Below are 144,179 nucleotides of genomic sequence, written 5' to 3'. Positions count from 1 at the left end.
AGTTGCATTTGTCCATGATATCTAACAAAAAAGTATCACCTAGACCGTCGTCTTTCTTATCGCATCCCCACAAAGTATGATGGATATTAAGGTCTCCAAGAATCATAACGGGCTGGGGAAGGGATTCTATTAGCTTTCTCAGTAGCTTTAAAATATGAGGGGAAGGATCCGGTATATATAAAGATAAAAAGGTAATACCTTCTAGGCGGGCACAAGTGGAATGAAAAAGAGGACTATTATTAGGTAAAGGAATTTTCTGGAAAGGAATATGGTCTCTAATGAACAAGGCGCATCCAGCTCGGCCATCTGCGCGACAGTCCATTAGAGAACAGAAACTTGGGATTTTAAAAGTTGAGTTGTCTTTGAGCCATATTTCTGATATGGCTAAAATTATAGGGTTGAATTTGTTGACCAAGAAGAGTAATTCATGTTTTTTATTAGAGATACTACGGCAATTCCATTGAAGAACTGTTTGATCCATAATGTGATGTAATCAGAGATGAAATAATAGGCGCAACGTGGGACAGCAGAGAAGGGTTTACGGGGTGGCCGGAGAAAATATTTTAATAAAAGAAGTGATCAAAGTTATAATATCAGAAATTAAATTGTTTTCTTTGTGTTGTTGTTGGTCAGGATAGACGGGTCTAGACTCAACTACGGGGTCCCTAGTCAAAGCCTCGTGGGCCTTTCTGTCGTACCCTTTAGCAAGCCGAGGTGGTGGGCGAGGCTGCCGAAATACAGTTTTTACATATGATTGAGTGACTGGAGATTGTGGGGATGAAGCCGTCACATTTGCGTACGACTTACTTCTGACCTTGGAGTGCTGGTTAGACGCCTCATTATAAGAAATATTTTCATCAGCCATGGTTTTCTTGATATTTAACTGTCTAATATATTCGGGACATGATTTGCTGTTCGCCCTATGTCCTGCCCCCAATCCCTGAGGGCAATTACAGCACAAAGCTCCAGAATCATCTTCAACGTCACATGTGTCCCCAGTGTGGGACCCTGCACAACGGAAACAACGGGGGAGCGACCTACATTTTTCCTTAGTGTGCCCAAAACGACAGCATTTGAAACACTGAATTGTAGGGTATTGATACTGCTCTACTATTAATGAATTTAAGCACAAGTATACTCTTTTTGGCAAAGTTTGCCCGTCAAAAGTTATTATCACTGTTTCAGACGGTAACCATACGTAAGAACCATCAGGTTTGGTCTTTTTTATTAATAGGTATGATAGCATTGCTATCCAGCGGGACAATGTGGCCAGCCTTCTGGGCACCTTACCTGCCGGCGAGGAATTAAGCCAATTTTTTTTATTTATAAGTTTTAGCATAAATGTTTTTATTGTTTAAACGTGTTATTGAATGTTTTAATAAATGATAGGTATGATTTGCTGATATAAGCAAAACGATTGCAAATGTGTTTTTTGTAATAAATAATTAAAAAAACGCAGTTTGTAGCGCGCGCTAACACGCAAGAGCGATAGAGATATAGCTACGATAACGATATTATCGCAATCGTTTATGCGTTTGGCTACGTAGCCTGTTTTGACAAGGTTCCCGAGAAATTCATGCGTTGGAAGTAAAACAAACATGGCGTCCGCTCCGTGTCACACTGACACGGTCCAAATGACGGTGACGAATATGCAAACACAGGCGCAGTGAAACTGATCTCGAAAGGGTTAAAAATACCGCGTTCGTTGTATTTCCTACGTATGATCTTTCTATTTAGATGATTCAAATACTTATAACAAAGCATGTATCGTACAAACATAGGTATATAAAGGTGACCACACATTTTTTTTTTGCGGGACTTCTCTTTGCATCTGTACGTAGTCAAGTACCTAAGTATCATTAAAATATCAAGAAACTAAGCTTAGGTAATATACTTTTTCTACGACCATGCATAGGTATAGTTTTCTAGAATTACTTGCATGAAACACACACTGTATACATAGTTGTCAACATTGCGGGCCGAATTGATTTGTATGGATAAAATTTTTTATTTAAATTTTAAGTCATAATCATCATCATAGTTATCTAACTACATACCATTATGGGATTCACCCGTATTAGCTTTACACCTCTATAAAATAAAACTCGTAAAAAGCTCGAACTTTTCACAATTTCAACCGATTCCCCTTTGCTTTTCCGGTTCGCTCCACCACTCTATTAGCCCCATATCCGATATCAGCAGACTGGAACCGACACGAGACATCCTGATTAATACTCTGTCGCCATTCCATAATAAATTCACGCATGTACAACCACAGCTAAAATTTTCCCAGTATTATTATCACACAACAATGTGCAGATTAGAAAGATATCGCTAGAAATATTTTAGACTGTGATTGCTTTTTAATGGTTATTTTTGGCTTTCCACGCACGACTTCCCACAGCTAAAATACACCCAGTATAACACCACTCAAAAACATCCAGATAAGAAAAATGTTCTATAGGATTCGGTTAGTCTGTGACAGCATTTTAATAGGTGTTTTTCACTGGCATGATACAGTGTTCAGGCATGCATCTCGGATGTTGATTGAGTGCATTTTTGAGATTAAAGCGGTGTGTATTGAATAAAAGTAAATTTATGATGCTGAGAATGAATAATGTCATGGTGATTTTCGCGTCGGTTGTATTTCGCTGATAAAAAAACTGGCAGTTGAGGCTTTATCTTGTAGCCTTTGTTGTGGAGGAAAGTAATTGTAATTGCGGATAGGGTTTATACTATCGAAGACGTAGTAGTATAAAAGAAAGTGCTGGCTTGGGTATAGGAATAAATAATAAAACTATAGAATATGCAACACATACATCCATACTTAATATTATAAATGGGTAAGTGTTTGTGTCTGTTTGTCCGTCTTTCACTGCAAAACGAAACGACGAATTGGCGTGAATTTTTAAATGAAGATAGTTGAAGGGATGGAAAGTGTAATAGGCTTTTTGTCTCTTTTTAACCCCCTATTTCCCGAAAATGGGGGGTGGAAGCTTGTAGGTATAGAACATTCCGTATTTTCTAATTTAATGCGAGCGAAGCCGTGGGCAAAAGCTAGTACATACATACACTCACGCCTATTTCTCAGAACGGTAGGCAGAGATCCCGGATTTCCATTTGCTACGATCCTGACAATCGCTTCACACACTGTCATAACGTTCCTCAAACATGCTCGTCTGTTTCAAGTAGGTACTTCTGACCTGGATGCGTAGCCGAATGGCACAAACGCTCACGAAACGCTCACGAAACGAAACGCTCGTAATATCTATTTCTATTGCTCTTGCGTATTCCCGCATCAGAGCCAGACCCTTTCGCGGCGTTTCGTTTTCGCGTCGCGGAAATGCTATTCGGCTACGGCAGCACCTGGCCTTTTTGCAATATTTCCCCGATTTGGCCGAGGAAAGTTTGCCTAGGTCATCCACTTCCAAATGACATTTCTATTCTTTTTTATACACTTTCACACTATTCTATGATATAATATTACAACTGAATTATTCAAAGAACCTAAACAGCAATATAATGAAAACTAAATGCGTCCTAGAAACGCCTCACTGAAACTGCCTTTCTATACAAATGTATTCCCCATACTCGTATTCTCAATATAAAAATAACAGTGGGCCTTCTCTCAAATATGTCCTTATCCGTAGGTACTTACCTACCTGCCTCATTTTAGTACAATTCGGTTAAATCATTCCCAGAGAGTTTATCAAACCAAAGACAATAAATATTCTCAACAGTCCCACAAGCCTTTTCGCAGGAATTTTCGCTTGAGTTAACTTTGAACGATTCATTTAAAAGTAACATTTGTATCACTTCACCACAATCCATCAAGCGCGCTTAAACTTTCCGCGGAACATTAATAACGGTTCAAGTTACAAACAAAAGTTGCTTGTAACTGAATCGAAGAGTTCAAGCCACTTGATCTTCATTATAAATGGTGTAATATGGTAGCTAAAAACGCTGAGCGTTTGAAAAGCGGCGCTTATTCGACTAAAAATTGTACACAGATAGAGTGTGTCTAGGTCTTGGGCCCTAGCATTCACTGTTCAGAGATTTCGTCAATTCAATTACGAGTAACGCCGTGGCTGCAGGGATGACGGTCGCGCGACCGTCGCGTGACCGTCGCCGTGGCGTCGCATCGCCTATCATCGACAGTTCATCGACGTCGCCCAACCTAAGGCACGTCCATGATCAGATCGAAGGTTTGATTTCGTCACGCCGCATCGCGTCGTATCACCGTCTTACCACCCAGGCTCGGGGACGGGCCTAGGATGGTTATGTGGGACCCCCTAGGCTAATAAGACCACAGGGTTACCTATATATTAAAACACCTCTGCCACCGACTCCTTGCTATACCTAGGTATAATACTTGCAGACACGCCGAAGTACGCTCATGTTCTGCATCTAATTTCTATTATCCTTTTCCTGCGTCATACGAGTCCACGTTTTTTATCAAGTCGTTATACTGTCCAAGTTATTAGACTGTGTCCATCATGCCTACTTGCTCGAGTTCGGAACATCGAAACTTCTAGTAATGACCCGAGTATCAGGATATTGCCAATTTCTACTGTTCTGTTAATTGTTTTGTTTCAGAGTTCTGCTTTATTGACAGTGAATTTGATTTGCGTTTTAATAAATAAACATTAAGTAGGTACTTATAAGAAATAGAAATATGCTACAACTAGCTTTTGCCCGCGGCTTCGCTCGCGTTAGAAAGAGACAAAAAGTAGCCTATGTCACTCTCCACCCCTTCAACTATCTTCTCTTAAAAAATCACGACAATTCGTCGCTCCGTTTTGCCGTGAAAGACGGACAAACAAACAGACACACACATTTTCCCATTTATAATATTAGTATGGATTAGTATGGATAATGTATAATGTATGCATGGATATGGATTTAGGACACCTTAGATTAAAATTTTCTTAATGACTTGCGTTTCCCTACTCTGAATCCATACAAAATTCCTGTTACCTACGACCTTTTAATATTAGCCCGGAGGCCGGGTAAACGCGCCAATTAGTGTCCTAGCCATAATATCGGTATTATCATGCGGAATACGTTCATATTTGTTCCGGGGTAATGATCGTTCGATCACAGCCTTTATTGATTTTATTCAGCATTTTGCTGGAAAATACGAGGGATACGTTTCCATTTTAAATGTGTAGGCTAGATTGTAATGTAGGCTACGCTAAATAAGAGTATTAGAGCCTAAATTTCAATGTTTTGGCAAATGAGTAGACGAGATACCCGAGCGGAAACGGTCTTCTTAGTGAACACATGTCAGCGTTTATTAAAGTTTGTTAAAAAACTCGATGGTCGATTAATGATTGTACACCTATAAGTGTATTAGTTTGTCTTTCCCATCACGTAAACCATAGTATTCCGGACCTTTGGGAGGCGTGGGTCGAGCTAAAGCCAACACGTAGAGGCCCTTTTGACGCTTTAATGAAATGTAACGAGTATATTAGTCATATCAATACAATCAGTATACGAAGGAGTTTTTAATCTTATTTTAACAAGACATACCTACAATTAATGTGTGTGTGTGTATGTGTGTGTGTGTGTGTGTGGGTAATTATATTTTATTATGTATCCATATCCTCCTATTACAGGATCCCAAATTCCTGGAAATTTCTAATTGCTTCTATTTACTATAATTAAGGGAATACCTACGAAACCGACACGTTTCATAACATATCTGGTATGTTTAATAACTCGACAGTACGGAGAAATGGCGAAATTATAAGACGCGGTGTTTCTATTTAGAATAAACAGCTGCCGAAATTGTCTAATAAGTACACAATAAATAAACAGGGCGTGGAGACTGAAATAGATACCACACACAAAAAAAAGCGGTCAAGCCCGCACTGGTGGTAAAGCCGGGAATCGAACCCGGGTCTCCAGCTATCGCGGCTGACGTGCTAAACTGTTACACCACCTCGACCGCCGACTCTCGACATAGCAGCAGCGGCTGGTCCATACAAGCCGATTCCCACCGGCTTGCCTAAAACTATAATTACTAGAAAAGTACCTAATGTTAAGGTAGGTTTCTTTGTGCTCAGTGTTGCCTAGCAGAAATTTTCACCAGCCGCCACTGCTACATAGCCTCCATATATGTGAATTGAGATACATATTTGTTGGGCTCGTCCAGTGTCATTTTGTTATTTGGCATATCAGCCAATCTATCTCTGCAGCGATATATCACGGGAACAGGACAATATTGCGAAACAAAAACTAACAGAAAGCGTTGGGAGTAAATAATAGTAACATGGCAGAGAGCACGTTTAGTAAACAGAGGATTATTACGATGTAGGGAAACTTGTGTATTTTTAGGGTTCCGTACCAAAAAGGTACAAAAGGAACCCTTAGAGCGTTTTCATATTATCCGATCCGATATCAGATGTACCTATGACCGATATCCTGTAGGTAGCTTATACATAAAGACGCCATCTTTGACATCTTTTCTACGAACATGTGAAAACCATCTTAGGATGCGACTATGTCTGTCCGTCTGTCTATCTGTTACATTACTTTAAATATTTCGAGAACTATTTATTCAATCGATTTGAAATGTGTATACCATATTAGATACAACATACAAGTTTTGCTTAGATTAGGGCTGGGTTAATCATGTGTAGGGGCAGAGAAAAGAGATTTAATCTATGGTAGGGGTTAAGGCTGTGGAATGAGCTCCCTGCCGAGATATTTCCAATGAACTACAGTATGGGGTTCTTCAAAAAAGGAGAGTACCTACAAGTTTCTAATGGGTCAGCAACGCGCATGTGACACCCCTTGAGTTGCAGGCGTCCATAGGTTACGGTGACCGCTTTCCATCAGGCGGGCCGTATACCTGTTTGCCACCGACGTGGTATAAAAGGTGTCTCCAAATGTTTATTTATATTTATTTATTTATTTATATTTCTATAATATCTAAGATCAACTTCAAGTTCTCTTACTCATTTTAAGTAGGTAAGTCAAACTGTACAGTTAAAACTGTAAAGTTAGCTTTATTCTAGTTATAACCACAAAATTAAAATTTTGAAAAAACCCCCGACCGCGACCTAGTGGACCGATTTTCATGAAACATGTCTAAGAACACTCCCGACTAACACAGCTTTCAAATAAAAAAAAGTAAATCGAAAGCGGTTCATCCGTTCGGGAGCTACGATGCCACAGACAGACACACACACAGACAAACAGACACACAGACAGACGGACAGACAGACAGACACGTCAAACTTATAACACCCCGTCGTTTTTGCGTCGGGGGTTAAAAATAAAACACTACAGTTTAAACGCGATGAAACATCAAAGTAAACGAAACAATCTAATTCAGCGCAGCATTTTAAAACCCGACTGAATTAAAAAGCCCCCATTCACCATTCAAAACATGTTCCAAACGGCTATCTACAAAGTTGCATCTTTTGACTGACAACATCAGAGATTTCTATTCACTGGGTAAAAACTACACAAAACCTTTTGAACAGGATACGTTGCCAACGTCACAATACTCTGTCGTAGCCTATACTCCGTAGTTTTAGATATTTAAAAGAACCTAAATAAGTTTTTTTGCAATAACCACAAAATTAAAATTTTGAAAAAACCCCCGACCGCGACATAGTAGGCCGATTTTCACGAAACATGGCTAAGAACACTCCCGACTAACTCAGCTTTCAGATTAAAAAAACTAAATCCGTTCGGGAGCTACGATGCCACAGGCAGACACACACACAGACCGACAGACAGACCCGTCAAACTCATAACACCCCGTCGTTTTTGCGTCGGGGGTTAAAAATGACATTTTTGGCACAAGCTTTTATCTCCGACTGTCCCTTTCCTTCAACAGTCATCTTTTACTCTCCGAGACGTTTTTAAAAACCCCTTACTCGATGGGGATACGACGTTTCATAACAGAGTGCCTATGACCACCTTTCTGCTTCATCAGGTCAGCTCCATGATACCATAATATGGCATTGTCACGTGATTTACATATGGTGTTGGTGAGTGTGTTTATTAAAACGTCCGGTGTGTTTATTAAACGGTTACCATTAAGGCGAGATTTACTTGTATCTGTATATGAATAAACTGGCAAAGCGGCTTTATAGCAATCGACAAAGTGGGACGTTTTCCCGTGCACACTCACATATGTGTACAAAATTTCAGCTTAATCGGAAACCGAGAAGTGGGTCAAATTTAGCTTCTACGTTTTGACCCAAACTAACATACTAAATAACAAGGCAAGTTAAATAAAAGCTTGTCACAAATCAAACACAATATGGATTTCTTTCAACCCCTTTTGCCAAGAGTGGCACTGAAACTTAGTAGTTCATGTGCTCTGCCTACCCCTTTATGGGATACAGGCGTGATTATAATGTATGTGTATGTATGTGCTAAACAATCATTTGTCGCGTAGTTACAATATTTGTCGGTTAACTAAGTAACCAAATACAAAAACCAAGCGGATTTATCATTAAGCAACTTGTCGTTAACTTTCTCATTTGGCCGTGTTATATTTTAATTTCCCTCAAGTGGCATAACCTGCCTTTTGAGGGTAGATTTTGTTTACACTTTTTTAAATACCTAAAGATACAGAATAGTTGAAAGCGCTGGTGGCCTAGCGGTAAGAGCGTGCGAATTTCAATCGAGAGGTCGCGGGTTCGAACCCCGGCTCGTACCAATGAGTGTTTCGAAACTTATGTACGAAATGTCATTTGATATTTACCAGTCGCTTTTCGGTGAAGGAAAACATCGTGAGGAAACCGGACTAGTTCCAATATGGCCTAGTTACCCTTCGGGTTGGAAGGTCAGATGGCAGTCGCTTTCGTAAAACTAGTAACGCCAAATCTTGGGATTAGTTGTCAAAGCGGACCCCAAACTCCCATGAGCCGTAGTAAATGCCGGGATAACGCAAAGAGGATGATGACAGACTATAGTTCTCCCTATCGCTCTTGTGTAGTGGCGCGACAGAGCCAGACTGCGCTTCCATCGCCGCGTAGCGTCAACAATTGTCACCTCGGCTAGACCGATTGGCTGTTGATAGCATTCATGCTCTAACTATATTTGACGCTCCACCAATATGGTAGCTAGATTGGACGGCCTCTTATAGCTCAGCAGTTCTCGAAAAGTTTGTACAAAAATTAAGGAAAAAGTTAAATTTGTTTTTTTTATTCCTTTTTTGTTACCAAGATTTATTTAATGAATTGAGATTTTAGTAAGTTTTATTTGGTTATTAAGGTTCTCTAGTATCTATATTTTCCTAATTATAACAATTATCCTGTATATATCTTACGAAAGTCGACTTATATCACGAAATGTTGGTAACAAAATAGGATCAATTAAAATTTGCTGACGTGGCTATGTCCAAACTTTTTGAGAACTGCTAAGCTACTATCAACTGGAAGTTGGTTTCAATAATAACATTTATATAACTACAGCTCGTTTAGCTGTGTGAACTATTGTGCTTCATACCTACTTCAGGAGTTCCTTTTAACATGTTTGAATTCTTAATCCTTGGTCTTTTGAAAATCCCTCTAAAAGTAAAAAGGAAGGTTTAAGGTAAACAATAATAACTGAACCGATTTAGGTAGATGAAAATTCACGTCTACATCTGTGATACAGGTACTTGACCATAAAACTGCTCTACTTCTTAAATACGTCTTAGGACATAATAATTGTTATTTGTTTTACAAGGGGCAAAGTTGTTGTTTAACCGCACGTGCCAATATTGATACCGGAGCAAGCGAAAGATTCCAATATTGAACCTCGAGCGTAGCGAGTGGTTCAAAAAGTGGAATCTTGAGCGTTGCGAGGGTTTCAAGGCACGTAGGTTAAACAAACTTTGCCACCGAGTGAAACACAACATTTTTCACCACACCAACACGAACAAAATACTAACCATAAAACATCAAACTAAATCAAATCCAGCAATCTATTCAATATTTATGATTCAAAATAATTATTTATATGTAAATTCTACCAGCCAGCTCAAGGCATCAAGTTAAAATTTGTATGAAATTACTTTGCACTCTTGTAGATAAAATGCAATTTTGCTATCAGTTTTCGAATAGCAAAATTGATCTTTACCAGTTGGTGTGGTGAAAATTATATTAATTTTCCATTCAACCCCGTAGCCCCGTAGTGTTTTGAATTCCTGCACATCTAAGTAACTCATAAGGTAATACCTACGTACATAAGTAGGTGAACATTTATCTAAAATACTTAATTCTGTCTATACTTCACTTTTAATCAAGCTCAATCTTATACAAAGCAATACAGGTGACACTAACTACTAGTGCCAATTTCAGGCACTTCACACACCTTGAGGTGCCAATAAATATGTGGTAAAATGAACCTACCTACTTACTCGTTCAACTTTGTCGCGTCTCCAAGGTAAAACCAACCATTTTGTGTATAATTTGGCTTTTCAAGGAGATACCTCAATTATTGAGAGCTTATGCTCGCAGTACGTAGGCCTCATTTAAAATTCGATTAAATCTAATTGCGTGAGACTCACCAAAGGAAATATATTAAACCGAATTGCAATTAAAATAAATTATTTCGTCTCTCGCGCGCCTTTCAGCTGTTTAGATCGCTATTTGTTTAATTTTCTGCCTGAGTACAATCGGCGAAGCGCCGTAATGAATGAAAATGGTAGAAAATGTTGTTTTCTGCTAACATAGTCGAGTTTAACGAGATATAGAGGGTTAGGTAGCCAACAGTACAAAGACAAGATGGTCGCTTGTAACGCAGCGTTCAATTTACAACGTTCTAAGCCCACGGTTTAAATATTCTCGTTTCTTAATTGAAAATTTAAGCCTGAAAAAGTACAGCAATAAGAAGTTATACAGTTTTGAATAATACATGAATTTGATGGCTTCATTCGTGATGAATTTCTAATGAGGTTGCCGACTCGCGTGTCTTCTGACGGAAGTTTTAATCCTTAATCAACTTTAATGAGCGATCGTGCCAAATATACGCAAATTATATGGGTGTTTCGGTATTCCGTCCCCATAAGAAGTTAGGGAACTTTTACATATGTAAGTAATGTTTTACATGAATGTGTGGATTATGATTTTATGTGTAGGTTAACATACCTACTTACCTACTGGCTGAATTCGACAACCCACTGGCGTATGTAGATAACAACGATTTTAGCTCGCTGATCTGTGTCTGTGTGTTTTGTTAAAAACGAATGTGATTTTATTAAAACACCAAAAAGGTAATGTGAAAAGCAGTATGGATGTGTCACATGATAGCAAAATAATTTCCACCTTGGGCGTTTCTTCCTATTTAATCCCTGCCTACGCTTAGGGTCTAAATATAGAATCCTTTGCTTCGTTTCAAATTCAAATATCTGGGCGACCGAGCTTCGCTCGGTTCTATTTTAATATATCACGTCTTTAGATAAAAAAAAAAACTCTTATAAATACAAAAACAAAAAAAAGACAAAAAACAAAAACTTAATTTCTGGCCGGGATTCGAAACCCTGACACCTACGATCTATCTGCGTACATTAGACCGACCTCGTGCGACTGAGCTACGCGGAATCGATGCGCGCGCGGCGAAATTAAGGACCATATTTTACGTTTACAAATGCGAAAGAAAAACTCATGAAAACTCGAAAATTCGCGTTTTCCGGGATCTAAGGCTACGCTAGATCGATTTTTCACCCCGAAAACCCCCACAAAACAAATTTCAGCGAAATCGTTAGAGCGGTTTCCGAGATCGTCGGTATATATAAATAAATAAATAAATAAATAAATAAATAAATAAATAAATAAATATACAAGAATTGCTCGTTTAATAGTATATTTTACGTTTACAAATGCGAAAGAAAAACTCATGAAAACTCGAAAATTCGCGTTTTCCGGGATCTAAGGCTACGCTAGATCGATTTTTCACCCCCGAAAACCCCCACAAAACAAATTTCAGCGAAATCGTTAGAGCGGTTTCCGAGATCGTCGGTATATATAAATAAATAAATAAATAAATAAATAAATAAATAAATAAATATACAAGAATTGCTCGTTTAATAGTATAAGATATAGGTACTCCCTCGCAGTAATAACTGTAATAAAGTATTTTTGCTCCCACGTGACATTATTAATCTACTATTAAAAAGTTATTAGGTACTAAAGGTGCTTAATTGATTTACCTACTCATCTGTATCTAGGACGAACTTACCTAAGTAATATTAATACTAATATTTACCTACCCTTCGTTAGCTGTCTTAAAACCTAGGTAAGTACCTAGTCCTCCATCCTAATTGATTCTGTTCATGAATTCATGATAGGATTTCTAAAATAATTACTGACTCCTTCATTAATAATTATTTGTAATAACGTAGAATACAGATTATTGTTAAACCCAAGTGAAAACTAATCTGTTTTCAATTTATTAGTAGTTCTAATGAACACACATTTTCCCCGAAGGCAAACTAAGCCTGGCCCTGTACCTACGATGAGTTTTCGACGTTTTAGAACACATACATACAAGTATGTGAAGTCCGCTCGATAGCGTACTTACATATAGCACAGTATAATAAAGATTATAAAGAGTACTATCGTGCAGTATTATATGGCCACTCGCGCTCCCCGCTGAAAGTGCCGCCCACCCGCTCTCGGTTACCTCACAGCACAACTCACAATTACCGCCTGTCAAAAACACGACCAGTCGACCGGTCATATCTCAATCATACAAGCGTGGCACGCGTTCACCTACACGAGCTTAGACAGTGCGTAGGAACGCGCCTCTTTTATATATTTGATCGCTATTGTCCGAGTTGTGCCTATAGGTACCTACCTACCCACGTTACGGAAAATACTCATTCTATGCATAAAGCAAACTAAAGGCCCCACCCCGGTTACTTATTTACCAAAAATAACTTATATTTTCAGAACAGGCGACTTAGCACAACTTGCGCTCGCGCGCGAGTTCATACTTCAAGTCGCGCTAGACGTATGGATGGACTCGCGCGCGACAACGCAATTTTATGCCCGGATAGTGCATACTGCCCGGACTAGTGCGAAAAGTGGTTAATTTTTTGTCAGGTCGACACATAAGAGGGCCACCTGTACTGAAAAACGTCGTAAGATACACGCGAACACCCCCTCCCACTCCACTCGTTTCGAAATTTCTTTTTTCCGCACTTGTATTGTATCGTAATACCTACATATTTTCATCACACTCGCTCGTAAACGATCAACGGTGTTATTACATGCCGCATACTGACACGGAACGAAGTATTTCCGCCCTAGGGCGGTAAAGTGAATACCTGAGTGGGGCCTTCCACGACCTATCAAAAGTTACAAGATGGCGGACGAATGTTTGAAATATCAGCGTAAGTATTCCAATACATTTACAGGTCCACTACTAAACCCAAAAAAAATTCCCTGACTTTTCCATTACCATTTTAAGAAAATTTTCATTCTATGATGACATTTTTACCACTTTTGCTCAGGGTTGTGAAAAAACGGTTTTTTTCTGTCTTCAAAAAAAAACCTGAAAAAAGCAGAAATTTTTTGTCAGTTGTCAGAGCCGGGATGCCCAATTGCCCATTCAGGTGTTTTGCCACGACATGCCTTTAGGTTTCAAAGTGATTCTTATCGTCAGGCTTATTATCCTTCTATGCTCCTTTGACTCATACAAAATTGCGCCTCTGTGTGTCTATGTGTTTTGCGCCATTGGCTTTATGAGGAACTCCGCTTTGGAACGTGGGATAGATACTAGAATTTGGACAGCGACGTAACTTTGTCGTTTTCACGTCGCCCATTATAAATGTTGTACAAATATATATAAATAAATTAAGGTCAGCTAGAGCATGAAGATATCCCTCATTAGTACCTAATCACTGAGATGGAGGCCAGGCACTATACTTGTCATAAAAAGTCTAAAGAGACAATTCTAAGATGCCTTAAAATCACTACCGGGATCCATCTTTGCTGTCATGGATGTGGATGTGGATGTGGCCAACCCAAGAAATCATATAAATTTTTCAATACTTTTTGGTTTTTTTTTTCTTGGTGCCAAATTTTTCCCTGACCTCCAAATCATTTCCCTGACTTTCCATGACCACTATGAGCTTCCCTGACTTTTCCCTGACTTTCCAGAAAGTGGACACCCTGCATTTAGTTTACTGCGGCGTTTGGCGTCGCAGAAATGCCATTCAACTACGGGACCAGGAATAGACACGACTTCCAATATTGGAACCACCACACTATAGCATCTTTGAGCGTCGGCGGCGTTTGAGCGCCTTGAAAAAAGGCAAAGCTGCGCAAGACCATAGAGTTGACTAGACGCCGCCGCTTGGGAGACGCAAGTGTAGTACGAGCATTTAAGAAGTACGGGAATATGTACAAACGTGGGCACAAATAAAACACTGAATAAATGCAAAAAATAATTTTACTAAGGGACACCCACACATCAACAGAGTGCAACACATTGATAATACATTTGTATACCCGTTTTAAAACAATCACTTCTCATATTGCTTGCATCGCGGCAGATAAGGGTGCGCGCACACGGGCGATAAAGTTGCTCGGCGACTTACGTATTTGTATGAAAAGTTGCATCGCTTCGTGTGCGCACTTTCATACTAGCCCATAGACCGATGACGTGAGCGACAAAAAATTTTCTGCCAAAAGTTACCCGTGTGCGCGCTCTCTAACTTACGCGTAGCAGCCGGCTATACACACTCGGAGACACAGAACAAGTGTGTAGCTGCTCCTTTATCTGATTGAGTAGTTTTTTTCTGCGAATGAATACATCCGGCAAGAGTATCTTTCTCCACTAATATAATTCGGTATTTATTGATATATTAGGTATCTATTTGAACATTTTCAAAGGAATTTTCATCTAAGTATCAGATTACAATGTTTTGTTTACATAAGTTCAGAGTTTTGTATCAAATCCAAAGCTAACAAGCGTTCCAAAAACTATATAACAAGCATTGACAATGTGGTGGTTAAGTAATTCTTGGTCGAAATATTGAAATTCGATTTTAATATGATTTTTTGGTATTTCGTTCTTAAATAGATGTTAATTACACCCGAAATACAATGTGAGGCATTCGTCCCACCAGAATTGAGTAAGCGAAGAGCTATCGGCAATAGAAACGAAGAAAAGTCTTTCGTGTAAATAAAAGCATAGGGGAATAAGTAACTCCATAGATCAGTAAATGCGAGTTATTTGTATAGGCATACTTAAGTGACATCTAGCGACTATCACGCGTTAAATAGCGTGAATTATCAGTGCCACTACTCAATACTTACTAGGCGTTACAGTGTGTCGTCTGCCAAAAATTTAATATTACAACTTATAATATTACAAGCAAAAGGAATTGAAAACAGAATACTGATTAATACTATTGTAATATTAGCTAAAAATTGGTGAGCATTCGACTCTTTGTTCTTCGCGACATCTATTGACAAGTAGCAGCACTGATGATTTACGCTAGTTGACGCGTGATTGTCGCTAGATGTCACTTAACTATGCATATACAAATAGCTCGCATTTACTGATGTATGGAGTTACAACTCTTCCATTAGGTACTTATTCCTCTATGATAAAAGAGACGCGATTACAGCGCGAGCGAGTTTATAGTTTATCGCCGAACAATGAACTACAAATCTCTCGCTGTCTCTTTCATTTACACGGGGGCGACTATATTTTATTCCTTTCTATCGCAGATAGATCATCGCTTTCTCCCTTTTGGTGGGGCCAGTCAGTAACCAGACCAAGAACCAGGAACGTAGGAACATAATGGAGAAAGACGAAGCTTACCTAAGTTGTTGGCTGAACGCCGTGTGCGCTTAGCCTAATCAGGTTTGTATGCTTTTCCTTCCTTAGAACGAATGTGATGTGACCAACGATATCAGCAGAAAGAATGATCTGATCCATCAATATTTTTCTATCCATATAAAACATAACAAATTAGTCAAATTACATACACAATTACACAAAAAAAAGTCAAAATACATATTATAAAATTGAGTCAAACTAGCTGCCAAATACGAATCAGGGATGTGCCGGTTTAGGTTATCCTTGTATTTTTAATATGAGAGGATATAGAGTCAATGATTTAAATTTTTCATACAATTTATTTCTATAGTTCCATTCCGTGACCGCCGCACATAGTCTATGCAAAATGGTAACAGAATGGAATTAACAACCTCTGGGCACTTTATATTTCTCCTATCAAAATGGAAAGAGATCGAGATTCTGGATAGAAAAATAGTAGGTACTTTAAATAAAATGTGTATGTGAATATCAAGGCCTTGAATGACTTGAATCTCGTAGCTGCAAATAAATTTCATCGTTTTTGCTGATATCGTTGACGTTTATAGCAACGTTTTTGTATAGGTAAAAATAGTTTGAATTTAACTTTTTAGTCTACCGTGTGTGATGAACGGATAATCACTACATAGTATAAAACAAAGTCGCTTTCTCTGTCCCTATGTCCCTATGCTTAAATCTTTAAAACTACGCAACGGATTTTGATGCGTTTTTTTTTAATAGATAGAGTGATTCAAGAGGAAGGTTTAGGAAGCCGGGGCGGGTCGCTAGTACATAATAAAACACTGAATAATAGTAGTAATCGTCGATTTAACACATAACTTTAAACGGAGGAAAAGGAGAAAATGGCGATTGAATATTTAATGCGCAGGCGAAGTCGATAATAGATGTTACGTTTCAGAATAATTTGTAAAAAAAATTTAGGTTCCTCTTATCACACACGGTAGCCAATATTCATCCATTTCTGGCAAGAAAATATTTATCAATAATTCTTTATGTCACTTAAAACTAATTTCTAACCGCTACGAATATCACAAATAACATATTTTTCTTTATAATTTGTCATGATTATTCAAAATGTGCATTTATTTGGTATCTTTCGGATTTTAACTTAGTGATTTAAATGTATATCGCAAAAAGTATAATTACGATAAAAGATCTAATTCTAAGGAAGAATTAAATATGAAGTTATTTTTGGTAATTGATTTCATGACTTATCCTTATCGATTAACATTCGATTATACTCGCTACGATGCGATCGATATTACAAATTTTAACAAACATCAGAAAATCTAATAAAAACAATAATTTCACAAATCTCAAATCATAATACAACCCAAAAATATTCAATAAATCCGATCGCATCTCTTGATTCAAAATATTCTACTCAAAAATCGAATCTTGCCGAACGTAGCTTCCTTTACCAAGGATATTCCCACTAGTTACCGCCAAGTTGTTATCTGAAGTAACAACTGAGAACTTTGTTTCACATATGCGGTAACGTTTGAAAAAAATAATTCCCAGCAGTTACTTTTCACGTTATGCATACTAGGTGGGCATTTCTATATTAATTAGTTCCCATTGGTAACAAATTGGTAGTAACAAAGTGGGAAAGACTCATAGACCTTATAAAATCGGTCACGGGCCAAGGAACTCCGTTGGGCCTACTTACTACTCTACGGGAAGATCTTTAGTCACTGATTTCTTTACGTGAGGCAGTCTTTGGTGATTGTAGTTTACTAAGTTTAAATCCTAAGAGAATTATATTCTTTGAAACCGATTTTAACTATCTAGATATTAAGATAATCCACGTCTTAAGTTTCTATAGGAAAAGCTAATCTACAGAAAAAAAGTCGACGCAAGACCTACGTTTTTATGATTTTACTAGTTAGTTGTGTACGGAAAGTTAGTTAAATTGTAAGTGAACAGTATGGTTTAGCAATTCTACTATAGGTAAAGTTGACTAAATAAGAATTTCACTTTTTTACTCTTCTTACAGTTAATAATATTTTAATGTTGATTGACAGATTTGTTTTACTGTAATAACTTTTCCTGTAGATTTTCATAAGGGCATTCGAAACCTGCTTATTGCTAACAGTAAAATCCAAAATTAGCAATAGGATTTTTGATTCTAACGATATTCTATACCTTGCACTCCTTGCAGCTTCCACAAATTACTTCTTAAAAGAATACTTTTAAATTCTAAAATATTTTAATATCAAATAAGGTCTGAAATATCATTAATATATTAAACTTGTTTACATCATCAGTAATTTTGTCAATTATTGAACGATCATTAGGACAATAAGGAACCATCTTTATGGAGTCATGAAATTTTATGTATTTTTAAAAGACAGAAGAGGTTCAACCAAATCATGTAAGAAAACCTTAAACCATAACTTCACAAACTGAAATAGATATCATACACGAAAGAAAAAACGGCAAGGCCCACTGGTGGCCGAGCCGGGAATAGAACCCGGGTCTTCAGCTTACGCGGCTAACGTCTTTACCACTAGACCACACGCCCGCCCTTAATTCACTAGAAAAATCAGCTTGCAAGATAAAAAATACCAAATAGAATCAAACTAATGAATTAGCCAGTAAAATGTCTACGTTACTCATATATGTATTATGTATTTGAAACAGCAATGTTATTATAATATTCCTTGATTACGTCCGTGGCAGTGCAGTTTCTCGAAAAAGGTTTAAACCTAATATTTTAAACACCTCTAGCCTCTCGGATTATAAAGGCCGATTCAGGACTGCAGTCCGACTGCAACTTGCAAGTTGAACTGCAGTCCATCTGAATCAGCCCTAAGCCTCATTAATAAATAGCAATTCCGAATAACCGTGAATATCACGATATTCCTAAATATAGATTAATATTCAAATTTAGTCAACCTCAAAATCGTTTAGAGCGAAAATTTACGATTAAATTTACAGGATAAAAAGGGTTCCGTGACACAAGTAACGCGAGTCACCACGTCATCTGCAATTTTATCTGTCAATGCAAAAAAAATCTTTTTGTATCCCCGGCCGAGAAAAAGTTAATGTTGTCGCTCATCGCTAAACTAAGATTTGTCTGTAACTTTATTTTATACGAGAATCTTATAAAAGTGTCTTTATGGACGTTTTACCGGCCGAGGAGACAAGTCTAAATTTAAATTCAAAATTTAAAAAAGTTATTTGAAATTGTGATTCGCGTTACATTTCGTAGAATTACCCTAACAGGGATTGCATGACATTTAAACGTTTTAACATTAAAAGGAGTCTAATTTAAAAATCGAACTTGAATATCGTTTATTTTAGAATAACTAGAATGGTTCATTTTATTTAAAATTGTAATCTACAATTATCTCATAATAAGACATTATTTCTACTGAATGTGTACTCAACTTGTTTTTGCAATCCTGACAGGAGAAAGTGTTTCATTTCATACGTTTTTTCGTTACTTCCATTCCGTAACCGCCATAGTCGTAGGTTTATAAAATGGTAACGGAATGGAATATACATATACTAAGACTTTTCCTCTTATTTTGATCGATAAATCTCGTGATTTATGAATAAAAATACTTAACCCGAACTTTTCTTGAAGTGTATTTTACAACTTTAAATAAACCGTTTGAATTTAAATGTCATGCAGTAATAAATAATTAAATATAACATTAATACATAGTTATGTCTATGTCAGTGCTGTTCTAGGCCTATTTCGTGTCATAAGCGAACAATATTACGTGTTAGAACTGATTTTAATACCATAATACCCGCTTAATACGATTTTCTATATAAACTTTGTTTTGCACTGGTCCATTTTTTTGTGAAACTCCTATTGCGACTTCCAAGAAGGTTGCGTTAAACGTTTAACGTTACCATGGAGGGGGTACGAAAGCACTGTAGTACCAGGGTTCCAGAACCGAAATGTGGTAAAGCACGGTTAGACAGCCGTCGGCACACAGATTAGTTAAGTATCGTAATGAACATTTTTATACATACTAAATGTGTCTACTTACAAATATTTCCTATCACCTGTAGTACCAGGGCCTCAGAACCTAAAGGTGGTAAGGGTTACACAGCCGTCGGCATACAGATTAGCAACATGTATATCTTTTATTTCCCCGGTTTATAGGTTTCCAGCTTCAAACTCACTTTTAGGTACTTAAGAATCGTCGTAAGCGGGTATTACTAGGTATATAACAATATTCTTTTCAGCAATACTATGTGTTCAATAGGGTGTTTCATTTTTCCAAAAGTTTGATTTTCATGTGACTTTGATGTTCCCCTGGGTCTCACTGGTACAAAAGATAAATAAACCAATTTTCAGGAAAATTGAAGAATATCTAGATATTCTTCAATTTTCCTGAAAATTGAATGAAGGTTGCACATGTTGGCCACTTTCATTTCACACTGGTGAAAACGAGAAATACAGTTTAATATTTTTGTTTATTTTATATGTAATTTTTGATTGTTTGCAGGTAAATAAAACAATTGTAATTTAAAATGGGAACTAGAAGAGGTATTTGGCTATTAGAAAAAGTGCCTATTGGACATTTTTTAGGAGCTCGTCTCCCTTCAAAAGAACAAGTACTTTTAGTGTTTATTTATCATCACAAAGACAACAACGAAACACTTTCAGAAGCAGCTAAATCCACCAGTGCTAAACTACGCGAAGTGTGGAGGAAAGCAAATATTCCAATTAAACAGGAAGAGAATATCCGATCTGGTATAAAAAAATTGTATCAAGAGTATCAAAATTTAGGCAAGGAGAAGTCAAGAAATTTAGACACCGCAAATATGAAACGAAATATGTGGAAAGACGACCTCGTCGAATTGTTTGATATTTCTCGGCCAGATGTGATGGATCTTCCAGATGTCTACCAAGAAGATAAAATGTTTCTTATGTCGCAAAGAGAAGACCGTACAAGCTCGTCAATGAGTGGAGTAGATCAGATTTTGGCAAAAAGAACAAAAACCAGGATTGCGAAAGAACAGCAAAAACAGTCTTATAAAAATAAACACTATAAAGATATTGCCAAAACAAATATGACTGGTAAACTGGAAAACTCATCTCCATCATCATCTGAACCACCTACTGATGATAGTGATGATGAAGTCTTACCTTTGCCCTTACCAAAGAAGCCACGTTACCTTCGCCCTAAAATAATAAAACCCATTGATCAATCACTCACATCTACATGGGATCGAGAAAATCTCTCAGTTCGACAAGCAAGCACATCATTTATAGCGACGGCAAAGAGCCTTGGTCATGACGTTTCACAAATTTCTGTGTCTCCATCTACAATTCACCGTGCTCGGGCCGAAAACAAAAGCCAAATGGCTAAGAAAATTGAAGATTCAATCAACAAAAACGCTCAATTTTTAGTATTACACTGGGATAGTAAGCTGTTGCCTTCCATTGCCCAAGGAAATGTTAAGACTTTGGAAGATAGAGTTGCGATCATAGTAACCGGAAAAGATTTTGAAAACTTACTTGGGGTACCTGTTGCCCTTAAAGGTACAGGTGAAAAAATGTCTGAAGCAGTTATCAAAGAAGTTGACCGGATCGGACTGCGAAATAAAATCATCGGAATATCATTTGACACTACAGCGTCAAACACAGGTTTAATTCAGGGAGCTTGCATAAGAATCGAAAAAGAGTTTAACCGAACACTGTTGTGGTTGGCTTGTCGCCATCACACCCACGAACTAATATTGAAAGGAGTGTTTGAAGAGTGTTGTAAATCACCATCAAGTGGTCCTGACATTCAGATTTTCCGTAAGTTCCAAAGCGTGTGGAATATACTGGACAAGAAGGTGTATACTACAATGCTAGATGAAGAGACTCCCGTGGATGGGTTTCAAGAACAACAACGAGTGACAGTAGTTACCTACATCCAAAATGTCCTAAAACAAGGAAGCCACCCACGAGAAGATTACAAAGAATTACTACAACTCTCACTCCTTTATCTAGGAGGTTGGAATGAAAACGACTTCAGATTCAGGATCCCAGGTGCCTTACATCAAGCAAGATGGATGGCAAAAGCAATATATGCACTGAAAATGGCTCTTTTCACAAGTCAATTAAATGTGCCTCAAATACCTCAACGAGATTTGAAGGGAATTCAACGAGTTGCACGTTTTGTCAGTCTCATATACGTTCGCTTTTGGCATGAAGCAACTGTTAGTCGATGGGCTCCTAAGAATGATTTGGATATGCTTCAGCTTTTAAATATTTACCCTGATGCCAACGTCAAAAAGAGTGCCCTTGCAGTTGCCAAAAGGCACCTTTGGTATTTGTCAGAAACAAATGTAGGATTGGCATTTTTGGATGAACGTATTACTCAGGATGTTAAGGACAATATGTTCAAAAACTTGGAGACTAAACCTGCACATAAAAAGGATCTGAAACGATTAGAGGGTAAAATCTAACTTTTGAAGGAAAAGACCTGAGTGATTTCGTTACTATCAAAACAAAGACGTTTTTTGAATTGTTTGGGGTTTACGATGCGACTGAATACTGTAGTGAATCTCTGAAAAGCTATGTAGACGCTGTTAAGGTAGTCAATGATACAGCTGAAAGAGGTATCGCGTTGATTAAAAAGTTTAATGAATCAGTTAGAGATGAAAAACAAAAACAATTTTTGTTGAAAGTCGTCGAATATCATAGGAAAAATGTGCCCAAGCGAACAAAAGAAGGCACTGCGTCGTACAAAGTGGATTAATATGAGAACTTTACATTTAATTACAATTATACTTCATTTTTGTTTCTATTTCAGTTGTATTTTAAGCAAATAATTTGTGATTTTTGGAATAAATATAATTATAAGTGCAAAAATCGTCATTTTTCTTTACTTTTTCAAAAGTGACCAATGTGTGCAACCTCTAAATGTAATCCAATCTTCTTGAAATTTGGCATAAATTATTTTTATGTCACTGAGACACCAGGGCCGAGCAAAGTCTGTAACAAAAATAACTTTTTTTTTTTGCCTAACAAAATGAAACACCCTAGTGTTCAATCTACATTTATAAAGAGGTGTTCAAAAATATTTTTATTAGAGGTGTTAAAAAAGTCCCAAATTATTATTTATATACAACACTCTGTTTTGACACAGAAAATAAAATGAACTTTCATTTTTGGAACATTCTCCAGTAAAAATGTTTCTGAGCTAAACTTATCATGCACTTAAATGACAGATCAGTTTGACAAAGGCCAAAAAAGATAAATTAAGTTAAAGTTGTTATTTTCTTAATCAACGTTTCTATCGTTTTTATATGGGCCTTTTTTTTCAAAGTTGTCCATTCCACTTTTCTGGATTTGGATTTTTTTATGTGGTTTCCACTCAGAATCGCGAGTTCTTTCAATCCTAAAATAGGAGAAAGTGTCCCAAGATTTTTTTCCCAATCCGTTACCATTTTTTCATACATTTTGTATGGCGGTAACGGAATGGAATGTTCGAAATATTTTCTCCTATCAGGATCGAAAGACCTCATGATTCTGACTATGAATCGCATAAAAAATACCCATGGTACAAAAAAGTGGGGTGCACAACTTTGAAAAAATGGCCCATATTCAAAAGTGGCCTTTTAAAGGTGTATTTTAAACCTACATGTATTTCTTTATCACGTCGTTTTAAACTATGATGGGGGTTCGATTCTACACTACGGTACATATTCAATTTTACCGTCATATCTTTTACAATTCCTAATCTACAATTATAAAGTCAATCCAAAGATAAAAGTATAGACGCTAAGAATTTCGTACATTGACCCGTTATTTTATATCTCTGTCGCACGCTTATAATTGCATTTCTGTCTCACTCAGCCAGAGGTCGACGTGTTAATGTACGAAATTCTTTGCGCTTACAATATTTACGGCCAATTCACAGTTATAATATAAAGTTTGAAAATTCGATCAAATTTTTATACCAAACCTTCAAGCTTGGAAAAAAGAGCAGAAATTAAAAAGTAGCATTGTCATGTCTTTTTTACTTTCCTTTTTAACCTACTATTTTTTGTCAGGCTTTATATTTTCTGAATTCCTCTACCTCATACCACAGACAACAAAGTACACACAAGTTTAAATATCTCTCTCGAATGTGTATTTTAATTTCTTTCGTGTGTGTATGTCTTTTTGGCGAGTACATTTTTGGTAAAAGTAATATTCATTATATAGGCCGGTTGCACCTGATGAATCATTGTCCTTTTTCATGAAAAATTTAAAATTTAACATACTACTGAATGACAGTTGCTGTCCTAATATATAATGGTTGACTGGTAGAGAATGCCTTTTGGCATTAAGTCCGCCATTTGTACATGTTTCTTTAGTTGTGCAATAAAGTTTAAATAAATAAATAAATAATGCACCGATTGTTTGTTACAAAAAGAATAAGTATGAACGTCAATTTCGAATGAATAATGTTTGAATGAATAAAGTCAGTGGATAATTTACTGTGGTTCGTCTCTAAAGGATTCTGTTCACACCGAATGCTGCACGTTGTAATTTTCACATCACATCGCTTGCGCAACGTGTGTGCACAAAAGTTTCAGTCTACGTACAAGCAGCAATATGCTCTGGTTTTAATCAGGTTATTTATATATTCTTTTTTTTTAGATTTTGACAAAAACACCTAATGTTTTTAAATATCACTTTAATATTAACACACCGATTGAAGACACCGACGAGGTAGTAATGTTCGTTTATAACACAAATAATCTACTTCCACGTTTTTGATACTTATATTTATTTCGGATATTGCTTGTAATATGTTAAAGGCATTGATCGCATTCTATTCTACTTTTGGCCGATCTATTTGGGTTCTAAGTGATAGTGATCGGTGATAATTGTTTAATTTCATGACAGCGTTGTTTATTTAAAGGTTACTGTAATGCAAAATTCTATGGAAACTATTAGGCACTGGTCACACCAAAAGCGAGTAAACTATCGGCTATAAAAACGAACAAAAGATACTCGCTCCCGTGTAAATAAAAGAGAGAGAAAGAGAGAGAGAGAGAGAGAGAGAGAGAGAGCGATTTGTAGCTCATAGCTCGGCTACGAACTATAACTCGCCCGCGCTATTATCGCATCTCTTTTAGGCACTGGTCCCACCGCGAGCTAGGAAGCTATGAGCTATCGGATATAAAAACGAACAAAAGATAAGCACTCCCGCGTAAATAAAAGAGACACAGCAATGTTTATAGTCACTCGCCCAGCGGTGAGCTATCAATATCGCCGTGTCGCTTTTATTTGCACGGGAGTGCTTATCTTTTGTTCGTTTTTATAGCCGATAGCTCATAGCTTCCTAGCTCGCGGTGGGACCAATGCCTTACGACCTCCCCAAGCGGAATCGGCATTCGCCGACCAAAAATCGCTCGTTATTATGAACATGCGTATGAGCGATTTTAGGTCTACATTTCGTTTACTTTAACGACAATACTGCCATTAAATTAAAACATTGCTACCCATCACTAGTAATTTCTAAAAACTTTTATCTAATAGATGCAAATTCACTTATTTTCTCTTACAACAATCAAGTTTTATACAATAGATTCATTTCTTTTGTCAATTTAAACATGACTTGGATATACAGACAGACACGTATCATTTTCATTTAAAATCACAATCACACGGATAAATTCTGCTACGGTAGTTTCAATTGTCTTTTATCACCTTTGGGTCAATTTTTAACATCGATTGGGACGTTGTCAGTTCGTACTCTGTAGTTTTTTATATGAATATTTTGAATCTTGATTCCTTTTTATAATTTGTAGGTCACTAGGTTACACGAATGGTATTTATTCTCCTGTTCCGTATTTTCTTGCAGTATAACTTTGGTTAGGTTCTTTAAGATCAATCATTCATCTCATTGGATCATTGGATTCTTTCCATGGGGTTATTTTGGCTCTTTACTACTAGTAAAAGCTTCAGTCACAGGTATTTTGGAATCATGATTGCCTGTGTGGCGACGGGTTAAGAATTTCACCACTCCCTTTCTTCCCATGGGTGTCGTAGAAGGCGACTATGGGATATGGGTTAAATTGTGGTGTAGGCGAGAGGCTGGCAACCTGTCACTGCTATGCCACTGTTTCGTTTTCTTTTAACCCCTTATTTGCCAAGAGTGGCCCTGAAGCTTTAGTAGTTTCATGTGCTCTGCCTACCCCTTTATGGGATACAGGCGTGATTGTATGTATGTATGTATGTGTATGTATGTTTACGACATTTTTAGACGTAATATTTTCCATTTCACTCCGTTACGTTTATGTAGATACTGGTGAAAATTTTAAGCCATTTTTAAACATCTAGCTTCTCAAGGATTTGTTTGATCTGTACTTGTGGTTGATTCCTCAAATCCTCATTTGATTGTACTGCAGTGCTCGATTGTATACTGGTAGAATCAGAAGAACGACTCCGTATATTCCGACAAACAATGGACTGGCAGAATTCCTTGTATGATCGATGAAAAAATATATTGACTCGTTTTGGTTTCTTAATTGAGACAATTTTAGACGATGTTTTCATTTGATTGCCATCATTAGATTTATTTTGCCATTGGAAACTTTAAGCCATTTTTAAACGCCAAGTTTCCCATTCTGATTAATAACCCCGTTCACCTTAGTTGCCTCGGGTGGTTGTTTGGCCTGTTCCTGGGGTTGTTTCCTCATCTCGTTGTACTTACGCGCTCGGTTGTACACGGGCAGTATGAGGAGGACGATGCCGGATATTCCGATGAAGACTCCGGCCAGGTAGAAGGATAGGTCGTAGGAGTTGGTCATGTCGAACACCCAGCCTGGAATGAGATGAGAACAAGTTAGTATAATGACACAAGCAAGTACAAGGGAACAAAACGAATCAAATCATAATTACAAAGCATTACATTTTGACGGCTTTCTCAAATCGCAATAATTATAATTTTAGATCCTGCGGTTTTAGCAAGTTACAATCAAATTTGGCACCTTCTTATGAAGACTATTATGTCTCACCTATTTGAGTTCCATATTTAAGAAGATGAAATAGGTAATTTAGGTTTTTATCTGACCTGACAAGGGCTACACGACAGGGCTTGTAACGCTCCAACTCTTTCACAAGATTTGGTGATTTTGACTCCAACATTAATAGGTGAATCTCACTGATACAGTTCTAAACCTGACGTATTAAGTGTAAGCTCTAAGATCTTATCATTTAACATAACCCGTTTCTCGAAAGGTACAAGCCTAGTATTACAAGTGCGCGAACTGTCAAATCGTATGGGTTGTCATGGAAACACACTTGTAATACAAGGCTTGTACCTTTCGAGAAACGGGCCCCTGGTCTACAGGTCTCATCTCACCTGCCAAGGGCGGTCCGATGAGGTTAGCGACCCCCTGCATGAGTAACAGAAGGCCGTACGCGTTGGTGAACTTCTCCAGGGTGATTTGTTCGACCAGTATGATGGACGTTAGGGAGTAGTTTGCTGCGATGAATGCCCCGAAGAGGCCTGAGGCTGATGCTGAAACGGCAAGGAAACATTTTGAGTATGAGGAAGATTGCAACTCTCGTTCTAATTTCGTCGAGATCTTTTCCCGATCCATGTATCGATATAACCGAAATTTCTTTAGATATTAGTAAGGGTAGTGAACTAGCGAATGACTATAACAATTCTATTTTCACCAGAACCTAGATTTTATACGGTTAACAATCGCTTTCTCTGGTTAAACTGGGGAAAGAGCTCTTTCTTGCTGTATTTCTGCACGGATAAGATCTTAAATAGACTCCCATCTTAACACATTCAGTGCCCATGCCGCCGTACCGTAAGGCTGACATGAATAAAGTGGTAAATTCTAGCATACATACATATTATACGTTACATACAATCATGCCCATAAAGGGATAGACAGAGCACATGAAACTACTCAAGTTTCAGTTCCACACTTGGGAAAAAAAAGGGTTGAATGAAAACGGAATTGTGACATTGTAGTGACAGGTTGCCAGAATATCGCATAATACGCCACAATTGAACCCACATTTCACGACTTCTACGACACCCACGGGAAGAAAAGGGGTTGTGTAATTCTTAACCAGTCACCACACAGGGACTAACAACCAAGTTGAAATCTCTATAGTGTTTCTGGTGTACGGGCAACAATAATATATTGTGCAACAAGGGAAGTAAGGGTGATTATGGCAACGAGTGTTGATAACTCGCGACAGCCGCAGGCTGGAGGGAGTTATAGACACGAGTTTACAAAATCCTTACCTCCTGAGTTACACACAATATTTTTCATCACATTTGAGAGGTAAACACAGAAAAAAAATATAATAAGGCAAAACCTTCAATGAATGTGTTGTATTGCCCGTTGCTATGGTAACGCGGTCAAGCGCAAATCGAGATGGTCACATTTTCCTGCCAGATTGCAAATTATAACGATTTATCTACGTACCTAGTCCGAAATATGTGGGCAGCAGTGGCATGAGGAAGGTGACGAAACCGCAGAGCAGCATGCAGGCCGCGTACACCAGGCTCGGGTTCACGCACTCCCAGTCGCCCACCCAGCCCAGGAGGATCTGGAAATTACAAATTATAGATATATAGAACAAAGTTAATTATCAATTTTAATAATAAAACTACCGTGAGACATATTCAACATGTAAAATCGGGTAACTCAAGTAAAATTGTCGAAGGTCGCTCGACATGTTTCGCTTCGTAACGAGGAGCTTTTTCATTGAGCACGCGCGATGCCGATGGTATCCCATTTTACGTGAGTAACCCGATTTTACATATGTCATTTGTTCTTATAAAAAATAAAAACACGCAAAAATATTTGGGGAAAATATGATTTGGCCACTTCCAGGCTGCGAACAGCGCCATCTAGTTTTAAGCCTAACAGGCCCATACATTTCAGGGGTACGCTTTTTTGTACGGGCATTGTCAATCCAGTATTAAATAGTTCCTGGTTAATATAATGGACAATTTATTAGACACAGTTACGTCTGTACACCAAAAGATGACGTTGTTTCAAATATATTTTTGTTGTTTGTTGTTTTAATATATAAATGTTTCAATAAAATTCGCTTCCATTCCCATTTAATTCAAAAGAAACGAAATAAATATCTCATAGTTCTTGAATATCATTTTTGTATACACAAAGATAGTCTAATAGTTTACTTAGAATCAATTAACACGCCAAATATTGACACTTATAAACAAATATTTTGATTGCTTGCTCAAATCTGTCCCCGTAACGTTATCTGAGCAAACAAGGCGCGTTTACACGGCGATCCTGGTTTATGAGACCGTTATCAGTTAAGCTGTGACATGCGCACGTCAGTTACGTAATATGTCTAGTTCCACCCTCGTCAGCGCGACGGCGATAAAGACCTAAAAATCTCAAATTTGAATTCGTGCTTCGGTATCGTATCCTCTTAAAGGAAGTGTATGACTCACCTCTCCAAACATATTCAAGATCCCAATAATAGAGATCAGCATGGACGCTTCATTCTTGTCAAAGCCCATACTCATGCCACTGTCAGCGATGTACACATATGGCACATCATACCACATGTATAGAAGAAAATTCGAGAAGGCGAACACGAGGAACGCGGGGTTCTTGAAGTGGGAGAAGTCGAGAACATCGACCACCAGGTCCCAGAAGTCCCAGAGACCGGCGTACCATTGGAGCTGGAATGGACAAAGTGAAATTTGATTTGTCTGACTTACCTACTTGTTAGTAGAAAAACACATGAAAAAATATTCTATGAATCAATGTTGCGACATTTTAAATATTTGGTGCCTGCTTCTTATATTAAGGCCAGTATTTATTGTTTTTTGGCAAAATATTAGACACAGCAAGATAACTTAAAACGGGTCAGATTGCATAAAGAATTATGAAACACTTCACTTGTTAAAACTATTGGTAACTTTACATAAATATATACTATTAGTAATATGTTGTATTTTATCGTGTAACAGGATAACAAAGTGACAAGCTACGTCACTCAAGGGTCATATTAAGGGTGCCACACCACAACCATAAGTTATCTTGAAAACTAACTAAAACTTTCTACTTTTGCAGTTAAAATTCTTTCAAGTCGTTTAAATAATTGAAAGCTTGTATACTTAAGTCAACTCTGATTGACCTGGAAGGCCTTGAAAGCGAGATATAGACGTAAATCACAATAGCATAACTAGGCCAACTTATCTCCGTTATATCTCATGTTATCATGAAACACTTAATGCTCTCACTAAGATACATACATACATATGATGAAGTGCAGTTGCATCTGAAGATAAACAACCGACGGATTCACATAACATACCTAACACCTGTTTTCCTGTTATGATCATATGTAAAGTTGTAAACATAACACACGTTACGACTTTCTACGGCATGCTTCTAATTCTTACTGTTACTATTTTAAGCATTTAACGTGAATTAAACAGTTTATTACATGAGCTTCCTAAAATAAAGCATCAAGTGTCAAAATTGCTCACCTTTTCTTTAGCAATGGTAGTCATAGAATTCCTGAAGATATTGGGGCAGGAGGACGCTCGCAGCCGGTACCTGTTGATGTTCAACATGGCGCCTCTGTACGTCAGCGAGTGCCGGTGCACCCGTAAGTCTTTCAAGAACGCTGGCGGCTTCTTCACCACTCCTGTGGCCCCGGTAGCGGCCTGCCGCTTCAGCCAGAGAGACAGGGCTGCCTTATCGCCTAAAGATCGGTTTTCTTGAGTCCTGGGCGCTGAAGTAGGGGATAAAGCACCAGGGGATAATGTGTCAGGGGACATTAAAGCCCTCGGTGGTGACTGCTCATGTAAACGCCCACTGTCGCTAAAGCTTCGCGAAGGAAGCATCACTCCTGGATAGTTCTGGGCGAGGATCGCATAAGCGCGACCTTTGTTGGACATTAACTCGAACACTTCTAAAGAAACACTTTCTCCTCCAGTCATGAATGTTGGTAAGTCTACTAAGGAACTGAACTGTGGCACGATAGGAGACACCACAGCTTCGACGTCTACTGTTTCAGGTATCTTCGCGGATCCGGCAGCACTGCTCTTGCTGTCTGAAAAGCTATCTGCGGAAGATCCATAACGTTTGTTTCGTTTTCTTTCGCGTTTTCGCTTCCTTTCTTTCGCTTTTTCCGCGTTCATCGTCGTTGTCCATGGAAGATCTCTGAATAATAGCCCGCAAACGGCCATGTTTAGGAAAAATCCGGCCAGGATCAACGTCGTCCCTCGCCATCCGTACTCGTCTAGCAACACGTTGGAGAGCGGTGCGAATATGAAAGTACCGATCCCGCTCCCGCAAACCGATATGCCGGTCGCGAGCGATCGCTTCTTCTCAAAATAGTAGGCGACGATCACTACCGCCGCCACGTAACATAAGCTTAGTCCGAATCCGGCCATGATTCCAAATGTGAGGAACAGCGTCTCCATATTGTCTACGAACGCCGATATCACGAATCCGATGGCCGCTAATACTGAGCCGAAAATAGTCATCCGCCGACAGCCGTACCGGTCCGTCAGGAAGCTGGCGATGGGCCCCGACAGGAGCGGCATCGCCATGAAAATGCCGGCTATCCATGCCGTCTTTCCTTTTCCTTCTCCGAAATACTCTAAGAAATACGGGAAAAATACGCCGAAGCTGAACGTGATGCCGTCGGCGATCAAGTTGACCATGAAGGACGCGAACACGACCACCCAGCCCCAGCCGCCGTCGGGCGGGCGGGCCTCGGCCAGCGAGAGCTCCTCGTCGTCGGAGGAGCTCGACGAGCTGGAACCACTAACGGACACGGGCGCGGGGGGCGACTGCGCGTCGAACTGAACGTGGAGCGTTCTCCCGTTCGGTTTCCTCGGAGCACTGACATCGCGGAGCAGCGGTTCACTCTCGGGGATGGGGACGAGCGCGCGCGGCGCGGGCCGCAGAGTCTCTGGGTCTAGGGGTGCGGGCGCCGTTTCGCCGGCTGGTGTTTGCAGCGGCCCACGGTGCGCCGGCGGCGACACGGGCGCGTCCATGCCGGGGTGCGGCGGAACTGCGCGGGGTCACCAGCTCGCCCGGCTTCCATACGGGCTCCGAGCACCCGCCGTGACCTCATGCTGGAATAAAAGTAAAAACAGACGTTAGGTACCTTTTTTTCTCAAACTAAACTTACTATCATTACTGAGGTGGAGGGCCTACACTTCATTGAAAACTATCACCAATACCTGGCCTGTGTGCCTGGAGAAAGTAAAGAGTTTTAGAATATTCTCGTATGACTTATTTCGAATACTCTGGTCCTTACAGACTCTAATCAGAGAGATTTTTTTCAGAAAAATATTTTAATAACTTGAACGTTGTTTGTACTTAGCAGATAATTCTACCTGGTGGCCAAAATCCATATAATGAAGTAAAGCAAATGGAAATTAGTCCAAATATCGATGTAGGGAACAAATCAAACTATTTTTGAAATATTTTTTTGCTTTGTTTTTTTAAGTAGTAACACTAGTATAATTATATAAATTTTTTTTTTTTTTTTTTAATTAGCCTCTTTTGTGTCCCACTGCTGGGCAAAGGCCTCCTATATAAATTATAAACTGAAATAGATACCATACACTAAAGAAAAAGCGATCAAGCCCACTGGCGGAGGTCGGGGTGGTGTAGCGGTTATCACGTCAGCCGCGTTAGCTGGAGACCCGGGTTCGATTCCCGGCTTCGCCGCCAGTGGGCTTGATCCCTTTTTCTGTAGTGTATGGAATCTATTTCAGTTTATAGTCCAAATATCTTTTTATGAAGGTTCTGTTTACTATTTCAGCAAGACCATTTTACCTAGGCGAAAAGATTCACAGTTTAAAATGGGCTCAGTAAAACGTGTAGTTACATTAGTTACGAAAGCTTGTGCGAGAGGAAGCCAGCATAATGGGCAGGTCTGCAGCGGATGCCCAAAGTGCCCAATCGCTTCTGCGCTGCTGATTGGCACACAATGAGGCTCGGCGTATTTATAGATGGATGCCTAAGCAGCGATCGTAGGTTGGGTTAAAAATTATACTACCACTTTTTTGGAACTATGCACTGGGTTGTCCGTAATATTCTCTTTTAGTACCTACTTTAGTAGATTAGTTTATAAGTTTTTCGTTACACATTTTTATGCGCAATAAAAAGTAATATTACTATATGTCTAGACTGCTAGCTGGAAACACATTTCACTAATTTTACCTAAATTAGTTTGAAATCATTATCTTAATCTTCTTTCAGAATCTGAACAATTCCACTGGCAGTGGCATTGGATAATATCAATATTTAACAGATTTACCGTTAACTGATAAACCTGAAAGCCTATAGATTTACGACGCAGTAGGAAATCGTGATTACAAGATTTATCGATAAGACTTATGTCACATAAACTGATGTAATGTGATATTTTGAGCTGTAATTCGTTTTATACGTAACGTAATAGTTACGTACGTCGATAAATCGTTATTATTCCGAAGTACAGTTTGTGTATACAACAATTTTTAAACTTCATTGTCTTTCAAGTATTGGCTGAACGAACCCATTGGAGATTTCAGATCAATTTACTAACATACATACACTCACGCTTGCATCCCACAAAGAGGAAGGCAGAGCACACGAAACTATTCAGGTTTCAGTGCCACGCTTGGCAAACAAGGGGTTGAAAATGTTGACATTGCAGTGACAGGTTGCCAGCCTCTCGCCCACGTCACAATTTAATCCATATCCCACAGTCGACTTCTACAACACCCACGGGAAGAATGAGGGTGGTGAAATTCTTAACCAGTCAGCACACGGGGTATCTACTTATACTAACAAAAAGGCTCAAAAAAAATGTATAAACTTGTAAACATCTCATTAGACGCCATTATCAAATTCCCTAAAGAATTTCATCTCTTTGAAGCCAAATGGGTCCGCAAGTTCTCACAGAATCCCATTAAGTTTTCCCTTTATATTCACAACTGCAATGCAGCCTGACCCGTATACGAAAAAACGTAAATGAACGTGAATGTTTTTTATTTAGTAAAGCCAGATAACATATAAAAGCAAGAGAGGTACTTGGTTTTGTGTTGTTGGTAATGTTTTTATTCTCATTTCCACGTTGCTGAAGATCCCGACCTTATGTGATATGATCCCATTATACATATATGTATGGCTAGTTCATCACCGAATATAATGTACAGTGAATTTCAAAAAGGAGTGTAAATTAGCAAGCATTAAGAAAATTTGTGGGGATACCTAAAAGGTTCTTGTGACCCTTTTGCAATAGAAAATCAAATTTACCTACTAAAAAAATACTCTGATACAAAAACACTAAATCGCAGCAGAGTCTTCTCTAGATCGCCTAACAAGGTATTGTGCAAAGTCACAAAAGCATTTTAGGTTGACCTTACTACAGTTACTAAGGTAATAAGTTGTACGTACAAAAACCTGGGCATTATGCGAAAATGGTACGCCATTTTCAGAGTATTTATTCCAAAAGCTTTTTAACGCGAGTGAGTTGATCGAACCAAGAGCAAATATATTATAGAATATAATAATTTCTATTAATGTGCAATTATTATTTGTACAACAACATAATATGTACGAATATATATACCTAAGAGATTAAATACAGGTTATGAGACAGCCAAATAAACAGTCAGTCAGTTGGTATGGTAAGCAATGAGATCCCATGGGTACTCGCAAGACCACAATGACTATTTCTTGCCTTAAGGAGAATAAGCAAAGCGAGCAATGAAAGCAAGCGGTAGAAGATTTCTGGAAAAACGCAGGTAAGGTAAAGATAGAAATATTTTCAAAGATGGAAACTTTATGCCAAGCTTCCAAGTTACAATACGGTGGTTTAATGTTTCATAAGAACTAGAAAGCAATAAGAATAACAAAATAACAAGCCAGTGGGGTTCAAGGAAGGTTTCATTCCGTAGAACCTTAAGCTCACTGAGCCGGACGGCATACAAATGCGAAACGTTTCAATTTTTCGAGTAAAATCCAAATTCTCTTTACAACTGGTTTTGTTATAAAGCGCTTTTATTCGTAATTTTACGTTTGATTTCGTTAATACGGCGGTGTTTTAGGGATTTAAGAAGCAAATCCAGAGACAGGGAAAAAAAGGGAAAAGCAGATCCAGGAACTTGGACCCTGTTTGTTGGACCCTGAATGTTTATAAGTATTGTGTATCTTCATGTTTTGACACAGGTATTGTTTGCATGTATAATCTTAAATTACAAACGGATGACACCTTTTACCTGGAATGCTTTTAAGTCGATCATCATTGGCCTTTAAGTAAACTATACACTATTAAAACAGTGTCTTAGGTGGTAGAGCGGCACATCGTTTCGAGGGTTTACTGGTGAACCCCGATAAGTTGGGTAAACTGGTTTTTGAAATTCGAACTATGTGCAATTTCCGCAATGTTCTTATTTCATAGAAAAATTATCCCTTATTTATCGGGTTTCACCAGTAGACCCTCGGTTTTTCAGGCTGTGTAAGGCAATACGCGAGCGGCAAACAGGACCACACGCCAATGCAAGTGTAATGTGCCCGAGGCGAACAAGTTAACTTGATAGTTCTTACGCAAAGTTCACTTTTGTAATTCTATTTTATTTTTAATGATCGGCGATGGATCCTAGTCACACCTGGTGGATAATGAAGACGGAGTCTAAGATGGAGCTCACCCATTTATTTATAGTGACGGTGGTCTTAATTATCTGGCATTACTGTTAAAGAATTATCTGAATACAATAATACGATAAATTCAACATTAGAATAATAATAGAATATCATTTATTCGTGAACTAATCGTGTGACTAATTAGTAATTATACTAATTATTTACACATTACAACACAAACAGAAAGGAATGAAGTGCCACGAAATGGCCTCACCTCGGCGTGTTGCTGGTGACTTCCAGAGCTGATCTTCCAATGAGACCATTAGAGTCAGTCTTAACTAACATCAGCGATTTTGATAGCAGTTACGGTGTTATTTTGTTTTAAATAGTATCTAAAACGTTTTCTGACACATATTATAACATTTAAGAAATATACATACACTACTAAGTAGAGAAGTGCTTACAAATCAAGCCCAGCTGCACTAAACGCTCGCTCCAGTCCACTTGACATTGCCTATTAATCCCTTTTGAGTGCTCTTAAGACTCTTATCCTCGCCTCCCATAACACATGACATGTCACCGATAAGTCGACTGTGGGATATGGGTGTGTGTGTGGATTGAGTGAGCACCTTCCGAAAATAAAAAAAAAATATGCTGATCATTTAGTAAAAGTTCTAAAACAATTGTAAAACGAATATCTGAATTTGTAAAAAGATAAATCAAAAGATACAGCCATTAACATGTGCTCACTCAGTTCTCACAAACTACCAACGAAAACAGTGAATATATTCATTTAACATATAATATTTATATACTAACATTTAGTAAAAAATAGGCCAACCTACCTCTATAAATATTAGATCACCTAGTGACGTATTTAATTTTTTACAAATAGTTTCTTATGCTCACTCAATCCTCACACTTTTGAAAAGCCGAATTTTGATGAAAAACATAAGATTTAGACCGCTATTATATGTGTATAGTTTAGTAAAAGTGAAATGGGAATTTGTAAAATACAAAACGAACCACTAACGTGTCAGGTTTTTTTATAATAAATTTTTGTAAGTGCTCACTCAGTCCACACGTTTTGAGAAAGTTAAAAATGTAAATATCTTACGATTTGTAGCACCTAAGACACTCGAAAGTACTTCAACATTTAGTAAAAATTTTTACTAAATATCCACCATCTAATATTTTATATTCGTTGTCTGGTTTTAAAGATATTCAGACATAACTTTTCTCATACAAATGTATCAAGTAGGGTGACCACACTATGTCGGCTCCTGATTTTCCCCACCTTCCCATTGTCATATTGAGATTGGGGAGTTTCGTTCAATTTTGATAATAGTTTATATTAAACTAATACCATATTAATTCTCCATCTGCAAACTGTTTTTAGGTTATGTTCTTGGCCTAGTGATGATGTGTATTGTGTAATTTTTATCGACGTCAGGATAATAACCATATCGACATTCATGCATTAAAAAGGACATGAATGATAATTGGTAAGAAACAAAGAATATAATACTTCACTAGTAAGAAACCAGAACCTGGTAATCTAATCGTGCTAACAGATGAGCGTACCAGATTTGTAAGTGGGAGCGAGAAAATAATAATTATTTCTCCCTCCCATTTACAAGCTAGCAAGCATCCATATGGATGACCTTGGTGCGGTACGGTGCTCGTATGGTCATGTGTTAGCAGCTTTACAGCGTGCGTAGCCGAATGGCATTACTCCGACGCCAAACGAAAACGAAACGCCGTGCCAGTTAGTCGGCGTCGGAGCGAGAAATAGTTATTATTTTCTCGCTCCCACTTACAAATCCGGTACGCTCATCTGTTAGCACGATTAGATTACCAGGTTCTGGTTTCTTACTAGTGAAGTATTATATTCTTTGTTTCTTACCAATTATCATTCATGTCCTTTTTAATGCATGAATGTCGATATGGTTATTATCCTGACGTCGATAAAAATTACACAATACACATCATCACTAGGCCAAGAACATAACCTAAAAACAGTTTGCAGATGGAGAATTAATATGGTATTAGTTTAATATAAACTATTATCAAAATTGAACGAAACTCCCCAATCTCAATATGACAATGGGAAGGTGGGGAAAATCAGGAGCCGACATAGTGTGGTCACCCTACTTGATACATTTGTATGAGAAAAGTTATGTCTGAATATCTTTAAAACCAGACAACGAATATAAAATATTAGATGGTGGATATTTAGTAAAAAATTTTTACTAAATGTTGAAGTACTTTCGAGTGTCTTAGGTGCTACAAATCGTAAGATATTTACATTTTTAACTTTCTCAAAACGTGTGGACTGAGTGAGCACTTACAAAAATTTATTATAAAAAACCTGACACGTTAGTGGTTCGTTTTGTATTTTACAAATTCCCATTTCACTTTTACTAAACTATACACATATAATAGCGGTCTAAATCTTATGTTTTTCATCAAAATTCGGCTTTTCAAAAGTGTGAGGATTGAGTGAGCATTAAGAAACTATTTGTAAAAAATTAAATACGTCACTAGGTGATCTAATATTTATAGAGGTAGGTTGGCCTATTTTTTACTAAATGTTAGTATATAAATATTATATGTTAAATGAATATATTCACTGTTTTCGTTGGTAGTTTGTGAGAACTGAGTGAGCACATGTTAATGGCTGTATCTTTTGATTTATCTTTTTACAAATTCAGAGATTCGTTTTACAATTGTTTTAGAACTTTTACTAAATGATCAGCATATTTTTTTTTATTTTCGGAAGGTGCTCACTCAATCCACACACACACGGATATGGGTTCTATTGTGGTGTGGGCGCTGGGCTGGCAACCTGTCACTGCAATATCACGGCCCCGTTTGGCAAAGGGGCACAGAAATTTGATCAGTTTCATGAAATTTTCTTAGCCCGTTTGGGAACATAGGTGTGAGCTTTTTAAGTATTAGATATACATAAATAATTAGTCTTTATTCAGAAGTGTCACTATTTACTATTATAATGTTTTCTTTAGTATTTTCTTACCATTAAGTACATACTTGGCTTTTATTACCATTAAGTACATACTTTGAAAGTTAAATGGATAATATAAACTGAAATCTTTTGCCAATTCCGCAAAGTTCAAAAATTCCTAAAATGTGTTTGAAGTTGCTGAATTTATTGTACAATCAAGTGTAAAATATGGGTGCGTATGCGTACAACTTATCAAAAATATGTCCCATAGCACTTTATGTCGGCGGAATAAGGTCTCGGTACATATTTTTGAGCGGATAAAATCGATACGTATTTTTGCACTTGACTGTACTTCCGAATATTTAGTGCCACAAAACAGTTATTGCAAAGCCAAACAAATTAATCAGACGTAAACAAAATAAAAACAAACAAATGTCTACGCCAAAAAACGTCATAAACGTACTTTAAGTAATAGTATGGCGCGACTGGCCACTCTCCAGACGTGTTTACGTCAGGCATTATAAATAATCGGGAAATTTGCCGACAACCAATAAGCCAAAACTGGCGTATGTTATGGGCGAACATTCTAGAGACATTCTGTCGCAAATGTGTCGTTTGGCAGGCCACCAGGCAACAGTGTTTCTTGATTATGAGCAATTCATGTTGCTTGTGTAACATTTTGGGACAAGTATATTTTAGGTACATATCATAAACCCTAACTGTACTTAGTATAAAACTATGTACTATCTTTGTTCGGGTGCCTTTATCAATAGGTTTCAGTTAAGTACATGTAGAATGTGTGGATCACCGCTGTACTGTACCAAAATTGTGTTCACAAGAGTTCCTATTTAGGTATATTTTATTTTTCCAAACTATGATTCATAGGAAGCAATCCCTCGTATAGACTTGTACCGTGAGCCATAAATCAACTGCCAAAATCCGCTTTGAATTCGCGAACGAATATCAAACCTTCGCACATTTCAGGAATAAGTCCGAATACTAATACGAATGAAAGTGGTCCGGGTAAAGAAAAAAATGTTGAGATCAGAGATTTCTTCCAGTGTTAAGAATTTCACCACCTTTCCTCCCGTGGGTGTCTTAGAAAACTGTGGGATATGGATTGAATTATGGCGGGCAATGGGCTGGCAACCTGTCACTGTAATATAACAATTTCATTTCCTTCCAACCCCTTTAATGGTACATTCCACGAGAATGTCGCTTACGCTTTTGGTTTGCTTGACAACTTCAATCAAATCCGCAAAGCTGGAGATTATACTACCGATTTGGTAGTCTAGTCATGAAATATTGTCAGTCGCTTTCTTAGCATTTTCAGAAGTATTAAATAGAAGAACCGTACTTCGTAAGGACATGAACATTATCGCGCCCTGTTTTTTTATTAAATTATAAATGGGCTTACTCTTGGCCACAGACTAGCCAAAGGCAAAGACATGGCCTACGATGGAGTGAGCTAAAAGTGGTACTGAAACTTTATTTCAGTTGTACGTCTCCGCCTACCCTTTTTGGGAATACAGGCGTGAGTGTATATTGTGTTGTGACCTTAAAATAGAAAGCCCTAAGTTACGCAAGGGCGAAAAGGTCGCAGTTATTGTTTTGCCGGTGACATTTGTATTTGAAGAGGGCGTAAAGTTCAGGAAAGTAATTACTTTGAGGACCAGGCCCCGTAGCCGAATAGCATTTCTATTTCCTACGACTCGAAACGAAAACGAAACGCCGCGAAAGGTAGTCTGGCTCTGTCGCTCCAATACGCAAGGGCGATAGAGATAGCGGCTCGTTTCGTGAGCATTTGTGCATTCAGCTACGCACGCTGTTCAATAGAATGCTCAGTTATTTTGTCTGCTCAATGGAATACGACACGAATTTAGTAATTCTAAATTGAACAAAAGAGAACGTTAGAGAACGGTAACAAAAAATCTACAGAACCTGTGTAAGTGTACATTTACTCAGTATAGTCAAAAAAAGGCATCTGTAAATTGAGAACTTGAGAACCTAAACGTCAATTAATTAGGTGACGAGTGAAATAATTTTAAGTAAAATTTACAAGCGCACAGTTAAGGACAAAGGACTTGTACCTACTTGAGAATATCCGTACCTGACGAGGCCTAGTAAAATCTTGGTAGCATGAATACCAAAAGGAGATTCTGGATTTATGGAGAAAAAGGGGAGAGGCCTTTCGCCCAACACAAGGATACCTCAATAGGCTAGGAACACGAGGGAAAAGATGAAACACCAAAAAGTATATCATTATACTAAAAGACAAAAACACTCTGTTAGAACATTCAAATAATTCCCAATGGTCGGTTTCTCGTTAAAATTCCGCCTCCATTTGTAAAATGAAAACGGACACTAAAGCCTCATTATGTATTCACGGGGTGTTAGTGACCCTTTAAATTGTTAAAATCGTTTACAGTCTATTAACATTAATTTGACAAGTTAAGCTCCCGGCTGAATTAGGTAAAGGAAGTACAGTCACGCTTAAAATAAGGTTTTACTAAGAGCAGCACAAAAGCCACGAGTTTTTCATGGTTCTGAATACTTTCTGGGGTAGCCGTCCACTTTTTTCTTACATTAATTAGGTCATTTCCCATGAAATTTACGCTTAGACGCAACGTATTCTAAAACATCGAAAAATCATGTTAGTATAGCTCTACACTTTCATTTGACATAGGTCCTCTGCTTTTTATAGCGGAAGTTATATCCCAAGGGAAGTATAGGTATAGGGTATGCTGCTAAAGATAAGTAGAGTTGTGCCTACAATTATTTGGAAAGTATAGAGCCCCGTTCATATAAATCCGTACTAACATTTTCGTTTATGCTGAAAGAAATAAGTATGATCATGATTTAATGCTCAATAGTGGAATGCACAGTGTGGGATTAGACCTCATTTTTGACCATGGTGTTTTTATAGTAAAAATCGGTAAGAGTTTTGAATGATTCACGGTTATTTTCATTAGACTTATATTGACCGGGATATAGACCGTGATTACCTTTTTGATTTTTGTCGAGCTCCCGATATTTACGCCGACAGCCGACGCGCGCGAAGGAGGGTAGATCGCGCGCTGTCTATACAACTTTAACATCCACCCGCCTTCGTCAGTTTTCCGTGATCATGATGCATGCAACTGCGTCGAAATATCGGGAGCTCGACAAAAATCAAAAAGGTAATCACGGTCTATATCCCGGTCAATATAAGTCTAATAAAAATCGGTAGCCTAGACCAAAACAATGCTACGACTAAGGCACTGGTCCCACCGCGAGCTAGTAAGCTATGAGCTATCGGCTATAAAAACGAACAAAAGATAATCACCCCCGTGCAAATAAAAGAGACACGGCGATGTTTATAGGGAAGCTAATCACATTTCAGTAAAAAAATAAAAGAAATGCTAATATACAGGAACTTTCGAGAAAAAAAATCAAAATCGAAAATGACTAATTTGGTTCTAATACCGATATGAATGATGTTACGACTGTGGTGATTATTCCATACGATAGTATATTGCTAGTTCTATAAGTTCTCTTCAAAGAGTTTTTTGAGAATCGATACCGTTCTCAGGATATTTTGAGTTTTAGTCAATTTTCGGGTACATTTGCCCTAAACTTCGAAAAATAATTTCTCGTAAACTAGTCATATTTGATATTCGGGAGTTTTAGTCGTAGCATTGTTTTGGTCTAGGCTACCGATTTTTACTATAAAAACACCATGGTCAAAAATGAGGTCTAATCCCACACTGTGGAATGGCAATAGCACTTAATATTAGTTAGTGGGTAGCTTATAACTTCTAATGTTTCTAAAATCCTGACCCTCACGTATCACAAAGACGAATAATTACGTCGTACGGTAACCCTATGTAAGGCACTTACCATACTTTACACAATAATGCGAAGTAGTTTAAGGATTAAAGGATCCAATCCACAAAAATCTGTCAATTTTTTTTTGTCAAAAGGAAGTCATTCATTTCAATGGATTTTTTAGAGGATGGATCCTTTTGGCTAAACTGCGTCTTTCAAAGTGTTATATTGCGTTTCTAGCTCTAAGAAATACTTGTCCTAACATTATCCCGTCTGGGATGGAACACGATCCATCATCGAGACGGGAGTGAAGTCTCACTTACATCTTTAGCACTTTCGAGATGGTTGAGTCAATTTTCTGATATTTGTTGCCTTTTAATGGTAAAATGGTACCTATGCTATTTCAGATTTGATTTCGAAAGATAAATAAAAATCATGTTTCATTCAGCTGAACGTTCGTTTTCGGTTTATTAATATTAATATTAAATACGATACGGATTATATTAATACGACACGGTTATGTAAGAGTCAAAATTACTTGTTTGTATGAAGAAACAGTCACTTTTGACACTGACAGTTCGGTATCTTTGGGTAAACATGCTCCAAAAGCATCAGGTGATATTGTAATCAAATGTAATTTCCAACAAAAAGAAACGCAGTGACAGTAGTGACACCTCACTGTTCGAAATGTTCGAATACGGCACTTAATACTCTGAACGGTATTTTAGTGCTGCAAAAGTAAGAAAGATGTGATAGGTATCCCAAATTAAATAGTCGCCCTTTACATTTATCTCCGCAGTGAGCCAAAAACCTTAATTGAAATCGCAACCACTAGGGGGTAGAGGGCAAGTAGACTACCCCTACCGGCCCATTTTACCGCGTTCCCTTATTCATCCTAATTAAAGCCTGTTCTAGTTCTAGGCCAGCTAACTAGGTTGCTAGTTAGTTACTTGCCTTCAGCCAATTTCGTTTTTGGTGTTATTTTAATCGTACTTTGCCTGAATGGTAATGTTTTTCTGCCAACTTGTCGCAAAGTCTCACTACGTCGATATTTTATTACATACGATATAAATAACGATTCTGTTGCATCTACAATAATATTAAGGTACAGCGGGGCAAATCTCGATTGGGGGGCAATTGTAAATAATCCATTGTTTCCATTATATAAATAATAAATAAATAAATATTGGGGACACCTTACACAGATCAACTTAGCCCCAAACTAAACAAAGCTTGTACTATGGGTGCTAAGCGACGATATACATACTTAAATAGATAAATACATACTTATATACATAGAAAACATCCATGACTCAGGAACAAATATCTGTCTGTGCTCATCACACAAATAAATGCCCTTACCGGGATTCGAACCCAGGACCGCCGCTCAGCAGGCAGGGTCACTACCGACTGAGCCAGACCGGTCGTCATTATTACACTATGATGTTGAGTTCTACATGTATCCACTGAATACGCCTGCCATATATAACCGGTGGACACTCTATTTAATAATGCAAACATTGTAAAACATGAAAAAAATGGATTAGTTATATTTGTCCCCCAGTCGAGGTTTGCCGCGCTCTGTACCTTACCACAACTTCTCACTTTCAGACGTGAATAAAGTGGTAATGCTATCAGCCTATTGCGCCTTCAGTAAAGCCTCCGCCACACATAAAGCGTTTTGAAAGCGTAGCGTCAGCGGAGCGCAATGATAGCGGTGCGCCGGCGGAACGCTGGCGTTCCGCTCGCAATCTGCGCGCATTCCGCTCGCAATTCGCGCTCGTTAGTTCCCGCCGGCGTCCGCCGGGCGCAACGCCAGCGTTCGTCCGGCGCACCGCTATCGTTGCGCTCCGCTGACGCTATCAAAACGCGCATGTGTGGCCGAGCTTTAATTCATCAATTTTATTGAGATTTGGATAATTTGAAGTAAAATCGTAGGATCATAAAGATGATGCAATTTCAACTGACATTTAATGTAATTATCTAACTCATAGGGGTCGGGGCAAGAATCGTCAATTATAATAGTGAGGTAAAGATAATGGTCCATTAGATAATAGACGTAATAATTTACTAGCTTATCGATGAAACTGATTAATATTTGTGGATTTTGACCCTGAAGCTGAAACTTAATTAGAGTCTACGCTATGCTACGGTAGAGAGTAGAGACCGGGCTAAGTTTTCATGCCAAGGGACGACCTAAGACAACTTTGAACTTGTAAGATTTATCAGGAATTTCGCCAAATATGTCATATACATACGTTTTGCGAAAAGTTACAAATGCTATCCCGTTTTAGTTATTTATGCCTTAAGTACAAACAATTTATCCCGCCTATAAGGCTTTCCCTTAACTTTGATTTGCTTACGTAAGTTACGTACAAGAAAAACTTGATTAAGTTAAGAATACTATAAAATACAAGTGTTCAATAATATCTTAGAAGATATGTCACTCCATTGTAAGCCACGTCTTTGCATTTGGCTAGTCTGTGACCAAGATTAAGCCCATTTACAAAAAAAAATTAAAAATAATAACGAAACGAATACAATAATACTTCAATCTCAACACCTGTTTTCGTCATCCATCAGTTCCATTCATCCGTGCAAATTCATCGATCTTCGATACATTCACGTCTTGCCTTATCTGAATCTATTCACTCCTATTCACTTCAATTCGGCGCATTTTCTTCAATAACTGTCATCCGTCACCTCTTTGTAAAATATTGCTTTTATACACACGTAAAGATGTAAGCAAGGTCAAACTCATACTTAGTAGCATCATTTATGAAACAAGCCACCAAAATACCGCTCATAAATAATTTTCGAAACAATGTCTAACAGTATTTAAAATTGCAAACGGGACTTAATCGCGTATTTACTATGTTTTAAACACTATGTTTTATGTTTAAAACATAGTGTTTAAAACATAGTAAATACGCGATTAAGTCCCGTTTGCAATTTTAAATATGTGTAAAAATCGTGAAAGTTTGAATCAGAATGTCTAACAGTGATAATCACTACAATTTTGCTGACTATGACTGAGTTCTGGTGGCCCAGATGGCAGAGCGCTGAAGTATCGCTCCAGATGCCAAGCAGTAATTGGCCATTTTTAAATCATCGATTGCAAACATTCCTGTTTATCAAAAGTTAAATTCATGAAGTCACTTTAACATCAGCTGTTAAATCTAAAGATAGAAGTGATATTTGTACAGAAAATAGGAAACTATAAACTGCCAAAGACATAAAACAATATAAAAGTCATTATATCAAACGCCGGCGCTTGTCCGTCAAATTATCCTGTTGTCGGCGGGATGTCGCTTGTCGCTCAATTGTGGCCCTTACGACTAATGTAAGTCGGAATGGATAATTTCATTTGACGAATTGCGTTATAGGATAATTTTGATGGATCCTCAGTGCGTGATGGGTGGTCACATGTTCAATTGGTAATAACAGGGAGAATAGGCGCAGATATAAATTGAGCGCAATTTTTCACACATACAGGTCCTGAAAAAATGAAATTTCAAATGTCTGGTCAACATTGTGCACTAATAATATATGCGATTTCAAAGGGAGAAATATCTCTACGTGATATTTTGTTAGTAAATGATATAGTTGAAGTTTATGCCAAGCCAAATGTCAGAGTCAACTGGTGCGGTCCATATGAAAGAAATAAAGCAGTCTGTTTTTGGGTTGTGTTTGTTTGTGCATTTGGGTGTAATACTGTTCAGTACTGTAACTAAACCTTTTACAAGTTTTTCATTAAAAAATGTGACAAATTCGATTACCTAATTTTTTTTTCACCAAATAAAAGTAAACTTATCTATGGGTAAACTACAAAATTCGAAATTAGCAACCTCTAAAACTTGTCAATATTTGTTTTTTTAACATACAGAAGTTTTATAACAACGATTACGCTAATTAGGCACGACGGTAACGTAATAAATACGATTTTTGAAATGTTACAGGTGATATAGAATAACACCATAAGATTTTATTTAAAGTCAATTCAATAGGTATAAACAAACAACATAATAAACACCAGATCACGATGTTTTAGCTAAAACAAAAGGCAAGACACTAATGATAAAGTGCTGCCATCATTTTTATTTTTATTACATTCGGAATATTCGGATCTTAATCACAATTCCCCACATCGCAATAAAGAAAGCCATAACAAACTTTATGAAGATTATGATTAATAAAACATTGCACATTTTATAAACGAAAATTAAGTAAACTTAAACCTGAAGCTGAATTTCATTTGAAACGCAAATCATGTTTCGCTTGGTCAAATTTGAGACAGAATTAAGAAAAATCGTTTGTGGAACTCAGTCAGCTATTTTAAGCAGCAGATTGGCGAAATTGAATCATGATAAGACTCGAGTATAAATTTCAGTATTAATCAGTACAAGTTACTGCCTAAAGTATCAAGTATGGAAATGTATCAGAATCTTGAAGGAAATCAATATAAGATCAAGATAAGCATTGCACTGATAATTAATAACGAGTTGCTGATTATTAAACTTCGTAATAAAACCACATTGAATTGAATTCCTTCCTTAGATAGGTTTTAAGGTTCACCTAACTATGAAAAAATTATAATGTAGGTATGCGATAGATAATTTCATACAAGTTTGATAAGACCCAAGTATAAATTTCAGTATTAATCAGTACAAGTTACTGCCTAAAGTATCAAGTATGGAAATGTATCAGAATCTTGAAGAAAATCAATATAAGATCAAGATAAGCATTGCACTGATAATTAATAACGAGTTGATGATTATTAAACTTCGTAATAAAACCACATTGAATTGAATTCCTTCCTTAGATAGGTTTTAAGGTTCACCTAACTATGAAAAAATTATAATGTAGGTATGCGATAGATAATTTCTGTCAAAATCTCTGTAAACATCTTCGTATGGCTATATTTATGAACCTAGCGCATCAAATAATCGTAACAAGTACGCACAAGCTAAGTTCATTTACACTATCGATAAAAAAAGAAGCTATCCGCATTATTGGCACGGTACAAATTGTAATCTACCGGGGTCAGGTCGCCGATAGCGCAGTGGTTATCGGGACACGAGGATGGACACAAGTCTCGGTTCGATGCCCATTATATTAAATAACACGCAATGTTTTCGTGTTTTAATTTAGTCCAGAAGGAATCTAAACAAATGTTTGACGTAAGTTTCACGGAGTCCGGTTTAGAGCAAGGAGCGACATTTAAATATTAAAAAAAGGCTAATGGAAATACACTACCACAATAGTTACTGTGATGAATTCTTCAATATTCGGTTAAGAGAAGAAGTTCTAATGTTGACCATAAATCTAATTGCCAACTTCAGTGCCTTTACAAGCATAAACACTTATAAGAAGTGTTACAGAAAATAAGCTACAAATGAAACAGGTAATGAACTAAACAACGCTTCTCATAAACCTTGGAGAGGACTTAATTGGCAACATTCAGTTGAAGTGAAGGTGACGAGTGACATGTCTTACAAAACAAACGGCTAACACGTTTAGGGAGACGATAATTAACGGGACGGAATGACTGTCACACGTGTTCGCTTTCTTACACATGTTGCTTAAGTGGCAATTAGAAATGTAACTGTAAACATAATCTGCTGATTAAATAATAATGTCATAATATTTGTTTATGCATTTGCAATCACGATAAATGGGATATTAAGTATGTATACTGTTTAATATTCAAATAGCCTAATGCGAATTGCTAATTTTAACACAAATTATGTTTGGGGAACCACGAATCAGAATTGAAATAGGGATTGTCATTGTAAATAAATTACTTATACCGAAATTGCAACATGTGTATAGAAAACAGCTTTAGATTGAGCACTAACCAATTCTCATGTTTAGATGCAAATATGTAAAAATATTTACAATAAGGGATATAATTATGTAGGCCTCTTTAACATTATGATAATCATTTTCTCTAGTTTTACCACCATTCTAATGTAGTATTTATTTGATAATTGGACCAGCGAAATGGAAATATTGAAATTTTCCTGTATTTATTTCTTTCATATGAAAATGATTTATTTCGAGTACAGAGATATTTATTTCTAGACACGTGATGCACGGAAAGACGCTAAAATATAAACAAGACGCACCTCGCATGACATTTTGGCAACGTCCCCGTCGATCATGGGCTTGCCAAGATCCGATATTCTTAAAACCAGCATTTCACACAGATATACATTCACTGAAGTAAACACTAACACTGAGAAAACTGTTGATTTTATTAACACTATAAATAGTCACTATAATATCACATATAAAGAAGAATTAGTTACTAAATTTGGTGAAAATAAATACTTTATAGATGATCTATTCGCGGAATGACCAAGTGATGTTTTTGGCGCGCGTATGGCTAAGACGGCGCGCGCGAAGTGGCCAGTGGCACGGACGCGTTTGCGGCCACTCATTATTTAATAGTCAGATAAAAGATTATCTATTGAGACGTCCTCGGTCAATACGACAGTAAATTACGTATCTATCGCTGAATGGAGCTGTGACTAGCTGGTCATGTGATCGGGTAGGTATCGTCTGAAGGAGATTAGCAATTCTGGGGTGTTTTTATACAGAGAATTACACGCGGTCTCTCAGAAAATGCACAACAACAAAAACATTCGCTATATCTCACAGGCGATTGCAATCACAATCGCATTGGATTCAATTAAAGTTTGGAGTTAATTGACTAAAGCAACAACGTAGACCCACGGAGTCGCTTTGGACACTTTGTTTTTGTATGTCCGGATGTACTCCATGCACTACTATCGGTTGCAATTTTCAATCGATTCTCGTGAAATTTGACTTGGCTCTATATTGATTCATTTAATATTGTCTAGTCTATCCAAATATTGGAAATTTTTGAAATGCGGATTGATATAAAACACTCGCTGTATACCTCTCTCTATAAGTATAAAGCACACGTTATCATTTTGGTTTAAACAATTAGACACCAATAACATTATAATCAGCTGTCCAAGATTGTTCCAGAAAGTTTCCCCGTGTCAATCCCAGTAGAACAAAGTCTTAAGAACTCGCGTTATCAGGCCTAATGTCAATCATACTATCGTTTACTCAAATACTCACCAAGTCACCACGCGGACGCGGCGCGAGGTCCGTAACCGACATACATACTAATGATAAATGTCGTCAAGTGTGATAACGATATCGAGAACATGTCTAATTGAGTTTTGATAATATTTGAACGACCGAAAAACTGAAATGAAATTAAACTACATATAGGCGCATCGTTCTATTTAAATAAGAAATTGATAATGAGTAAAAATAAACAACGCCAGTTAGGTAACATTACGTATAAGTGTTCGAAAATATCACTTTTTCATAAATATCACGGATCGGAAGTTGTAACGGCTGAAGTTCACATGATATTTTGTGCTTTTCTAGGACAACCGCTTTTAGTGAATAACATTGGAATCGTGTGCCAAATGGACTTAGACTCTGGTTACAGAATCGCTACACTTATAGAATGAGAAACCAACGGCTTCTAAAAGCATTAAGAATCCCTTGCGAGGCTCCGCACGTAGCGCCTTGAAGGTTGGCGGAGCAATGTCTGACTTAGCAAAAGCCGGAAAACGATTTAGGAAATGGAACGCCTGACAAATTACGAAAACAGATCTCAAAGAGGATTGATGTCCTCGGAAAGGAAAAGGAATCTTGATTATTCAACAAAATCGGCAATGAAACCTAAATTGACTGGAAGTGTAGACAATATTTCGGAGTAAAAATGTGTTGTCTTCAATTAAAAGTCAATCCTAGCAATCAGGTACAAAAGATGCTCTTAAGATGCTAAAAGCTTCAAAGTTAGTAAGAAATCTATGGTTTAAGACATTTATTTCTCAAAAAGAATACAATTCACTTGACATGAGAAATACAAAGTAAATTTTAAAGTAACTTACACAGTAACATGCAGAGAACTAAGTGCTAATAATTTCTTATTATGAAAATAACATTTTTATCTATTAAGAAAGCATTTGTAAATTTAAATCTACGTATCATAATTTTAACAGTAGGTAATGAGGGTAAGGCGTATTTTATGTCGGAGGTAGATCGGTGCGCATAACGCTTATCGACCGGTTACAACTATCTTGTTGTGGGACTTATTACGTGTTGTGTGCGCGATAGCAATTAGCAAACTAAACCTGAAAGCGATTAAGTATGTGATTTTTGAGAACTTTTGTATATAATAACTGTGAATTTATTTCTTTAATGTCATTCGGCAACTTGTTATAAATTTTTGCTCCTTCGTAAAGAATATTTCTTTTACCGTAATTAGTTCTAGGTGAGCGTAGACAAATATTATTTGCGCGCCTTGTTAGCCGTTTTTGTAATTGTGATTTTTTCGTGAATGTAATTTGCGAATGAATATGCTTATTTAGTATTTTTCTAATGAGTATGCATGTCTTGTAGTGATTTAATTGAGTAAGAGTCATTAAATTTGTTTCTTTATAGATTTTTGTAGTAGGAGTTAAGTAATTGTAGTGAAATAGTATTTTTATGATTTTGTTTTGGCATACTTGTATTGTTTTACGTAAAGTTTTACCTGCCGAGCCCCATATTTCTAATAAATATTCTAAGTGTGGTTTTACCATTGAGTTGTATATAATGTATCTTACTGTTTTTGGAAAACAACGAACAGTTCCATGGAGTGAACCCATAAGAGATGAGAGTTTAGATCGCAGTTTTTCAAGATGTGGTTTCCAAGTTAATTGACTATCAAGAGTAAGGCCAAGATATTTCTCAGTGTCCACTTTTGTTATAGGCTGGTCGTTGATTAAAAGGGGTGGGTAAGAAATCTAAATCTCAATTTATTATGATTTAAAATCTAAAATGCTTAGTTTTAAGATATGCAATAACATACTTTGAAATGAACTTGAATAGTTTTTGGGTAAAACCTTCAAGAACAAATTATAGATTCGGAGTGCAACATGAATATTCTTAGTTCAAATCAGAATTCTTAAACTTACGCGAATAATCCAAAAAGAAAGAATATCCTAGGGGAGATAAAATCCCCAAAAATATAAAAAGCAGTATTCTTGTTAAAAGTTAAAGGCGTCTTAAATGAGCGATCTCTTTCTGAGCGACCCAAATCCGCGTGAATGTTTGCGCCAAATTCGGGCGTAAGTTAGCAATTTGAAGTATTATCGCTTTTAGAGGGTTCTTTTCGGTAAAGATTTAGTTGTTTACACCAAAAACAGCAGTGGGGATTGAGGGCAGTGTAATGTGTGATGTAACTCGCTCGATAGAGTTATTATATGTTGGAAAGAAAGCCATGCCGAGCTCGCCCGGGCGAGGTCAAGGTCGCAGCCGGGGTGGCTGTAAAACATTGTGGAAGGTAAGGACGGGGATACGGCAAGTCCGTGTTGGCCGAAACTATGGAATGTTTTGTCTCCTAACCTTTGGTATGTAGGTACCTACTTACCTAATGAAGCAGCAATGTTATTGATTATGCTGTTAAGTATTTCCAAAGAGGATCGAGTATTATAGAGAGTTACTGTCAAAGTAAAATGTGTAATCACAGTGCATAGACTGCCATCTCTCGACACAAGCTTAAAACTTTTGTACCTCAGTTTTGACAATTTGGTCCATATTCTTAGCTTGACATTTTATGTCAAATATTAATATTAGTGCCATCTAGCCCAGCGTCCCCCAAAGGTGTATCGCCATCTAGGTCTCCGTACCTTTTTCTGTATGGTTTTTAGGTACGTTTTTTTCTTAGACTTTATCTGTCTATACGGAGTTACATATGTCTTTGGTATTTCACATAACAATTACACATAACATACATTATGCAACGAATATTGGGACTATTGGAAGGTTCATATTAACATCATATCTTACTTGCATATCGTATTTGCGTGTCCGAAATGTTGTTGATAAATATTCGTAGGAAAAAATGATTTTTTTTTAAGAAAGAAGCCATAATTAACATTTTTAATGTGAGCTATTTGAGCTACAAATATTAATTACGAAAAACACTTTATGAAAAGGAAGATCCTTTTTACACTTAATAATGCTCCGCAAATCCCAGCAAAGACGTAATAATTTTCATTTGACGTCATAACTTGGTAAAACTTTGTCCCTTTCACTTTAAGCACCCGGGGGTAGAGATGGGTAGGGGTGAGTAAATACTGAGTATTTACCCGTAATTTACTCAAAGCACCGAGTAAATACTCGTATTTACTCATTTGGGTGAGTAGAAACTGTTACCTAAAAATAATTTAAAAAATGAGATTTAAGTACTTAGTCGTGTTTATTTTAACTGTGTGGACATGTTTAAATGAGATTTATATTATTAGAAGCTTATGGGAGTCTTAGTTTGTCGAAAAAGAGGTAATCATTGTGAGAAAAAAATAGTGATAATGTTTAGTTAGCAGTTTTGTTTTAAAAAAGCAGGTATTTACAGTAAAAGTATGAGACTTAAATAAAATTGATGTTCTAGATAACGGCATGACGTTCGGAAGTGATTGTTAATGTGGCACTTACGACCTTTTATTAAGGGTTTTCTAAAGAAAACTCAAAAATGGCTCAGCTGGTGACGTTTAAAGTACTAGTTTTGTGTTTTGTATTATATGGCCAATAATTTAACGGTTTCTGGATATTTTTCCAACAACGAATTCGAAAGTTATAAAGGTATAAACATTATTTCGGCCTTAATTATCGTTTTATTCCAAAACTGTTCATATTATTAAAAAACTTTTTTAGAAACATTCAATTAATTTTTAAAGACCTATCAGATGATGTATAACACACTGGTAATTTCTGAATTTTATTTTTGTGAAAAATAGTTACATGTATGGAGAGCACGTCTTTAAAATAAAGTTCATATAAATTTGATTACTTAACTTAGTAGCCCATAACAAAATACACCAATATTTCTAATTTGTATTTCCATTTCAGCACGCGAAATAGTTTATACCCACCAATTTGAGTAAAAACGAGTAAATACGGGTATTTTGAGTAAATACTGAGTATTTACTCGATATTTACTCTTGAGTATTTACTCACTACCCATCTCTACCCGGGGGACAAACATTTACCCCCTTATTCATAAACGTTCACTAAAGTTATCAAGCCGATAAAGTTCTTTTGTCCCTTTCCGACGTATTGGTGTGATAGAAAGGGACAAACGAACTTTATCGGCTTGATAACTTTAGTGAACGTTTATGAATAAGGGGGTTAGTTTATTAGGTTCCCTCGGTATCGCACTTCAAGTATTGATTTGAAGTAAAGGAAACCAGATACAGACGATTTAACATATCGATTCGGGAACTGTTTAAAGCCTGTGGAATTTTGGAATGATAACGTCAACCAAACATGTACCTAAGTGTTTTGTTAGACTTGAAAACCACGATTTTAACTTCATGGGCAATTCACTTTTTGAAACATTAAATTATTGGAAAGCTTGACTTGTTATTTCTTGATGTAAGAACCTAAGAACATCAAGCCATGTTGTTGTATTGTAATACGTTGAAATATGAAAGTGATTTTATTTGAGCTAGATTAAACCGGGCTTGAAATTTCATTTTGATCTACGTGCAATATAACTCAATCATAATTTATTATCTAGACCTAGATATCTCGTTATTCCTTTGTCTCAGATTGACATTATTTCTAATTCAAAACTAATAAACGTTTAAAGAAATATTCCAATTTATTTGTTTGACATTCTAAATGTTTAATTTGACCGCTTTTTACAGTCTAGAGCCGTTCCATTGAAACGATTCCAAATTACTGTTTGCTCAGCTTTATCGAGCGTGACATTGGTTTAGGTCATAAAACATTTGGGCGCCAGTACCCTGAGGTACACCTTTAAATAATTAAAACTTTCATTGGTAAACCTATTATGTACTAACATCAACATTCTACACTATGTTACGCTTATTAATTTAGCTGCAAGTGTTAATTAATTAGTCTGTACTAGTCATCTATCCACACCTTTTTTTTTCATCCAATATCATCGGTTGTAATCTAGAAGGGAAATAATTTCAAATCACAGATGTCATATATACCATAGATCAAGCAAACGTATCTACTTAGCGTGTCAAATGAACTCAGTGAAATCCACTGAGTTGTCCGTCTTTCTAGGGCTCCCGGTCGTGACCGTGTATCGTGAACACGTAGCCGTACGCACGTTGCCGTGATACACGGCAACGGATTTCTGGTTCGTTCGTCACGTGAAAATAAATCACGTGAAATTAGGGTACGTACGTTCGTAGATCCGTCCGTACGTACGTACGACTTCACGTGACACGCCCGTTCGGTCCGCCAGCGGCGTTTCATGAGAGAAGATAAGATCGGATGCAGTCTCTATAAGTTATGAATAAAAATGTAGGTATCGTGAGGTTATATCTTAATTACTTTTGAATTAAAATTTATATTCAATACTGCGGTTTTTCAAATATTAATATGTAAGTAATAAATAAATATAACTAAATAAACGATCCGGGGTTTCCGATAGGCTTAATTTAGAAGTGGTTATAAAAATACCAACGATATGGGTAGGTAACCTTTTGTAAGGGTAACTGCTAGATTTGGTAACCGTTTCAGATAAAGTTTCCTTCCAGTCATTTGAGTTTTTTACTCTATCTAAAGGTTTTCAACAGTTATAATTCTAAATTCGACTTATTATTAAATAACCACTGTTAGCATTGTCTCTACGCTACAACCGACGCTTCGAGTACAAATTCAAAAAATGCTTATACTTTCACTAAAATATTACTTTTATGTTTATTAAAATGGCACTATACCATGACTATACCTTATCCTTTGTTAAGCTTATCTGTTGAGTGGTTGTGGTTGAAAAATACCATGCGTTAACGTGGTAATATGGGCTTAACCGTGCACCGTGATACCCTTGAATCTGCTTATTATGTGTCTGCAATGTTCGTTGACAAAAACTCTCTAGTTACCCTCTGATTAATAAGATTTAATAGGAAGATAAGTATCCACGGTACCATTCAATTATTGATGCAAGGAGTAAGAAATTTGTCAATTTAGTATAAAAATTAAGAATGTGACGATAGGATGACATCCACGGAAACGTAATTTTAACACATACCTAGTTAATAATTATGTTATACATTTTACGCGAACTTACTTAACTGTTATAGCCACTATTTAATTAGGTAATTAGTGTAATTACGTTATATAGTAATAAGATTGATGGTAGTAAAAAAAGTCTACTTTAAGAGGGTTCAAGGCGCAGGATTATCATTTTATTAAGATGTAAACACTGTTTTATGACTGATATATTGTTTCAAAAATAATAAATAGGCACTGCTTAATAAAGTGAGCTTCGTTATACTATTTACATGCAATAACTTTAAAATTATTTTTTCATGGTATTTAAACTTAGACCTTTGCTGCTTTCATTTACTTATTATGGATTACACCTATTTAAAAAATTGACTTACTCGTTTGATGTCGTAACAGTAACAGCAGATTTCAAATGAACTGACGTCAAATGCCTCGCGATAGATCCTGTAGTACCATGACGACACGGAAACTCATTGTTTGTCCGATCCTTGCAGAGACTACATATCAATCAATCAATCAAATCAATCAAATAATTTATTTGCCAGAATACAGTTACATTGTGTTGGTGTTACATAATTTTGTGATCAGTGTATTCGGCCCACATACAGGCATGCAAATGTTGATTTAAATATAAACCTAACACATAATTTACCAAAACATTTTTAAATTAATAATCTAACATAATACATTCAATACCAATAAATCAAGTCAATAAAATGAAGTCCGGCAATAATTAACATCAACCAATACTTTATACATTATACATTATACAAAAGTTCCATTACATTCAATAAATTCCTTAACACTATAATAACATTTGTCCAATAACCAGCTCGTCAGTTTACGCTTAAAGAGAGGACCTTGCAGTAGTCTTATCTCTTCGGGAATGTGGTTGTAAATTTCGATGCACATGTTAAAAGCATTTCGTCTATAAATGTACTTTTTCCCAAGCGGTTTGACATAAAGTTGAATCTCCGACTCTGGTGGCATATCTCCACACCAAACTTTTCTTCGTTGTTAAGAGTTTCAAACATTAACAGTAACAATACAAAAAATTAACAAAACAACAAGACAATAACTTTTAAATTCACCGCTAAAGTAAAATGTCAAGGCCTTCAAGTGTTGATCAACTGGGATCTTACAAGTGACTAATTGAAATAAACTAAAATTCTAAACTGCCCCATCCAGATTAAATAAAACATCCTAAAATGTAAAAATAACACATCGCTCACTTCACTCAGCTTCACGTACAAAAGGCTGCTCGTAAATTTTACTGTCTTTATTACCACGTGGTGGAACTGCGCTTATTATTTTCAAAATACCACCACAGAAAGATAGCTGAGCTCGTTCGTCAAACAAAACAGTGCTATAAAGGAATATACTATCTAAAAGTATTATTTAATGTACCGAAACTGATAAGAACTGCAGCTGTCATTTTTTTTGTCTTAGCCGTGGCCCCGCGCACATGTGTGCATATTTTTTGCCTGGAGTATAATAGTCATCATAAACTTGCTCTTTTGTTCACCTACACTCCTGTTTGTCTTGTTTACATTTAAGATTACGTTATATGCTTACATAAGAGCAAGCTTAAATATTAATTAATTAAAGCCACTTGGTAGGTTTTCATTTTCATACATAATAAATGAAAGAATAAATGTGAAAACCTTAAGAATAACATAATAATGCTTGACCAGAAATATATGGCTAAGCGTCGTGTTGCTGAATTTCATCAGAACTATTGTCCCGGATCCGTAAGTTCACATTTTTGACACATTTGTTTTGAAGTACATATGTTGCGATGTGGCTAAGGCGTATCGTTTGCCAAATCTAACGATTAATTTCGAATTGGTTGAATCGATTAGGCCCTATGGACAAGGAGGCGCTTAAACAAATATACGATTTCTATCAACTTACTGAAATGTCATTTGAATCGAAATTACACTCTGCCACAGCACTAGTTTAAAAATAAAAATTAATGATAAATGGTTAAATAAGTAAATCTTGCGTTATAAATTAATATCGTAAAATACTTACTAACGAAGATCCGCAAAAATGTAACATGTTTTAGATTATGTTTAAAGTAAGGGAAATATTATTTTTCTACTCGTCGATTGTAATCTGTCAATTAGGACACCGCAGACTAAACTATAAGTGCTAACTTTTCAGTGTTGGATACTCTATGGCAGTTCCGACTCAACTATAATAATATATGTACTTAATCTCATTATAGTTGACTTTAAGTTAACTGTAATAATTTCAAAAATAGAACATCATACAATTTATATACTAATTTGCGATACCTGGCAAATTTTTCTGCATCTGAAATACATTTTTTTTATTTGTGGCGTTATCGGCCAATCAGAGACGGTTGTTACAAACAATTGGTTACTAGGTAATTCGATGTTGATACAACGGTGAACGACGCTATTAACATTAATTTAAACTTGCATGAATGATGATATTTCCGTCCATTGATGATGAAGATGATGACTCGTAGAAAAAGTATTGTATACAATAGTGATATAATTAAGTTTTTCACTCTCGTACCGTACTGTTAGGCCACTCAGCAAAGCTTCGTGGCCTAAACATGGTACTCGACTGAAAAGCTTTGTATTATATCGCGATTGTATAAAATACTATTTTAAGTACTTGATTTTTTTAACCATTATTACAGGATTTTACGTTTTGTGGACGCTGTCATGTGTGAAAAAGAGGTTCTTACACTTCTTACAGCTCTGGGACAATAGTTACTCCATACTATACTAAACTGTCACCACATACAGTTTTAAGTTAGTGTCAAGTATTTGAGGATTCTGACGGCACATGTCAAAAAATAAACAATATTAAGACGTAACGTAACACAGGTTGACATTTACCATACAGGTATATAGATAGTGTAAGGCATCGGACAGTTTGCTAGTTTTAATTTCAATAAAATCGGAAACAGAATAACGCCGTAAATCACTTAATCTTCTCTTATAAAATAAACTCCCGGGGAGCCGCGTCTGTCTGTGTGTTCGTGATAAACTCAAAAACTGAACGGGTTTTCATATGGTTTTCACTTATGAATAGAGTAATTCTTGAGGAAAGTTCAGGTATATAATTTGTTAAAGTTTTGTTTGAATTGGTTGAAATATGACGATATTTTCTAATCGAGTTGGACAAAATCCCGCTGGCTGAGAGCTTTAATCGAAAACGCTGCCGAAACCGTTTGAGCTATATCAAAATAATGTATTGGAAAATTGTGTCTCTCTAATAGGTCTACAAAAAAGTCCGCGATGGCATATGTCTATCTTTTACGGATAACTTATTATAACAATTTTTATCATAATCCCCGTGCGTAGCCGGGGAGGGCCGCTAGTTATATGTATTGTATAAAAATCGAAGCAAAACATAAATATAAGTTTAATTCATATGTAAAAAAAATTTCGTCCAGTATTAAGTATAGGTATTAAGTGATAATTCAATAATAGTCATGATTTGGTTTTCTCCCGGGCGAGTTAAATCTACAAAACGTACGATAAGTACTCTGCACACGAACTTAGTTCGGGCGGCGGCGTGTCACGGCCCGCGGCGTGTCACGTGAATCCGGGCGCTAAGGCAAGTACGTACGTACGTGCGTACGAGGTACGTACCTTGCCGTGTTCGTGAAATTCGTGATCTTAGTACCGCCGGTGTTAAGATCACGTAGCTACGGTTCGGCGTGAATCACGTGTATCCAGAGCCCTAGTCTTTACTCGCAGCTTGCAGCTTTCGGGCGTCAATTTTTGTAAGTTGAAGTCAACCAAAACATAAAAAATGCCTCGTTACGTGATATTCAATTGCAACAACACAAAAATTATGAACAATCAAGAGCCTGAGACATATTTAAAATTACAGGCAAGAATCAACTTCAGTATAAAATTTGACACGCTCGGCCCCTATACAAATATATGAATTTGTTTCTTCTATCTAAATTAAGTTCTGTGTTTCAAATACTATTGGTTGATTCTAACATCCTCTCATCTCTTTTTCGGTGGAAAGTCCGTCTTAACATATTATCTTTTCTCATGTACAATCAGCTGCAAAAGTGCAGGGCGAATTTACCATATTACCTTTTCTCGTGTACAATCAGCTGCAAAAGTGCAGGGCGAATTTACCATATTACCTTTTCTCGTGTACAATCAGCTGCAAAAGTGCAGGGCGAATTTACCATATTACCTTTTCTCGTGTACAATCAGCTGCAAAAGTGCAGGGCGAATTTATCAATGAATTCATTCATAATTTCTCCATGCACAATTGCAGCTGATAGTAACTAACAATGTTTCTTCTCGGAATAAGAACAGCAACTTACCTGAAATAAGAAAAATGCATATGACAAAATTGAAATAAAGCAAAAATTGCTGCACACGTGGCATTTATATAATTTAATAATAAATTAATCACTCAAGTTCATAATTGTACTAATTACTAGGAAAACTGGGTAAGACATCTTGTTTGTGCTAGATAAAATATTGCAGTACACGCAACATTCAGATATAATCCATTCCATACTATTCCATTCCATACTAATATTATAAATGCGAAAGTAACTCTGTCTGTCTGTCTGTTACGCTTTCCCGCTTAAACCACGCAACCGATTTTGATGAAATTTGGAACAGACAATCTTTAGACCCTGAGACAGAACATAGGCTACTTTTTATTTCGAAAAAAAGGGATGAAGGGGTTGAAAAAGAGGTTGAAAGTTTGTATGGGATTTCTTAATTTTAAAAGATAAAACCATGAAACTTTATATTTTAGCACTTGATAAGAAATCATTAAACATCTTGATAAGGGATAGGAATAGGGATAATATGGGTATCGTTAGAGGGATACGCATAATCGGTCGGCGGTCTCTTACAATCAATGTGCTCTAAGACGATCGTTGTTTGCTTGCTTGAAGATTACGTTTGCGATAAGTATAAGCAAAATGTAAAAAATTGTAAGGGATAATAGAAAAAAGTACTTTTTACCCACCGATCATAGTGTCGAAATACGGGCTATGTGGGATGTTTATAAAGGTTTCCCCAGCGTATATAGAATTACCTACGCTGTGGTCGATGTGTAATATTTCTACAATCATTGCAAGCAAAAGTATTTTGTGCAATCGAAATAATCGCAGATAAATATACCTACAGAGAAACCTAAGGATCCAAATGAAAATCTTAATGAATACTTTTATTACGCGGGCGAAGCCGCGGGTAAAAGCTAGTTTAATAATAAATTAATCACTCAGAGAAACTTCACAATCGCACTACTTAGGCGTCATCCATATATTACGTCACAGTGTAAGGGGGGGGGAGGGGGTCATACTAAATGTGACAATCCCTGTTAAAGGGATACAAAAAAAGCGTGACATAGGGGGGGGGGAGGGGTCCAAAAACCTGAAATTTGGTGTGACGTAATATGTAATTACGTGGATAATTTGATTGGTTGTAAATAGGATCTTGCGTTCGTTCACTACGCTACTTATTTTTTCGTGATTCGTCCATTAATTTGAAAGTCAATGTCGAAAAAAATTGAATGATCAGACCCCAGTGAAGTCGTTGACATTTCCAAGATCAAGGCAATACGCAAAACTGTTGAAGATCTGTGTTAATTCCGAAGCTAAATATATTGTGCAATAAATGCGGTCGTCGCCACTGGGCGACTCGCCGGCCGCTGAACCACAGCCAAGGCGTTATGAAGGACGCCGGTTTACATGCTGAATTGCAGACCAGTCAACTGAGGGCTTTTTATCCTTCGACACTTTAGGCGATTCTTTATTTACTGTCATAATCATAATACAGGCAGAATCACCCCTTGTTTCTTCTAATCGACTCTGTTGCCTGTATTTCACTAACTTGGATAGAATATGAGTCCTTCCGCAATCTCCTCGCATCTTCATGTTTTTTTCTGAGTGAATTTATAATAATGTTTTATCTTACTGGTGTGAGTAAATATACCTGGACGATTTGCTGCAAAGCAACCAAAGAATAGTACGAGTGCAACTGATTGTAAACCCGCATTTAGACGGTTGTACAGTGAGCTGTAAAAAGTGCATGGCGAATTTATCGATGAATTCATTGATAATTTCTCTATGCAATTTCCAAATCGGCAAGCAAATTTCCAAAAGCAGTTGTTTCTAAATACCCTGTCATTCGAGATTGCAAGTGTCTCTAGATATTTGTGATAGGTAGCTACTACATATTGTGTATTACCTACGCTGCACGTGCGAAGCAAATTGGTTTAAAAAGAACCTTACACCGCAAAACGGCTTAAGACAATCCCCTGTTAACATGCGTCATTTCGTTTTTACGGTTCCGAGGTTTCTTAAGGAAACTTAAAATTTTCCGTTCAAGTAGTCGTCTAAGTCGTCTTTATGCCTTTTTGTGTTGTCAAATATGAATTGCATTCGGGTAAATCCGCATTTTGACTTTTGATCTGCTGAAAGAACCCAAGCGTGCGTCGCAAAAATTTATTTTAGCTGAAAATTTAAAATCACACGGATTCAGTTCAGACATACATTAATAGGAATTGGAATTAATGGTCCAATTATTGAACACTACAAACATTGAAACCGTGAGTTGTAACGAATTGTACTAGTATACACTCCTCGTTGGTTACGTTATAATAATATTAATCAGACAACCCAGCAGAGCAAACATAATCCATGTCATCTACAGAATCAGCTAACATAATTTCAGAAACAACTTAATTTGATTTTATATTAATCTTTTGATTTATTCTGTATGTTTTTCTTATCAGCAATATTTGGAAATAAAGAGACAAAGACAACCAAAATCCATTTATTATTACAGCTGCAAAAAAACTTTAGCAGAAATCCCGGGCATAAAAGAAAAGCTTCAATAAGAAAATGTTACGATTTTGGTTTAGGTTAGAGTAGGTACTTTGTCTGGGTTATTATGCAAAATGTTTTATCGCTATATTTGTGATTTGACTGTTGAAGACATATTGAAAAGAATAAGAAATTGAAAGGAATTTGAGATAAGTACGAGTAGTAAAACACCTAATGATAATCTATCCAAAGAAAAAATCTGTGTTGTAAGAAGTAGAAACAAATATGATTTAATTACAATAGTTATATTTGAATATGTACTGAATACAAGCAAAAAGTCACTGATGCAATATATCTTTAAACCTGGAACAGGCATTATGAAGCTGCCGAGAAATCTGACTTGCATAGAAATTTTTCGCATAGGGTCCGCTTTAACTGCACCTTGTGACTCTTTTGAAACATAAGGACCCTTCTTTTTTTATAGCACGTCGGTGGCAATGGCAAACACACACTCTTTTTTTGAAGAAACCCAACACTGTAGTTCATCGGGAATACCTCAACAGGGAGCTCATTTCACAGCCGGAGCGTCCGCGGAAGGAAATTCCTCTGAAACCGCACGGTGCGCGCCCATTTAGGTTGCAGGGTGTGTGGATGAGCGCGCTAAATACGTGGCTTCTAAAGAAAAGCCACGTATTTAGGTACTATTACAAAATAAAATGTATTTTTTCTTTACATCTTTCCCTAACAGTTATTTAAGCCTGAAAGCTAATTTAAGCTTCTCTTTTTCTATCCAAATCGGAGCGCAGCAAAGCCGATATTTTTCCAGAAAGCACAATTCTGCTGAATTCAGTTGCGGTTATAAATCATCCCCGACTTGATTACAACGCGGTGAATCAGTGAATCACGCCGCAACCCGATATTGCTGTGTATCCTTGCGTAACAGACCACAGTAGTGTGTTGTGATTGTGACTTTGTGACAATTAATATGACCATAATGATAATAAAGTACACGCAGCAACTTCAAAACAACGCTACCAATTATTGGTAACGGGCGTGAAGAAGTTTCATCTCACAACAACATATCTTATGAACTCAAGTATGCAATTTGACTCCACAAGATTATATAGAAAAAGCTACAAAGTAAGCAGGCAAAAGGAAACGGGTCATATTTGTTTTTTTTTTCTTTGACAATCCTACGCTTTTTGCGTAAGTACAGAATAATTAGCAACTGTCCATCCAACCATATCCATCTATGTCTACGTCTTTGCCAAGTTTAGACCAACTCCGTAGAGAAACGCCTACTCATATTAGCACTCGGTTTGCGAACTTATACTTCGTTAATGATGGTTCTTTATTATGACAGCTCCTTCAGGTAACTTTTTGGTAGAAAATTATTACCCGGCATTTTCGCCACGGCTCGTTCCAGCCTGGGGTTCGCCTTGACAACTAATCCCAAGATTTGGCGTAGGCACTACTTTTACGAAAGTGACTGTCATCTGACCTTCCAATTCCAACCCGAAGGGTAAGTAGGCCTTATTGGGATTAGTCCGGTTTCCTCACAATGTTTTCCAGATGTTTATTATCAGAATGTAACGTCTTTAAAAATGTAATCAATATCGTAGCTAACAAAATCACTGTATGTATATTCAAGAGGGCTCAAGTATCGCAAGGGCGCTTTTAATTAAGAATTCGCAAAGAAAGAGAGACACAATAGAAGCAACTATAATTGGGGTTGTCCTTCAGTAGAAGGATACGTCTCGTCCTTATATTACATCCCTTGAGGAAAAAAGTATTTTACTACTTATACTAACAAGGACATGGTTCAAGATTTCTTCCACATTATTTGTTAGTAAGCATGTTAATTGCCTTGGTTTGAAAAGGGGACTCTACTTATCCAAGGACATGTAGGTATCAAGAATTCTTTCACGACATTCGTTAGTAAACACATTCAATACCTTGGTTTAGGGGCGGGCATTAGTTTGCGTGTGTTGCAAAGAGGGGAAGGCAAGAAAGATAAGCGAACAAGGAATTAGGGTACAAGAGGGTGACAGAAAAGGATGGCCTACAAATCATTACGAGTTGGTACGCAGTAAGTTTTAAACACTCATGGCACACCTCGGACACTGGCGATCAAATCTATGAAAGAGGCGCGTTCCTAGCACACATTCTAAGCTCGTGTAGGTGAACGCGTACGATGCTTGTATGAGTGAGATATGACAGGTCGATTGTTCGCGTTTTTGACAGGCGGTAACTGTCAGGTAACCGAGAGGGGGTGGGCGGCACTTTCAGCGGGGAGCGGGAATGGCCATACTGTACGATAGTACTCTTTATTATACTGTGCTCATGGGGACTGCAACTGCAAAGGTATCCCAAGGATGTCAAGCACATGTAGGCAGATAATCGTAAACTTCCGTCACAAAGAATGCAGATAGCAACATCTGAGAACTACACTTTGGCAGCGTAACTGGCCATAACAAAACACGTCATACACATGTTAATTACTGTTGACATCCGAACTCATTGCAATCTGGAGAAGACCAGTTTAAATGATCCTTGATTCCATATTGGTCTTATATATCAGGAAGTTCAAGAGCTAATATGAGATTATAACTAAGAAATCTTGGTCGATTAAGGTTCGTGGAAGCGTCTAGAACGCAGTTTATCAATGAGGTTACGCAATGTAAACAGTGGTTAACGGAGAAAGTGGACAGCTATCGCGTCATGGGGTCGTGAGAAATGAACTTTATGTTTGGATTATGCGTCCTACATTGCGATGTGATGTTGTTACATTACAGTTTCATATTTAAGTACGATTTTCCTTAAAATATTTCCTCAATTTTTTGGCCCAAAACCAAAAACGTTAAAGATATAGGTATTTATCAATTTTATGATGCAAACTGGGTAGTAGCTATGAAAATAACAGGTAGTCAAGACGACAATCTTAGAACATGTGGAAAACGAATTGATAACATGCATCGGAAAACAGATGCTACGAAAAGACAGGAATATACTTTTCTCAAACATGCAATGAAATATTGTCTTTACGTTCCTTAAAATGGGCTGGGAAGTATCGCTTTTTGGGCGCAACAACTCGAGAGGACTGTAAAGGGATTTCATATTATTTTTTAGGCCTAGGCCTGCAAAGTAACTTTTTTTTATAAAATATTGTCCTTTAGAGCATTTTTTTTTTATTTCATTGTATGTTTGAGAAAAGCACTATACATGCCTCGGCGTGAAAACGGATTCCCGGCCTCGTATCCCTATCCGGCCTCGCTCGCACGCTCGCTCGACCGTATATACCCACTTGGCCGGAAATCCTCATTTTCCCGGCCTCTGATGTAATGTACTATTTTTGCCAGCTTTTTTATGCTCCCTAGAGGAATCATTAGCTAGTACACGTTTGTTTATCTTTTCCTTATGTTTTATCTCTTAATAATTCCTCAATACGCGTGCAACTTCCAACTTGCATTTTCCCCAGACTGCATCTGACCTGATTCGCGTCTATTCTCGAAACGGCGACTGACAGTGAACTCCGTGGAAATATCTCCGTGACCTGAATAGGAGTACCTGCCGTTGTCTATTAGGAGCTACTAATGGCTAATTGAGAACTGTCGGAGGGTTCACATGTTTGATGTGCTCTTTACTCGGGATTTCAACTACAGTAGAAAGCTTTATATTTCAGTGTTAAAGGTGTGAGGTGGTATTTGTTTGATCTCGAAAAAAGTACGACTACCTTTAGATTATCGTTTAGATTATAATTTAGATTATTTATTTATTTAAACTTTACTGCACACTAAAAAAATGTACAAAAGGCGAACTTAATGCCAGAAGGAATTCTCTACCAGCTAACCTTTGGGCCAAACAGAGATCTATAAGAGCTTAATAGGTGCAGGAAATATCGCAATGACGAGAAATGTAATACCTACTAAATAACCATAAGTGATTATATTTTGGGTTGGAACCCAATTTAGTTTCGTATGTTTCGAATTTCGATAATCGATGAATGTTTTACAGTTTGTTGAAGGCAAAAAATAAAGGTTTAGGGGTAATATGGGACATGTCTTACAATCGCGTTGCTGATAAAATTAACTGCTTTGATTCGATGACATTGGTTTATTTTATTTTTTCTACTCCCGAACTGTTATTCGTAATTTACAGGGTCGTGCATAGATCTTTAAAACCCTACATAAAAGTCTCTTCCCAAAGCCAGCGTCCGACGGCTTTCAGCGCATGCGCGCAGTATCGAAAAAACTGAAAACGCATTGTTTGGCTCTGTAACCATGGCAACGCATTGTTATAACGATACTGCGCGCGTTCGCGGGAAGGCTTTGGGCAGCTGAGCTGACAGTGCAAACCTTTGCGTCAAAATAACAGTGTGAATTTCACGAAAATTATTCAAGAAAACAATGAAAAACTAAGTGCATGGTCGTAGAAAAAGTATTGTATGCAACGGTGTTTAACTGAGTCAAAAAATTCTCGTGGCGTTTTAATAACAATTTTCGGCTTCGCCTCAAATTGTTACCCACGCCACTCGTCTTTTTTGACCTCCTTTAAACGCCTATTGCATAAAATACTATATCGTATGGCAAGTTTATAATCTTACATGCAAATCAAAACTTAAATTTAGCATTCCGTAAATAGTTGATAGCGTCGCTCGTGAGGTTTTAGTCCGAGGGTGACCCTTTGTACTTAGTTAAGGGGCATTCGAAAACGATGTGGTCCACAGTTTGTTTAGGGTCTCCGCAGTCACATTTCTCAGTGTCAGCCCGGCGACAATCTCAATTAATCTGATCATAATTGATCGTACGAGATTTAAAACAAACAGAATCTTAAAGCTGCTTCAAAACTTCAAACTGTCTGTACCTAATAAATCATAATATCAGCTGTGAGAACAGTGATTTGTGTATTGTATACAAATCATTAACGAAATCGCTGATTACCCGTTATACTCAAATCGACCACACTAGGATGTTGCTTCAAGTAATCACGCTGCAATATTATCTACTGAAGTAATCCTGGTTCTGCGTCAGCTTCAAGTCAGTGACTGGCAGGCTGCGCAGAATCGAGACAGGCGTGTTCTCATTTCGGAGGCCAAAATTCACTTTAGATCACTAAGCCAAAACAGTTTTAGTTAGTAATCCTGGTAACCTGCATCCGAATGTAATCGCCCCCACTCCTCCCTTAAGGTCAAAAATCAAACAAAGAACCAACTTAAAAGCCTTTGGATTGTTTTCAGGAAGCAAAGATGGGTCAGTCGGTTCGCCACTGGATTCATGAAACAGACTGTTATTGTGAGCAGACAATGAGGCCGTGTTTAACGCCAGTTACAGAACAATGGGTCCAACTTGAATGGCGAGAATACGACGAGGTAGCATTCGGTATTTGTATTGATACCACGCCTAAAATGCTTGTTAAATTTCATATTGAACTCTAACGTACCTAATCATTATGATAACATGAAAATGCACATGTAATTTCAAATGATCCTTGAGAACGGGTAGTGTCTACGCCTTGGGATTAGCTCTCTAAGCGGACCCCAGGCTCCCATAAGCCGTGCCGGGACAACGAAAGGAGAATAATGATCCTTGAGAACGGGTAATAGCAGCTGTAAAATTATCCTTTCATCACATTAACTGAATAATCTGAACGCCGGTTCGATTCCTCAGCGACTGAACTTAGTTAGTTTTCGTTAGTGACATCTGTTTCACTGTATTTTGTTTTAAAAATGCAAAGATGAGTAAGTTCAGCATTGAATTCATGAAACGGATAGCAATGTTATTGTGAACAATGAGGCCATGTTTAACGCCAGTAACAGAACAATGGATCCAACTGGAATGGAGAGCTGACGAGTTTGTTCATTCGGTATAAATAAAAAGAACCTTTCAGACAACATTGTGTCTGAAAGGCTGTTTTAATTTCAACGTGTTTATGTCATGTTTTCTTAAAAGACACATTAACCCATATATGGCCGTAGGGTCGTTATCGACCCACTGCTGAAAACACGCTACTACTCATTAAAATAAGTAGGAGAATGAGGTTGTCACCTCAAAAAATAGGGAAAAAAATTAAATGTTGGACACATATGGGTTAACTTAACACTACCTACACACTACATCAACAATTTACGTAAATGTACTTATTTATGCATCAATTAGCACTTAGCGAAGCATTGTTTTTCGTTTTAGCGCATGCACAATACCACCTTGATTTAAAGAACTCCTCAAAACTCCATTCCACAATCGTCGAATTTCTACCCAAAATTGAAAGTTTGTGGTACAACAATATAACACAAAAGTGTTGTATACAATATTACACACAAGCGAAATCCCTTGACAATAAAACACCACATTCTAGCGAAACTTGTAGACAGACACTTGTCTCTATAAAGCTTTTTATCAAAATGAAAGTCAAAGCGCTCAATACACTTCATCTAAGCCGAAGCTGACAGCAGCCTCTCGGATCTACATAAAAACGAGGCTCAATCTGGGTCAGCTATTCCTATCTTTATTTGATTAGGCTGTGATCTGTTCCATTGTTCAGGTACCACATGTAGGTCGACTCTTAATTGATTTAGTTCGACGTCTGGTTTTTGATTGGTTTAGAGCTATAGTTTGGTGGTGTAGTGCCTTTTGTTTATTTTATTTATTTAATCAAAAAGTGAGGCACTATGGAACTACAACATAAACGATACATGTAGAAGAAAAATACCAATATTAAATTAAGTAGATGGCTTAGTTAGGCTAGGATAATTCGAGGTATTTTGATGTTTTTTTTTCTTTTTAATAGGCGTTTATTATCATCAAGTCCTAGAGAAAATATGAGAATCGCGTTTTGCGCGTGCATAAGTTAAGTCGCTTTGCTGAAAGGCCGTATTAATTCACGCGTCTATACTCTATGGCACATTCAGGCAAAAGGTGTCCAATTTTCGAATTTGTAAATTAATTAATTGTTTGTTAAAATTAGTCTCTTTGTTTATAATTAATCCCTATGTGTCCCCCGGTTTCCCGCGGCATCACTCGTGAACTGATTTACAAAAAGCATTATTAACGATCTAACTATATTTAAGTAGTTATTTTTTTTTTTGATTAGGCTGCTTTTTAACCCCCGACGCAAAAACGAGGTGTTATACGTTTGACGTGTCTGTCTGTCTGTTAGACTGTCTGTCTGTCTGCCTGCCTGCCTGCCTGCCTGCCTGTCTGTCTGTCTGTCTGTCTGTCTGTCTCTGTGTGTGTCTGTCTGTGGCATCGTAGCTCCCGAACGGATGAACCGATTTAGATTTAGTTTTTTTGTTTGAAAGCTGAGTTAGTCGGGAGTGTTCTTCGCCATGTTTCATGAAAATAGGTCCACTATGTCGCGGTCGGGGGTTTTTTCAAAATTTAAATTTTGTGGTTAGGTTAAACTGATTCACATTTTGTGCTGAGACCACGTCTTCTAAATTCGTCACTTCTCATCGATATTTAAGTAGTTACATTTTGTTTTCAACTACTATAACTCAGGCATACACTTGTCCTTGATCGAGCACAAGCCTCTCAATCAAGCTCTCTTCGGACATGTGCTTGTAATGGATCCCTGCTGCGTTGCGGCTCACTAATAGCTTTTCCCGGTCAGCTTCCGTTATAAATGACCGGGATTAAGGAAGCTGTGACTCACCAGGACAGAAGCTTGAAGTAGTGTGTAACCATGTTAACTTGGATTTTAAAGCCAACATGGTTCCCATTATTTCCCATAGTTGCATATTCCATATTTACGGAGTAACTAAGGAGCATTATGGATTTTTCCATAAGGAAATGAACCATTTTGAAATAACACCTCGTCGTTTTTGCGTCGGGGGTAAAAAAATGTTAGTATGTAAGAATACAGGGAGCCGATTTTTGAGTCTCACTTTCACTAAAATACCGGTTGAAAACGGTGAATTGCCTATTATTTTCAGTGACAATTTTCTGAATTCGAACGCCGTGAGACTCAAAAATCGGCCCCCAGGAAATGAAATCGTTGAATCAAAGACGAGCACTGCTTCCAGACTGATTAATTGTTTTTATGCAAACACCCTCTACATGCAATATGTTGACACAGGGCATATATATGTTAAACAAACCATAATATCTAAAAAATTAAAATTTGGAAAAAACCCCCGACCGCTACATAGTAGACCGATTTTCATGAAACATGGCTAAGAACACTCCCGATTAACGACAGCTTTCAGACAAAAAAAAACTAAATCTACATCGGTTCATCCGTTCGGGAGCTACGATGCCACAGACAGACACACACACACACAGACAAACAGACAGACAGACAGACAGACAAACAGACAGACAGACACACACACAGACAGACACGTCAAACTTATAACACCCCGTCGTTTTTGCGACGGGGCTTAAAAACTGCCGGCCTGGCCGAAATGACAATTTTTGACGCTGGACTGGACGCCAATCGAAGCGCAGTCTGGTTATGTAGAATATGTAGCCAATACGGAAGAGCGAGATAGCTATAACGATATTATCGAAAGCGTTTGTGCATTTGGCCTTGGTATTCTTGCTGTAGCTTCCAATTTCAATAGGTAGCTTAATATCAGTCCTGAGTAGAGCTGAGATAATTATTACCTACAACATGACCTACATCGACTTTCCAAATTATCGTGAAACATTTCAGAAGCCATATTTCAGTCAAGGGTTCCTAACAGACAAGTGACATTATCGTGAAAACTCGTAGGATCGAATCAAGATACGCTCAAAGTTTTTAATTACTTATTACCCGACTTTCAGGTCCTTAAATCCTCGAGATCTCTTCTTCTTCTTTCTTCTTTCTTACGCACATCATCTTTATTACGCATGCTTACAGATTTATTATAAATCTTTTTTTTTTAATTTATCGCCCATTTTCGCCGTCGTACATGGCCTACAGGCTACAGGGTTGATGGAACTCTTTAAGAAACTATAGTTAGCAGTGGCGGTTGGTATAAATTTCTGCTAGGCAACACTGAGCACAAAAGAAACCTACCTTAACATTAGGTACTTTACTAGTAATCAATTTTAGGCAAGCCGGTGGGAATCGGCTTGTATGAAACAACCGCTGCTGATAGTTAGGTAGGCCAGATTTGCAATATTTATGAAAACTCGTACATTTTCTGCCAAAAGCAACATTTGATGACGTACTCTTGATGACCTGTTAAATGATGCCACGCGCATAATACTTGGACGGGGTTAAGGTAATTACAGCATATCAAAGAGGATCAAGTATCATAGAGCGTTACTGTCAAAGTAAAATATGTAATCACAGTGCATAGACTGCCATCTCTCGACACAAAACTTTTAAACCTCAGTTTTGACAATTTGGCCCATATTCTTAGCTTGATATGTGTTAAAATGTCAAATATTAATATTAGCGCCATCTAGCCGAGCGTCTCCCAAAGGTGTATCGCCATCTAGGTCACCGTACCTTTTTCTGTACGGTTTTTTCATAGACTGTATAGCTATCTATACGGAGTTAGAGTTTGCAGCATATCAATTATTTACGCTCTTTGATGTCTCCCTCTGGATTAACACAGAAGAGTGATAGAGAGAGCTTTTTCGGTGTCTGTCACAAACGTTTACATCTACGCGAGTCACCCAGTTCTCATTTTATCAAAAGTTTTTAATTATTGCAAGAGCGTGATTGGACATTAGATTGTTTTCAATTTGCCCATCGTGTTAGCATTGGTTCGGGTCGAGGGGCAATTGGCCTATTAACTGGCAATTGATTGATCAAATGCCAGGCATGTGATTACAAACAGCGTCGCATAACAGGGGACGTTTTTACTAGAACTTTGCGAGACTAAATAATGTCAACTAAGGAGCAACACTAAGGTAAGGTACGCGATTATATTGATTCTGATAGATGATGTAGGTCGCGGTGCCCAAAAAGAGATGATGTGGTGTGACGACTTAGAAACATTTTATCCGAATTGGCGGGAAAGTGTAAGCGACAGGGTTGAGTGGAGGAAAAGCTAGGAGGCCTTTGCCCAGCAGTGGGGCATTCAAGTATAGGCTAAATAAATTCAGAACAAACGCATCCCTCGCTAGGCATCTTCTATAGTTATTGTCGCAAGTCTCTAGTAGAAACTCCGAATTGTAAAAATGTGTTCTGATATGCGTATGACTTTCCTGTAAGTAGAGATAAAGGGAGATGAAGACGTGAGGTAATCCAATCAATCAATAGAACCAGAAAAGCGGAAAAGAAATTTGGGTTAGAATTTACTATTGGTTGTTCAATTTATCCTCTCATCTCTCATATCACCCTCGATGGAAATGGAAAGACCATGCTTACCTTTTCCTTTTTTCGAAGCCATGTTTACCTTTTCCGCTTTGTCTCGGAATTAGAACTGCAAACTTACCTGAAATAAGAAAGAAATAAATTTAGAATGGTATTTAAATAATATTCAATTATTCATGTCTTAAATTTCATTTTTTACCTTTCCTTTTACACCATCCTATAACAGTTGAGACATCTCAAACTATTTTAGTACCAAGGACATAATATAAATAGCTTCGTCTACGGTACGCTATAACTATAACGCAAAAATGTACCTATTGAAATATAGATCACACCGCCTTAAGGTGTATAAAAATACTTCATTGAAAGTTTTTTCAAGTTTGATAAAATGATTTGATAACATTGTATTTAATGTGGTTTTAAACCAAAAAACTTCTCAATTTCTCATACATCACGAATTTATGTGACAACAACATCCTTAAGGGATATTTTTAAATTAAAGGAAAAATGGAAAAATTCACACCTCCGGCAGGACTCGAACCTGCGACCTTTGGCCTTGCCGGGGCCTGCCGGAGGTGTGAATTTTTCCATTTTTCCTTTAATTTAAAAATATGTAATAACGCTCGCAGACGTTTTTGCATGATAAAAAACAAATTTATCCTTAAGGGATTACAAACTTTTTTCATTTCCAATCAGAAGTTTCTCGTTTTCGCAAAACTTTAATAGTCGTGGGAATATTTTGACGCTTTATGGCTTTAGTTTAATGCTATTTCTAGTTGCACTAACGCTTTAGTGCTTTCTGAGTACCCAAGTAGCCAAATGCACAAGCGCTTACGATATCATTATCGTAGCTAGCTAATCTAGCTATCTCTATCGCTCTTCCGTATTGGTGCGACAGAGTGAGACTGCGATTCGTTTCGGCGTCAAGCGTCAAAGATTGTCATTTCGGCTAGGCCGCGGGCCGGTTGTGTTTGGAACGTAATTTGGCTTAAATGGTGAAAATTACCGTTTACCGTCGTTTATTCAAACACTGTACGGGCGATGTGCCGAATTATACGCGCCCAGGGCCTTAAATTTTTTGACCTCAGGGCCATACTGCTCCTTAGTAAATGTCAAGGCTGGCGTCCACTTAGGTACGTCGAATCGTGCAAACCACGTATTAAGAAATTGAGGAGGTCAACTTAGTAGAATTCAAGATTTTTTTAGAGTGGGCGATAAAGGACTAATCTGATGGTCATGATAAGCCTAGCACTGCTTATCATGTCGCTTGAGACGTAAAATACGTATTTTTCCCTAAATTTTTTCACGCAACTTGTGCTAGCACGAATCTACCCTTGGTATGGACACCAAATTCCTAACTAGAGGTTCTACCCGAAAGGGCAACTAGAAGCCCGCCAAGACGATCGCGAGAGCGGCCGAGAAGAAGGCCACGAGGGAAGCCAAGGCCAAGATATGAACATTTAGCTTATAAGATAATAAACACCGAAAAAAAAAAAAATGTTACTCAGCGTCAATATTTCCTTGTTGAACAGGCAATGAACGGCGAAGTGTGACTGTCGGGAGACAATTGTGGATGTGAAATAGGCCACAGGTTTACTGTTGGTTTTATTGCTATTGGAACATTCTCGTCTAGCCAGCGTCTCTTGTCCGCTTTTAAACTTAGATCGAGTCACGCGACAAGGTCGTCAGTGCTCTGAAGTCTGAACAGACATTTTCAGCAGAATATTTTCAACATTATCATTTATGAAAATAAGTTTTTCTCCTTCTATTATTCGAAGGGGTAAGCAGAGCACATGAAACTTCTCAAGTTTCAAGTTTCTGCTTACCCCTTCATGGAATACAGGCGTGATAGTATGTATGTATTATTCGAAAGATTTATTTAAATGTGCATTACATATACACTTTCTTCTGCGATTGCCATTTGGCCATTATTAGAACATCTAACGAAGGGCCTCAAATTATACAAAAAATGGAGTCAATAGTTATACATAGTTATACTTTTCATGAGTGGTTCATTGTATGCTTAGTGGTTACATATGTCGAACTTCAAAGGCCCATGAACTGGAAAACGTCGTACAATACGCGTGCGAAGAGGAAATTCGAATATCGTGTAAATTTAATACACTTCCTTTTTTCCACACTTGTACCATAATGCACTATTTCATTATATTAGGGGTCAGGGAATGTAAATGTTGTAGTCCTCACGTTTGTTTATTTTTACAACGAAGTTGCAAAGTGTGTAAATGTGCAAGTTAATCGTGGTGCGGGCCGCACTGCGGCTGCCGCATCGATCGCGCTATCCCGTATCATCCCGGTCTGGAAACACTGTCTACAGTGTACAGGGTTGCTTCGTTGCTTCCCGGTTTCTACACTACGAAGACGGCCAACGAGCGTAGTTCATTTCATCAACGATAACGCGCGAGCTCAATGAAAATGCGTTACGGAGCGAAACATGTCGAGCGATTTTTGACTATTTACACGTGAGGGACCCGGTTTATAAGATGTTGAATATGATAACGCACATACAACAATTAGAAATCTATAATATAAATAACATGGCATTACCAGTCAAGGCGCGCATTTCCGTGAATGACACTATTTAGGTAGTGTAGTAGTGTAGTAGGTATACCAGTGTGCGTAGCCGAATGCACAAACGCTCACGATAATATCTATTTCGTAGCTATCTATCTCTATCGCTCTTGCGTATTGGCGCGACAAAGCCAGACTACCTTTCTGCGGCGTTTCGATCTCGTTTCGCGTCGCAGAAATGCCATTCGCCTGCCGGCGTAGCCGAAATGTCAATCGTTGACGCTAAACACCGATCTAAACGCAGTTTGGCTCTGTCATCATGTCATCAAAGAGGCCTGCAACCTGCAACACATTAGCAACTCGTCTAAAAAGTGTTGCAGAATATCCATAAATAACGATAATTGCTTACTATCAGGCGATTCGTTTGCTCGTTTGCCTCATAAATAGTTTTAAAACGTTTATCCTACTTTACAAGTCAGCGGCAACCCTGGTGTGGATTACATTTCCGAATTCGATTGCTATTCAAATGCAAACTGACCCAGGGCTAATCTGAAACGGCATTCGAACCCAGAACCTGTGGTTCTATTACAACTTACTTTCTGGCTCAGTCGGTAGTGACCCTGCCTGCTAAGCCGCAGTCCTGGGTTCGAATTCCGGTTAGGGCATTTATTTGTGTGATGAGCACAGATATTTGCTCCTGAGTCATGGATGTTTCCTATATATATAAGTATGTATTTATCTATTTAAGTATGTATATTGTCGCTTAGCACCCATAGTACAAGCTTTGCTTAGTTTGGGGCTAAGTTGATCTGTGTAAGGTGTCCCCAATATATAATTAGCGACCCGTAAGTGGATCTTGGCCTCGTTCACTAGACGTCATTCGTTCCTTTCCTGTGCGATCTGATGCCATTTCTGTTCTGATGACAGTCACTCCTAGGGCACACAGGTCTTTCTGAACCTCGTCAATCCATCGGTACCTGGGCCTTCCGGCCGGCCGTTCTCAGTGAACCGCCACGGGTAAGCTCTTTTGGCCGCGCTTTTGATTCTATTTACGAGTCGAGTATTACAATATTTTATTTAACTTGCCCTGATTCATATTGTATGATAGTCTGGGTCCAATCTTGGACGATTTGATAAGATTGTCACGAACCACGATTGCATGTCAAATGGAAGGTACGAATAAGTAACCTAATTACATCCAATTTAGCTAGGATTCTATATACCTCAAAAATCATGGTCCGTGAGGGTACCTAAATCAAATGGCAGCGCAATGCAATACCTATCATGATGCGTGACCGCAGGTTAGCAGGTCAAAAAAAGTAATGTGACACCACAAACTTTTTCGTTGGTTGGCTTCAATGCTAAAAGATGTTCACAAAGTTGGAAACTACACCTTGCGCAATTTGAATTAGAATCAAACTGACGTCAATTTCTAAGTTTCGAATCGGCATACTGAAGTTGAGAAAGCGGTTTCGCCACAGGTTTCGCGCCCTAGTTAAGCCCGATTCGAATTTAACGAGAATCGGAGAGCAACTTGGAGAATGGAGAAGAAATTAATTCATTTGGTTTTCAACACGAATTTACACGGCATGCTATTTTAGTTTTTTTTTTCAAGCGATAGGCGGCAAACGAGCAGACAGGTCGCCTGATGGTAAGCGATCACTGCCGCTGGGACACCCGAAATAGTAGCAGGGTTGGAGGTGCGTAGCCGCCCTTTGAGATGGGTGCACGCTTTTTACTTGAAGATTTGAAGGTTGAAGGTCGAATCGGTCCGGAAATACCGCAATCGACCGCCAGTCTTATCATAAAGGAAAATTAAAAACAATTTTTTGACGTCGTGTAAACAGTATGCTGTCAAGTGTCAACTATCAATTAGCATACCAACACACGACTGTAGTTTCGTGATGTCACTGACCTCGGTCTTTATTATCATAAACATACAAAAGTAAAGGTTTTTTGCTAAATGCCTACGGCGAAATACGAAGTTTTGTCTCTTATGTACTTTTACATCTGCGACTAGATGCGACATACAGGCAAGACTTCGTTCGAAACACGGCTAGCACATGATTGGCGCGACAGTATCTCGACGCGACATACATCACTCGTCCTTTTCTAATCGTCCTAGGGTCACTTGCGCCACCGACAATGGTGGGTTAACCCGAGGTTTAATAACTTTGCAACGTATGCCCATAATATTACTTATAGGTTACCAAGTTGCAAATGACCAGCTGTTCTGTACATGCTCTATCTATTACGACTTCATATAAAGTGGAAGTAACAAAGAGTAATAGTAATAAAGCGTTTGCACAATATGGTATTGGATAGTTAATGACACACGTGTATAACTGTATACACCGTGTTTCACTTAACACTAAAAACCTGAAAACCGTTTGTTCAGAATCGAGAGTAGAATCGATTAAGCTATATCTTGATGGGGGTAATATTTTTATTTAAATTAGTATTATTAGTTATTTTTTATGTGCCTATTCTTTTGTATTCGTAATACAACATTGTGTATATCGCATTGCTAGAGGTTGTTTACCTTTTTCAGTATTTGGGGGTATTAATACTAATACTGGCTGGTTACAGTAACGTACACAAATAAACAGTTAAATGGTTTATGACGGTAGTTAGCAATTATTTTATTGAGTGTAGAGCTAAAAGTCAAGTAGAGCTGTACAGAAAATTAAAAATTCAATTTAAAAAAAAAGTAACCATCAGATTAAAAGATGAATACCTACTCTAGATGAGTTTAAAAAAATAAAAATCAGTTGGGGTGTCTGAGGTTTTGAGTGATACCGGAAACACGTTGTATAATGTACAATTTGTATATACGATTGGTAGGTAACGGAGAAAATCGTCACTTTTACACGAAACCAAAACATTACACCCTATTTTGTAGCACGAATATGACGTTTTAACAATAAAAAGACACTGACATAATAAACATGTCGAATTTACATGTTTAATATGAATATGACATTTACGATTATAAGTTAACTGAGCCCCGACTGAAATCTTCTCAAGGCTGAGGCGTAGGGTTAGAGCCGGCGTAGCTTTATTTAACGTTCATATGCGCATTGTAATATGCCTACATGAAAAATAAATATTTCATTTTCTTTTTTTAGGGTTTTTTTTTATAGAACACCTAAAAAATTGAGTTGAAGTCAATATTTTTAGTCATACTTTATACAAGTAATGTTCTACAAAAGAAATGAGGTGGACCGTTCTGCCATCTAAGCAAGACCTCCAATGAAAGTAATGAATCTTTCCGCCATATCATACTGTAAAAAGAAGTCTTTCATTTATTCATAAAATATAATAGCCACAGATGTCATATATACCATAGATCAAGCAAACGTATCTACTTAGCGTGTCAAATGAACTCAGTGAAATCCACTGAGTTGTCCGTCTTTAATCGCAGCTTGCAGCATTCGGGCGTCAATTTTTGTAAGTTGAAGTGAACAAAAACATTAATAATGCCTCTTTAAGTGATATTAATTGCAACAACACAAAAAAATATGAACAGTCAAGCGCCTGAGACATATTTAAAATCATAGGCAAGTAACAACTTCAGTACAAAATCTGACACGCTCGGCCGCCATACAAATGAATTCACTTGTTTCTTCTATCTAAATCTAATTCTGTGATAATAGCAGTAATACTCGTTATGATTAAACTTGCGTACAATTATAAAATAAAAAAAAACTGTAATAGTGAGTAAGAGCCTTGAGTTTGCACCCTAAAAGTATTTTTTCCACTTTTAAACCTATTCTAAGCCTAATAACATCGTTCTCAGACATTTCTGCTCGTAAAGAATTGATATAGCGTTTATAAAGCCTATATTTGCATCAACAAAGGCTAAAAATTCCTGTCATACGTAGCAAACCATTCGTCGTGTCATTTAACCTTAGCAAAGGTCCTTTAGACAATATAGACGGGTTAAATGGTTCATGTATAAATTGGACCTTGCTTAGGGCCTTGTCGCATTATTGCGAAGACCTTTAATAGGAATAAGTATCACGTACAAAACTTTTATTTACGACTAGTATAGCAACGAGGCGCCGACCGTACCTACTATGAGTCTATCAATCTCTTCTTCTTCCTCCTACCCTTATCCCACGTTATGTGGGGTCGGTACAGCCACCGGCATAAATAAGGTATGATTTCTGTACCTCGTCGCTTTTAATCGGTTGACAATTTCGTATGACATTTCATACACGACGTTAAAGCGACAAGGTACAGAAATCATCACTTATTTATGCCGGTGACTGTACAACCGACCATACCTACTATGAATCATACTTAAAAAAAGCGATTGTTCCAGAACATTATGTTAATTATGGTTGCTGAAGAATTCTATTCGTTTACTGCGCATAAATTTCACGAGAATCAGTGCATAGTTTGCGCGGAGCGGTCGCTAGCTTAGGTTATACACGTTAAACTTTCGTGAGACATATTCAAATAATTAATGAATCTACCGTTGTACTCACGTTATTATATCGCTATTGCTGCGACATGTTTCGGGCCACTTCGGATGCCCCTCTTCAGGCATATAGGAGTTCACGCGTTTAGGTTCATCATCAGGAACCATCCTGTATGTCGCTTTTGTTAAATTCGAAACAAAATGTTTTTTTTTCGTTCTCATACATAATAAATGGATTAATTAGTGTGCAAGGACCTTGATCATAACATTAAAGTCTGTCAAGTGATTAACGGCACATGTCAAAACAAATAACATTATTAAATGGTAAGGGATGCCATACAAGTGTTCAGTTAATTAAATTATTATTTTTATTAATTCGATAACCGTAAGAGTTAAGAGGCTAGTGTCTTAGAGAAATTTACTGTATTCGAACTAAAGAATCTTCCCTTAAAGTTAACGGAATTCAATAAATACAGGGTGTATTAAACACATCAGCCATTCATAACAGGAAGACCCCTAAGATTCCCATTTGGCAAGCCTCCGCAGCCCTACCATTGTGATATTTGAACATTTCGACCGAACTATCGCAAGCCCGTATAAATCACACAGATTTAGTGTCGACTCGAACGGAATAAGTTTCAGCTATCGCAGTTTCTGGGGATTAAGATTTGCCTCATACGATATTTATTACGGGTATTAAATTGCGCGCATGAATGAGAAAATGACAGTTTTTCTTAGTTGTAACTGGATTTAGGATTTAGAAAAATGGATTTGTTTATGCATGTTTCACAAAGATGGGAGAGGCTGGCAGAGATCACGAATTCCCACTTTTATATAACAAGGTCGCCTGATTGTAAGTGATCACTGCCGCTCATGGACACCGGAAACACCAGAAGGGGTTGGTGGTTGGATCGGTGCGTAGCCTGCCTTTAAGAATGGGTGTACGTTTTTTTTTAAATGAAAATGAAATATTAATTTTTCATGTAGGCATATTACAATGCGCATATGAACGTCAAATAAAACTACGCCGGCTCTAACCCTACGCCTCAGCCTCTAGAAGAATTCAGTCCCCCCCTCAGTTGGGAGGAGGTATCCACTATGGGAGCACAAGGTCGTATTGGTCCAGAAACACCGAAGTCGACAGTTCAGTCCACAGTGCGGCTGTGCGGGGCAGAGAGTTTCTGGAGAAACTCACAGTTGAGGACTGCCAGCCATCTAAATAATGGAGATGGATGGACTTGCCATGATCCTGACATACCCCTTTTGCTTGATATTTATATTAGTGACTTTCCGTAACAGAATAAACAATTTCGTGAATTAACTGCTTTTTTACTAATACAAAGCAGTCACAAATTTTATAAAATTTGTTACAAAATTGCATGTTTCATCAGGTTTCTGGTTACACATTAAAAAAAAGTTAATCCAAATGGATTGACAATGTTGTAATCTTATCAGTTCTAAACAGTAATAAATTACTTTTAGGATTTTTATAGATTACTAATATCAATAGCTTTCAATCAATTAAGAGATTACGATAGGTACTTTGCTTGGTAACATCCATTTTAACTCTTCCAAGCAGGCTATGCAAATATCGCACTTACCCAGGCATTACAAAGAAAAAGAAAATTTGACAAACCAAACACAAGGGTTGTTGATGTCATTGATGTCGCCAACACCATTCAAACGACCAATCTGGCCTATCGCGTAGTGACCCTGCCTGCTAAGCTGCGATTCTGGGTTCGAATCCCCGTGATGAGCACAGAGCTCCGTTTTGTCATGAAAGACGGACAAACAAACAGACACGCACACTTTCCCATTTATAATATTAGTATGGATATCGTTGTCTGAGTACACACAACACAAGCCTTCTTAAGCTTACTGTGGGACCCAGTCAATTTGTGTAAGAATGTCCTATAATATTTATTTATTTATTTACCATAGCGCACAAATGGCAAGATACTGTGAACGCTCAGAATACCGGAGAGGTCTGTAAAAAGGTCCACCCACTATCGATAAATGTTGGTTACCTAGATATAATTCTTTTTCTTGCTCTTTCATTTAATCATTGTTAAATATTGTGGAATTGAAGCTGTTCTATTTAATTAACTGAGCCATTTTGCACTACATCTGTAGATGTTTAGATTTTTATGTATTTTCCACAAATGACATTTTTGTATAAATGTGCTTGACCTTATTCCTATTTGATTAGCTGAAATCTGATTTTATTCAAATACATAGGGGAATTTGTTTTGAAACAGAAATGTCTTTGCTGAAGATATTCATAATGGCATAGAAATAAGGCCATTCATGATAAGAAGTTAATATTAAACCAGAGCTCTGAGCTAGAGATTTAAATATAAACAAGTCTTGGAACTCATGGACGTTTCTCATAAATCTAATTAGTTCCTGGCAGTGCTATTATCATAATAAGGAAGGCCGAATTACCTAACTACAGAAATAAATAATGTGGCAAAATAGCACGTGTTCTGAATTAATCGATGCATAAATTTACATAATTATGAAAACATAGTAGTACTAGTGCCTATAAGGTCAAAGCAAATTTATGTAAATTTAATACCTCCTTTTACTTTCGTTGCAGATAGATGAGATGACTGACCGACCAATTTGCAAAATAATATTTTTAATTATAATTACTCACCAAAATACTTTTGAATCCCGGACTGTGCTAGAAAACAGCTCCAACCATCGCAGAACCCGCGGGAATCACAATACACACACGAAAACAAAAGAAAGCGCTAATTATTTACAAAAAATAACCGAGGATAGCTAAATGGTAGGCACTTTGATTCGTTATTTTGTAGGAAGAACTCGTAAATATTGACTTTATGGACAGTAAAGGAATTACTTTACAGTTGTTTAGCGTTATTTTACAATGTGATATTTAATTATATGGAAATGAAATCGCAAATAAAAGCCTGCAGACTTCAGCGGTACTAAAACAGCTAAACTGGCTAATGCTCGATTGTTCGGGTAATAGGGTTGACGATTCGGCAGAGCTCGGTTCGGAACGGAATACGGAATACCATCGGAAATTGACCCTGTCGCTATGATTGGTCAACGTAACGCTGTTAGGTGATTGGTTGAATTATTGTTGCCATATGAAACGTCTCCTTATGATCACTAAAATCAATAGATAAACGAATAGTTTTATTATGGTCTTAAATAGCTTGGCAAAAATCCTAGTATCCGAGAATAAAAAATAAATGCTTATTCTTCACAAGCCCCCCTAATAAAAATTCGTGTAAAATGCATATACTCATCCTTGACTTCCTTATGACTTAGATAATGTATTGAAAAAGGATGGATATATGCTAGTTATTTCTCTTTTTGGTAGGTGGTCCCTGGTTTTGTGTTAGCTAGGGATGTTACTTTGTCGATTCAATTATCGATAAAATATGCACTTACTTACGTTCTCACCTTAAAAATAATAAAAACGTTATATATACAAAAGTAACGAAAACATACAATATTGATATAAACATTTCATTTGGATTATTATGTGGCTTTTTGGCTATGAAAGTCATATATTCATACATTCTTGCCTTCTTGACTAACCGTACCTACTGATTGCAAATAAATGGTTTGTTTATGTACTTACCTACATAAACGGTCACTTCTTTTCTCTTACCAAGTCCTAATATTACATTATCATACCTATATCTCTGATCATAGATCTGTATGCCTTCCTTTTTCTGGAACGTGAATAAAAAGGACGGCATGTTGTCTATGACTATATTTCTATGATAGTGTAATATCGGCCTAAATAGTTTGTAAAAAATAGAAGATGGGAGATACGAGTATAAAACAAATAAATACATTCTTCTCTTCTCCTTACGCAAAGACCTAAGTAATTTAATTCGTGTAGCATCCCTCTATTAATTTCTAGTCCACCACTCAAGAATCTACTTATACTTACCTCAATAATATTTTCTCTATCAAATAGAAAATAAAACAAAACGGCAGTGTAGGTACCAAAATTTATTATTTCAATAGTTTCACCTATTTTTAGTTTCTTTTTAATAATGTTTGAGAATTTCTGGAAAACTAAAAATACTATAAGTTTAATTCACTAGGAATGTTACATTACGATTTACCCAGTCTGTGATACCTGATCATCATTAATCATTTTTATGTCCTTTTCAATGCAAGAATGTCAATAGAGTTAATGTCGGGACGTCGATAAAAATGACACATCACTAGTACAAAAACATAACCTAAAAACAGTTTGAAGAAACTTCAGAACAGAATTTAACATGGTAGTAGTTATTATATAAACTATGAAAAGATCGTATTTTATGCTTTGTTTAGATCCTACAAATAATAGTATCAATAACTGACCGAAATTCACTAATGAAACACAGCAGGTTCTTGGGAGTTTTCTTTTCTCCATGTACGTGAATTACAGTCCATAATCACACAAGCCATAATCACACAAGGAACTTGAACACATCACAAATAAGAATTTAGCAGGATCATCAACTATCTATCAGAAATAAACACAATTAAATTAAAAATCGGCCAGACGACCGCCGAGATATTTGATCTAATATAATACGATTATGTACAATTGTCAAAGGTAGACACCTGGGGAGACATCTGGGGGCCTGCTCCATTTCAGCTTCTTGGCCTTCTTTTTGGTGGAGTCTTGGGAGTAAAGGAACCGCGAGCATCGCACCTTGAACTTCGTGTTTCCGGTCTTCTTCTTCGGAAATCTAAGAAATATATAAAGTTGAATTTGTAAAATAGCTAAATAACAATAGAATCATAACAAAGAACAATAATCATTGATGGCGTTTTTAAGGTATGAATATTGATAGGTTATTATTGCAAGGTCGATAAAACACATCACATCACTATGCTAAAAAACATAACCTTTCCGAGTTTGAGAAAACTTCCAAAAAATATGCAAAAATCTATACAGAATTGAATAAGATTTGAATTGTATAAACTACTAATATGTACATTTATATATCTGCCAGGTCGTATCCATAAATATTATCAAAAACTCAAGAAACTTACCGATGAAATGATATAACCTCTTGCGTGTTTTCTTTTCTTCCTGAATGTGATTTGCAACACTTGATCACACAAGCCATAGTCAGAAATAAAACTTGGAACTATCACAAATATACACTGAGGTATTTTTTCCACGATCTATCAGAAATCCTCACAAATAAATAAATATCGTCAAGACGACCATTGAAGTCGCGCTAAAAACTCGAACCAATATAATACGACTATGTACAGTTGTCAAAGATGGAGACCGAGTGTGAAATGACAAACGTATATTTAATTTTGCCGTATAATAAATGGACCCCAGGTCCGTTTTGACATCAGCATTTAGGGACAACCTTCGAGAAAACGAAAGAAGTTGTGGAATATTGTCTCATTCGCTCATATAAAAAAGGTAATAGTGTGGTGTGAGTAAGATACATGTCACCGAGCTCTTATTTTAGCATGGCTTCCATGCTTTAGTTATACTTCCGTGATTCTTCATGCTCTATGCCTAACTTTGACATTGACGAGGTGTATTTTTCTGCTAAAAATTTCATCAAGTTTTAAAAAAATATTGCTGTTTTGGTTTTTATAATACTTTACTATCTTCATAATTATTAAAATTTAATATAACTAGCATAATTTTGTCATGCCTCTAGTAAAATGTATGAAAAGTAGATTTATTCGTAGTTTTAGTATGTTTCGTTTTATTCGAAAATAGACGGAAAATACACTTACAGTAATCATAGACAATATTGACCACTTTTTTTACTATTGTTTGAATGTGACAGCTAAGCTAATTTCAAATCAAAAAATTCAACTGCCGAAAACAAATCGGAGTAATAGGACCACGATAAATAAAACTCTGCCTTATCTTGTGAATTTGACAAAATGAAAACAAACGAAATGCGTGTAGAAAGTAGATCTCTGTTCTCAGTTGATGAGAGAGTGAAAACTTTTAAAAACTGGCCATTTAATGATAAAAACAGATGCAACGTTCGAAACATGGCGGAAGCTGGATTTTATTCGGTTGCTACGGGCGACGATGATGCTGATGCTGCGAAGTGTTTTCTTTGCGGCAAGGAGTTAGATGGTTGGGAGCCTGAAGATGACCCTTGGTCGGAGCACAAAAGTCACGCATCTAAGTGCGCTTTTGTACAGCTTGGAAAGAATGAGGACGAACTCTTGGTATGTATATGTAAACAAAAGTTAAACTTGAGACGGTTTTAAGTTACCTATCTACCAGAATAACTCTACGGGTCAGAGGGTTGACTGCGAACACCAGACGTTAAGGGCTAATTTGCTCTTTTACTCTACTGAAGTAATTTGAGTGGCTTCTGGTGCTGTGGCAAAGATGCCCAAGTGTACCATTGGCAACACTGTTAGCTGTACATTTGTAATCCTTATTACAAGGGCATAATGTCTAGCGATGGTTAGCTAAGAGTGTTGCTGTTAGTACTAACTTTGGTTTTCTATGTTGGCCTTCTGATAATGATTGTCAGTATTTTATATTGTCAATCAATCAGCTTTGCTTCTTTAACTGGGACTAGGTTGAAAAAGATGTTGCCTAATTTTATTTTTATTTTTGCAGTTGTCGGAGCTCCTATCAGTCGTAAAACAGTACATGATCAATGAACTGAATCAGCTTAACGAAACAATTAAATCAGAGCTTGATAATAAAGCCAAATCCGTACGGAGGACTTGCTTGAAACTATAATTGAGATGCAAGTTATCAACTGGAAGATTTAAATTAATGTTTTAACTAGAGAATGCTTATGGAACATTATCTAAAGTGAACCAGGAATGGCCGTGAACTGATTTAGTTTTGTATTGCCTTAAATACATTGAATCAGACACAATTATGTAATCTTTCTCAACCCTTTCATTGCCGAAACCGCCAATTTGCGTCATGATACAATATGCTTCATGACTTGATATGGGTGAATCAACTTTTTCTTGCCTATTATTGCCATGGTTACGGTCCCCTGAGTCACGCCGGTTTTACGAAAAATTATGCTACTTAAACTGCAAACATGCATTTTTGTGGTGTTAACAAGCCCGTTCCTTAATTTGCCACCTACAAACATGGACTACTTGCATGCTTGCATAATTTCAGTAGTATAATTTTGCGTAAAACCAGCGTTACTCAGGGAACCGTAACCATGGCAATAACCGGCAATAAAAAGTTGATTCACCCATATAATAATACTGATTTTAACTGTAAATATTGTAATGCGAATATGCATTTCCGCAATGAATGGGTTAAATGTGTTGTATTCAGGGATTTAGTTTAAGTGCCCATTCTGTACAGAACCTTGTAATAATTTGTTTGTGGAATTATTTGAATTTTCAGTTGGCAGTGAATGACAAAAGTTTGATGCTACTTCTTCACATTTGCATTTCTCAAACTTTCATGATATTTTTCAATTCAATATGTATATATCAATAATAAATATAAATAAATACAAATAATAAATATAACACAAACTAGTAATGAATTATTTAGTGACCAATAAATTTTTGTTCTAAGCCCATAACTATTGTTTGACTCAACAACTGCATTATTAATTGTTTTACTATTGATATATCATGGTATCTAAATATTTGCAATCTTGTGTTATACCTATGGGACTGTGACTAACATAACATGAGTCCAAAATACATGCTTGATAGCAAGAATTTCTCTTAAAATGTATGTGATTTTTGGCTGTAGTAACCATTTGGGGGCTCTGTTCACTTTATCCATACCTTTCCCCTTACATTCTAGATATCAAGTAACTTAAATTGACTATGGTAGGTAATCATAGAAAATTTTACGGCGTATTTTCTGAACATCTTACGGCTCGGCCGCGACATTCGTCTAAGCACGACAGCGGTGAGCGGCAGCGGCGGTAAGGGCCCGTTTCACTGTGGTATTTGATTGTTGTGCCCAAAATATCTCACTTCTATAGTCCGCAATGTAATTAAAATCCCTCGCGAGGTCGTGCGCTGTATAAATGGGCCATTTGCTAACCATGGTCTATCCCGCCTATAATCGGAACATTTACCCAGTTCATTGACTCGGCTAAAACCATAAACAAACTAGAAACCTCATGCCATTAACAACTTACTTGTTACGTCCATTTACAAACTGTTTCCTAGCAACCGCCAAAAAATAAACAGCGTCAATGTGGCACAACGAATTGTTTTTCTGATAAAAAAACTTTAGTTATTAGAATTTTTATTGTATTTAGTACATGAAATAGTGAATTAATTAAGCAATGGATGTTAAGAATTTGGAGACGTATGCCATAATCGGGTTTGATGGTAAGACGTAATTTAATTTGTTGAAACATTTTTATTCTGCCGGGCCTAGTTGATAATTATTTTTCAGTTAGGTATCCAAAATCCCTGGCAAATCTTAAGTAGAGCCATGATTCATCATGAGCTCTATCTTGGGTACGTACTGCTCTCCCAATAAGTGCTTATCTTAAAGCGAGGAACAAATTATGGGACGCCGCTGGTGACCTCGACTGTGTGCACAGTCATAAAACATCCAGATCGCCATATGACGTCCGGACGTCCGTGCGCTCAAGGCCACGTCCACGGCTTACGTTACGTCCGATAGTTTGCAAAATTCAGTGTATAAGCTAGGAACATACTACGCGGACGTCCGCGGTCGAGCGACCGCGACCGATCAGTGTGCACGGTCTTTGGGACGTGGCTTCGGCTGACCAAAACATCCAGCAAGCCAGATTTCGATCGGACGTCCATGCGCTCAAGGCCACGACCGTCGACCGATAGTTTGCACGGTTAAGTGTATATTCATTGTCCAGATCCGCGGTCGCGCGACGACGGACGTCCGCGTAGTATGTTCCTAGCTTTATTCATTATCTAGATCGCGACAGTGGATGGACGCGCATCCACGGACGCGACCCATAATGTATTCCTAGCTTTATGCGTCGGGAAACTTAAACAACGTGTGTCTATGTTGAAGCAAACCTGAATTCTATCAGGTAGATACAGCGAGGGTTCATCATGACGTGTTGGATGACCAAAACAACGTTTATCATGGTTTATCGATTATACCAAACCTGAACTCCACTATGTACTGTACAGAGTGCCAGAGTGGAGTTCAGGTTTGGTATATAACGCCACCCTAAGGCGGTTGAGAATTGAGGGAAGGTATGGATAAATTCGCACACATTCAGCAGGCCTCCGTGGCGCAGTTGGAAGTGGGATGGCCCCGGCAAAGCCAGAGGTCGTAGGTTCGAGTCCTGCCGGAGGTGTGAATTTTTCCACTTTTCCTTTAATTTAAAAATTTGTTAATTATATTCTTAATTATATCAGGTTCCGCGATCCGCGGTTTAAAGGTGCATCCAGACGGCGACCATGTCGTCTACCCGATGGGCAACAAGGTCTGCATCCAGCACTGGACGAGCAAGCAGATGTGGTTCCTCAGTGGACACACCAACAGCGTGTCGGCGGTTAGTTGTGTTGTATGTTATAACTGTTACAGTGGCACATATAACCGATGAACAACAAACATCCATCATTGGACCTGATGGATGTTATGAAACTGAAATCAATTGTGATCCTTAGGTTGTGTCCTACCGACTGCGCCATATCATGAGATATACAAACGACCATTGTCATCCTCCTTACGTTATCCCGGCATTCGCCACGCCTCATGGGAGCCTGGGGTCCGCTTTGACAATTAATCCCAAGATAGTTTTACGAAAGCACCTGCCGTCTGATCTTCCAACCCGAAGGGTAACTTGGCCTTATTGGAATTAGTCCGGTTTCGTCATGATGTTTTCCTTCACCGAATAGCGTCTGGCCAATGAAGATAATTATACAAACGACCATTGAACATCACTAAAATTTTGAAACTATTGAAAGACCGCTTGTTTAAAATTTGATGGTAATAATACTCATGCCCAAGGGTAGTTCCCCATCAACTATACTTATACTATTACTACAAGTTACTTTGAGCAGGTGGGCGTATCCAGCGGCGGGCGTTATGTCGGCTCAGGACAGATCAACCACGTCGGTTTCAAGGCTTCAGCGAAGCTGTGGGATTTTAAAAAGAAGACGTTACTCGGGAGCCATGAGCTGCATAAGGTGCGCTGAGGTTTCTCCATCAGGAGATATCAACTTATATGAAACACATTCATTGCTAGCCAGATAATGGTCGTATCTATAACCACCCTAGCCTAGCAACCTAGTGGTTTGTCCGGCCTTCCTGGCAGAAATGTGTTAAACGGTCCGTACGCAGTGGAGGGTCTGACATCTTGTAGCCTAAATCTGCAACTTTTACTTGGCCAATGTCAATAGTGCCAATGCACTTCACGTCCAAACAGATGATGTCCCTATCCTGTATCAACACGCTTTTATTAGGTCGACCTGTATGTAACTATGTAATGGAATCTAAGGTAACTTCAACCATCTTCCAAGGATCGTAACGTAATGAAAATTGGCAGCTGTATGCAGTTCTGATTACAATACAATAATATGATACTGTCGAACTGATCTGCTGATGGAGACGGAAAATATGAACTGGAATTTTATAGTGGAACATCGTATCATATATGTTTTTGGGTTTCTTAGAAAAGTCTTGTAAGCGTGTTTTACTACTGTTTTTTTTAACTATGATTATTTTATATCTACAAGAACTATCTTGTGCGTTGTAGCGTAAGCCGCACTTGGGAGCCCGCAGTTTAACTAGGCTAAATCTATATTCTAGTATACCTAGCAAATCTTACGTACAATGTCAAATTATCGTTATGAAAACCTTCAATGTATTTCTCAGGTCCGCGTGGAAGCCCTAATGTTCACAGCGGACGAGCGCTACATGATATCCCTCGGCGGCCGCGACGACGGCTGCATAGTCCTCTGGGACTGCGCCGTGGGCGCCGCGACCGGCACCTCACCAGCCGCTAGACTGACTACGGGAGATGCGGTTACCCTTACTGCGTTGTCCTGTCGGCCTAACTCGTTCGTCACTGGTGGAGACTGTGAGTTTACATCCATCTCTCTCGGCCCCTTGCTCTCTCTATTTCTGTAGACTCCATATTGTTTGAGGCTGAGTAGTCTTTGGGACTGCGCCGTAGGCGCTGCTACCGGCACCTCACCAGCCGTAAGACTGACTACGGGAGATGCGGTTACCCTGACTGCGTTGTCCTATCGGCCTAACTCGTTCGTCACTGGTGGAGCTCGTAAGTTTATACCCATCTTCCTCTAATAGCTCTCGGGGATGCCAGGCTGTGTATAGTCCTTTGGGACAGTGCTAGCCACAAGACTGAAGCTAGGAACATACTACGCGGACGTCCGTCGTAAATCGACCGCGGACGGGAATCTGGACAATGAAATTACACATAACCGTGCAAACTATCGGTCGACGGACGTGGACGTGGCCTTGAGCGCATGGACGTCCGATCGAAATCGTGCACACTGATCGGTCGCGGTCGCGGTCGATTTACGACGGACGTCCGCGTAGTATGTTCCTAGCTTGACTGAAGACGCGGTTAATACTCTTACTGCGCTGAATTGTCGGCCCTTTACCCAATAACTCCGTAGGTACTCCACCCAGCAATCTTTTGATCCATTTTACGTCCAGATCACCACAGGCTGTTGTCGGCCTGAAATGCCCCATTTTTTTCTGTGCCTAAATAGATATGGGCATTACTTTTCTGATACTAACTATTTTTGAACGATAAATTCATTAAAAAAATCTACTTATTGCCAGCGAATCTCCGAGTATGGAACATCCGCGCGCAAAGCAAGGCTCTAGACGTGGTAGATGTTGCGCTCGGCAAGTTAAGGAGAAGTGTCCGCTGCATCGCCATCAGTGGAGATGACTCGTACGGCATCGCTGGCACCACGTGAGTCCGTCTGCCTATACATCCAGCAGGCTAAGGCGCTATATGTTGGCCGCCACATATAGCGCCTTAGCCTGCTAAAAAAAGCGTCCGCTATCCATCACGCTGTCCATTCAGTATTCCAGCCAGCAATCCATGATATTGATCAGTATACATAGCAGCTCAACTTAACAACACCTTAGACTTAAACAGGAGCAATTGCCAATGAATAGATTATATATTATAGCTGTGCTAGCATGGGTTTCATGTCTCATAAGAAAAGAACGGAATCCTCATCGCTCTTTCATTTGTCTTTTTGTCCGTCTGTTACAGGCAAAAGCTTTTCTGAAGCTACTGGCCTGATTGGTCTTAAACTTGGTATTACGCCTCATGACGAGCCTGACTCCGTCTTGGTCGATTTATTCTTTAGCTTAGATTACACACATACATACGTATAATCACTGTATGCCATAAAAAGGTAGGCAGAGCACATGAACTATTAAGTTTCAGCGCCACTCTTGGCAAAAAGGGGTTGAAAGAAATCCAAATCCGCCAAATGATGAATGTGTGTTTTTTCTTTTGACATTTTTGTTTTAATTTCAATATGTTTATGGTTAGTATTTATAAGTCTCAAAGTATTTTTGACTAAGTTGTTTAAGATTATTTTAATTCCTTATTTTATTGTATTACAGGGTGGCCCAAAAATACGTTGACAAACGTTTGTATAATTACTTTTCTGTCCTTACACGAATGATTGTCTTACAAATTAAAATGTGAACCCTTAATAATTTTTGACCGAATAAATCGAATCGTCTTCAAAATATCCTCCTTTGGCTTTGAAGTACGAACGCAAATATTGGAACAAAAAATTATCGATATGCCGCTGCACCTCTAGTGTGACTTTCGTCTGACTTATTGCACTTATAACTTGACTATAACTTGTAAAATACCCTAATTTTTGTAATCAATAAACGGTCTAGGGTTTTAAGATTGATTACAAACTATAATTTATAGTTTTAAGTAAGGTGTTTTTACGTAAGTAGGCTGAAACGTATCGAGCTTATGAATCTGGAAAAAATGTCTTTACACGATTGGTCTACATTACAAACCTTGCGAAATATCCATGCTAATGCTGTTGAAATATCCACGGTGGATGTAGAAATATGCAGAAATATAGGCCCAAAAAATATTTTCGGTAACTTCGATATTTTGGTTTATTACAACATTATTTCCCCATTCTTTGTCAAAGTAATTTTGGGCCACCCTGTATTATTTTTGTATTTTTGACATGTGTTGTTTATGACATTAAAGGTTTTGAATTGAATTGAATTGTTACATTGAGGTGACAGGTTGCCAGTATCTCGCCTACGCCGCAATTTAACCCATTCAAGTAGCTTAAATTATTTCATAATATTTGGCAGAACGGGTGACATGGTGAAGTTCTCCATAAAGTACCCATCGGACCCAGCAGCCGACGTGATGGGGTGCAAGCCGGCTCTCATAGGGTGCCTCGCCAAATGTGGACCTTGGAAGAAAGGGAAGCGACCGGAGTCTCAGTGTTACAGCCAAGGTAAATCAAGCCCCAAAAATCATCATCATCCTCCTTGCGTTATCCCGGCATTTGTCATGGCTCATGGGAGCCTGGGGTCCGCTTTGACAACAAATCCTAAGATTTGGCGTGGGCACTAGTTTTACAAAAGCGACTGCCATCTGACCTTCCAACCCGGGGGGTAACTAGGCCTTGTTGGAATTAGTCCGGTTTCCTCACGATGTTTTCCTTCATCGAAAAGCGACTGGCAAATATTAAATGACATTTCGCACATAAGTTCCGAAAAACTCATTGGTACTAGCCGGGGTTCGAACCCGCGACCTCCGGATCGAAAGTCACACGCTCTTATCGCTAGGCCACCAGCGCTAAATTAAGCCCCAAAAATCTTCTCAAGAAAGATGCTGACGCCTTGCTAAATGTGAACATTGGAAGAAAGGGTAGGTACCGGAGTCTCATCTCATTGCTAATTTTGCTATAGCAAAGATCTTGATCTTATCATGATTTAAAGGCTAGTGGCCTAAGCGTAACATCGTACAACTTTCAATCTGGGCCAAAACCTGGCATACGTGGCCAAAGCGGCTCTCATGACCTCGCAATGATGATGGAAAACTGCTGGGACACCGCTAGGAAGTAGAAGTTGGAGTCTTTAAATGTGATACATTTTTGACTCAGACAAGGCAAGATAACCAATAATAAACCTGTGGAAGACTTAACTTTTAATTGAATGTTCTTTTGATTTTTACTTATGATCACTACTGGTGCATCATTCTTACAATAATTTGTCATGTTTATTTATCTACATTGCATTGTATGTTGTATAATTAATTATGAAACTCTCGAGAGACTCAGACATATTTAAAAATATTTTAAGCGGGTTACTAAGTCGACATTACGCTCGACATGTTTCGATCCGGAAAAGATCCTCGGAAATGGATCGAAACATGTCGAGAGTTGCATCGACTTAATACGTGAGTAACCCGCTTAATATATTTTTAAACTAGCATTTGCCCGCGGCTTCGCTCGCGTTGGAAAGAGACAAAAAGTAGCCTATGTCACTCTCCATCCCTTCAACTATCTTCACTTAAAAAATCACGTCAATTCGTCGCTCCGTTTTGCCGTGAAAGACGGACAAACAAACAGACACACACACTTTCCCATTTATAATATTAGTATGGATTTTAAATATTGTATAATAATTGTATATAAGTGGAAACTGTTTTGGCTATGTATTACCTAAATTATCTTTTTTGTTGATGTAATAGTTTGCTTGTTTGTTTCCCAAGTTTAAATAAATTAAAAAAAAAAAATTAATGATTTAATTTTTTCATTGTCAGGAGTAGAAGCTATCCTGATAATGGCAGATGGCTGCCTAATAGTCGGCGCTGGTGATGGCACCATAGACATCCTGGATGAGATCAACTGGAAGGGAGAGTTCCCTAAAGGAAGGCTGTTGGACCCTAACATGCCGTACTATAAAGCTGTAAGCCCTGAAAACAATGACTAAATATTAGTTTCCTTTTTTAATTTTTGTAAGTTTTTTATATTTTTCATTTTGTCGTTTGCAATCACGTTTCATTTAATGACACATGTAGATTAAGCTTCTGTAGGACACGTACTAATTAGTACAAAAGACAGGATCCCTGCACTGTACTAGACCGAACTACAACCCAAATTTATAATTCTGCTCTAGAGGACATTTAGTACACTCACACACGCGCAACAGAATGGGAGCGAAAGGAGCGAAGAGACGAGGAGTGACAATGACAGCAAAGCGATCCAGTGTGATCCGACCGCAACCGAACTAAAACCGACTGACTCGGACCGAGAGCGCGCGAAAACAGCCGATCACCTCTCGGCTAGTACGAGCGAGCGTTATTGTACGCCATTATGCACAATTTGTCTCTCGCTCTCTCGCTGTACTACTGTACTAAATGTCCTAAAATAACGAACTAGTACACTTCAGAGATCGTACTAGTTGGGAGCGATCTTTTCAGTGAACGAGCAGGCACAACTCTAATGTAGATGTAATTCTTATTATACCTAAGTGACAAAGTGGGACAAGACGTGGTGGTTTGACAAGACTTGGACACAAATAAGTAATAACTAGGTAATGATCAGGGACTTTCATCATGCCGATGACATCAATTTAACGTCACTTAAATTAATTGAAATAGTTTTATTGTAATAACTAATCATTATTCATCAATTAATTTAATAATGTACAAATGACTTCAAAAGTAAGCTACTCATACGTGGAATAATTAATACCTATTTGATACGTGAAACGAAAAGGAAATAATTTGTTTTGTTTTTATAAATTATGGTAACAAAACTATTGAATAAAAGTTATGTATAAAAAATAATTAAATTTATTTTTCACGTATCAAGTAGGTATTCATTATTTCACGTATGAATAGATTAGTATTGAAGTCATGATTAAAATGATTGATGAATAATGATTAATTATTAAATAAAACTCTTGAATCATCCTATATTATGCAGCGTCGCGTCAAATATAAATGTCATCGGCGTGAAAGTTACGGGCCCTGCTAATGAAACTGAATTTTCTTTGCCTTACCTTATACGACCTATATCAAGAAAATATACCTACCCGGCATACATTTTTCTATTTTAAAATGAAGACTGGGAAGAAATTTTATACATTGGCCAGACATTCGTGGATATTGCTTTCCGCCCAGCGAACAATGGCAAATCCGAGCGGGAAAACAACATAAATACTTATGCTCGTGGTCGTGTGATAGAGATAAAAAAGACGAAAGTCATCTCCGAAATTCATAGTAGTTGTACTTTATCCTCCCACAGCTACGCTCTGCGAAGCTAAACGGCTGCATCACGTCCCTAGAACTCATGGAGTCGCCCAGCCAACGCGGAGTCTCGCGCAAACTGCTAGCAGCCACGCGTAGTAGCGAGATTTACGCGCTCAGTGTGGACACACTCGCGCCTGTGCTGTGTGTGACGTGCCATAGATGTGCCATCAATGATATAGCCTTTCCCAGGTAACTGTAGCCACGCGTACTAGTGAGATATACGCGCCCAGTGTCACACTCGCGCCTGTGCTGTGTGTGACGTGTCACAGATGTGCCACCAATGACATAGCCTTCCCCAGGTAACTATAGCCACGCGTACTAGCGAGATATACGCACTCAGTGTGGAGTTGTGGACACACTCGCGCCTGTGTGCTGTGTGTGACGTGCCATAGATGTGCCACCAATGACATAGCCTTCCCCAGGTAACTATAGCCACGCGTACTAGCGAGAGTAGCGAGATATACGCACTCAGTGTGGAGTTGTGGACACACTCGCGCCTGTGTGCTGTGTGTGACGTGCCATAGATGTGCCACCAATGACATAGCCTTCCCCAGGTAACTATAGCCACGCGTACTAGCGAGAGTAGCGAGATATACGCACTCAGTGTGGAGTTGTGGACACACTCGCGCCTGTGTGCTGTGTGTGACGTGCCATAGATGTGCCACCAATGACATAGCCTTCCCCAGGTAACTATAGCCACGCGTACTAGCGAGAGTAGCGAGATATACGCACTCAGTGTGGAGTTGTGGACACACTCGCGCCTGTGTGCTGTGTGTGACGTGCCATAGATGTGCCACCAATGACATAGCCTTCCCCAGGTAACTATAGCCACGCGTACTAGCGAGAGTAGCGAGATATACGCACTCAGTGTGGAGTTGTGGACACACTCGCGCCTGTGTGCTGTGTGTGACGTGCCATAGATGTGCCACCAATGACATAGCCTTCCCCAGGTAACTATAGCCACGCGTACTAGCGAGAGTAGCGAGATATACGCACTCAGTGTGGAGTTGTGGACACACTCGCGCCTGTGTGCTGTGTGTGACGTGCCATAGATGTGCCACCAATGACATAGCCTTCCCCAGGTAACTATAGCCACGCGTACTAGCGAGAGTAGCGAGATATACGCACTCAGTGTGGAGTTGTGGACACACTCGCGCCTGTGTGCTGTGTGTGACGTGCCATAGATGTGCCACCAATGACATAGCCTTCCCCAGGTAACTATAGCCACGCGTACTAGCGAGAGTAGCGAGATATACGCACTCAGTGTGGAGTTGTGGACACACTCGCGCCTGTGTGCTGTGTGTGACGTGCCATAGATGTGCCACCAATGACATAGCCTTCCCCAGGTAACTATAGCCACGCGTACTAGCGAGAGTAGCGAGATATACGCACTCAGTGTGGAGTTGTGGACACACTCGCGCCTGTGTGCTGTGTGTGACGTGCCATAGATGTGCCACCAATGACATAGCCTTCCCCAGGTAATTGTAACTTATGTAATGTAAATTAAATTCAATTTTTCCTCAAAAGTTTTGCGATTTTTGCGGGAAAGAAAACATTTATATTATTTTTAAACATTTTTAATATTTGATTCGGCCTTTAGTAGGTAAGGTGCATTAAGGGTAATTCCGAAAGTCGTCTAATTAGGAAAGTCGCATAAAAATCACCATTATTTCCATCATAAGTACCAAGATTCCCCTTTCGGAATTATCCGAGCATTTCTGTCATTCGGAATTACCCTAATGCACCTTATATGAATATCGTGACCAGTGTCACCACCACGCGATGGTTAATATAGGTAGGTATTATTATTTTCTATTATTTTAAGTCAAAGCGGACCCCAGGCTCCCATGAGCCGTGGCAAATGCCTGGATAACGCAAGGAGGATGATGATGATTTTATGTGAAATATCAAAAACAGGCGAACATTTTTCTTAAACTGTCCATGATTGGGTCCGTTACCTTAAGCTCTTTTTGAAGGTTTTGTGATTTGTCAGTCGTTCCTGTCGGATTTGCCGGGAGCGTATTTTTTCCTTTAATATCAAAACTTGATGCATCGATAATATTGATATCCTTAACGGACTTTTCCGCTAGTTACAAAATTGATTCGTGTTTATTATTATTAGGAGCCTGTTGTGTCCCACTGCTGGGCAAAGGCCTCCCCCCTCTTTTTCCAATCTTCCCGATCTCGGGCAGTTTCGGGCCAGTTGTTAAGGAAGCAATCCAAGTCGTCCCGCCATCGCCGGCGGGGTCTGCCGGATCCTCGCGTTAGGCCGGGTTGCCACTCTGTGGCAATCTTAGCCCACAGCTCACTCGGCATGCGGCAGACGTGTCCAGCCCAGTCCCACTTTAGCTTGGCCGCTTTCCGAGCCACATCGACAATTTTTGTCTTGGAGCGCAGTGTTCCGGATACGATCCATTAATTTCGTGTAAGTATAAGTTATTTCCGACGGAAACATTTGTCAAATCTAACTTTGAACGGCTTGACAACATGACCACTCGAGATAAAGATAAAATAGTAGATTACCATACAAGTGCGGAAAAGAGGAAGTTCAAAACGAGTGGAGATAAATTAAAACATGACGGAAGGGGGTCTACAAATGCAAAATCATTTATTCAGCAAATATGCCACACTTTAAAAAGGTCTTTTAAATCTTCACGAATTCCGAATTAACACCCGCAAGAAACGGGTCGGGGCGATGAAATTGTTTTAACCCTTCACCACGCAATTTCTCTCTAACTCTCATTCCATAATATAGCAGTACGAGTGATTAAGATACTTACATAACAAGTCACCAAGTGGTTTATATCCGCAGGGGCATGTCAGGAGTATTCGTGACGGCGGGCTCTGGCGATGTTCGCGTGTGGTGCCTCGAGACTTGTCAGGAGCTGCTCAGGATATCTGTGCCTAACTTCACGTGCAGCTCTGTGCTGTTCAGCGGTGACGGCAAGTCCATAGTATCTGGTATGTTATCCTTTATAACTAGAAGAGAGAATCCGCGTGTGGTGCCTTGAGACTTGTCAGGAACTGCTTAGAATTTCTGTTCCTAACTTCACTAAGTGTATCGTGTCTAGTTTACGTTGACCTTTATGTAAAGTAAATTTTATGTAATGTTTATTTCTGTTCCCTAAAAGTCCAATTAAGTCTTTCAGCATTACCATTTTGTTGCGGACTGGTTAAGTTACAGACTTAAGCTGTCACATACATGCAGGTAATGCGGAGTTAATTTGCACTATAGGTACTGTAGTTTTTAACCCCCGACGCAAAAACGACGGGGTGTCTGTCTGTCTGTTTGTCTGTGTGTGTGTCTGTCTGTGGCACCGTAGCTCCCGAACGGGTGAACCGATTTCGATTTAGTTTTTTTTGTTTGAAAGCTGAGTTAGTCGGGAGTGTTCTTAGCCATGTTTCATGAAAATCGGTCCACTATGTCGCGGTCGGGGGTTTTTTCAAAATTTTAATTTTGTGGTTATTACAAGTGTCGAGTCATGCAGTCCAGAACAGAACGGTAATGCTGAAAGGCCATTTAAAGAAAAAAAAAACATTTTATGTGTACAATTTTGTTGTTATAATAAACTGAAACAATAGTCTTGTGCTCGTTTCAGGGTGGAACGACGGCACAATACGCGCCTTCACCCCGCTCACAGGCCGGCTCATGTACGCCATTTTCAACACACACAACAAGGGGACGTCGGCACTGGCTATGAACTCTAAGGGGAACACACTCATCTCCGGTGGATGCGAAGGCCAAGTATGATTTTTCTTGGATAGAATTTTTCGAGTAGCTGGGGTTCCTACATACCATTTTCCTGTAAGTTCAAACCTAAATAGGATTTAGTTTATTGCTTGGTAACTTACTTTTACTTAAGTTGGAGAAAGAAAGGCCACAAATAGATCGGGCTGGAGAGACCTGCTTGATCAGGCTAAGGCCCGCCTGTGACTAATGTTCCGAGATTTGCGATATATAAGATGGCGACTATATAAGAAAGCAAAGGAACATTTTCTTGATAACTCTCGAAACACAGAATGGGTGTCTATGTCTAGTGTCGAAGTTGCTTAAAAACAATTTTGAAATGTTTCAGGTTCGCGTATGGGACATAAAACCGGAGAAGCAGATTTTGAAGAAGGTGCTGAAAGAGCACAAGAGCCCCGTGTCGGCTATCCAGGTGTCCCCCAACGACTGTGAGGCCGTCAGCGCTGGGACTGACGGGTCATGTATCATATGGGACCTGATGTGAGCACTTATTCATTACCTAGATGAGATACAGGCTACAAGATAAGGCGTAACTTCCCGTGTCAGCCGTCCAGGTGTCCACTAACGATTCTGAGGCCGTCAACGCTGGGACAGACGGATCGTGCATCATTTGGGACTTAATGTGAGTTATTACCAATCACCATAATCTATAGAGTTCATATGGTGTTCCTAAACCACAGAGTTCGGTTCGAAGATCTGTATCAGCCGCCAGATGTTGTCGTCCTCATGAGCATGAGCGGAGATTTGAATCCAGGACCCCGGCTTAGCAGGCAGGGCTACCCGCTAGGCTAGACCTGTCGTCAAAGTATGACACATCCCATAAGTGTTTTCTCCATAATTCCTCCCCTTATTTCTAAATATTCCATTGACTTATGATCTCCATAAATCTGCAGGTCGCTATCTCGTCGCCAAGTGATGTACGCGAGCACACTCTTCATGTGCGTGTGCTTCGAGCCTCTTGGGTGCCAGCTGCTGACCGGTGGCACGGACCGTCGTGTCGCTTACTGGGAGGCGGGCAGCGGGAACTTGGCTAGAGAGGTACTTGCAAGATTCCTGGGTCGCTACCTCGCCAGCAGGTGATGTAGGTACCGGCTAAGTACGTATTCTGGGTTCTGGGGTGCCAGCTGCTGACCGGTGGCACGGACCGCCGCGTCGCTTACTGGGAGGCGGGCAGTGGAAACTTGGCTAGAGAGGTACTTGCAAGATTCCTGGGTCGATACCTCGCCAGCAGGTGATGTAGGTACCGGCTAAGTACGTATTCTGGGTTCTGGGGTGCCAGCTGCTGACCGGTGGCACGGACCGTCGTGTCGCTTACTGGAAGGCGGACAGCTGAAACTTGGCTAGAGAGACACTTGCAAGATTCATGGGTCGATACCTCGTCAGCAGGTGATGTAGGTGTGGTACCGGCTATATACTCTCGGGTTATTATTCCGTGCGTGTGTCTGCTTCGAGCCTCTGGGGTGCCAGCGCTTACTGGGAGGCTGGCAGCCGCAACTTGGCTAGAGAGGCGCCAACGACATTCCAGCCGGCCTAGCCGAATGACAATCATTGACGCTAGACGCCGATTGAAATGCACCTGGCTCTGTCGCGCCAATACGGAAGAGCGATATCGATAATAGGCTAGTTTCCTACTAGTCAAATCAGCTTCTTTTTAAGAACTGTCAAAACGATTTGCTAGTATGGAATTACTATGAAATACTGAGGAGTGACGTCACGGTCAATTCATGTACTTTATATGTTTCTCTTTGACTTATTAAATATAAATTATGTTTTAAAATAACTACTGTCCATGCTTTATTTCGTGCACTGAATAAAATGTTTTATTTTAAGTATAGGAAACTAGCCTATTATCGTGAGCGTTGGTGCATTTGGCTACATACTCTGGGTCCATCACTATTGTTTTAGAGTCACATTCCATGGCCAACTAAGAGATACAATTTTCGCCATTAGATCTGTTCATGTGCTGCTCCACTCGAGCGGATCCAGCTTTTTACTCAGGGGGGGGAGCCACGTGGTCAATGTGTGTGCCCAACTGCCCAGCCCATTCGCCAGGGTCAACGACCACGTGGTCAATTCGTATGTCCTTCCTAGGCTCCAAAGCGGGGTCATGACCCCCCTCCCCCTGCATCCGCGCTTGCTCCCCCAATTCCCCCATACAATTCATGCTCCCAATTAATTATGTTGCACGTTTCGATCACAGTTGGAGGCGAGCAAAGTTGGAGCAGTAAACGGTCTCGACATATCGTCCGATGGTCAGCTCTTCGTCACCGGATGTAACGACCAGATCGTCAAGGTAACCTAGTTTTCATTTTATAGTTCTCACGTATAAGTATTCCGTATTATAGCGGTGCCTAACATAATTGGCGAGATCAAAGCCACGCGACTACGCTGGCTCGGCCACCTGGAAAGGATGGGAGAGGATCGCGTGGGCGTCCCAGATATCGCTGGTACGAGGAAGACCTGAAAGACCTGTCAGTTTTCCGTGATCATGATGCATGCAACTGCGTCGAAATATCGGGAGCTCGACAAAAATCAAAAAGGTAATCACGGTCTATATCCCGGTCAATATAAGTCTAACTGAAAGACCTGTCCGCACTCGGTGTACCCAACTGGCTTGAAGGCCCTGAAGTGGCGCAGGATAGGGCAGAATGGCCATCTCTTGTGTGCGGCCAAGATCTTTGTGTCGCTGTGTCAGTGAAGTAGGTAAGTATTCTGTCGTATAAGATTTCTTCAGATACGGGACCCACCTGCCGCGAACACGCCGCAACTTGCGGGGCATCTTTCTCGTTTATGGTACTCCTATACCTTAGCGAAATTAGAGTGACAGTGAAAGATGCCCTTAACTTTGACGTGTGTGCGTGCGTGTGTTTGTGGCATCGTAGCTCCCGAACGGATGGACCGATTTAGATTTCGTTTTTTTTTTGTTTGAAAGCTGAATTAGTCGGGAGTGTTCTTAGCCATGTTTGATGGAAATCGTCCCACTATGTTAATTAAAGTTATTTGCTTATTTTTTCTTAATGTCGTCTTGTTATATTGGTGAGCAATAAAGAATATTTGTATTGTATGTCGGGGGTTTATCCAAAATTTAAATTTTGTGGTTTGGTTGTTAGGTTATTAACTTTAAAATGTCTACGTCCCAGGTCTGGAAGTACCAGGAGGGCATCTACACACACATGGGTTTAGGTCACGCAGGGGCAGTGACTTGCGCCAAGTTCTCGCCGGACCGACGCTTCGTCGTGAGCTCGTGCGCCGCCGGCAGCATTATTGTATGGAGGACGCCCGAGGTATGTACCCAGGTTACCATGGTTACCATCAACTACACACACATAGGACTACTTAGGCCATGCAGGGGTAGGTAGAAGTTGACTGGTTTATACCTAAATGAGTCTTAAGTAGTACATAAATTCACAAAATCGCCTTTTGCCAAGTTACAACTATTAGAAGGACTTAAAATAGTTATTTGTTTTATAAAGGGGCAAAGTTGTTGTTTAACCGCACGTGCCCAGCGAAAGATTCCAATATTGAACCGCGAGCGTAGCGAGTGGTTCAGAAAGTGGAATCTTGAGCGTTGCGAGGGTTTCAAGGCACGAAAGTTAAACAAACTTTGCCACCGAGTGAAACACAAAATTGTTCAGCACGCCAACACGAACAAAATGCTGACTATAAAACATGAAACTAAACGAAATCCATCAATTTATTCAATATTTATGATTCAGCTTAAGAAATCAAGTTAAAATTTGTATGAAATTACTTTGCACTCTTGTGGATAAAATGTAATTTTGCTACCTGTTTTCGAATAGCAAAGAAAGCCTTTACCGTTGGTGTGGTGAAATAGTACATTACATCAGAGGCTGGGAAAATGAGGATTTCCGGCCAAGTGGGTATATAAGGAAGTTCGAAACGAGTGGCGATAAATTAAAACACGACGACCTTTTTTACGCACTTGTATCGTAATGTACTATTTCTCAAACATGCAATGAAATATTGTCTTTACGTTCCTTAAAATGGGCTGGGAAGTATCGCTTTTTGGGCGCAACAACTCGAGAGGACTGTAAAGGGATTTCATATTATTTTTTAGGCCTAGGCCTGCAAAGTAACTTTTTTTTTATAAAATATTGTCCTTTAGAGCATTTTTTTTTATTTCATTGTATCTTTGAGAAAAGCACTATACATGCCTCGGCGTGAAAACGGATTCCCGGTCTCGTATCCCTATCCGGCCTCGCTCGCACGCTCCTATATACCCACTTGGCCGGAAATCCTCATTTTCCCGGCCTCTGATGTAATGTACTATATTTGGTTTTCAGATATACCTGCAACCAGAAAAGCCCTCCCAGCCGTCATCGGCCAAGCAAACACAGGAGCAAGACACCCAGGAGGGCGAGAGGAAAGCCCAGACTCTAGAAGACGAGCTGAAGCTGCCGCTCGCGGACAAACCGGAGCACAGAGAAGAGAAGAAGAAGGCGGCAGGAGACAGGCAGCACAGAGTACCTGCAGCTCCTTCCAAGGTTAGAGGGACAGATGTCATATATACCATAGATCAGGCAAACGTATCTACTTAGCGTGTCAAATGAACTCAGTGAAATCCACTGAGTTGTCCGCCTCTAATCGCAGCTTGCACCTTTCGGGCGTCGATTTTTGTAAGTTGAAGTCAACAAAAACATTAAATATGCCTCGTTACGTGATATTTAATTGCAACAACACACAGATGTCATATATACCATAGATCAAGCAAACGTATCTACTTAGCGTGTCAAATGAACTCAGTGAAATCCACTGAGTTGTCCGTCTTTACTCGCAGCTTGCAGCTTTCGGGCGTCAATTTTTGTAAGTTGAAGTCAACCAAAACATAAAAAATGCCTCGTTACGTGATATTCAATTGCAACAACACAAAAATTATGAACAATCAAGAGCCTGAGACATATTTAAAATTACAGGCAAGAATCAACTTCAGTACAAAATTTGACACGCTCGGCCCCTATACAAATATATGAATTTGTTTCTTCTATCTAAATTAAGTTCTGTGCAACAACACAAAAATTATGAACACTCAAGGGCCTGAGATATATCATTCTAAAATCACAGGCAAGTATGAAGTTCAGTACAAAATTTGACACGCTCGGCCGCCATACAAATAGATGAACTTGTTTCTTCTATCTAAATCTAATTCTGTAGTTAGAGGGGTTGGGATCTTGGGATAGATAGAGAGACCACCTGTAAAACGAGCTGAAGCTATCGCTGTCAGATAAAACGGAAGGGTCCAGCGGCGTTGACGCTATTTATTTTAGTCAGTTTTAAACCCCCGACGCAAAAACTACGGGGTGTTATAAGTTTCACGTGTCTGTCTGTGGCATCGTAGCCTCCGAACGGATGAACCGATTTAAATTTAGTTTTTTTTTTTGTTTGAAAGCTGAATTAGTCGGGAGTGTTCTTAGCCATATTTCATGAATCGGTGACATGCGCGGATCCAGGGGGGGGTCATGGGGGTCGTGCCCTCCCCTGGAGCCTAGGTTGGCCATACAAATTGACCACGTGACCCCCCCTCTGGGGCCTGGGCCTTTACCACGTGACCCCCTGGGGACGAAGCTGAATCCGCTGTTGATCGGTGTACTATATCGGAGTTTTTTTGAATTTAAATTTTGTGGGTAGGTTATACGATACATATACGTAAATTACGTAATTGTTGATATTACAGATAGAGAAGATCCAAGCGATGGACACGACCCGTAGCAGCGTGCACTCGTGCTGTCCGTGCGACACGGTGCGCTCCGCGGGATCCGGCGCCGCGCGCAGCCCGGCCGACTCCGGCAAGAAGGGCAAGGCTGCAGGTATTATATGTATAAGAGTCACACCAGATTGTCACTGTTAGGGACTATCCACACACAGGCGATGCGTCGCATGATGATGATGGTCTGCTTGTCTTAAGACGCGGAACGGACGCCAACGCCGCGCCGCCGGAGTGTAATTTAAAAAACGTAGGTACAGCGGGGCAAATCTCGACTGGAGGGCAATTGTAACTAATCCATTTTTTCCATTATTACACTATGATGTTCAGTTCTACATGTATCCACTGAACACGCCTACCATATATAACCGGTGAACACTCTATTTAATAATCTTCTTCTTTCTCGTATCCTCATGGCTGAGGGAAGTGTCGAATGTGAACACTCTTCACCAGTTGTCTCCACGCCACTCGATCCTGGGCCCGGAGCATGCTAGCCTGCAAAGTGGTCTTTGTCACAGACGTTATTCTGTCTGCCCAACGTGTGCCCATGCTTCCACTTCTTCTCTTCCTTGCCATGCGTCCTGTGATTGTGAGCTTCTCTAGACTATCTGGTGCGGTCCTGCTCAGATGGCCCAAGAAACCCAGCACACGTTGGGTGCAAATAGTGGAGAGTCGCGTTTTGACGCCGAGTTCCTCAAGAAGTGAGACGTTTTTACGGCGTTCAGTCCATGAGATCCGGAGCATTCTTCGCCAGCACCACATCTCGAACGCATCTATTCTGCGGCGGGTTGTTGCTTTAATGGTCCAGGTTTCGGACGCGACTATTTAATAATGCAAACATTGTAAAACATGGAAAAATGGACCAGTTACATTTAGGGCTAAAAACATGTTAAATACCTCTAAATACTGAAAGGAAGACGACTAGCGACTTCACTCGACTTAAAAGTTTTGAAATGTGGTGCTGGAAGACGAGAAAAATTAGCTATTTTTTTATTGTAGACTGATCAGCGATTGACCCTAGTCACACCTGATGGAAAGTGAAGACAGAGTCTAAGATGGAGCTCGCCGATTCAGTAATAGCCTATTCACTCTTGCTTTAAAGAGACCGAGGTCGTATTTATCTGGGAACACAGATGATGGGAGCGCATTCCGTTCCTTTGCAGTCCGCATCACAAAAGATGAGGCAAATCGTTTTGTGCGGACAAATGGCCGCTAACCGCATACGGGTGCATTTGTTCTCCCCGCTTAGACGTCCGAAGATGGAAAGTATTAGGTCGTGGAGTTCTTGAGCGCATCACTCCCCAGAATGTATCCGATAGAATATTGACAGACACGCGATTCGACGGCTTTTTCTCATCTTCCAGGCTCCAGCACTACCTACATTTTAAAACTTGAACTTAATTACTTGTTTCAGACAAAACGAATAACTTGCCAACGAAGACGACGAGCAAAGAATTCGTCAGCGGGGGCGGAGGTGACAAAAAATAACAATATGCCTACGAAAGATGGTCTGCCAGTATTCAATCTGACTGAAGTGTAATATATCTGCTTATTTATATACGTTTTGAAATATACATGATATTTTATTTCATTTCATTTCTGGTACAAGGTGCCTTATGTGTCGCTCAACTTCAAAACTGGGTAAATCTATTCTGCTATAAGGTTGATTATCTTTCAGATCATATTATATTTTTTATATATTCAACCTTAAAGCAGAACGGATTTACCCAGGTTTGAAGTTAAGCGACACTTATTATCCATAGTAATATTATAAATGGGAAAGTGTGTGCGTCTGTTTATCTGTCCGTCTTTTACGGCAATACAGAGCGACGAATTGACGGGATTTGAAGTGGAGGAGGTGTGGGATGCTAGCAGGTATGTAGATAAGGATAGTAGTACCTACTTACAGGAAAGATACGCAGATGCTATTTACAGATGTATTTACATTAAAGATATGTACATTATACTACAATTTTTATAATTATTTATATGCAACGAGAAATTGAGAAACGCGATTTTAGCACTCAGTTGAAGTAACCGTTTTTTCGTCGTTGCTACGGCAGCGGTGGTGGCGTATCGCGCAGGCGCGCGGTCAAACGCGAGCCAAGCAGGCCGCCACAGAGGGATGAAGAGTGAGGCTACTTTTTGTCTCTTTCTAACCCTCCGCTTCCCTAAGGCACTGGTCCCACCACTGGCTAGTAAAGCGATGAGCTATCGGCTATTTAGCTAGCTGAGCGATGAACTATAAAATAGTCAATAGCTCAGCTATAATACATCTGTCACTTTTATTTACACGGGAGCGACTATCTTTTGTCGCACAAATAGCCGATAGCTCATAGTTTGCTAGCTCGCCGTGGGACCAGTGCCTAAAATAGAGGCGGATGTTTAACGTTTAATTTAACGTTAGCGAAGCCGAAAGCAAGTTCTCAATATTTTTAATACATACGAGTAAGTAGGAATAATTACAAGCCAGGACCACATTTGTCTGAAAAAATTGTATGTTATGCGGGCCGGGCCTTCATCTTCATTTTAATTGAGAAATGAAATACAAATGTGTTGATTTACATATATTCTTACAATAGTGACTATAAGTTACATATCACATATAAAACAGCTTAAAAATAATATTTACAGCTTAGATTGGTTTTATTTAAATTGAATGTTTACCAATTATGCAAATAATCACAATGATAAAGAAAGTAAGGTTTCATTTCAATTTAGACATTAAATAAATGCATTGCAATTTGCAACATTAACTGTTACCCATACAGAACAGCAAAAATGCCAGGCTGTAATTATAAATGATTTTCGGTATTTGCCACATTTTTAAGCAATCAGAATTATCCAAACACACCTTAAAATAGAAATCTGATATTGATGGAAGGATATTCAGCCCCACGCCTGGCTCTTGCAGTAATGTAGTACCAGTTTACCGTCTGTTCCAAAACACTCGTACAAGTTCTTCACTATCTGGTCGGGAGATGGCGCGAAAGTCTGGTTGACATACAGGAACTGAAATAAGAATATTATCTATATAATATAAAGCTACAACCCGACTGACATTTTTCAAAAAATAGGCAGAGGGGGTTTTTGCGGGTGGCAGTGTTTGGTGTCGTCGTATAGAGTTTGGTCCTGCGACCCCGGATAGATCAGACCGTCGGTCTACCGGTTCCGGGTAAAAAAATGTCGGACGGCCTGGCCAAACGGCTCGAGTTAGCCGGGGAGTGTTCGACCAAATGTCATAGAGGACCCTGGGCAGTTTTTGACGCCGCCATTTTTTTTTCAAAATGGCTGACTTTTTTTTTTGACGATTTTTCAAGTTTGTCGTGGAGAGTTCAAATTTTGGTAATAGAATCTCCAAGTGGCCTTGATTCGAATGAAATAAAAAAAAATTGAAAAATGCTACAAATGTGGAAAAACTGGCCACTTTTATTTTGTATGGCAACTTTTAAACCGTAAGAGATAGCCGGGGGGTGCTCGACCAAATGTCATACAGGTATCCGAGTAGAAAAAAGTTGCATTAAAAAAAAATCAAAATGGCCGACTTTTTTTTTTGAAAATTTTCAAAATGGTCTTAGCGCGCTGAGATTTGGCACACGGGTGGAAGGTGGCCCCAAGATTTATATTCAAAAAGAAAATTTTGAAAAATTCAAAATGGCGGCCTTTGAGGGCCAATTGAAATTTGAATGGAGGTTTTTCTTTTAATTACCATAGCTCCGTAACGGTACAAAGAAGTGAAAAGTGCTCAAACAAATGTTATACAGTCACCCGAGGTCCATCGAATGGCATTAAAAAAAAATCAAAATGGCCGACTTTTTTTTTGAAAAATTTCAAAATGATCCGAGCGCGCTGAAATTTTGCACACGGGTAGACAGCCACCCCGAGATTAGTATACAAAAAGAAAATTTTGAAAAATTCAAAATGGCGCCCTTTGAAGGCCAATTGAAATTTGTATGGAGGTCCTTTTTTTAAATCCCCATAGCTCCGTAACGGTAGGGAAAAGGTTAATAGTGCTTGAACTAATGTTGTACAGTTATCTGAGGTCCATCGAATGGCATTTACAAAATTTCAAAATGGCCGACTTTGAAATTTTTTTTTTTTTTCGGTCCGAGCGCGTTCAAATTTGGCACGTGGTAAGAACGGGGGCCAAAAATAGAAATGAGAAAAAAAAATTTTGAAAAGTCAAAAACGGTGGCGAGAGGGGACAAAGTCAAATTTCCCTACCAGTTTGTATGGAGGTCTTTTTTTTTAATCCCCATAGCTCCGTAACGGTAGGAAAAAGGTTAAAAGTGCTTGAACTAATGTTGTACAGTTATCTGAGGTCCATCTAATGGCATTTACAAAATTTCAAAATGGCCGACTTTGAATTTTTTTTTTTTTATTTTCGGTCCGAGCGCGTTCAAATTTGGAACGTGGTAAGAACGGGGGCCAAAAATAGAAATGAGAAAAAAAAAATTTGGAAAAGTCAAAAACGGTGGCGAGAGGGGGACAAAGTCAAATTTCCCTACCAGTTTGTATGGAGGTTTTTTTTTTAAATCCCAATAGCTCCGTAACGGTAGGTTAAAGGTTAATAGTGCTTAAACTAATGTTGTACAGTTATTTGTGGTCCATCGAATGGCATTTACAAAATTTCAAAATGGCCGACTTTGATTTTTTTTTTTTTTCGGTCCGAGCGCGTTCAAATTTGGCAAATGGTAAGAACCGGGGCCAAAAACAGAAATGAGAAAAAAAAAATTTTGGAAAAGTCAAAAACGGCGGCGAGAGGGGACAAAGTCAAATTTCCCTACCAGCCTGAGGGAGCGTTCTACAGCCCGACGGTCATTGCTCCGGTCCAAGTTCCGAGCTGCGTACAGACAGTGCTCCCAAGCAAGAAAATATAAGTAAAAATGTCTAAAAAGCGACGCGGCGGGCCAGAGGCCGCAGGCCGGAGGTCCAACTTCCCTACAAATCCTACAATCCCCACAGTAACTACGCGGAGGGCCGAAGGCCCGGAGCGTGTCTGACAGGCTCCCAAGTACGCGAAAGCCGCAGGCCGAGCTGCGGGCAGAGTGCTCCCAAGCACGCGAAGGCCGCAGGCCGAGCTGCGTGCAGACTGTGCTCCCAAGAAAACAATAACAAAAAGTATCTAAATAAGCGAAGCGGCGGGCCAAAGGCCCGACGCGAAGCTTCGAAACCCAGCGAAGGCCGAAGGCCGAGCTCCGCGTAGGGCCGAAGGCCCGGAGCGTCCCTGATCGGCTCGCCGGCGGACCGGGAAGTTGGAGCTTAAACACGACCCAATAGTAAAAGTGTCTTAGAGAAGCGAAACGACGGGCCGGAGGCCGCAGGCCGTAGGCCCGTCGTGAGCTTCTCAAGACACTTTTACTATTGGGTCGTGTTTAAGCTCCAACTTCCCCACAACCACCACAGTAACTACGCGGAGGGCCGAAGGCCCGGAGCGTGTCTGAGAGGCTCCCAAGCACGCGAAGGCCGCAGGCCGAGCTGCGGTTAGAGTGCTCCCGAGCACGCCAAGGCCGCAGGCCGAGCTGCGTACAGACTGTGCTCCCAAGCAAAACAATAACAAAAAGTATCTTAACAAGCGACGCGGCGGGCCGAAGGCCGACGCGGAGCTTCGAAACGAAACCCAGCGAAGGCCGAAGGCCGAGCTCCGCGTAGGGCCGAAGGCCCGGAGCGTCCCTGATCGGCTCTCCGGCGGACCGGGAAGTTGGAGCTTAAACACGACCCAATAGTAAAAGTGTCTTAGAGAAGCGAAACGACGGGCCGGAGGCCGCAGGCCCGTCGTGAGCTTCTCAAGACACTTTTACTATTGGGTCGTGTTTAAGCTCCAACTTCCCTACAACCCCCACAGTAACTACGCGGAGGGCCGAAGGCCCGGAGCGTGTCTGAGAGACTTCCAAGCACGCGAAGGCCGCAGGCCGAGCTGCGGGCAGAGTGCTCCCAAGCACGCGAAGGCCGCAGGCCGAGCTGCGTACAGACTGTGCTCCCAAGCAAAACAATAACAAAAAGTATCTTAACAAGCGAAGCGGCGGGCCGAAGGCCCGACGCGGAGCTTCGAAACCCAGCGAAGGCCGAAGGCCGAGCTCCGCGTAGGGCCGAAGGCCCGGAGCGTCCCTGATCGGCTCGCCGGCGGTCCGGGAAGTTGGAGCTTAAACACGACCCAATAGTAAAAGTGTCTTAGAGAAGCGAAACGACGGGCTGGAGGCCGCAGGCCGCAGGCCCGTCGTGAGCTTCTCAAGACACTTTTACTATTGGGTCGTGTTTAAGCTCCAACTTCCCTACAACCCCCACAGTAACTACGCGGAGGGCCGAAGGCCCGGAGCGTGTCTGACAGGCTCTGACACGCGAGGCCGCAGGCCGAGCTGCGGGCAGAGAGTGCTCCCAAGCACGCAAAGGCTAAAGCAAAAAAGCAAACAAGCAAAGCAATAAATCAAACAAGCAAAGCACAAAAACAAAAAGCAAAAGCATAAGCAAAGCACAACAACAAAAAGCAAAAGCATAAGCAAAGCAGAAAAAGCAAAGCACAAAAGCCCAAAAAGAACACCGCGGGGCCCTCGGGCCCCGCGCACCTTTAAAAAACTAGTTACAGCTTATATGCTTTCTTGTGGCATAGATACAAAAAAAAAGATATGAAGTGGAGAAATCTCTACTAATCTTATACTATTAAACGAGCAATTCTTGTATATTTATTTATTTATATACCGACGATCTCGGAAACCGCTCTAACGATTTCGCTGAAATTTGTTATGTGGGGGTTTTCGGGGGTGAAAAATCGATCTAGCGTAGCCTTAAATCCCGGAAAACGCAAATTTTCGAGTTTTCATGAGTTTTTCTTTCGCGTTTGTAAACGTAAAATATGGTCCTTAATTTCGCCGCGCGCGCATCGATTCCGAATTTTCGAATCCCGGCCAGAAATTAAATTTTAGTTTTTTGTCTTTTTTTTTTGTTTTTGTATTTATAAGAGTTTTTTTTTTTTATCTAAAGACATGATATATTAAAATAGAACCGAGCGAAGCTCGGTCGCCCAGATATTATTATATTACAAATGCAACAAAGTGCCCAACTGTTAGGTATACAACGTAGATGTAGATCTACATCTACATCTAGGTATACAACAGTTCCAAAGTTTGCCAGAGTGACACTACTCTAAAAGTAGTTATAATTTTTTTTAAATAACTTAGCAAAGTGTGCTGTCAATGATTTTTGGGTTATTTGTGGATGCTTCTTCATAAATATATAAATAACTAAAGCACTTATACTGTGACTAGAGCGTTCATTTATTTGCTCATATCCATACTAATATTATAAATGGGAAAGCGTGTGTCTGTTTGTTTGTCCGTCTTTCACAGCAAAACGAAGCGACAAAATGACGTGTTTTTTTAAGTGGAGATAGTTGAAGCGATGGAGAGTGACATAACATTTGACACATTTTGTCTGTTCCATGGTGAAACTGGAACTTTGGCCAAAACAATTTTTTTAAACCAAAAAATCACAACTGGATACTCAAAATTAAACTTAGTTTTGAATTGGAATAAACTCAACAGTCATGATTTTATTGTCAAAAAAGGAGGCGAGGGTAGATCAACTTTACTCACAAGTCTCTCATCAGGTTCCAGCTTCAGGTACTTTTTAACAAACTCCATGATCCAGCCGATGGGCTTCTCCGCGTCTACTGCCCACTTCTTCTTTTTCATGATGGGAGCATTGCCCGTTGCTTTCAATAGTATGTCAACTGGAAAGACGAGTGAATGTAAATAAGGAAATGAAGTAAGGAACATGAGAACTGCATGCTGACGTTGCAGTTGCCAGTGTTTAACAAGTAACAAATGAATAATACTTATGTATTTGTTTTACAATTGGCTGAAGAGCTGCAGCCAAGAAATCCTGAAATAGCAGAATGATAGTAAAATAATTTACTTTTAACTTTATCCGATTTCACGGTGTCGCCATTGTCTTTATCTTCTATTTTTAAAGTCTCCGTAGCGCTAGATAAACTCGCCGTATTATCCTCTGATTTTTCTTCACTCATTGTTATAAATTACACTGCAAAATGTGAAAAAAAAAAATACAATGCAATTCAAGTAAGGAGTCTACTTTACAGAAATGAAATCTGTCAAACGTCAAACCACAATATCGACTTGACATTGACAGCTCATTATGGTACTTGAATAGAGTTGGATTACAACGTGATTACAACAGACGGTTTAATGAGTATCTGAAACAATTTGACACGACAGTATCGACGTCTCTTTCCAACACGTGAAGGTAGACAGAAAGAAACGAGACACACGTTTTGTATTTTTGACAGCCACAGAGCCAATGCCGTGCCAGTTGACTGACAGCTCTCAGCAGGTGTTCTCATGTGCGTCTGGTCCTGGTGCAAGCTGAGTCACACGTCTGTGAAAGTAAAATTATAAAATACAGTATTTTGTTTCCTTATACCTATCCTAGCCTATTATTTTATTGTGGCTTTGAAAATCGTGTTATGTTCATTATAATTAACTCTGAAGATAAAACTTCATTCAATCAACGTTAATATAATTTCGAAAGGTAAGTTCGTCCTTCATAATTTTATTGTATTTTATAGACGTGTTATTCGTTCAAATCTTGGTGCTTTACATATATCGTTTCGTTTACAAAGCGATTACTTGATTTCCTACTACTCATTTTAAAGTTTTAGTTTCGTATTTTCCTTATTATTTCTTTGTCACAACCATGTCACAACTTTCTTGTCACAACTTGTTGCCAATATTATGGTTGTATACATAGACCTTTTGATAACAAACTTCATAATAACTTGTTTAAACATGGTTTAAACAATATGTTTATTCTTTCATTTTCTGTCTTGACTTACAACACAATTTTAGAAATACATAAGATGAAAATGTCTATTTATGTCCAAATGAAGTCGGGCATTGAAATTCCAAAAATTGATCATCAAGAAAATTCATCATCTGGCAAGACTTAGATTTACAGCCTTATGTATGCGCCTTATCTTAAGGAGACACATGAGACATGTATAAAGATTGTTCTATCTTAATGGTACCAGCCTCAAGTTTTATAAATATGAGTTTCAAATTTTAAAGGATTTGTCATTAAGTGTTTGCATCAACCACATTAACAGACATATCAGCGTCAGGCAGCCGAAGTGTATAGAAATTCCCATGCAAGAAAAATTTAGAATGTAAAATTTAGTAACAAACCGTATGGTGCAACCAACCCACAACTATTACTGTTTAATATGTCATTTGTCTTATATATTTAGGTAAACCGACACAAAGATGAGCGATGCATGGCGCACAAAGGCAGATGTCCTGAAAGACCTGAGCGAGGTGAACGGCCGCCGGACAGGGATTGAACACTTGGACCAGCATGTTGTTGCCGGGGAGCGGCCACCGCCTATCCACCATGAAGCACCTGATGGTGAGTTGTAGAAATAGCAGCGAATGTTCTGGACTGGATACAGCAGTGCGAATGTAAGGGTACTGTTACACAGGCAATACAATTGCCAGAAATCTATATTCCATTGCCGCATTTGTTCACCACCAACTAACTATGGAGCAGACGCGGCAATGGTATGTAAATTGCTTGGAATTGTGTTGCCCGTGTAAGAGCACAGTAAAAGGAGTTCATGTAAAGGTTTAAGTATATAATAGGCTAGTTTCCTACAAGTCAAATCAGCTTCTTTTTATGAACTGTCAAAACGATTTGCTAATATGGAATTACTATGAAATACTGAGGAGTGAAGTCACGGTCAATTCATTTACTTTATATCTTTCTCTTTGACTTATTAAATAGAAAATATCTGGGCAACCGAGCTTCGCTCGGTTCTGTTTCGTATCCTTGACATGTGTCGCCATCTAGTTCAAAAATGAATAGTACCTACATCGAGCGAAAGAATTCTCAGCCTTAACAACACAACTACTCCACACGAGATGGCGCGCATTTTGCCACAAAAACTCAAATAGTGTATTTTCTATTCGTTTTAGCCTTGACCTGTGTCGCCATCTAGTGTTTGCAATAAATAGTACTTACATCGACCGAAAGAATTCTGTCTTAACAGTACAACTACTGCACACGAGATGGCGCGCGAAGAAAAACGCATGAAAACTCGAAAATTCGCGTTTTCCGGGACCTAAGGATAAGTTAGACCGATTTTTCACCCCCAAAAACCCCCACATAACAAATTTCTGCGAAATCGTTAGAGCGGTTTCCGAGATCGTCAGTGTAAATAAATATATATATAAATAAATAAATAAATAAATATACAAGAATTGCTCGTTTAAAAGTATAAGATTATGTTTAAAAATGACTACTGTCCATATTTTTCTTCTAATTATGTGGTGCTTTATTGCGTGCATTGCATAGAATATTTTATTTTAAGTATAGGAAACTAGCCTATTTCATGCTTTTGTTGTAACTTGGATTGTTACTATGTGTGTAGGTATTTATTACTTAACTGTTTATATTGGCCTTTTTTCTGACTTCTAAGGAAACTCAAAATTTGCATAGGTACTATCAGCTGCAAAAGTGCAGGGCGAATTTATTAATGAATTCATTCATAATTTCTCCATGCACTTTTGCAGCTGATAGTACATCATTTAGAATTTAGGTCAGGTGACATGGTGACAATGCAATGTTATGGTACCATCAAGGTGATCTGATCATGAAGACAGGAGATAGGCATAATGAATTTTGGGTTGAAACACAACTTAGCTATGTTTCCAATTTCTTGATCAGTATTAGTAAGAAAAATACTGAAAAGCTTGGATCATAAATTAAATGTTTGTTAAATAATGTAAATAATGATTACAAGTTTGGATTGAAAAGCTCTTTCTATTTCATGATGATGCAATATGCTCAGGCGAATGTGTTTACTTTATAATAAAATGTTTATATGTAGAAAAATATGACTAATGCTATGTTTATTTGCTCCGTTTGTCACTGTGGCACTGACCTACTAATGATAGTCATACTATACTATAATATGCAATCTTGAAAGTATTTCCGTCACCTCGAAATTTTCTATTTAATCAGCACAAAATCTCAATTATTATTTTCGAGATCTTAAACAAGACTTGACCTAGTATCCATTTTAATTTTGTATGTTACCAACTTATGTTTGTTGATTTGCAGGCTGCAAATACTGCAATCTATAAAGTAAGGAAACTCTGTCTTAATTTCAAGAAAAAAATTGTAAACAATATTTTTGTAGGTAAACAACTTTTTTCACTGTTTGTTTCTCAAATAAATAATAGTTATTTGTTTTACAAAAGGGCAAAGTTGTTGTTTAACCGCGCGTGTCAATATTGATACCCGAGCAAGCGAAAGATTCCACAATTCAATTTGTATGAAATTACTTTGCACTCTTGTGGATAAAATGCAATTATGCTATTTGTTTTCGAATAACATAGAGAGCATTTACCAGTTGGTGTGGTGAAAATTAAATTATTTCAACGTCTGTTGAAGCCTAAAGGGGAAAAGAGATTGCACTTGCAACAACCACTCAACCGGGTCACACCTTACCTAATTCGTCTGAGAAATCTGTACACACGTACAAAGAAGGCTCCGGTACAAAGGACCATTAAATTAGTGCCGCACTACGCATTTCAAGGTACAGTCGAGGTTTTAAACATAGACGCGGACAAAGTGCCAAAAATATGTATACACGACTATATTGCTTATTCGTTAAGGTTGTGGATATATATTTTTAACAATTTGTCCGTATATATATAATAATAACTTGACAGTACCATTCCAAACAAGGAAATGTTAATAGTGCTTTGTCGTTACAAGTATGTTTGTATAAGTTTCAATGGGTTAACCAACCGAGACAATGGTAGAAGGGCTTAAGAATAACCTCCTAGTTTTAACCAAGGGCGGATCTATTTAGCTTCGTACTCAGGACGGAGGGGGTCACTTGGGAGATGTGTCCATCCCAGGTCCAGTGACACTGTGAGTGTAGTGTTTGAACACTTTGAACTTTGAGCAGACCGACGGGTGAGAATGCGACCAGTGGTAATGGTAAAGATAAAAGCGAACGCATCCGACGCGCGCAAATGAGGGTAGAATGCGCGCTGTCTACACAACTTTGACATCCTGACATCCACCCACCATCTTCAGTTTTCCGTGATGTAACTGCGTCGTAATATCGGGAGCTCGGCAAAAATCAAAAAGGCAATCACGGTCTATATCCCGGTCAATATAAGTCTAATGATGAAACTAACCGTGCATCATTCAAAACTCTTAATGGCATACTTAATCTTGTTGGTGCATAATATTAGGTTTATTTAGATTAACATCTTCCAAATAACCGTTTCTGTGCGAATGAAGTGTGTCATCAAAGTTTTTTACGTGTGGCGTATGACACGCCAGGCGTGTCATTTTACTATGACAAAAGGTGGTCGCCGCCGCCGCCACAGCGTGAAGTTTTTGAAAATGGAATACGCAACGAATCGATTAAGCTAACCCATCTACTATTATTTAAATTGAAGGTAGGTACAGTAGATGTCCTATGAAGTTGAAAGCGGGTTATTGAGTTTAGTGGGTGGGTAAAAAAGACGGGCTGCCGACTCGGAGCGAGTCCAGTCAATTTGAAAGTTAACGGATGATTGTGAAGGAATTGTCTTACTGTGAATAATACGGCAGTGTTCAAGATAGTTTTATTTAAAGTGCCTTCCGGTACATAAGACATATACCAGTTTTAAGTGCAGGATCCGACTGTTTTAATTGGTAAATCCTGGCACCTACTCCGTTTTTTAGGGTTCCGTAGTCAACTAGGAACCCTTATAGTTTCGCCATGTTTGTCTGTCCGTCCGTCCGTAATCTGAGTAACCGTTAGCACTAGAAAGCCGAAAGATAACTAGGAAATAATTTTTTCATGTAATGGTTAAGAGGGCTTTCGTGTGAAAAACAGTGAAATCGCAACCGAGCGCTTGATCATACCGTGTGTGGTATCAAATTAAAGGACTTTGCGTTTAGTTTATAAATATATATCACATTATAGCACTTTTTCTACTTGGTCTAGCAAAATATGAGAAAATGTCCAAAAGTGGTAATAATTGTACCGGTGAAGGCTCGTTTTCAAAAAAATGTCAAAAAATAAATAATAGCAATTTATAATCACTAAGGCATACCGGCAATTTAAGTAAACGTTGCAGATTAATTAAGTACAAAAATTATTTCGATGTGATTTATATTTTCAAAGAAATTGTCACTTAATTTTAGGTAATTTCTGAAAAAAAAATGATTTCGTCTTAGCCTCGTTTACTCTTTTTTAAAACCTTATAATCAAAATGTAGTCTGAGAAGTTTGTAGTACAGGGTATACGAATTATAAATTTACCTGTTTTCGTAATCAAAATCGTCCAAATTTTACAAATAAGATCGGCTAATTCAGCTCTATACGTGAGTTTTTCTAAACGTGCATTAGAGAAAAAATCATAATTAATTTAGTGACTTGGTTTTCAAAAATCCAGTCTTATAAAAATCAAGATAATAAGATGCTCTAACTGAAATTTTAATTAAATAAATCTATTGGATAACGGAAAGTGTAGTATTTCACCGACTAAAACTATCAATTTTACATTATTTTGACGTTTTTTTGAAAGCAGCCTTAAAAAGAAAATAGTCAAATATGTTGTAGCTTTTGACTTATTTTCCAAAAAATCGCACGAAATTCTAATTCTAAAAAAAATGGAGTAATAGTGACCACCCACCGTGTAATTTAATTTAGATCACTTTATGCCTAAGTCTACGAATATATTGGTGTGTTGGTATTGGTAACATGTGCCCAGAGGTTTTTCCGAACGACTGTTAGAGCGTCCTTAAGCTTATTTGCTTAACATATTCACTAACATAACAGACGTTATCTTTAACCGCCCGCTGCTACGGCGAGTACCCGCCCAGCGGGTTGTCCGGCATCTGCGCAAGGTTCATGAGTTCCTACCAGGCGGGTTCTTCGTTTTGAAAGTGTTAAGTGACAATGTAATCTACATTGACATGTGTTTGTAAAGCTAAGTTTACACCTGCAAGTTTTGAAAGAGAGGTATATGCAAGAAAGAGATGCAGATATTTCCCACTCACTCTTACCCATAGTTGCGTCTCAAAACTTGCAGCAATAACTTGCAGGTGTAATGAATTTTTTTTTTTTTGTAAACTCAGCTTAAGATAGTTATTACTTACGAAAGCGATTTTACATTGATATAATTATTCCAGAGACCGAGATGAGCTACTTCTTTGGTCACGGGGCGTCCGGAGACAGCGGCGCGGAGCCCGACCTGGCCGGCATCTCGAACATGCTCAAAATGGTAAGGGACTATCTGTATTTTTAACCAAGAGTACCCCCTTATTGGTCATTAAGGTATATTTCTATAAATCAAGGATGATTTTTGTAGGGTTTTACAATCTTCATACTACGAATCGTACCTCGTTTTTAGCGCCACCTATTAAATACTATCATAACATAAGATTACGCGCGCGCGGTAGCGAACGGACGTGTCATACGTACTTGTCACATCAGTGTTGTGTGTTTACAATTATTTGTGATTATCTAATGGGCACCAAATGCGATGCCTGTAAGGACGTTATCTACGACATTTCATATATGGAGTGTGCTAGAGAGACATGCAAAAAAATTTATGATCTGAAATGTCTGTCGATGACGACAGAGCAATTTGAAGTGCTTACGCTGGAGTACAAGGAAAATTGGATTTGTCCGGAATGTGTGTGTACTATTCCCAAACAAGGAAATGCGGATACGCCAGTTCGAGCTTATCTTATGATGAACAAAACATTTACACCTTCGTCGGACGGTCGGTATGTAAACACGGAGCGCGGTAGCAAGCGACAAATTGCCGACAATAATGAGTCTGCGATTGACTATGAAAGGAAAGGGAAGGATTCCTGTATGGAATTATTATTATCGCGAATGGATGAAATGTGTAAACAGTATTCTGAGCTTCAAAACCGATTCGTTTCAACAGAAAATGAATTAAAAAAGTTGAGAAAAATAATGGAGGTAGTTCAAGAAAAAGCAAATAAAGTTGATATTTTAGAAAAACAAATGAACGTTCTTCTCGAAAATAATGAATTGTTGAAAAGAGGGCTTAATCTGAGCAGTTCTACACAAAATAAAGAGGAAAGGCATTTACCTACTATAAATTGCCCTTCATCATCACCATCGGCATGCTCGTCGGAAGTGATCGGCGATAACAAAGCAAAGGAAAACACACAGATGTCATCTTCATCTACGTCGAAATTATCATTTGTGGATGCAGCCAAGAAAAATAAGAATCATCAGAAAAATAATACAGATATACAGTGTGGGGCCACGAAATCCGCTCCCGCTACTTTACGTATCAGTAAGGAAGACCAGATTTCAAGCGTGTCTCAAGTTAACCCGAGAAACGAACAGGAGAAGGATACACAGGGCAAACAAAATGATAGTGAATGGATAAAGGTAAAGCACAGAAAAAGCAGATACCCTAATAGCGAAGTGAAACGAGGGGGAAGTACTGCCGTAAATGACATAAAAGGTATGGAAAAAAGAAGTATCTACATGTATGGCGATTGCAAAAGGATACGGAAGAAAACTGTTTAGAAAACTATGTGAAAAGCATTTGTGGAAATAACACACCGGTAAAAGTAGAAAAAATAAAACATGCAACGGAAAGGGATTATGCGTCCTTTATTATAGGAGTTCCGGAAAGCAAATACGACCTTTTATCTCAACAACAAAACTGGCCAGTAAACATTGAGTTCTGTGAATGGGTTTGGTTTCGCCGCCCCCAGAAATATCGAACCCAAGAATAAGTGTACTATTGAGATATACTATCAAAACGTCAGAGGCCTGAGAACAAAATTAGAGGAGTTTTCTATGGGACTGCAATCTTTAGACGCTGACATCATAGCTGTCACTGAAACGGGCTTAAACGAATCCATTTATGACGCGGAAATAATACCGCCTGGCTACAATATTGTAAGGTGCGATCGAGCGGACGGGCGCAAGCAGGGCGGCGCGTGTCTCGTGGCCACACAGCGGTTCGACCTGCGGCGAGTACCGGTTCCCGATAACGTTGACATTGACAAACATGTGTTCGAATTAGTAGGCACTACGGTTTATTTACGTAAAAAGTTTCTGTTTTTTTTATGTGTCGTGTACATACCACCTAACAGTAAGGATAATGAATACATGTTATTGTTTAGAATCATTGAACAATATTGTAGTAAGTATAGCGATGTGATAGTGATAGGTGATTTTAACTTACATTCATGCTCAAATGGAATATCTGCGTATTACGATTTTTTTGTGACACTTTGTGGATTCACTCAAAGTAATGAAATAAATAACTGTAACGGTCGTTGTTTAGATTTAATATTGAACAAAGTAGTGGAAGGGTCGGAGGTGCGAGTGCGCGCGGCGTCGGCGCCGCTCGTGCCGGTGGACGCGCACCACCCGCCGCTGGCGGTGCGCGTGCGCCCGCGCGCGCGGCTGGACGCCCGCGCCGCCCGCCCATGCGACAGTCAACCTGCTCCCGATATAGGAACACAGTGGAATTTCAACAAAGCCAATTTCCAGCTCTTATATTCAAAACTCGCTGCAATTGACTGGACACATTTGTACAGTTTAGACTTAAAAGAGAGTTTAATTTTATTTTATGATAATTTAAATTCTATAATAGAAGAGTGTGTTCCAAAAAAAAGACAAAACAGGGGACAATTAAATGGTATTTATCCTGAGTGGTATACGGGAGAAATAATTCGAAATATAAAAATTAAAGCTAACTTGCATAAAAAATATAAATCTAGTAAATTAACTGTAGATTACGAAGCGTTTACTCAGTGTAGGGCTAGATTAAAAAATATGATGAAACAAGCACATGAACGTTATAGAGACCGGGTACAGAACCATATGGCAACAGATCCTAAATCGTTTTGGAGTTATATGAAATCTAAAAAAAGTAATAGAGGTACGAATAAACTTTTAATTAATGGAGAACCTTTGTGCGACGATCAAGTAAGTAGTGAATTTGCTAGGTTTTTTCACTCCGTGTACAGGGTGGAGAAGCCGAAGTTGGAGGTAAGTGCCGCAGTACTGGCAGCGGGTACTGAGAACAGCGCAGCGCGGGTTCACGTGGACAGGCTAGACGTACATGACGTGAGGCGAGCGCTTCAACAACTGAAGCCAAAAAAATCTGCAGGCCCGGATGGTATTCCCCCGTACATATTTAAGGACTGTAGAATGGTGCTGGCTGAGCCGCTGTTACACATATTTAACCTATGTCTCAAGCTAGAAGTATTCCCAGAAGTCTGGAAAACCACTCGAGTGATACCGGTACCGAAGGGTGGATCAGGAGCTAAGTCAGAGGATTATAGACCAGTAGCGGTTCTTTCGACACCGGCGAAGGTATTTGAATCGGCTATTCACAAAAAGGTATATGAGCAGGTAAGCGCGCAGCTCGTGGATGCGCAACACGGGTTTCGTCCGATGCGGAGTACGGCCAGCAATCTACTCAGTCACGTAGCGCATATTACACCTATAGTGGATGGTGGCGGTCAAACCGATACCGCTTACTTTGACTTTAAAAAAGCTTTTGACCTAGTCGATAATGACGTATTGCTGTCGAAGTTGGCGGGCTTCGGTTTTACCCCACATTTATTAAATTTTTTTGCAGACTACATGAGGGACAGGAAGCAGTACGTAGATTATAAGGGTCACAGATCGGCACCTTATTTTACTAGATCGGGCGTGAGTCAGGGTAGCAATTTAGGGCCTCTTGAATTTCTACTAATGATAAACGACTTGCCTGGAGCAGTAAAAAACGCAAAGTGTTTATTGTTTGCGGATGACCTTAAGTTATCTCTAACGATACATAATGACGATGACTGTAAAGAATTGCAAGCTGATATCGATAGAGTCGTACAATGGAGCAAGAAAAATCTCTTACAGTTTAATAGCAAAAAATGTATCACTATCTCTTTCTCTCGGGCGCGTAATCCTATTCAAAATAATTACACAGTAGATGGAGATTCAATGACTAGAGTCACAGAAGTAAGGGATCTCGGAGTTAGCTTTAACACTGATCTAACGTTTCGAAATCACATTTCTAATATTTGTAAAAAAGCATTCAGGAATCTCGGTTTTGTATTAAGGATGGCTAATGGATTCACAAATATGAAGGCTATAACTTCTTTATATAATGCATTAGTTAGAAGCCAACTTGAATATAATGCGGAAATATGGGCTCCACATGAAGCAAAGTATATCTTTATGTTAGAGCGTATACAAAACAAGTTTATTAGGTATATTTATATGAGGCAATACGGCGTGTACCCGTTTTACCCGTTGATGTATCCGACACTGTTTATTTTAGGCATGGTCGGATACAATCAGCTGATAGTCAGAAGGGAGCTAACACTCATAACATATATATATAAGCTGCTGAGAGGGAAGATATACAATGCAGATATATTGGGGGCACTGGGTATTTGTGTTCCGCGGTCTTGTGCGGAGCGCCGCCTGCCCGGGGTGCTAGCCGTGCCGCACGGGCGCACCAAGCTGCTGCGGGAGGCGCCGCTGACGCGCTCCGTACGCACTCTCAACCTCATAGCCACTCAAATAGACCTGTTTTCCTGTACGATGAGTGAATTCACAAAGGTAGCGTTATGTACTCTTTGTTACAATAAAGAAATCCAGAATAGGTAAAATTAACATTGTATACGTTCGTATGTATAAGTTCTTTGTTTTTATAATGTAATTTGTTACTACAATATCGCATTGGGTTCATCCTGTAATGATATTTGTATGTGTGAAATAAATAAATAATAATGAAATAAATAAATAACTAAGTGTAGTGTTTGTAGGCATTATCGGTGGATAATGCCTACAAATACCTGTATTTTTTTCAAAATGTGTATTGATGTGATGTCATGATATTAAAATGAAGAAATTATGTCATTTGTTCTTATAAAAAATAAAAACACGCAAAAATATTTGGGTAAAATATGATTTTAGCCACTTCCAGTCTGCGAAACAGCGCCGTCTAGTTTTAAGCCTAAAAGGCTAATACATTTCAGGGGTACGCTTTTTTGTCAGTCCCCTATTAAATCGTCGTTGCTTTAAATACTCGTATTTTTTTGGGTTCCTATTTTTTTTTTGCTTTTACGTCACGATTTTAGTATGAACTTACCACGAGCGTGACGTTTTGGAAACTCGAATTTTGTGTGGAAAATTTTTTACACATTTTTTTATCGTCGGGATCGAATCAGCTCGTGACTCTTGAGAAGAACGAGCCCAAACACGTCCAGATCTGGTGAAATTCGATATTCGGGATTTAATTTGGAAAACGCCCATTTACTATGGCATTTTTGTGCACCCTTATTGTTTGTTAGTAATACTACTAATAAGTTGATGATGGTGTTAAATTATCTACAATTGTTCTAGGTGAGTGACTTGGACGACACCAGGGACAATAACGAGCCCCTGACACTCTTCAGAAGCAGAGAAACGGACGAAATTAGAATAAGCAAGCTAAACCCTAACGCCGGAGTGTATGTTCCTGGTACTGGCTTGAAATATAACAAAAATGCTCCAAAGCAATCTCCAAAGAAAAGTAATAAAACTAATAAGATAGCCAGTGAAAACAAAGATACATCTAACTCAGATCTTAATGGAACAAAACAAAATGGTTTACCAACGTTTAATAATATGTTTAAGAGCAAAAGTGTTAAAGATAAAGACAAAGAAAAAAACGATTCAACTTGCGAAGTAAAACATGAACCAAAAATCAATAATGTTAATATGTTTAAGAGTAAAAGTGGAAAAGTTGAACAAGCAACTGAATCAAATACAAATAATGTGCAAGAAAGTACAGAGAATAGGGATATAAATATACCGAAAGGAATTCCAAACGGTTTTCCAAAAACACAAATAGAAACTAAAGCGGAAGAATTAAAAGAGCTACAAGACAAACTTAAATCTACAATCATAGCATCTTCAACTGACAAATCTTTACAAACGAAACGACAGAAGAACGTAGCCATAGCGACTTTGCTCAAACTCGGTGTCGTTCCGGACAAACAACCAGTTCTAATCAAGCCAGATTATTTTAAGAAGTCTCTTAATGAAAAAGGACTAGATAATGAAGTAGTAAATGTAGTTAGTGAAGTAAAAGATTTGCCATCGACGTCTAGCAGTGAAACGAACGTGAATTACATAGAACAGGACTCGATATCGAAGGTGAATGGTTGGTTCAACAGTATGGAGTGTCCCAAGCCTAAACCGCAGTTGCAGGAGCCTTTGGCGTTGAAGGATAAGATTACGTTTAAGAAGAAGACGACTTCGAGCGTAAGTATTATTTAGAGATGTTGTCATTTTTGTACCAACACTTGAATCATAATTAGAGTTGTGCCGTTCTCGAGAAAACGTATGTATGTATGTATAAGCTTTTTTGTACATAAAGGAAACAAAAGAGACACAGTTACAGAGTCAGTAATATACAATGTAGGCGGACTTATACCTTAATGGGATCTCTTCCAGTCAACCTTTGAGGAAATGAGTAGAAGCGAATTAACGATGAGTAACCAATTTAAAAATGTACAAACACTAAAAGAATTAAATGCAAAACGTTCTCATTTTACTGTGGAAAAATGAAAACGGCGGAACGTTCTCGGGAACAGCATACCGTAATTCTAATGATAATTCGATTTGTTGATTTTCGGTTTGGGACAATCTCATGAGAGTTATTAGTCTCGGGGCCATGATTTCTCAGTTATCAATGTTCTCATCGAGAGGGAAATGATTCAGAAATCCTTTGAAACTACGCAGTAATAACAGTAATTTTAACAGATTAGATAAGGAATTGGTTCCCACAAAACAAATGCTGGCCGTTATTTGCGGTTTTTGACCGCATCATACTAGTAGAAATATTACCATAGAGATAACATTCTTTAACAAAATGGGAATAAAAAACTAGTCCGATAAGGCCGATAAAACTGTTGCTTTCTAAATTTACGCCTTTATCTAAACGTTGACTAGTAGATAATGCTTTATAGCAAGTCCTTATAGCACCTTTTGTTCGATATTTTCTTCATTTAAATATAATCATCTCTCCAGGTAACATCTCGCAACACAAGTACCCCAGAGCCGACCAAAGACCGAGAACTCAAGCCGTTCAAGCCATCGAACTACGCCAGCGAACTTCTCAAGAAATACGAGACCAACGCACAACGGGAGCAGCCCTTAATAGAAGACTTGGGGACCAGACTTGAAAGGCAATGTAAAGAAAGGGATGAAATCATTAGACAGAAGATGCTGGCTAGACAGAACGCTGGATAATGTTTAGGTAAGTTTTTTTTTTAAATAGATTCAAAAAAATATTCTCAATAGGCACTATAGGCAGGCAGAAGGTGAGAAAATCTTATCAGTACTATGACAACAAACTTCTGAAGAATTATGAATCCAACGCCCGACGCTAGCAGCCCTTAATAGAAGAGCCTGGGACAAAGCTTGAAAGTAGGGATGTACCGACTAGTCGGGAAAGCCGACTATCCGGCCACATTTGTAGTCGGCGATTAGTCGGCGACTAATCGGCAAAACAGGCCAATTAGTCGGCACTTTATAAGTCATAGAAAAATAGTACAAAAATAAATTAACAGCTGATATAATTGTATTATGTACCGTTTCGTTATACCTTGGTTAGTCAGAACCTCAGAAGCACAAATATCTGTGATCATCAAAAAAATTAATGTCCTGGCTACCGGGTGCCATAGGCAGGATCACTAACCTACCCACTAAGCCAAACCGGTTGTTAAAAATGGAAAATGTATAAATATTCTCATAGACCTTTGAAAAATTGACTTATAAAAAAAATTTAAAGCGCGAACGAAGGGCCGAAAATGTAATTCTAAATTTTTGATGAATTTAGTCGAAAATTATGCTCCGGCCGACTAATCGGCCACCCAAGCGCCGATTAGTCGGTACTGTCGGTAGTCGGCCTAGTCGGCCAAATCAATAGTCGGTACATCCCTACTTGAAAGGCAATGTAAAGAAAGAGACGAAATCATTATCATTAGACAGAAGATGCGGGCTATACAGGACGCCGGGTAATGTTTAGGTATGTTTTAAACACATAGAAAAAACAATCTCAATTAGCAGATAACAGGTGAAACATCTCGCTTACGACCACCAGAATCTTAAAACTAAAGGGCCAAAATTTGTTCCAATATTGATTTCATTTTACTTCATTAAACTTGTAGGTAGTTACGTGAAATCGTTCCAATGCCATCCACATGAAATTGTCAATGTTTTAATGTTTGTATGAAAATCAAAAGTCATTAATTTCAATGACAATTTCATATGGATTGGAACATTTTTGCGTACCTACTACGTCCAATTATCCTTTAGAGATATACAAAATTAATAGTTATTTGTTATACAAGGGGGCAAAGTTGTATTTTAACGCCGAGTGTGGAATTGAAAAACGAGCAAGTGAAAGGAGTCTATAGGTTGAACCACGAGCGAAGCGAGTGGTTCGAGAATAGAATTCTGAACTTGGCGAGTTTTTCAACACACGAGAAGTAAAATACATTTGCACCCGTGTGTAACACAAAACTTTTCCCCTCATTATAGCGAGGAAAATACAACGCAAAAAATGCGTTTACCACTGCTTCCAGTAATTCCACAGGTGGTTAATCATCTTCATCACTAAATACACCCACTTTTATCAGTTTTAAAGCAGAAAATTTGACTATATTCAAGGTCAAATTACTTTATCCACTAGTGGATAAAATACGTTTTTACCCGCTGGTATTAAAGGACAAAACACGTGTTTCCGAGCTAGTGAGGGGAAAATTTTTTAAAAAGCCCCCGACCGCGACATTTCATGAAACATGGCTAAGAACACTCCCGACTAACTCAGCTTTCAGACAAAAAGAACTAAATCTAAATCGGTTCATCCGTTCGGGAGCTACGATGCCACATACAGACACACACACACAGACAGACACGTCAAACTTATAACACCCCGTCGTTTTTGCGTCGGGGGTAAAAATTGGATTTTAAAATTCAAATATCCCTCATCGACCAAATTAATTATTGATTACATTTTTGATGTCTGTTTCTAGGTACGGAGCGAAAGAATTTTGGGCATAAACACGACGAAATCGAAAAATATGGATTACTTATAGGTAATACAAAGTAGCATAATTTTATTTTAATATTTTAACAATACTTTTGTATTTGATTTTTTTTATTTTCTATTTATTTCAAAAAGTATTTTACCAAAACTTAAAATGTAATAATTCGTACATTTGAATATACATTTTGCAATTTTTCTTGACACAATGTTATTATTATTTTATGCTACGATTTTTTACAATGGACTGAGATAATGCAATGTTTTTTTTAATTTTCTTTAGGGGCCGTCCATAAATTACGTCATCGATTTTTTCAGATTTTAGACCCCCCCCCCTATAATCATCCTATCGTCATATCTTAATGACCCCCCCCCCTTCTCCCAAAATTGACGTCATTACCAGTTTGACAAAAATGACAAAATAAAACATTGCAGATTTGAGAAAAATAGGGTATTATATGATTAAAACACTTGGTTATAGAATCATCTTTTATTATTTTTACTTTGGCAATAATCATTGATATAATATAACTACTTATTTTTTACTTTTCTTTGGATAACTCCCACGGAGTTTTCACCCATTCTTTTAAATAGTATAAAACAAAGTCGCTTTCGCTGTCTGTCCCTATGTATGCTTAGATCTTTAAAACTACGCAACGGATTTTGATGCGGTTTTTTTAAATAGATAGACTGATTCTTAAAGAAGGTTTATATGTATAATACATTTAAGTACCACGGGCGAAGCCGGGGCGGGCAGCTAGTATTATATATAATATTATTGTTAGAGTATTTTATCTGTAGTTATTACTGTATTTGTGTACATCTATGTTGCATTACTTATGTATGTTTATTATGAGTTATTTTAGTATTGTATGCGCCTTAGCCGCCTCTCACATTTGCAGTCTCACTTACTAGGTGTGCTGGAAGAAATTTCTTTTTAGAAATAATCTTTTTGTACGTGAAAAATAAACTATAAATAAATAAATAAGAATGACGTCAATTTCGAAACACCCCCCCCCCCCATCTATCATTTACCGTCATCCGCAGACCAAACCCCCCCCCCTAATTTAGAATGACGTAATTTATGGACGGCCCCTTATTCATTTTAATTATTATTAATATAGTATTTGAACTGTCACTGCGTGATAGTTCTTGGGGTTCTGAGTCCTAATAATAGTACAATCAACCAATTGGAACCTGCCTAGCCACTGTAGAACTATGTCATAGTGACGTTATGAATCAGATAGTAAGAAATCTCTTACTGCTTGCCATTTTGACATGGTTCTAGAGTGGCCTAGGGTTCCAATTGGTTGACTGTACAAAGAACTTTCTAATGTTTGAACTTTAGATAAAAGAGAGTTGTTTTTGATTCGTTACATTAAAACAAAATACAGGTCAATTCACAAGAGCTGGCACGAATGGATCGAATGTGTGAATGAAAATATGCATGTGTGTGACAGATTAACCAATAAAATGTTGACTCTTGAGTGGAGAGTTACGACTCGACTGTAATGACCAGTGACTACGCGCCATTTTGCGGAATTTCTAAAATTCATCCCGACGTTTCGAACACTACAGCGTCCGTGGTTGGAATGGAATTGTAAATTTATTATACGCGATACAATCCGTTTCTTAGTTTTCATATTAGTTTTATTTCATGAGTAACTATCGCGGTAACCGAAGACAATATTATTCAATAAAACGATTTTTTTTTTCATACTAAACTGACTTGTCACCCCATACATCTGAATAACAGCGCCCTCCTGTCATATATTTCTGGTCAAGCTCTATATCCATCGATACAGGTGTTACTCATATAAGTTCATTCCTTTTGTCCCAGCTTTCGTGAATCGATCTGTAGGTATTCTCTAATTCTAATTTCTAATACCATTTCTTTAAATTAGAAACATAAAATGTTCAGATAACTAGACTTATTAATGAATAAGAGTAGCTGATGCTTTACAGCTCATCGCTATGTCATTTCAAATTGCACGCCAGTGTCCTAGTTGTGTGAATCCAATACATATGTATACGTTATTTGTCCGCATTTGGTGTCGAAATTACCAAATCCCATACAATATTAAACACGGCCTCAAAGTAGTAAATAATAAGATTATAATTCCACGGGTGACTTTTACGACTTTTGGCGGAGTTACACAAGAACGAACGTAATTATTCGGTCAGCTATAATATTTTCATATCTTATGACGATTGTTTAAAGTGCGGGTGAAAGCGCTCACATTTGTCAAACAAGTTTAATAGAAAGGGCAGGGGTCTCAGGGGTTGAAATAAAAGTACAATTCATCAATCACTGCGAGTTTATTTTATACTTTTACAGTACATAATTCGAGGGTTTACTGGTGAAACCCGATAAGTGAAGCAAACTGGTTTTTGAAATTCGAACTTTGTGCAATTTCCACAAAGTAGTTATTTCAAAGACAAATTATCACGATCTATCTGGTTTCACCAGTAAAACCTTGCATTATGGCATTATATTACCGCACTTGTTATGTCAAAAATTGTTCTTAGCCATGTTTCATGAACATCATCGGTCCATCATGTCGGGCCCTTTTTCAAAATTTTAATTTTGTTAGATTATTGACATAGTAACTGTAGACTTATATTGACCGAAATATAGACGTAATTAGCTTTTTGATTTTTGCCGAGAGCTCCCGATATTTCGGCGCAGTTGTATGCATCATAAATAACATTTATCTCTCTCCCTGTTAACTTAACCATTGTATAACCTTTATTGTATCCAACATTTATCACAATTTTCAAAGCTTTTAAAAAAGAAGCTCGAACAGCTCCAGTTGTCTAGTCTATGGCATCCGGTACGACAAGCCATTAACTTTTTTGTGCACCAACATTGTCACGTTACTCTCAGAAAATCATCAGAAAATATTGTTTTATTAAATTGTTTAAATAAATATGCAGTGAATAACTATGTCAAAGTTATGTAGACAAGTGATTACAGTGAAAATGAGTGTGATTGACAGGCAAAATCATGTTCTTAGCGGTGATCCGCCTAATGTAAACAATGCGCCGGCGGCGGTCCGGCGCTCACTCCACAGCGACTCGTATTCAGTTTTGAGACTTATGTTTTAAACAAGTAAGGTAACAAGAACCTCAGGTATGTTGCGTTTATTGTTATATAATAACCAAACAAGATTATTTAGACAAATCTCAGTGTCATACATTCATATATCGAAATGGCGGAAGAGTACAACTTCCGTTTTGTTTTACTGTCAAACTCTATTGTTTGGATCAACACCGTCTCATGGACAGAGTATCATACCGTCTCTTTCTTTCGCTGTTATTAACCATACTTTAGAAAGAGTGGGTTATACTTTACCGTACTAGTAATACTGACTGACGCTTTATGTGTGCCAGACTTTATGACCAAAACGTTTGAATTGTTTATATATATATATTTTTTTCTATGCTGGCACTTTCCGGTTGCCCATAAACTATGTTCGTTTTTTCTCTCGTTTGAATACTGGTCTCGAAGTAAAACTATCGTTAACAAGTGCGTCGAAATTACTCTTATTTTTTCGCGAGTGCTGTTAAAATGGGAAAAAGGAAGAGAGATAAAGAAAAAGATGAAGTTTATATTAAGAAAAAGATAAAAAAACTTCAAGAAAAGCTGCAAAGACATTCCGTCGAACCAGATCGCAGTTCTACTCCTCCTGTACAACCGCAGTCGAAGACTCCGCAGCAGCCGCCGACAGAAGACTCTTCACCATCACCGGCGTCTTCACCGTTGCATACTAGGCCACACGATGACCCTGATATAAATGCAGGTGCGTTTATGGTTAAATATACATAGTTCAGATTTATACTGAGGCTTCTTCTTGTCAACATCTCATACATATTAAACCGACCAATATAAGATGTAGCAAATACTGGCTAGGCAGAGTGGATATAAGACATGCCATTGACTATTATATCTTGTTTTATAGCAGGCGCTATCACAATGCGGATAGACAATGCTAATACAATATACAACTTTGCGCTATCACTTGCGGATAGACAGTTTAATACAAAATACACATTTTGCGCTATCACTTGAGGATAGACGAGCCTACATTCATGTACAACTTTGTCATAATATTACCTATTATTACAGAAATTGTGGACGATGAACTCCCTGAGGAGTTCCTACTTGCTCTGGGGACTGAAGGTCAGGAACAGGCAGAAGTTGGAAACCCTATCAGACCTGAATTGGCCTCCCGCTGGACAAAAATTATGAATGACGGCTTGGGTAAAGAGGCTAGAGAAGCAATTGTGAAAAAATACCCTCCACCAGCCAATTTTTCTGCTGCAATAGCACCGATAATTAATCCAGAGATTGCGTCTACACTCTCAGATCCCTCGGTCAAAAGAGATAAAAGGATTATGATAAGACAGGGCTTAACAGGCACATTATTGTCTTGCCTAGGAAAATGCTTAACTGACGTTTTACTAGGAAATATTAACTCTAAAAAGTTAATTGAAGAAATCAATGACGCTGCGAAGTTGGCTGGGGAAATCCACCACCATGATTCAAATTCGAGAAAATTCTTTTGTTTGGCTGGAGCGAATAAAACCATCCAAGATGCTATTCGTCATCAAAAGACCGATAAGTTTTTATTTGGTACAGATTGTGCTGACAAGATCAGAGCTGCACAAACAATCCAGAAAACTTCAAATACTATTAAGAACCATCCAGAGAAAGAAAAGAAGCAGCAGAAACAAGCAGCAAATAACAAACAGTTCAAGCAGTTAAACTGGAAGAGCCCACCACAATACAGTCAGCAGTATCATCGGATGCGTGGTGGGCAACAATACCATCAACCCCGGAAGCACTACAACCAGCCTCACCGGAAAGAGAGACACAGCTCCCACAAGCAGAGGTCCAGATATCACCGATAGAACCTGAGGTACATGCAGGTAGACTTAAACATTTTATTGACAATTGGCTTGAGATTACTGATGATCCAATAATTTTGAAATGGCTGGAAGGGTACGAAATTCCATTTCATACTATTCCTCCGCCTCATGAGGCAATACAAAAAGTGTGGCATGGAAAGGAAAAAGAAAGTATGACCTGTGAAATCCAGAAATTATTTAAACTTGGTGCAATTTCACAGTGTTCTCCAGACCCCAATCAGTTTACATCTCCAATTTTTTTAGTACCAAAACCCAATGGTTCATTTAGATTTATATTAAATCTAAAAAAGTTGAATGAATATGTAATAACACATCATTTTAAACTAGAGGATATTAGAACTGCTTGCAAATTGATATCAGAAAACTGTTTTATGGGTTCCATTGATTTGTCAGAGGCATATCTTTCCGTGCCAATTGCGGAGACACACAGGAAGTTTCTAAGGTTCCAATTTGATGGACAATTATTTCAGTTTAACGCTTTACCGTATGGCCTATGCTCAGCTCCCTATGTTTTCACTAAATTAGTTAAACCAGTTAGTACCTACCTCAGAGAACAATAATAATTTTGACATGCTACCTAGACGACAGTATTTATTTTAACCAATCATATAATGGATGTTTAAATGATATCAAAGTAGCATGTAAACTATTTCAGGACCTAGGGTTTGTAATTAATTTTGAAAAAGTTCTTTGACCCCTAGCAAAACATGCAAGTATCTGGGATTTAATCTCGATTCTACTAACCTCTCCTTATCAGTTCCACAGAAGAAACAACTTAGTATTCTGGAAATTATTCAGCAGTTCAAATGTAAAAGATCCTGTTCAATAAGGGAATTCTCCCAATTACTGGGAAAACTTAACTCTGTTTGTCCAGCTGTTCCATATGGCTGGGTTTATACTAAACTACTAGAAAGAGAAAAATATCTTGCATTATTAAAATCCAAGGAGAACTATGAAGCCAACATGATTCTTCCTAATATTATTTTTTCTGAACTTCATTGGTGGAGTCAAAATTTACACAAATTCAACATAATTAAAAATCACGATTTTTGCATTGAAATTAACACCGATTCGTCGAAAACGGGCTAGGGGCAGTATGTGCATCAAATAGAACATCTGGATCATGGTCAAAACTTGAACAAGAAAGTCATATAAACTATCTAGAGATAAAAGCAGCTTTTTTAGGTCTACAATGTTTTGCTAATAATTTACATGACTGTGAGATTCTTTTAAGAGTTGATAATACAACTGCAGTAGCTTATATAAACAAGATGGGTGGCATTCAGTTTCCTCATCTCAATCAAATTACAAGGGAAATGTGGAAGTGGTGTGAGGAAAGAAATATTTGGATATTTGCTTCCTATATAAACACTAACGATAATTTTGAAGCAGATGAACAATCCAGAAAAATTAATATTGAATGGGAAATTTCCCAGAAATATTTTGATAAAATCATACAAACATTTGGCCACCCTGATATAGACTTATTTGCGTCAAGGATTAATAATAAATGCCTGAAGTTCATTTCCTGGAAACCTGATCCATATGCTTTCACCGTAGATGCCTTCACTGTCAATTGGAGTGATATTTTCTTTTACGCCTTTCCTCCTTTTTCCTTATTGTTAAAATGTCTAAACAAAATTAAAAGGGAAAAAGCGGAAGGTATACTAGTGTTCCCATATTGGCCCTCTCAGTCATGGTTCCCTCTTCTAAAATCATTGTTAATTACAGACCCTTTAATATTCAAGCCTAATAAAAATTTACTGTCGTCTCCTTTCAGAGATGTCCATCCCCTACATCGTCATCTTACCCTGGCTGCCGGGCTGCTATCGGCGAGGCGTACAGTAGGCGCGGAACGCCAAAATCAGCAATTCAGATAATGTTAAATTCTCTTTCAAATAACACGCTGAAACAGTATGATACTTCTTTCAAACAATGGTGGCTATTCTGTAAGCAAAATAAGATTGATGTTTATCAGGCGTCTATACCATTCGTACTTAAGTTTTTAACAGAGCGTTTTGAAAATGGAGCCTCTTATGGCACAATTAATAGTACTAGATCCGCTCTATCTCTTCTTATTGGACCTAGAATAGGAAATGATGATAGGATAAAACGGGTTGTTAAAGGAGTATTTCGATTAAAACCTCCTACTCCAAAATATAATATAACATGGGACCCTAGCATTGTCCTCAATTATTTAAAAGGTTTGTACCCTAACGAAGTTATAAGCTTGGAACAGCTTACCCATAAAGTGGTGATGTTACTTGCCTTAACGACAGGACACAGAGTCCAAACATTATCCTTAATTAAGATTAATAATATTCAATTTACTCATGAGGGAGTTCAAATTTTTATACCAGATTTAATTAAAACTTCAGGAAAAAACAGTAAACAACCATTATTAAATTTAAAAATATTCAGTAATAAGATTGAAGTCTGCCCAGTCACTACTTTAAATTCTTATATCAAAAGAACACAGTCTATTAGAGATACTAACAGTCTTTTAATTACGCATAAAAAACCTCACCATGCTGTTTCTACCCAGACTATAAGTCGCTGGATAAAAAATGTACTTAAGGAGGCAGGCATAGACGTTAACATCTTTACAGCCCATAGCACTAGACACGCCAGCACATCAGCTGCAAGCAGATCTGGTATATCCATAGATATTATCCAAAAAACAGCTGGTTGGTCAGAAAACTCTATTTGCTTTGCTGAGCATTATAACAGACCAATTTCTTCAGAACCTGACCAGTTTTGTAGTACGATATGTAACTTGATATCAGACTGAATGTCATGTTGATTATAATTACATTGTTATCTTAAATGTTACTGATTTAATAAACAGCTTTATTTCTTAATCAGATTGTATGATTATGTACTCGCAACCCTATCTTTGAACATCTACAATGGTTAAGTTAACAGGGAGAGAGATAAATGTTATTATTAGATTAAACGAACTTACCTTAAGTGAAGTTCTATCTTAATAACATGATTCTCTCTCCTGTTAAGAGAGTCCCATCCCTTCCCTTGTGTATATATGCTAATATACTTTTCCCATTTACAGGGTTGCTCTAATAATCTACTGAAATATACTTTAAACGAAATGACTTGTCGTACCGGATGCCATAGACTAGACAACTGGAGCTGTTCGAGCTTCTTTTTTAAAAGCTTTGAAAATTGTGATAAATGTTGGATACAATAAAGGTTATACAATGGTTAAGTTAACAGGGAGAGAGAATCATGTTATTAAGATAGAACTTCACTTAAGGTAAGTTCGTTTAATCTAATAATAAAATAAGATCAATTTGTGTAAGAATGTTCTATAATATTTTTTTTATTTAGTTTTTTATCATGAAAATAACCGGGAATCATTCAAAACTCTCATAGTTAGATAGTAACTGTACTTTGTTACTCTTGTCGATTTAAAACACTCTTAAGTCTCTACGTTCGTGTCTTAATTTATCGCAACTCGTATCGAATTTCTTATTTATCGCACTTGTATCGTAATGTACTATTAGGAGGCATAACATTGAGACGGCAAACCTCAAAGCCCGAAGTCTTAAACATCCATTACTCAATCTATAAACATCTGGCACTCATATTTCAACTTGACTGCAGCATGCAATTCGACACGGTCCTTAAAATTCCTTTGACTATATTCACTGCAGTTTCTGCAGGTCATTTATATAGACTTTATTTTGTTGCGACGAAGGTTTCAATGGCCAAGAATGATAATATACAATGGATTTTTTTGTTACGCCACACTTAGAAAGTTTTATGATCAATTTTTTTTGGGATATTTTTAAGTGGTTTTTTTTTTTTTTATGGGATAGGAGGCAAACGAGCAGACAGGTCGCCTGATGGTAAGCGATCACCGCCGCCCATGGACACCCGAAACACCAGAGGTGTTGGAGGTGCGTTGCCGGCCTTTAAGATGGGTGTACGCTCTTTTCTTGAAGATTTGAAGGTCGTATCGGTCCGGAAATACCGCAGGCGACAATTCATTCCACAGTTTAGCTGTGCGGGGCAGGAAGTTTCTGGAGAAACGCACAGTTGAGGACTGCCAGCCATCTAGATGATGACGATGGAAATGTTGTCGCGTAGGGCGATGGCGGAAAGAAGCGGTTGTGAGCTAAAAACTTTCAAGAGCGTATAGTTTATGACAGAATAGATTAAAACTTTACGTTTTTACAAGCTTTTTTACGTCGTATCCCAATCGAGTAAGGGGTTTTTAAAAACGTCTCGGAGAGCAAAAGATGACTGTTGAAAGAAAGGTACAGTCGGCGATAAAAGCTTGTGCCAAAAATGACATTTATTATATAGGACACTAATTGGGCACATGATCCCCAAAAGAACATGTATTGTTCTTATCACATTTTCTATCTATTTACTATGAAATAATGTACACTTACATGATGATCATAAATTCGTATTTCTTTACGAATGTAATCAATAAAAAAATTCGCTATAAAATAAATTATTTCCATAAGGAAATTCTCAAGGAATAAGGAATTTCTTTCCTCAATAATGAGGAACGAAATGTTAATTACGTCGATGTATTCTTCTCAGATTTTAAATGTGATGTATATTTTTTTATAATAATGTACGAAAACACGACAAATCTATGTGGAAAAATATCATTTACATATGTAACGACGTGTGTATGTTTATGTATATACTTGACAATCAATAAAATGTAATCTACTAAAAACTATGCCCTAAGTCACATTAATATAGTTACAAAATAAAGCAGTTATTCAAACTAAGGCATTTAACGTTTGACACAGCTGTTTTCTGAGATTTGTTGTGATGAAATAAAATAATGTATAACAACATTGCATCACCAATGTACCTAATGTATGTATTATGTACCTAAAGGAGCCACTGACTATCAATCCCCCGAATCATAGAGTTTTTAAGCAGTATTTAAATAACCTTATGTTGCCTGTCGGTCTCATGAAGCACACCATGTACTGAAAGAGACAGCTACCTGCTCGTACCGTTTTTTCTCCAACTATTTTCATGAAAATTATACGAATGTCTTGATTGATAAAGTCGTATATATATTGTAATGAAAAAAATGCTGTTATAATGAAAAGTAACCGCGCCGATAAACTGACAGGCCGTTGCGGTACGACGGATTGATAGTCTGTAGCTGCCTTTAGAGTTTAGACTTATTTAAGTTATATAATAATTTGATATGTATGTGTATTACGTGACATTAAGATTAAGACTGTGTGTTTGTAAGACTGTCGAGTTTCTTGCGGCGTTTCTTCTCGACAAATACGGTCTTCCGAAGCGCTAGTAGAGTAGAATGATTGGACATGTAATTTTTTTTTAACTATAAATGAGCTTACTCATGTAAAATTTTTGACCAGGGCGGGTTCAGTTTTGTACTCAGGCCCCTCCACCCTGAAAAAACGGTTAAAAGTCATGGGCGTATCCAGGGTGTGGGTCAGAAAGAGCCTAAAATATGACCACGTGAGAGGTCACGCAAAAGGCTCTTGGCTGAAAAGTGTTATTAGTTTACATGAATGAATTAAAATTAAGTTTAATGAATTAAGTTTTTAAAATTAAGATATAAAAATTTTATTTTATTTATCTAGTAAAGTAGGTATTAGGTATAAGTATGTACACTATAAAAAATTAAGACCTACAGTGGTTAAAATGAGAAACATATTTGATTATTTTTACACCTAGTGCATATAGGATCTTGTCGCCATTTTAACTATTAAAGTTTAACGATCAGAAATTTACAATTCTGGTTATCAGATATTTTAGCAATTCTCAAAATATACCAGCTTTTGAATTTACCCTAACGCACCTCACTTGTCATACATATATGTTATATTCAAGGATATTTTAGTACTTAAGTTATATTTTATTTTAATTTTAATATTTCGTCGTGTATATTATGTGCCAATTCAATGCGCTACAGTTTTTAAAATTGACGTGTAAAGGTGTCTTAATACCGAGACTGTAATAAAGTTTTTTATCCTCAATGTTATTGTTTTATTTATTCATATACTTACGTACCTATCCTCCTTATTTTTTTATCTAGCCGTTTTTAGGGTTCCGTGCCTCAAAATGGTAAAACGATACGCTTATGGTATCACTCGTGTGTTTGTCTGTCCGTCTGTCACAGCCAATTTTCTCTGAAACTACTGAACCGATTAACTTGAAAGGTACAAAGTAAACGTGTGACCAGTGTGACCCAAAGACGGACATGTACGAGGTGCGGTCCAAAAGTTTACGGCCTAACAAAGAAAGGGCTTACATATCTTTACAATTTTATTTTTATTTTTTAATATAGTCTTCCTCTGTCACAAAGCACTTTTCAAATCTCTTTAAAAGCTTCTCCATCACCTAATAAAAATAATAAAGATTTTTATCCTCAAAATCGGCCTAAACCGGGTCACTTCGTCAACCGAAGATTTTTTTTTTTCTACTTCAGTCTACCTAAAGTTTTTAGAACAAATAATAATCACTTGGGGTCACGTTTCGAATATAAGGTAGGTGCCGAATTTTTTTTAAGACACATTTTGTCATAGCAACCTTGTAAAATGAAGCAGCGTGAACGGGGAAATTGTTGCGGAGATGCCTTTGTGCCTCTGCTAAGTTTTTAAAGACTATTCTGCATAATCTGCTATCGTAACTGGACAATAAATATTGCGTAGTACCTGCTATTTACCGTAGTCTACCCTTTTTTTATTTAAATCGTTAGAATTTCGTGACAACCCTAGAAGTAGTAGTAGTAGTAAAACACTTTATTGTACCAGAAAATAATACAACACACAGGAAAAGAGCTTATTACAAGTACAAAGGCGAACTTATCCCTTTAAGGGATCTCTTCCAGTTAACCTTAGGCTACCGTAGCCTTTATCTTTTTTCGTGCATTTTGTGACCGAGGTTGTTCTAGGCGCCTTTTCACCATGACGTTGTCACTCCATTAATTTTCTTTTGTATAGAGTATCGTCTTACATAACCATGGTTTCATCTACAGTAGCAATTGCATTCATAAAACTCGTTACGCGGTGTCTATGCTGGTCTCAAGTTTCATGAACTCACGGTTTTTCACTCATCTCGCTGTAAGCACGATAAAAGTTTGGGCACTAACCTAGAACTAAACACCGTAAAAAAAGCCTACAGCCAACAGACACCTAAAGAAACTATACACCAAAAAAGTGGAATAAATGACGAACACAATGATATCCATACTTTTTTTAAACTCTTCCGCCATATTTGTCGGGCCGGAGACATTTGGACTTTCCCCCTTAACATTATTGGAAACTCTACAATGTGTTTGCCGTTATAGAATACGTTAGGTAGCTACTTCAATAGCGAAAATGTACCCATAACGAAGAATAACTTTTTTCGTTATAGGGCAACGTACACTGGTTTACCCTATACTCGACTCGCGTTAGTGCAACAATACTTAACAATGATCTAAGGATTATCATAAAACTAATCGCAGATCAGCTGACCGGCCTCGGCCTTTGGTATAGTTGATAATTTGGTCATAAAGTCAAAGTACGTAAGCGTAACTTATGTTTAATATGTATGACCTCTTGGCACAACAACTACTACTACTAACCACTATAGGCGATTTACCACCTGAGATATGCAACGTGTTTGATATCCACCTACCAGCATAGGTGAGCTTGGGATGTCCAGGGTACCACACTGTTATTGTACCCAAATTATTGTAACTTCAGCATTTTACTAGAAGCGGTTAAGTCGACTTTGAAGTGTTTTTTTACTAGTAATTTGAGTAGGTACCTTGAATAATTTCAATGCAAACAATGCGCATGCGTGATTAGATTATAAAAAGGGCGGTCGAATCATACGACATGCAGTTTTTGTGGAATTTTCAAATGTTTCGGAACTCTACTAATACTTACCTAGTTATTTGAAATCAAAAGACTCATTGTATGTCTTCTACATACTCGTTGACTGACGATCCATATGTGAGCTGTGTTGGTAGGTAAGTAGGGTACAATTCTTCCGTATGTTGTAGTACGTCTTATAAAAACTATGGAGAATAAAAACTTTCCCTTGGTTAAGTGTAAAATGGCGGCAATCTCAATTTGTCCGTCTCAATTTCACCTAGCGTCCAACCAATGAGCGTCCACGTCTCTATGGTTAATAAAGCTAGGAACATACTACGCGGACGTCCGTCGTAAAGCTCGGAACACACTACGCGGACGTCCGTCGTAAAACGACCGCGACCGCGACCTATCAGTGTGCACGGAACAAAACATCCAGAGAGCCAGATTTCGATCGGACGTCCGTGCGCTCAAGGCCACGTCCGCGTCCATCGACCGATAGTTTGCACGGTTATGTGTATTTCCATTGTCCAGATTCCCGTCCGCGGTCGATTTACGACGGACGTCCGCGTAGTGTGTTCCTAGCTTTAATCGACCGCGACCGCGACCGATCAGTGTGCACGGAACAAAACATCCAGCGAGCCAGATTTCGATCGGACGTCCATGCGCTCAAGGCCACGTCCACGTCCGTCGACCGATAGTTTGCACGGTTACGTGTATATTCATTGTCCAGATTCCCGTCCGCGGTCGATTTACGACGGACGTCCGCGTAGTATGTTCCTAGCTTCATACTTATATTAATACCGCGTATACACAAGCGGGCTAGCAAGAAATAAAAATAGTTTGAGATACAACTACGAATATTTATACTTATCTTCTCTTCCAACTATTCCATTAAGTGTATTGAAAGTGTAAATGAAACTATATGTTTTAATTATATGTATATTTATTTCAAAAATACGAGAAATCATACTTTTTTTAATATTCATTTTTGAATATTAATACCTAAAACACACACATACACAGCTACACCTACATATATACTTTTTATGTATACATTTATTTATTAAAGAAATAGGTAAGTACCAACATTTTTACATAAACTTTTTGTACTTAAATATACATTTTTGATTCGACTTATACCGGGATATAGACCATAATTGGTTGATTTTTGTCGAACTCCCGATGTTTCGAAGTCCTTACATATATGCATCATGAATATCATGATCATGGAAAACTGAAGAAGTCGGGTCACCCGACTTCTTCATCAGTTTCGGTTGCATGTCAATGATGTCATATCATGTCAAAGTTGTGTAGACGCCCGTCTTTGTTCCTCTTCTTTTTATATTTCGATGTTAAAAAAATATTTTTATTTTATAAAGTTCATCCAAAAATCTCTCCTTAAAGGCATTGATTGTTAATAACACATTCAATTAATTTTAATGCAGAACATTCAAGTACAATTTTTAACTTATGCTAATAACAAATTCTGAAACATCAATAGTTAGTCGGACTCTAGGTATCTACTTTAACAAATTAATTTCTTACATGTAGCGATACTTAACTCTATTCCTAAAATTAGGTTAATTAACGATTTTGTCATGTAGTATCATCATTTTAAACTTCTGATGTTGGTTTTTTATGGCCAAGCATAAATTTCTTTAATTCTACGAACAAAATCTGCTCCCTTTTCTCGTACCACAAACGCGCAGTCATACCACCGCGCATGTTGCTCCCAGGGCACATCGTTGGGCTCCCAATTGTTCAATTTTCCACCGCAGTAGAAGCATTTCGTACGGTCACCTACTCCAGTGTAAAAGAACCCAGCCTGAGCTAAATCTTGTGGCCTCGTTGGCATAGCAGCAGGCCAACACTTGTAGGATTGGAGCCTGGTATCTTTGGCTGCGAAAATCGGGTACACCAGGGTACTCTGTAGCTCTGGCATCTGAAAATTATAAAGATTTTTTTAATTAAAGGGAACTGGAGACTATGTTGCTATATGCCACCTAAAGGTGTTTCAGTTAAGTCTTGAAAGGTATCAAAAATTCGCACACATCTGATAGGTCTCTGTGGCTCAGATCAGTCAGAGTAGTTGGACCGGTGTATTCCAATACTTCCAATTATAAAAACCGCGTAAAAAAAACAATTGCGAACGCAAGGTAAAATGAGACAGATAGGACAAAAAATACAAAAAAAACCTTACGGCAAGCTCAATAGGTAAGTCACAGAACTAAATCAAGATAGAAGGAAAATGCTCGGCGATTAACAGCGAAACCGAGCGTGTAACGTTTTGTGTCGAGCCTATGACGTCACGAGTGTACTTTAGTGATGGGAACGTTGTCGCCGCGTAACCCATTCGATCGATTGTGGAGGTTGCGTGCGGGATGCCCGCCGAAGTTAAAAATATCGGATGTTCATCTTCGTTGTGAAATGAAGTAAGTATATACCTGTATTCGTGTGATGACAAACAATTCACTAGTAGGTATATAATTTGCCTAAGGCCAGGAACAAAGATTTTAGTAGGTAGGTATTAATACTAGTTAATATTTCGTAATATTTTTAAGAAAATCGACCATGTACTCACAGCATTATCCTCATGTTATTTGTTACAACTTCTTCTATATAATATAAAGCTACAACCCGACTGACATTTTTCAAAAAATAGGCAGAAGGGGGATTTGAAGGTGGCAGTGTTTGGTGTGCTCGTATAGAGTTTGGTCCTGCGACCTCGGATAGATCAGACCGTCGGTCTACCGGTTCCGGGTAAAAAAATGTTGGACGGCCTGGCCAAACGGCTGGAGTTAGCCGGGGAGTGTTCGACCAAATGTCATAGAGGACCCTGGGCAGTTTTTGACGCCGCCATTTTTTTTTCAAAATGGCCGACTTTTTTTTTTTTGACGATTTTTCAAGTTTGTCGTAGAGAGCTCAAATTTTGGTCATAGAATCTCCAAGTGGCCTCGATTCGAATGAAATAAAAAAAAATTGAAAAGTGCCACAAATGTGGGAAAACTGGCCACTTTTATTTTGTATGGCAACTTTTAAACCGTAAGAGATAGCCGGGGGGTGCTCGACCAAATGTCATACAGGTATCCGAGTAGAAAAAAGTTGCATTAAAAAAAATTCAAAATGGCCGACTTTTTTTTTTTGAAAATTTTCAAAATGGTCCTAGCGCGCTGAGATTTGGCACACGGATGGAAGGTGGCCCCAAGATTTATATTCAAAAAGAAAATTTTGAAAAATTCAAAATGGCGGCCTTTGAGGGCCAATTGAAATTTGAATGGAGGTTTTTCTTTTAATTACCATAGCTCCGTAACGGTACAAAGAAGTGAAAAGTGCTCAAACAAATGTTATACAGTCACCCGAG

At 38.4% G+C, this 144,179-nt stretch overlaps 6 protein-coding genes across 12 annotated transcripts; 4 read left to right on the top strand and 2 right to left on the bottom strand.

Annotated features, from left to right (window-relative positions):
* Window positions 1-25,936: 25,936 nt before the first annotated feature.
* LOC125233604 (monocarboxylate transporter 14-like) lies at window positions 25,937-82,231 on the bottom strand. 2 transcript variants are annotated; one of them, XM_048139665.1, is made up of 6 exons: window positions 81,884-82,231; window positions 30,261-31,862; window positions 29,214-29,447; window positions 28,210-28,333; window positions 27,120-27,278; window positions 25,937-26,579 (listed from the first exon to the last, which is right to left on the bottom strand). In XM_048139665.1, the coding sequence occupies exons 2-6, from the start codon at window positions 31,779-31,781 to the stop codon at window positions 26,362-26,364; spliced, it is 2,256 nt and encodes a 751-aa protein (XP_047995622.1). In that variant the 5' UTR covers window positions 31,782-31,862; window positions 81,884-82,231; the 3' UTR covers window positions 25,937-26,361. The 2 variants fall into 2 exon arrangements, with proteins under 2 accessions (XP_047995622.1, XP_047995623.1); XM_048139666.1 differs by lacking the exon at window positions 81,884-82,231 and adding an exon at window positions 48,268-48,526.
* A 2,824-nt stretch (window positions 82,232-85,055) lies between these two features.
* LOC125233425 (baculoviral IAP repeat-containing protein 5) lies at window positions 85,056-86,767 on the top strand. Its single transcript, XM_048139441.1, has 2 exons — window positions 85,056-85,428; window positions 85,832-86,767. Exons 1-2 carry the CDS (start codon window positions 85,132-85,134, stop codon window positions 85,955-85,957), a joined length of 423 nt encoding a protein of 140 aa, XP_047995398.1. The 5' UTR covers window positions 85,056-85,131; the 3' UTR covers window positions 85,958-86,767.
* Window positions 86,768-87,415: 648 nt separating this feature from the next.
* Window positions 87,416-106,500, top strand: LOC125233360 (cilia- and flagella-associated protein 52). 2 transcript variants are annotated; one of them, XM_048139349.1, is made up of 18 exons: window positions 87,416-87,546; window positions 88,570-88,706; window positions 89,218-89,343; window positions 90,032-90,236; window positions 90,968-91,103; window positions 92,501-92,649; window positions 93,963-94,108; window positions 95,452-95,645; window positions 98,269-98,417; window positions 99,056-99,201; window positions 99,533-99,684; window positions 100,098-100,160; window positions 100,316-100,397; window positions 101,405-101,497; window positions 102,345-102,488; window positions 103,509-103,709; window positions 104,897-105,029; window positions 106,341-106,500. In XM_048139349.1, exons 1-18 carry the CDS (start codon window positions 87,501-87,503, stop codon window positions 106,412-106,414), a joined length of 2,376 nt encoding a protein of 791 aa, XP_047995306.1. In that variant the 5' UTR covers window positions 87,416-87,500; the 3' UTR covers window positions 106,415-106,500. The 2 variants fall into 2 exon arrangements, with proteins under 2 accessions (XP_047995306.1, XP_047995305.1); XM_048139348.1 differs by lacking the exon at window positions 100,316-100,397 and having other exon boundaries at window positions 87,417-87,546; window positions 100,098-100,242.
* A 980-nt stretch (window positions 106,501-107,480) lies between these two features.
* LOC125233458 (autophagy protein 12-like) lies at window positions 107,481-113,030 on the bottom strand. The gene is made up of 3 exons (XM_048139489.1): window positions 112,838-113,030; window positions 112,516-112,652; window positions 107,481-107,938 (listed from the first exon to the last, which is right to left on the bottom strand). Exons 1-3 carry the CDS (start codon window positions 112,947-112,949, stop codon window positions 107,816-107,818), a joined length of 372 nt encoding a protein of 123 aa, XP_047995446.1. The 5' UTR covers window positions 112,950-113,030; the 3' UTR covers window positions 107,481-107,815.
* A 207-nt stretch (window positions 113,031-113,237) lies between these two features.
* On the top strand, window positions 113,238-128,330 carry LOC125233201. 3 transcript variants are annotated; one of them, XM_048139105.1, is made up of 6 exons: window positions 113,238-113,325; window positions 114,186-114,343; window positions 119,137-119,228; window positions 124,364-125,266; window positions 126,035-126,263; window positions 128,044-128,330. In XM_048139105.1, the coding sequence occupies exons 2-5, from the start codon at window positions 114,202-114,204 to the stop codon at window positions 126,254-126,256; spliced, it is 1,359 nt and encodes a 452-aa protein (XP_047995062.1). In that variant the 5' UTR covers window positions 113,238-113,325; window positions 114,186-114,201; the 3' UTR covers window positions 126,257-126,263; window positions 128,044-128,330. The 3 variants fall into 3 exon arrangements, with proteins under 3 accessions (XP_047995062.1, XP_047995061.1, XP_047995063.1); XM_048139104.1 differs by having other exon boundaries at window positions 113,262-113,470; XM_048139106.1 differs by lacking the exons at window positions 113,238-113,325; window positions 114,186-114,343 and adding an exon at window positions 117,163-117,414.
* A 3,149-nt stretch (window positions 128,331-131,479) lies between these two features.
* Window positions 131,480-135,096, top strand: LOC125233202. 3 transcript variants are annotated; one of them, XM_048139108.1, is made up of 3 exons: window positions 131,480-131,857; window positions 132,184-132,976; window positions 134,767-135,096. In XM_048139108.1, exons 1-2 carry the CDS (start codon window positions 131,626-131,628, stop codon window positions 132,966-132,968), a joined length of 1,017 nt encoding a protein of 338 aa, XP_047995065.1. In that variant the 5' UTR covers window positions 131,480-131,625; the 3' UTR covers window positions 132,969-132,976; window positions 134,767-135,096. The 3 variants fall into 3 exon arrangements, with proteins under 3 accessions (XP_047995065.1, XP_047995066.1, XP_047995064.1); XM_048139109.1 differs by having other exon boundaries at window positions 132,184-132,986; XM_048139107.1 differs by lacking the exon at window positions 134,767-135,096 and having other exon boundaries at window positions 132,184-133,650.
* The last annotated feature ends 9,083 nt before the right edge of the window (window positions 135,097-144,179 follow it).

The sequence above is a fragment of the Leguminivora glycinivorella genome, chromosome 14, assembly GCF_023078275.1.
Source record: "Leguminivora glycinivorella isolate SPB_JAAS2020 chromosome 14, LegGlyc_1.1, whole genome shotgun sequence".
NCBI lineage: Eukaryota > Metazoa > Arthropoda > Insecta > Lepidoptera > Tortricidae > Leguminivora > Leguminivora glycinivorella.
This window is presented reverse-complemented; position numbering and strand designations above follow the sequence as displayed.

What these genes read in the sequence shown, in the direction of transcription:
- LOC125233201 (XM_048139105.1), top strand. Translation starts at nt 114,202, where the DNA reads ATGAGCGATGCATGGCGCACAAAGGCAGATGTCCTGAAAGACCTGAGC. An exon ending in TCTCGAACATGCTCAAAATG is followed by an intron (nt 119,229 to 124,363) that starts GTAAGGGACTAT and finishes CAATTGTTCTAG; the next exon opens with GTGAGTGACTTGGACGACAC. An exon ending in AGAAGAAGACGACTTCGAGC is followed by an intron (nt 125,267 to 126,034) that starts GTAAGTATTATT and finishes TCATCTCTCCAG; the next exon opens with GTAACATCTCGCAACACAAG.
- LOC125233458 (XM_048139489.1), bottom strand. Translation starts at nt 112,949, where the DNA reads ATGAGTGAAGAAAAATCAGAGGATAATACGGCGAGTTTATCTAGCGCT. An exon ending in GAAATCGGATAAAGTTAAAA is followed by an intron (nt 112,653 to 112,837) that starts GTAAATTATTTT and finishes TCGTCTTTCCAG; the next exon opens with TTGACATACTATTGAAAGCA. An exon ending in TGGAACCTGATGAGAGACTT is followed by an intron (nt 107,939 to 112,515) that starts GTGAGTAAAGTT and finishes TTCTTATTTCAG; the next exon opens with TTCCTGTATGTCAACCAGAC.
- LOC125233604 (XM_048139665.1), bottom strand. Translation starts at nt 31,781, where the DNA reads ATGGACGCGCCCGTGTCGCCGCCGGCGCACCGTGGGCCGCTGCAAACA. An exon ending in TCTTGAATATGTTTGGAGAG is followed by an intron (nt 28,334 to 29,213) that starts GTGAGTCATACA and finishes TGTAATTTCCAG; the next exon opens with ATCCTCCTGGGCTGGGTGGG. An exon ending in CATCGGACCGCCCTTGGCAG is followed by an intron (nt 26,580 to 27,119) that starts GTGAGATGAGAC and finishes ATCTCATTCCAG; the next exon opens with GCTGGGTGTTCGACATGACC.
- LOC125233202 (XM_048139108.1), top strand. Translation starts at nt 131,626, where the DNA reads ATGGGAAAAAGGAAGAGAGATAAAGAAAAAGATGAAGTTTATATTAAG. An exon ending in TGACCCTGATATAAATGCAG is followed by an intron (nt 131,858 to 132,183) that starts GTGCGTTTATGG and finishes CTATTATTACAG; the next exon opens with AAATTGTGGACGATGAACTC.
- LOC125233360 (XM_048139349.1), top strand. Translation starts at nt 87,501, where the DNA reads ATGGATGTTAAGAATTTGGAGACGTATGCCATAATCGGGTTTGATG. An exon ending in AATGATATAGCCTTTCCCAG is followed by an intron (nt 95,646 to 98,268) that starts GTAACTGTAGCC and finishes TTATATCCGCAG; the next exon opens with GGGCATGTCAGGAGTATTCG. An exon ending in TTGTATGGAGGACGCCCGAG is followed by an intron (nt 102,489 to 103,508) that starts GTATGTACCCAG and finishes TTTGGTTTTCAG; the next exon opens with ATATACCTGCAACCAGAAAA.
- LOC125233425 (XM_048139441.1), top strand. Translation starts at nt 85,132, where the DNA reads ATGAAAACAAACGAAATGCGTGTAGAAAGTAGATCTCTGTTCTCAGTT. An exon ending in AGAATGAGGACGAACTCTTG is followed by an intron (nt 85,429 to 85,831) that starts GTATGTATATGT and finishes TTATTTTTGCAG; the next exon opens with TTGTCGGAGCTCCTATCAGT.